Source organism: Ovis aries, chromosome 8 (assembly GCF_016772045.2).
Source record: "Ovis aries strain OAR_USU_Benz2616 breed Rambouillet chromosome 8, ARS-UI_Ramb_v3.0, whole genome shotgun sequence".
NCBI lineage: Eukaryota > Metazoa > Chordata > Mammalia > Artiodactyla > Bovidae > Ovis > Ovis aries.
In genome coordinates, this window is record NC_056061.1 from 49988523 (window position 1) to 50122843 (window position 134321).

Sequence of the window (134321 nt, forward strand, 5' to 3'; positions counted from 1 at the left end):
GGTTGCCTCAGGCCAAACTACTACAAAGCAGGGAGCGCAACCTCAAATCAGCGGATAATTGTATTAAAGCTTTACTGAGCAAGGTCCTGCCCAACAGAGCAAGACCCAGTTTTCCCCATCACCAGTCCCTCTCATCAGGAAGCTTACAGAAGATTCTTAGTCTCATCCATCAGAAGGCAGTCAGAAGAAGGAGCACAGTCTCACAGTGGCTAAAACAAAAACCAAATTAGAGAAAATTAATCATGATAAAAGCAGAAAGTTATGTCCCAGATGAAGGGACAAGATAAAACCTGAGAAAAACTAAGTAGAGAGGCGCAACCTTCCAAAAGAATTCAGAATCATGACAGTGAAGACAATCTAGGATCTTGGGAAAAGAATGGAGGCAAAGACTTGAGAAGATGCAAACAATGTTTACCAAAGACCTAGAAGAGCTAAAGAACAAACAAACAAGAGATGAGTAATACACTAGAAGGAATCAAAAGCAGAATAACTGAAGCAGAACAGATAAACAACCTGGAGGACAGATAGTGGAAATCACTGCTGAAGAACAGAATATAGAACAAAGAATGAAAAGAAATGAAGACCTCAACAACACCGAAAGTGGAAGTGAAGTCACTCAGTCGAGCCAGACTCTGCAAACCCATGGACTGTAGTCTACCAGGCTTCTCCATCCATGGGATTTAGAGTACTGGAGTGGGCTGCTCCTGATGAAAGTGAGAGAACGAAAAAGCTGGCTTAAAACTCAACATTGAGAAAACTAAGATTATGGCATCTGGTCCCATCACTGCATGGTGAATAGTGGAAACAGTGGTAGACTTTATTTCTTTGGGATCCAAAATCACTGCAGATGGTGACTGCAGCCATGAAATTAAGACGCTTGCTCCTTAGAAGAAAAGTTATGACCAACCTAGACAGCTTATTAAAAATCAGAGACATTACTTTGCCAACAAAGGTCCATAGTCAAGGCTATGGTTTTTCCAGTAGTCATGGTATGGATGTGAGAGTTGGACTATAAAGAAAGCCAAGCGCCAAAGAATTGATGCTTTTGAACCGTAGTGTTGGAGAAGACTCTTGAGAGTCCCTTGGGCTGCAAGGAGATCAAATCAGTCAGTCCTAAAGGAAATCAGTCCTGAATATTCATTGGAAGGACTGATGCTGAAACTCCAATACTTTGGCCACCTGATGCGAAGAGTTGATTCGTTTGAAAAGACCCTGATGCTGCAGAAGACTGAAGGTAACAAAAGGGGCTGACAGAGGATGAGATGGTTGGATGGCACACTGACTTGGTGAACATGAATTTGAGCAAGCTCCGGGAGTTAGTGATGGACAGGGAAGCCTGGTTGCTGCAGTTGATGGGGTCACAGACAGTCAGAGCAACTGAACTGAATGAATAGCTGAAAACTTTCCCAACACAGAAAAGGAAATAATCAACCAAGTTCAGGAAGCACAGAGTCCCAGGCAGGACAGACCCAAGGAGGAACACATAGAGACATATAGTCATCAAACTGACAAAAATTAAAGACACAGATAAAATATTAAATGCAACACATAGTAAACAAAGGGAAAATGACAAATGACATACAAGGGAACTCCCATCAGGTTATCAGCTGATTTTTCAACAGAAACCATACAAGCCAGAAGGGAATGGCAAGCAAATGTTAAGAGTTCAGCACCACCGAACCAGCTTTACAACAAATGCTAAAGGAACTTCTCTAGGCAGGCAAGAAACACAAGAGAAGGAAAAGACCTACAGAAAGTAAACCCAAAACAATTAAAAATTAAGAAAATGGTAGTAGGATCATACATATGGATAATTACCTTAAATGTAAATGGATTAAATGCATCAACCAAAAGACAGACTGGCAGGGTGGATGAAAACATGTGCATGTATGCACTTCCACTTACCACATGACTCTGTTTGAGACTCCCCAAATTATATGTAATTATTTTATATTATTAAGTTAATCATGTTCCCATATGGCTTACAATTATTTTTGTCTGGCTATTGATTGTGAAATTGATAAACGTCTTTTACTCTAGTGAACTATGTAACTATTACTCACTTAATACCACTGTATGATTGGTCAACAGAAAAAGAATAAAACTCTATTTTCACTGAAATGCTTCTGTGGTGGCTCAAATGGTAACAGACTTGCCTACAATGCAGGAGACCTGGGTTCAATCCCTGGGTTGGGAAGATCCCCTGGAGGAGGGCATGGTAACCCACTCCAGGGTTCTTGCCTGGAGAATCCCACGGACAGAGGAGCCTGGCGGGCTACAGTTGATGGGGTTGCAAAAAGTCAAACACAACTGAGCAACTAACCACATTTTCACCAAAACTAGGATACAATAGAAAAACCTGTAATCACCTTTTAAAATCCAGATGCATATCAGAATCATCTTGAAAATTTTTGAAAAATACAAATGCTCAGGCATTGCTTTTATCTCCAGAGCTCCAGATGGTTTTAATGAGCAGTCATGTTTAAAAACAACTGGACTACATAATGATCTTTTATCTAGTATGTTTTACTTTTTCTATTTCATATTCAGTGCTCCCATTTCATTTAGCTTGTTTTCCAATTTTTCCATCTCTTGTTTTTTATGATCTTTCTCAAGTCTTTATCAAGTGTAGTAGGAAAACTTTTGTATACATATAAATGCATTATATATATATTAGGAAAATAATGAATTTTTGCCTAAAAAACTATGATATTTTGATTCCACTAGACTATGAATAGAATGTTAGATTCCTAATTAAAAAAGATATGCAACAAAGATTTACTGTATAGCATAGGGAACTATAGTCTATCTTATATTTCACTTTAACATTTAACATCTTTTCTGTACAAAAGTTGTTCCACATGCTAAGACACACTGGGTTCTTTAACAGATCTAATACAGCTTAGAAAACTTCTCTGATCACTGCCATCACCTTCCCACCCACTGACATCACACACACTACCCACTAATTTTTGCTTGAACTATTTCAAGTTTCCCAACTTTTAACTTCCAACTTATCTGATCTATCCTCTATACTGTGCCAACTGCCTTTCTAAAATTGGTACCTGATTAGACTGTTCAACATAAATGCATTCAGTAAGCACTTAAAATCAAAGCATGGTGAAGATAACATGGCATACGAGAACCTTCATGATCCGGCCCATCTGCCTCTTTGGTTCAGCTTCTCCAACTCCCTATCTTTCCACAGTGACCACCTTAATACTGCAAATGCTCTATGCTACTCCCTACCTACAGCCTAGAATTTCCTTTTCCCCTCTGAGCAGTTGCTAACTTCTCATTCATCTTTTAAGACTCATCTTTCTATAAACACTCATAGCCACTTATCTTTCTCCCTGAAAATAGAGTATTTCCTCCTTAATATCTCTAGTTTTTATGTAGTTTTAATAGCTATAGCAACTGTGTTTGCTTACCTGATCAAAATTTGCCTTGTTAAACTCTCTGGCCAGCAGTTAAAAAAAATAATTTACTTAAGCTGACTGAATTTGATATTGCTGAAAAAATTCTCAAAATGTTACATTTCACTTAACTCGATGTATTTTGAACAACATGTTCTGACTGGTAAGATTCAAATTCTCTGGATTTAGAAGAGGGAAAAAAAATATCAATTTTTCAAATGATGAAACCTTAGGCAAATTTACACTGTGGGAAGAAAATATCTCAAAGACAAGGCATTGAGGAAAAGTATACCATGAAAAATACATACTTTTTGATTCTTTTTTAATACTTAGGCATTACATTCCGTATCAAATTTTACCAACATGCTGTTGTTCTATAAATCCATTATTTATTTTATACCATAATTTGATTTTTCTGTTCCATGCTAAAAAGCCCACTATTCCATAATTCGTTTTAGCATACAGTACCTGGAATATAAAAAAAAATTAACTCAATGTTGGCAAATCTCCCCCCCTGACACGTAGAACAATTACAGAAACGTCTAGTGGTTAATTTTCTTAGGCTAATGAGCAAAAGAAAAGCCCCAATACATTGGCATTTTTCCTTAACAGGCTCATCACTACATTCATCAGAAATAAACCTATTTGCTGCTGTATTATAGAGCAGTTTGCCAAATGCCTACCTTTAATAAGAGTTAGGTCAACTTCTAAGAAAACTGTACGGAAACATTCAGTTGTTGACAAAAATTTAATATTAAAATTACTCAAAGTTAAGTTATTAATTTAGGAAAAAAACATGTATTAATCACCCATAAGAACAATTTTTATTTTAATAAATAACAGTGGGCTTACCAAAGGGCAGAGACTTTAATGTGCCAAGTTTTATGCATATTGGTAATAAACCTTAAGGAGGTGAAACCAACTATTCCATTTACCCCATTCGGCCCTAAAAATAAAACTATAATACTTTAATAATAAAACTTAAAAAAATATTTCCAAAAAGAAAATAATTCACTCCTTGACCATGCTTATTTATTCAGAGTACCAGCAATTTCAGTTAATATTAAGTGCTTCATTTTTCCTGCAAGTCTGATGTTGCACAGGGAATATACACATTTTTATATCACAATATCAATATCTCAGGCAAATAATATTGTGAATGTAACTGGTTTATAACAAACAAAGTCAAAAATCAATGCTACTATTCATGGCAAACAGAAACAAAAGTAAATTCGAGAGAATGTTCTCTTTTGTTTCCAGTACTGATTTTAGTTGGACTTCAAAGGAAGGTTCATAAACTCTCCTGAAATAACCTCTATCTCTGGCCGTAAATCCACAGTATAAATATGGTGAATAAAGCTAAACTATAAGAGCTAACTGTATACTGAATAATCAAAATAATCAATTATAACAACTAATACTGCTCTGGAAGACCAATCTAATGAAAAAAGTATCATTAGATATGGCAAGAAAATACAGACAAATCTGTACAATCTAACATCTATAAACAGTAAAATCAAAACATCCAACTTCCTTATAGAAAGTGTTTTATCTATGTAATTATAAATGTTTAAGGAACTCTTGCATTTTATAAACACAAGATGGGCTCACTTTGATGATACCAATTTTAAGATTTATAAAAATGTTTAAAAAAATCTTTCCACAAAAGTTTATACAGTTTAAAGCTATACACCAATCTATAAATCTCAGAAAATGGGGGTAGGGGGGAAACAAAAACCTTTATAAGATCACATGTATAAAACAAGAAATGAAATGTGATTTTATTTAAGGCAATACTGGGCTACTTCACAAATCACCACCTCAAATATTTACACTGCTCCACACTACTAGTTTCTATCACATTCACAAAGGATTTTTTTTTTAAATACCAAATGTTTAAAATCTTTGATGTAGGAAATCCTTTATTCACATTTCCATTATATTTCATGGAATCATAGTAACTATATCCAATTGAAAGCTTTGAAAAAAAATTATAGCTATAGGAAATTGCTAAAGAATCTGCTTTAATTTCACATGTATACCACCCAAAAAAAATCCTGGAAGGTAAATTTACAAAGCAGAGCAAGTTGTTGATATAAATAATGTGTCTACTTTGTCAAAAGTAAATCTTTTTTTGGAGATCATCTTGTAAATAAATGTTTTATGTAAAAAAAATCAATGAACTATGGCAGAGTTTCTAGTTTTTAGTTCAAAAAATTCTGAATTTAAAACAATAAAAGAACAGTTTTAAAAACTTGATCACCTGGTTAAAAATTAAAACTCCAAATATAAACGTGTCATTTAATAGTTTAGACTTACACACTGCTGGTGGCAGCAAATGATTTACAATAATAAATATATACAAAAAAAGGTATCTACAAACAAAGAGTACTGTTACACATGAGCAGTGACCTGGTGAGACAAATCAATCACACAGATAACTCAGTTTAGTCCATGAAAAGGGCAACTGGCTGATAGAAATTTGAGGTTTAGCTCAACTATTTACAGTAACTGAAGTATGGATTCTGTTCAAGTCCCATAGGGATAAAAAAAAAGTTTTACATGACAAAATGTCATGTTTTTTTTTTTTTCTTTTTTGTTCAGGTTAATTCACGTCAGCAACAACAAAAAATAACGAAAAGGTTTCACAATTTTAGCATGCTTGATGGCTTCCTATTTAAAATAAAACTGTAAATAATGTATTTATAGGACATCAGTTATCAGTACTGCCCTCTCCCTGTGGCTTTGCCCATACTGATGTCTTTCACAACAGACACATCTGGATCATTTGAACGTACTTCAAGTTTTTTCAGACTGACGGTAGGTTTCATTTCCTGAAGCTGCTTTAAGACAAGCTCAGTGCAATCTTTCAGAGTCTTGTCTAAAACGATTTTTACATTATCACTGCACTGAAGCTGTGTTGGATTGGCAAACTGTACAAAAGTTTCACTTTCTTTACAAGAACATATATGATTTCCACTAGTCACAGCAGTCTTGTCGACATTTTTTCTTGAATTTGAATGGGACCCTTTTTTACTCCCACTATTGGGATGATCTTTGTCGGTATTTTTCTTCTGTTTCACTGCAGACTCCTCCAGGAATTTGAGAAATGATACCTCAAATCCCATTGGTTTAAATGAGCTCCAGTCAAAAGATGCAGGGTGATCCTCAGTGGTTTGAATTGCAACAGCAGTTTCTTCTTCCTTATGTATACTACTTAATTCAACTGCTGGTGCTGGTTCAGCTTTTTCAACTTTTCTCTTTTTATTTTGGGAGACATTTTTTTCTTTATTAACTCTCTTCAAATTACTTGCTTTTTGTTTTTCTGACTGGCAGGGGTTATTTTCCTTAAAATCATTACTTACATCTGAAGAGGTCTGAGGCTGGGTCTCCACACTTGTGTTGTCTTCATTTATTAATTTGGTAATAAATAATTCTGTTAGTTCATCCACTTCATCTTTTTCATTTTTTACAACTTCCTTTTGTGGAACTACAGCTGTTCTTGCATTATCATTGCTCTCTGATACACTCGTGTCAGAATCCTTCACACCACTCTTTTCAACCTCTTGCTCAGAAGCTTCCTTTAATTGTGAGCTGCAACACCGTTTGAAGACAATGAGGAGATTGCGGTGTTGTGATGTAAATGCCTTAGATAATTTATGGCATTTATAATGTCTGATTATATTGCTTTCACTTGTAACAACCGATGTACACCCCTTTATCATACATGGATACTGGGTGACAAATCTGCTCGTACACTCAGACAAGGCGTCATTTCTAGCCTTTATAGAATATACATGCTTTCCACGTTTCAGAGAGTAAGGCTTATTTTCTTCAATCTGCACAATCTTTGCAGTCTTGTTTTCCAAATTATTTTTTTTCTTTCGTTTGGTCTTAGGCATTTTGACTCCTTCCCTTCCAGATCTGTATTTTGTCCCCCGGTGTTTAGACTTAGTCTTTTCTTGGTTTGCTTTGCTTGATATATTTTCCTGACCAGGTGTTAATCTTCGTGGCCGAATGAGATGAGCTTTATGTTTGTCATTATGCTTATTAAAAATGTGTCGGAGGAGATTAGACCGGGTTGCATATATTCGGTCACAGCCTTCACAGTCACACTTGTATATGCCATCTTCTTCAGTTTTACTTGCCCTGGCCCCGATTCCATGGTCTGCCTCAAGATGAACAACATAGTTCAAATATGTGGTAAATGAAGATTTACACTCTGACTGATCACATGGAAATTTCCCAACATCCACAGAAGCGGTCATACTTTCAATTTCTTCAGGCGACATCTCGTGAAGCTTCATGTAGTGTTGTATTAGGCCAGTAATTGCTTGGAAAATTCGAGAACAGTCACTCACCTGACATCGAAATTCTTTCACAGTCTGTTTCGTTTCAATTTCTTCACTCTCTTTACCAGCTTCACTCTCCTCTTCAACCTCTGCAGAAAATGCAGGTAGATCTGATTTGTGCACAGCCTGGTAATGCAGAATTAAGTTCTGCTGTATCGTGAAAGCCGCAAAGCAACCCTGATGAACACAGCGATAAGGTCTGTAGGGACTGTATCTTGTGGGAAACTCTGGAGACTGAGAAACTGGCTTCTTGCGTTTCCTCTCCTCCTTTTCTTTTTTATGTCTCCTAACTTTCCGTCCTTTGGTTTGGACATTTGTGAGAGGATTTGCATTACATTGTTCTGAAGTAATTGCAATCACTTGAGAACTACTTTCTGTTTTTTCAGGACTTTTTTTTTCTAGAAGTTGTTTTTCGGGGATCACTGCTATATTACTGAGAGTATTTTCTTTCATTGCTCCCAATTCTAAAGCAGGCTGGAATTCCCTTTTATTTTCCTCTGTCAGAGCTAGCTGTCTTTTTACTTGTGTAATTCGTGGGGCTGATGAATTTTCACTCTGAGACTTTCTTCCATAAGGTCTTTTTATTTTTAATTTGACCATTTCTTCTGTTGTAAAATGATGCACCAACTGACAGTGTGCCCGAAGATTAGAATTTCTTGTAAATGTCTTCGTACATGTAGGTACTACACATTTAAATGGAGCAAATTTCAACTGATTCTTCTTAATTTCAAGAATCATCTCTGGAGTGTACTGATGAATTTTACCGTAGTGCTTAAACAGTGCATCTTTTGTCATAGCGCTGTAATTACAGCCTTGGTTTTGACACACAAAGGGTTTATTAACTCTGTCATTAAACTGAATGTTGCTTATAATTTCAGAAACTGGCTGAACAACTGTGACATTTGGAATTGATTTCACAGGAGTGGGAGTCAGTGTCACTGATGTATTTATCAGTACACACTGGGGTGCTGGAGTGGACAGGTCATTTTCTAATTTTAATTTCTGTAAGCCTTCTAAAATCTCCTGTATTTGATCCTCCTTATGTAATACTTCAGACTGAGGAATGTTACTTTTTGTTGGCATGACACCTATGAAGGAGGAAAACTGAGACGACTCAGATAACTTATTTTGTACAGTGTTTACTGAAGGAAGCTGAATGTTATAACTTATTTGAGCATTCTGTGATGTTTCACCAATACCCTGAGATGCATTTTTTACCTCAAGTATTTGAGAATTCATAGCACTTTTAATAATTTCAAGAGTCTTTTCAAAGTTTTGTATGACATTGTCTTCAGAGATCTGCAAATCAGAATTTATTGAAGGTGTGCATGAATTCAAAGCCATCATTTGGGAATCACCATTTTCAGTTTTTAATGTTAAAGGAGCTAACACTGTATGGGACTCAAGACTGGTTTTGAAGTTTTCTTTCACATCAGTCATAAACAACTGATTGTCAACATTATTTAATTTCTGTGTTAGATTTTCCACCAAACCCTGAGGTTCACAATTGGGAATTACAGTGGAATGAAGGTTAGTAGTTGGTATCTCAATACTCTTTGCTATAAGTCCCATTGCTGTTAAGTCACTCGTTACCAAGTTTTGGGGAGTGTTAGGGGCAATTAGTGGAGGAGTAACTTTCTTTCTTCTCTTAGAAGCACTGTTGCCCTTCTTATTTAAATGACTAGACCTTGTGTTCTGAGGACCACTAATGACTGAAACACGTGAACTGCTACTGGTAAAATTTTGTGATGGCCCGCTAGAATTAGGGAATGAACTAGAACACAAACCATTTTCAACAGTCTTTAGCAGTAAGTCGTTTGTTGGAAAAACAGGCAAACTGCTGCATTCCTCAATGGAGGAAGTTTTGGGGTTTGGTGTCCCATTCTGGTCTGTCAGCAGGGGGCTTGGGTGGCACACTGTCTGCAGCAGGGTTGGCACAGGTGGATTTGGCATCACTGTTGTGTTTACTTGTGCTGCGTCGGAGACACAACCTGTGGGGACGTGAGAGAGCACATCGGCACCCTCAAATGTACTGGGAATGCCAGCAGTTTCCAAAGCCTGTTTGATGATTTCGCTTCCCTCTTGACTAACACTTGTATTAAAGCTAGTCACACCAGTTCGAGGAAATGCATTTGGTAAAAATGTTGAGGAGCGGTTTTCAGCAGCAAGAAATTGCAGGAATGATGGATCTTTAAAACATGCTTCTGCACTGAATGCAGACTGTTGTGGCTGCTGCAAGTTTACGGTATTTGTGGAGAGAATCATGCTGGCGAGAAGAGAAGGCTGCCCATTATTCTGCAGAAGTTCTTGAGCAATTTCTGCTCCGTCCAGTGGTTTACAGTAAGATCGCTTAGACAAGTGTCCACCCAGAGATCTGGGGTTAGTGAAAGCCCTGTAACACCTGCTACAGATAAATTTCCCATCTCTGATGATTGCTGGCCATTTAGCCCTTTTGTTGTGCTTAGGTTTTCTTTCCTTCCCATTTGGGCCCCGCCCGCGGTCTTTTTTCACTTTTTCCGGTCCAGGCTGTTGGGTACCAGTGCCACTGAAGTCATTTGCAACACTGACTTGTGAAGGAAAAACTGCATTCTCACCATTTCCTCCCTTTAGAAAGGAGGAATTGGTATTTCCTTCGATCTGTGAAGAAAAATGATTTGTATTATTTTCCAGTTGGGAGAAAACAGAGTTAGTCCCACTGTCTGCTGGTGAAGGGAAGAGAGACACTGAGGCGCTTTCTGCAGGTAACGGAAGGAAAGGATCTGAGCCGCTGTCAATATTCAAAGGCAAAACCGTTTTGGTTAGGTCTTCCATTTGTGCTGGCAAGGTGGTGCTAGATAAATTCTCCATCTGGGAACATAAGAGACCACCACCTTGTTCATTTTTATCCTGAGAAGGTATACTTGGATTTATGACACTTTCCACCGAGGGCAACAGTGGAGCTGACACACTTGCTAAATGAGCTGGGAAAATGGATGATGAGACATGCTGCAACTGATTAGAACAGGTAGGAGTCCCGCTGGCTTTGGTCTGTGGTGTAAAAAATGCATTATTAGAGCTGCTCACCTGTGATGGCAAAAAATAAACAAACTTTCCACTATTTGGTGTATTTAAATTGTTAGCCTTCTGACCCCTTTTGCTTTTGCGTTGCATTTTGAATGCTGCATATTGGTCGGGGTGTGCTGTCTTCATGTGTTTCCCAATACTCTGGGAAGAGTTGTAGGTTCGAGTACATCCCTCAACCTGGCAACTGAATTTCTGAACTGGCGCTTTTGGAGGCACTGATGGAGTTCCCAAAGAATTACTGAGGTTGGGCTGTGGTGGAACAAATGTGATACTTTCCAGCGTCTTCAGAGGTAAATTATAAAGACTGGATGACGTTTTAACATTACCTCCACATTCAAACTTGGGAGTTGGTAAACTGTTTTGAAACCCTGCCTGGTTTTGCACAGAAAAGGCCATCAGGTTGCTCACTTGTCTTTCTAAGTTTTGTGTGGTCATGCCGTCTACCTTAAGGGCTTCTGAGGCCACTAAAGAATTCTGAGTAATCTGGATTTCATTAAAACAATCCTGTTCCTTTCTCTCTTGGAAATCTGTGTGACACAAATCATTACAAGCATTTTCAACTGGTATATGTAAGTCTGTGACCAGTGATTCACCACTGCTTTCCACAGTTGAGTTTTCTCGCTTTCCAAAGTTCTCCTCGATCCCCTGATTGAGGGACACCTTAATGGACACAGCTACTTCACTGGCCTGAAGCAGAGGAGTGGGAGCAGCATTTCCCAAACCATTTGGCAGTGGTCCATCAGCCTGCCCGAGCTCCGAAGCAGAAATCTGGTCTTGTTTGGTCACAGGTGATTCTGCCTTGCTTTTATCCCAAGCACCACTTTTATCACCTGGGATGGTGTTTTCAACACTGTTTTCTGAAGGAAGCATGGATCTTTCTTTCTCGGCGTTCCCTTCTGCACTCTGATTCACTCTGGAAGGCTGAACAGAATCTCTGGCTGAATTAAGTTGGTCTTCAGGAGGCAGCACTTTTTCAGGAGTATTGTGATCTTCCAGATGCTTTTCAAGCTCACTCTGAGAACGGTAAACTTTACCACAACCTGTGAACTTACACGTGTAGGTATTATAATGCTGTGCTTCATGGTCATACAGTAAATAAGCTTCTGAAAAAATTCTGCCACATTTAGGAAACATGCACTTTGCTCTAAAGACTTGATGTTCCTTTCGGTGGGTTAAGAGCTCTGCGTAGCTGTTAAAACCAGCCTTACACTTCATTTGTATACAGATATATGGTTTACTGCCACAGTGCATTTGTAAGTGATCATTGAGATGAGTTACACTTACAAAATGCCGCCTACAGTACTGGCAAATAACTTTTTTGCTTTGCATTTCAAGAAAGCGCTTGGCATCTTCATTATCCTTATGTCCTTTTACATGAGCAATTAAATTTTTAAAGTACTTAAAGCCCTTTTTACAAAAAGTGACAGGGCAATTGAACTCATTAACAGGTACTGGTTTCTGGACTGGGATCACCTCCGGCTCGTAAGATTTGTCTTTGTCATCAGTTTCATCGTCTGAGCCGTCATTGTCGTTAAACACTATGAAGTCTGTGGAATAGAGACTGTTCTTCTTGATCGGCCGCTGCTCCTGCTTGGCCACAGCATTTGTCTTCTGATTCTCGTTGGTAGCTGTGATCTTAGGAGGCCTTCCCAACCTTCTTAATGGTTTCATAGCTGCCAGTCTCTCTTTACTTGATTGTTTAACATGCAACGTGACATGAGGGACAAAAGTTTCTTTAGAATTAAAGTTCTTTGCACATATGGGGCAACTGTAAACCCCATCTTTGTAATGTTTTTGAGCATGTCGTACTATTCGATGACCAAGGAACTCTTTATCACATAGCACACAATACTGCATGTAGGCTTGCCAATTCCTGAACCGAGCCGATATAAATCCCCTCTCTCTTAACTGTTTTATCTCTCTCTTTTTCTGCTTTTCGTCACAAATGTCTCTAAGAAGGCCAGAATTAGCACCAATTCCACCATTCACAGAAGTGTCTTTACTATCTTCCTGGTAGTCTGCTACTTTCTCATAAACCTCACTGTCATTTAATTCATCTATTGAAGACACGATGGATGCTTCTTCTCCCATTAATGCAAGACACTGTCGTTTTAAAGTTTTCCAATCCCAGAATTCTGGATCAAAGGGCCACTGAGTTTTCAACACAAGTAAGAGCTCACAGCGTAGGGAATTTGGTATTGGAAGATTCTCTTCATCATATTTCTGGTCTGGCTGGTTGTACAACATTTCCACAGCATAATATGCATCTACTGTAGGCTCAATAAGAAATTCACTCAGTTGACAAGCACGTTTAACTTCCAGATCATCAGGCAACAAGCATGAAATGGTCTTGCAGATAGATATTTTCACTTCAGTATTTTCTGTAGATTCCAGGCGAAGAGCTTTTACACACAGCTCTATACAAGTGGCAAGTCCAGCTCCTTCAGTCTGTGAAGAAGCAAGCAAGAAATGTTACCTTAATTTACACTCATCAATGCAGATTTGTGAATTTAGTAATTTTAAAACTGAGGTTTGTTTTCTCAAATTTTCCAATAGCCCATCTATGGAGATAATCCCTCCCAGGGATTGTGGCTGTGTATGTGTGTGAAATGAGCTGTAGAGAATAGCAAAAAACAAACATTGGTAGCTAAGACATGAGTATAAAATCATGTAATGCCCAGGTAAACTTGGGAGGTAATTTAACTTATCTTTCATATCACAATATAAAATAAGAGATCAAAACAGCACTTAATGAAACTGCTGTGAACATTAATAGATATCATGGATCTAAAGTATCATGTCTGGCACACAGTAAATGATTAAGAAATGTCATTAACTTTATCGCAAATTTCATTTCCTAAGTGTGTATTTACAATCCTTCTGAAACAACAACCCTCTTAGTTCAGTTATAAAACTGAGAATATCCCCATAATTCCTAACTCATTAGCAATGAAAGAGATCCTCACATTTGAGAATAAAGTTAATTTTTTAACACTGGGAATCCTAATTCGATCATAAAGTGAAGTGAAGTGAAAGTTGCTCAGTCATGTCCAACTCTTTGCGACCCCATGGACTATACAGTCCATGGAATTCTACAGGCCAGGATACTGGAGTGGGTAGTCTTTGCCTTCTCCAGGGGAGCTTCCCAACCCAGGGACTGAATTCAGGTCTCCTGCATTGCAGGAGGATTCTTTACCAGCTGAGCCACGAGGGAAGCCCAAAATTGAATGCCAAATCACCTACCTCTTGACTGGAACATCCTAAGAATAAGGAATAGCAGAAGACACAACAAACCTTTTATCCTTTTGAATTAGCATCTTGAACTATTATGATAATATAGCAGTAACAAAGGTAAGAGTCATTTGAAAAATATATGAAGAGATAAAAATGGGTTTTAAAAGGCTAAAAGAGAACAAACAAACGAGATATAAGCCAGTCACAAGATGTGGCCACATTCAGGGTAATTAAATATGTGTGCTTTAGACCAAAGGGCAAGGAAGTCAAAAGAAGTTCAAAAGAGCTGAAAGGATTTGTATTTTCACAGGTTAAGGAGGAAAGAAAATATTTTACTGAAACTGAAGCTTAGATTTGTGGGCCAAAAGGAGAGTGAGTGAAACAGGCTGAGAAACTGAACTGGCCATCTTAATGTTGTAAATCAATTTGAAACCTCAATAAATAAGGCCAACAAAACAATGTCAACATTTTTGTTCTTGTGAGTTTTTTATCGTTCTGTGTATGTGTGACTGATGATTAAGTTTACAGTAATATTCAATTCATAAACTGGTTATATGACAACTATCTTTAGAGTTGAGTAGAGAGAGAATTAGGTGAACAGTGTTAGAACTGAGTTAAATTACAGAACACTGAACTGGTGTCTGGAAAATCACAGGAGTGCTTAGTGTAGAAAAAAATCACACACGTGGTGCTCAGAAGCACTTAAGTGTGTAGCGAACAGAGGAGAAAACAGATTTTTTCTTTATACTACTTTTCATGCTTTTTTGGTTACTAGGAACTTTGTCTGGCCAACACTACTTGAGAGTCTAAGAGGTAAATGGGTTAGAGGGCCCTCTTCTTCACTCAGCATCTACTCTATACCAGGGACTGTGCTAAGCCAAGTGCTCTTTCCCTCTCAGGAGTCTCGATATTCCACTATTGAAGACAGACATATTACAAAGCAACTGGTAATGTGTCTCAGCAAATATGAGATCCTTAAGGGTAGGGCTTTACTTTATCAACTTTTTGACTGCAGGGGTCTAGGAAAAAATAAATAAAATGATGAACCAAGTTATTTGCTCCATTTCCTTTATAGATCTCAATTACAGTTTAAGAAGGAAATAATTATTTTAAGTCATTATGTGAGTAGCTGGGCAACAATTCTCAACAACTCCTGGAGTTTTGAGGTACAAAGGGGAAAGGGGTACACCAGATAAACATTCCTGTTCTTTACTGTCCTGTCCTTTACTGTTCATTCCTGTTCTTTACTCCTGAAAATGAAGAGAAATTATTTCAGGAGGGAAAAAAAAAAAAAAGGACAAGATACAGGTAAGATTTACTGACCAATATAGATCTTAAAAGATCAAAGACAGTAAGAATGTCTGTTGGTCCCTACTTTCAAAGACAAAATTATACATACAAATACTTCATGTCATGCTATATCCTAGCTTTCCAGGATCCCTAAGACCTGCTTGGCATTCCATCCCATGCAGTGGTAGCACCTTTGGAAACTGTGTTTTGTGTACTTTTAAAGTGGAAACCAAATTCATTCCTATAAGGATTACTGTAACAAAAGAAATTAGTTTTGTAAAATCTGGATTTTGATTTTTGCTAGTAAATGAATGGAAACACATATGCAATCTCTGTTATCACTTCCCTTTAGAATTCTGTCTAATGTACTGTTTAATCCATCTATTGTTTTCATGTCTATGATTATGTTTTTGTATTTCTAAAAGTTCTTTTGACTTTTTAAAAAATCTGCCTGGTCATTTCATAGGACCTCTCTTTTTCATACTTTCATTCCTTATTTTATATCTTTAAATATATGTATTTTATAGATTTATCAGACTGCATTTAAAGAATTAAGCAAATGATTCCATCATTCCGTTTACTGAAATTCATTCACGTTGTTTTGTATGCTTAATAGATATTGATGGTTAAATTATTTGTCTTTAAATATATGTAATTTATATACTTTTTTCTTTTAAAAAGTTTAATCCTACTGTTAGTTCTCTCTGCAAAAACTGCCCATGGCTGACATTTTCATTGTAAATCTTGATGGTTAACCTATCTTGAGAAGAGCTTTATCAAAGAATCATGTATTGAAGGTATGTCCCTCCAAATTAGTTCTTCATTTGCTTCTGCCAGGGATCCCAGGCATTTACCAGCCAAGGACTTAACCCTTACCTTTTCAAATATTACTTATGTAGGGGAGCAAACTCCACCACCCCAAAATGTGTCTCTTTGAAAGGGAGGATTATTTTAGGCTGATTATGTTTAAGAAACAGAAGACTAAGGAGGTTTTTCTTGTTACCCCCCAAAACTCCTCTTTATTGACTAAAATAATTTAGAAAAAGGGCCTGTTCCTGTAGCTATTCCCAGATACATCTGCAAAGAACACGGGTTGGGCATGGTGAAGGAGACTCTGCAGGACCTGGAGATCAGAGTCCACTGTGTCCCCTTGTCTCTGTAGGACCCAACAAGCACTTGCTTTTCTATTTCCATGTGAACTGCCTCCTTTTGCTCTGAAGGCCCAAACCGCTACTCCCAACATCTTCGTGTTTAACTGAAAGTGGTATTTAAGGTGAGGATTTTGGCCATTTTGGTGAGCTACTTAATTTTCCTGGCCCTCTCCCATGCATATCTGTTATTAAACTTTTGCTTGGTGTTCTCTTGTTAATCTGCCCCATGTCTGTTTAATTTTTAGAACAACCAACATAACTAAGAAGGAAACAGAGAGGAAAAGGTCTTCTTCCCTGACACTCACTTGATGCGGGGATTCCTGGTTATAGTGTAGGGTAAATGTGGACCCTAAATCTGTGTGAGGGCAGACCTATGGTTACAATTTATTAAGGAAAATATTTTCCTTCTCTGACTCATAGTCCAGTTGGACATGTACAAGGTTCCTGACCATCATCTGTGTTCAAGTAATATTTTTCTAGTTCACTTTGCAATAAAATTATAGTACTTTACAAGTTAGTGGAGAGGAGGTAGGGGACATGGAACTCAGTTCTAAATCTCCAACTTAAAAGGGCCCAAGATCCTCTCTCTTATCCCTGTGGATATAAAACGTCAAACCTCTTAGCTGCTCCAAGTTCTAACACACCCCACTCCCCAGCAGGTTAAGAGAACCCTAGCCTCAGCTCAAAGTTTCTACTCCAGTTTTTAGGTGGTTCTTCTTTTTGAGCCTAGGGAATTCTCCACTATTCTTGTAATGAAGCTGCTAAGCACTGAGAACAATGTTTTATTTCATCAAGTATTTCTCGTTTTTTTGTAGAAGAAGGAATTTTAGATACTGTCATCTGCCAGATGGCAAGCCAAAGGAACCTATATTTCTTTTTACTTTCTAAATTTATATAGAACCAAATTATCAAAACAGTGTAACACCTAGAAGAAAAACTGTGGAATGATAAAATATGAGTATTATGCATACATTGCTTGTCTTCAGGCTAAGAGTAAGCCCCTGGATCTTATTTGCATTTTTAAGTTTCTCTGTATCAAGTAATTAAAGACTAATAAGAAAATCAATGTTCAAAGCACAAAATGAAATAAAAGTCACTGGAAATCCACATATTATATGTGTAATTTACACATCTGAAATTAAGATACCTTGATCATTCTTACCTCTGAATTAATAACTTTAATCAGGAAGAAAATGTGATATACTGTCTTGGTTAACAAAGAAAGTTGACGACACCTTTCTAGGTACACTTGAATAGATGGTTCTACTCTCTGCTGTAATTTACTCCAAAAGAGAGTGAGTTCCCTAAAAAGAAAAAAAAAAAGTGAAAAAGTAAGTTGGAGGTGCAATGTAAAATCATGAACTTTGTCTAGTAATTATATTTGAAACTAAAACTAGTTTCAGATTCTAATGCTATATGTGGAATGCGGTTTAAAAGAAAAGACTCTCAATTTTCTAGAGACTTATTAAATAAAATCAAGATATGATTTATCATTTTATTAAGATTTTTCAATCTCAAAGAAGCACTCATTACCTTTCACTAGGAAAGCACCTGACATTTAAACAAGATACACACACCACATCTGAACTTTAAAAGTAATAAGAAAAAAAAAAAAAAAAGTAATAAGAAATGCAAAATACGTGTGTATATATAAAATGCATCAATGGCAATATGATTTTTAAACAGCATTTAATTTTTATCTTCTAATAGTTTATTAGATAATGTTAAGAATCAATGATGACATAGAACCCAGAAGAAAATAACTGCTCTGTGCTACCGCAGTGAAAATAAAGACTTTGAAAAATAAACTTTGACATTTGTTCCAAATGCAATCACACTGTATTTTTCATAGAAAATAACCCTACTGAACTGAGAAATTTTCCTTTTTACCTATCATCCTATTTTTCACTGTCCTCCATAGTTAACTTCCACACAAATCTTTGCCACTTCAAGTATTCTCCTCCATACAGGCCTTTCCAATTAGCTCCTCAGTTTCCAGTCCTAGAAACTTTGCCCTTTTCACCATCCACTTGAATAACCCACTCATCTACTGGATTTTAACCTGCACATTGAGGACTTCAAAATCTGTCTCTCGAGTTTTGACCACTTTCACCTCTTTAGTTTTTTCTAAGACTTTCCCACTTTGATCTCTCCTGAAACCTGAAAGTCAATACATGAAAAGGATAATTAACATTCTTTTTGGTTCACTGCCCTTCTAAATTAATGCATCATTATTATTGACCCTATCTATCAGCCTCTTCAAACATTTCTCTCACCTCATTCCATATCCACAGGAAACTTTCATAACTTCCCAGCTGAACTACTTACAGGCTTTCTAGTTGATTTTTCTATCTCAACTCAATTTCCTGTACTGCCACCTCCTACCATGAGCTCACCCTCACAGTTCAGGTAAATATTCTTAAATTTCAGAATGCTGTACACTAAATTTTCTTTTGTGTTTCCACAACACAAGCACAACACTGAAGACTAATAATACAGTCGACTGACCAGATAAATTGTCAGTTTGAGCTAACACCAACTTAAGACAGCTGATCTTAAGTTTTTTGATCTAACTGAAGTAATGATCCCTGCTATCTGTATCTTCCCAAAGGATGATATATATAACAGGTTTCCACACTAGGGAATGTACCATATGAAGAAATGTGTATTGAAGAATTTAATGAAGCATTAATAGAATGACACCTTGTAAGTGAGTAAATGAACTGTATTTCTACACATAAATGACTAGCATATAGTTATGCATTAATAGCAAAAAGTGTGCAATATGCTAAGGAACAATACATACATTAAATTAAAGGTGGCTTACATATCTGAAAACATTTTTATTGTAGCACTAAATAAAATAAGTCCTTCTTTCATCTTCCAACATTTAAAATTTTCCTAATTATAACTGATCATTATATGATCACTACTGGTATACTAAGGAACTGGAACTGTGTAGCCTCTTAATATAAAAAAAATTTTAAGTTATAATATGAACTACTTGATAATCAGTTTACACAGCATATAGTATCTGAAAATAAGCTTTTTTGTCTTGGTAACACTAAAAAGACTTTTAAAAATATGTTCTTAAGCTATCTGCACAACCTATCTGTAATCTTATTTAACAACCTTCTCTTTTCAAAAAAAATCAACTCACCAAGCACAGTACATATCTCCCTGTTGAAGCTGACGTGATAAAAATGCAGTACATAAGACAAGAGCACTTTTTTCATCACCCTCAGATTCTAAGTTACAGATCATTTCTAGGGCATCTTTGCAATCAACTTCTGAAATCTACAGAGAAAGGATACAGAAATATGCCATAAAATGGTTTTATGTTAGAATATATAATATACTTTAAAATTTTTATTAGATATGTACAGATCATTTTCTTTGGCAAAACCTCATTAACTCACACATTATCAATTCATAATTTGTCATGACTGGGCTACTGTTTAAAGAAATAATCTTTCTTCAAGTCAGAGAACCAATGATTTTCAAGACCTTTACAACTATTCATTTATATGTAAATAACTAATGCTAATTATAAGCAACCTCTACCCATTAAATCAGGTCTATAATACTGAAGAAGAAAAGCTGCTACTTGTTATTTTTTTCCCTTTATCCAGTAATTTAAGAAGCATTAGAACGAACACAAAGACAAACATTTACTGGATACAGACTAAAAAACAAAGTGTCTATTAATCAGAGGGAATAAAATAAAACATGAAATATTTTATATAGCTATACCACTTTTAAATGAAGCTCACCTCAGTTTTCTATAAATCTCCATTATTTTTCTTTTCATATATATTCATTCCATCTCAAAGCTTGTCAAGTCATGCATGCATAAGTATAACCTAGATGAAGGCAACTTGCTTCATTTAATTATGCACTTATATCTATTGCTTATTTTTTAAAAATTAAAAATTATCTCTACAATGATTTACCACATAAAACAATCAGAATTTACCTATGATCTCTATAAGTATTGGCTTTAAGATAAAGATGTGACAAAGAGCATACAATCACAAATCACTGGTGTTCCACAGAATTAACATGGTACAACTGTCAAATGACAAAAAGAACTGAAGATCAACAGAAGCCATTAGCACCCATGTTCCACAGAGTTAACTATACATCTCCCTGTTAATCTCTGTGTCTCCTCATTAATTTTTGAGTACAGGAAATGTTTGTGTGTTTGTGTGTAAAATGTAAGGTGTTTAGAATTAAACAAGTGTCTGAATGGAAATGGGGTAATCCTGAGGTTTGATCTTTGACAACAAGGATAAAGACTGCAAGGGGACAGATTCACAAGTTCCATTTTACATATTAAATCAAGCTAGAAAACACTAAGACCCAACTGGGAATCTACGTGTTTAACAACAATCACTTCTTAAAGTGAATATGAAGTCAGTGTAAGAGTCACAAGTTCTATTTTACACATTAAATCAAGCTAGAAAACACTAAGACCCAACTGGGAATCTATGTGTTTAACAACAATCACTTCTTAAAGTGAATATGAAGTCAGTGTAAGAGTCACAAGTTCTATTTTACACATTAAATCAAGCTAGAAAACACTAAGACCCAATTGGGAATCTATGTGTTTAACAACAATCACTTCTTAAAGTAAATATGAAGTTAGTGTAAGAGTCACAAGTTCCATTTTACACATTAAATCAAGCTAGAAAACACTAAGACCCAACTCAGAATCTATGTGTTTAACAACAATCACTTCTTAAAGTAAATATGAAGTTAGTGTAAGAGTTATGACTAAAACCCAAATCCTGGAACTCCCTGGCACAGCACTTTTTCCATTATTCCTGTGTCTGCCTCTTTTGTATAGATCTTTATCTATAAGGAACCTTATGTAAACAAACACAAAAAGGGCTGAACAATATATATTTATACAATTATTATTTTCAAATACCTACAATAAGTCAAATGTGTAGTTAGACATTTTATACATGTATATAATTATTAATCATACTTTTTATACAAGATAAGTATTAGTAACATTTTATACATTAAGATGTCAGTAATAACAACAAATAGCAGCTACTCTACTATTTATTTGTGTCAGTTTCTTTAGGAACAGCATTGCTAAACCAACACAATGGCTTGCCTGATATATACTACTACTATTTTTTATACTAATACTATTTATATTTATATTACTATTTAATTTGTATTAATACTAATACTATTTCTTTTTAGAGACAAGGCTCAGAGAATTAAGTTACTTGCTCCAAGCAGCGTGCTTAATTAGCAGAGTCAAGATTTCAACCCAGATCTAGCTTCGAAGTCTGTGCTTTTTCTAGACTTCTACATAAGCATACTGCATAAGCACACTGAGGGTCTTCATTGACCAATGCTGATTTTATAAGTTCAATTTAAAAAAATTCTTACATCATGAAAGTCTAATTTATTTTTAATCAAATTTTCATGTTTTTTAAAAACCTAAGGTGTTCTTACTGAATGGTTAAATAATGAAAAATGTGTACATTATATATAATAGTTTTTCCAAGGATATTATCTATATTAGCTTACACTTAATAATAAAACATACATCTATGTAAAATATAAAAACAACAAAGGTACTATAAACAAACAACTAACAACAAACAACTATAAATCCACAAATATACAACATACTAACTGAAATATCTGCTATATTTAATTATACAGAAAACTTCACTTTTTATTGGTATGCTATGGAAGCAATTTTTACTATACACTATTTAATAGCCTTTATTTCCCTAATATAGATACCTCACTTGAAAAAAAACATAGGACACTACAGAGAAAATGAAACCTAATCAATGGCTGAATTAAAACTGGGCAAGTGAAACATAGGTCAACTTTAGCCATCAATGAGCAAGAATTATTTTTCAAAATCCAAGGCAGCATAAAGTAAGGACTATCAATATAATATCAATATAGGGACTATTTATATGTTACAAATATCTATTCTGTATTGCTTTGAAAAAATGACCAAAAATTTAACACTAGAAAATTTAAAAATATGAATAAAACACTTAAAGTCAATTAGCATTAACTTTAAAGACATACTTTGCTAAAGTTATACTGTTTGTTAAAGATATACTTTGCTAAATCCCTTTGTAAAGTGTAAAAATTATTTCAAAAGTGCAAATAATGACTTTTAAGTTTTAATATGGCTTTCTGCCAGATATTCAAAAAATACAGAACACTTCATATTTCACATACATTCACCAAGTGCACTTTTAAAATATATGGGCTTGAACGCATTTCAGGAGAAGCTTTTTGCTTGTCAAAATATAACTGCTTTCCTCCATCCAGAAAAGGACTTAAACGGTAAACCTGTTACACTAAAATAATTAGCTACTATTTTAAAAAAAACTCTCAGAGTAGCAAAAGCTTACACAAGATTTAAAAGACAAATAATCTAAAAGTGTTAAGGAAAAAAAAATTTCATATACTGTTTATGGGAGCATAACTCATATAATCTTTTTTTGGGGGGTGGGGGGATGATATGGCCCTATTTAAGATGTGTAGGTTCTCTGATTCAGCAATTCTACTTACAGAAATTTACCCCACCAGTGTACCCTCAAGAAGAATGAAAGGATGTATCAATAAGTACCAGGCAACAATTTAAATGTCCTCTAGTCTGACTAAAATATTAATTACAAATCTATACTATGGAATTATGTAGCCAGGAGAAGGAATGAGGTTGATTTGTAAAGAAATGACATGGAAAGATGTCCATACTAAGAACAGGAAAAGTGCCTAGCAGCCAGGATGTGTGCATGTTTAAAGTATGTTTCTATGTAAAAATATTAGAAATAAAAAAATTTCAGTTAATGATTACTTGGGTCAAATGGGAAATAACAGAGACAAAGTAGAAGATTTTACTTTTATGTTTATTTTGACAACAAAACCAATAGAAATACTGAATATAACATAAACACTGCTAACTTCATTTTTATACTGACACCAAGAACCCAGGCCAAAGCCCAGTCCTTAAAGAGAAGCCAGATAAACACTGGTCTCTCTCAGCCTCATTCCTCAGCCATTCACCAGGGCTAGCTGTTATTTCTATCACAGTGGAAGGGTCCTGAGAAACAGTCAATTCCTTGTTTACTGGCTCATTTGGACAAAGACTATAGGTCCAGGTCATGGTCGACTCTTTCCAATATCTATTCCCACCTACTCTAAGGAGTGGGTAAAAACCTCAAATGTTTACAAGAACCAGATAGGTAAAGGAAATGTTTGAAGTGGGTCATGTGAGGGAGAGAGCCTACCTCTTCTGAAGGGGGCAATGTTTGGGCAATTGCTCCAAAGTGATTACTTTCCTTGGGGCAGAAGTGATGACAGAATTTACTTCATTTAGAACAATGAAGACTCAGTTTCAACATGTTTGTAATAGAAAAATAAATGAATAATCAAACAATCTCTAAGTGAAAAGGGATTTCTAACAAGGAATGTTGTTAGACTTACACATATCCTGTTCTGTTCTACAGTATGTGATCTAGTTTTGCTTCTGGGTGGGGAAACTGATTCTGTGTATTCTGCTTAAAGAACATGATGTACCTTAATTCCACCTGCTTAAAACGAGAAGGAAAAAACAACTTCATATGACATCACAGATACCCAGGGTCCTCAGAGAGAATTTTCCTGAGGATCTCCCACAGCAGGGTGGGCTGTTGTTACTTAACTCTGGATAATTAAACCAAGAGGGAATTTAGGTTTAGTTCTGCAAGAATTTTTTTGACTATTCAGGATAGCCAGAAATAGAGACTTTCCTGGAGTTAACAAATTCATAGTCTTCAACTTCCAATAGGACTTTAAAAGTTGATGCAACAACCCTACCTTTAGATAGTTTCCTGCTAGAAGGTATGCTTCTAAGGACCCAGGCTTTACTCACTCACAACCCCCTCAGTGTTTAGATGACATCTTTCATTTACTTAATAAAAATCTGCTGAAGGAAGGATGAGCAGACGGACAGACTTAATTAAGGGCTGGGACGGAACTGATAATGAAAACTTAAATGAAGCTGAAAAATACACAGGATGCAATATCATAATAACTATTTAAGGACTAAAAAATGTCACACACATTTCAAAGGCTAATCTCAAGAAACTTTATACATCTGCCAATGAATTGTCTACAAAGTTATTCTTGACTAATAAGAAAATTTCAATCCTCTATTTAGCTCTTATTAAACAGTGATGAAAAAAGCATTACCTGAGATAAAAGAGAAACACTAAAGAGAAAAATAGCTAATATCCAAACTAATGATCTCCTAAGCCAGAGCCCTTGGCTCTACTTCATCCGGTCTACAAACTGCATGCCATCACTCTTCCTAGGATCCTCATTATCCAAAACATACACAACAGGCTTCTCATCTTGGTCCAAGGCTATCATCTTCCTCTTTATTTTCTATTCTCAAGAAAAATCACACAATCACCATTGTAATTCCAACCCTTAACCTCATGTGGGCATTTAGCTTTCTGTTAGAGGTTATCTTTCCTCTGGATTCTGACTACAATCTCCATCTACTCAGGGGATCATGCACCCTCTGTTAATTGTCCTCTCTTTTATTTCAGCGTCTCCCTTTGCATATCCTAAAATCTGTCCCACAATCCCTTTGTTCTCCATTTGCTACTGCTTTGGAATCAAAGGATACTTATATTAGAGATAAAAGACATATATACACATCACTGTCCAATGTATTATAGTTTTATCTATTCTCTTTATATACATGTTCTGCTTTTTTGATCAACAACTTTCAATTCTCCTACCCTGTCTTCAACTTCATTTTGGAATTATGAGTCCTCTAAGATGCAAAATCCCATTTGGATTATGATTCTACTTTTAGAAATCTGTAGTATAAAATATACAAATACATGAATACTATGCTTTATGCCAACTAGAAGTGAAAAAACCACAATCACTTGTCTTACAAAGAAAAACTAAACATGCAAATTTAAATTAAACTACCAATAAAAATGAATATAGATAGATATAGAGATAGATATATATACAGAGGGAGAGAGAAAGAGTATACTTAGGGGGAAGACATATACATTTTTTTAAGTTACCTAGTTAAAATCTGCAAGTATTGTGAAGTCAGGTAAACTGAAATTAAAGCCCGAACACTAATAAAAAAATGCTAGCTAAATTAAGCTACCACCACCTTTCTGATAAAAGAGCCAATTTATTTAAAGTAGAAGCCCAGTGAAATGTTCACATATAATCCTGAAAGCTGCTTACAATCACTATCTAAGAGCACATCAAAAACTTAACACTGATAACAATGGCTCTTCACTATTTAAGAGAAAAGGAAGTCAAAGACATTCTAATATAATGAAAAATTATTAGTTTTACTTTAAAAAATAGTTACTGACAAAAGAAAACATACTCACCTCTTCGATTAACTTTTCATTTGGTGATGATGTACAAAGACAGACAAGGTAAGTTTGCTTAAAACTACCTTTTGTACCAATCTCTGGATGGTCAGAACACAGCTTTGCTAGAGCAGTTGCTTGACTTAACTGATTTGTTTTGATTAGATGTTTAATTCTCATATCCAACAAGATGGGACCCTCAAAAGCTAAAAATTCATTCACTTTAAAAAACAAGACATAATAGATTATTAACATTTGGTAAATAGTTCATTTGCAATACAAATACTTACAAGGAATATTTGTTTAAAGCAGAGAAAATAAACTTTTTTGTTGTTGTTGCAATTTTCTGTTATTCTCAGAATGTCACAAAATATTTGATCTTATCAGCAGAAGATAATCATGTAGTTAATTTTTTAGAGTTGCATTAATACTTTAGCCCCTTAAAGTACCATTTATAGTGATTTACAAGAGGTGAGTTGAATTCCTGATTATAAAAATAATTTTGCATTGAATTCTGAGTCAGTGTTATTAAAATTATACTAAATTCTTTCTCCCACAGCTTTTATTCTTGAATATCAGGGGTTAGCATTTCTAGAAATTTGCAGGGCGAGGGCATTACACACTCATATGTGTATATGTGCAGTCCCTCAGTTGTGCCTGATTTTTTGCAATCCCATGGACTATACAGCCCGCCAGTTTCCTCTGCCCATGAACTATTCCAGCCAATACTGAAGTGGGTTGCCATTTCCTACTCCAGGGCATCTTACCAACCCAGGGACTGAACCCGTCTCTCTTGGCATTTCCTGCGATGGCAGGAGGATTACTTATATGGTAACCACAAAAGGATGTTTGGATATTCTAGAAGATGAAATTCAACTAATATTGTGTTCAATTCTGTTGATGTATTTTTCATTTTAAAAGGTGAAGTCTGAGCATGCATGCTCAGTTATGTCTGACTCTGTGTGACCCCATGGATTGTAACCTGCCAGGCTACTCTATCCATGAGATTTTCCAGGCAAAAATACTGGAGCAGGTTGCCACTTCCTCCTCCAGGGGATCTTCCTGACCCAGGGGTGGAACTCGCATCTTCTGTGGCTCCTGCACTGCAAGTGGATTCTATACCACTGAGCCATCAGGGAAGCCCTATCTTGCCTTAGTAGGTGTCTTAGGACAAATTTAAATTATCTACTGAAAAATAAATAAGGGGTTGGAGGGTAGTCTGCTGAAAGTTCTCTAGGTTTTAAAAGTATCAACCAATAAACCTCAACACTTGCTTAAGACCCGCTAATATATAATAAATATTCATTCTGTTCAAACTTTGAATTTCTGAGTGCTTGTCTGATCAACTACAAGGAAGAATTTAACTTTTTCCCTAATTTGTGAAGGAGATTTTAAAATTTAACAAACACAAATTTAAACTTTTCCCTAAGTTTTCTTTACCAGGATGAAAATGGTGCTTAAAAATTTACTTAGTGATGGCTAGCCGACAACCTTTGGAAGGCTTTCAAGTGATAAAATTTTATATGCCCTATAAATAAAACATAAGATTTCTCAACTTGTGAAAGGACTGGAAAATATGTCTAGGAAGTAATTTGTGGGTTAAAACATGGAAAATAAAAGATGTTCTTCCTCTCTGTAAATAAACTTTGCTACCATTTAGTAACTTTAGCTCTAACCATACTCACTATGAAAATATTCTTCTATAAAATAGTATGATCAAAGCTCCTCAGTATTAAAACCATGAGCACATAAGCAATTTAATATAGGATCCCAAATTTCATCCTTTTCTTGAAGTCTAGACCTTATTCCTGCTACTCTCTATTCTTTACACATTAAACTACACCAAAAAAAAAAAATAATAAAGTATAAAGACTAAACACAGATAAATGACACTATCTGTATAACCCTCTGGTACCTCTGACGGTATGTCTGGGCATTACTTTTCTTTTCAATATCACATGATTCTGTTAGGACAATTACACTGCAAATACCTTTTCATAGTTTAGCTCAATAGCCAAAACAAAATCTGTAAAGATTTTCAATGAAAACATTAAGGAAATAAGAATTTTTTAAAAAAGTTATTCTGGCTATAAGTTACGGACTTTAAGAAACAGCCTGAGGTTCCAGGAAACACTAGTGGTAAAAAGCCTGGGAATTATTTCACATACTCCCACAATAACTCATACTCAGCAGAACTCTGAAGATCATAGCAAAGAAATTATTTAAAGGTGGCAACTTTTAAATGAAACTAATGATAATCTTAATAGAATTTCAAACAGTCCCTAAAATCTCAAAGAGCAGCATGTAGTTAGAATGAAATTATACAAAATAATTTCTGTACTAACTCAAGTAGAGTAGAATATGTTACTATACATTTCAAAAACATACTTGTGTGTGTGTTTTTAAACAATCGGAAACCATTGCCACACTTAGCGCAAAACAGATTTCAAAGAAATACAGAATATTAGAGCAGAAGGAGCTTTATAGATCATTTTATCCAGCTCCATCATTTGGCAGATGAGTAAACTGAGGCTCACAGAAGGCAAATGACCTCCCAGGGTCATAAAACCTGTTAACAATACAACCGGGACCAGAAGCAGACCAGTCTTGCAAACTTCACCTTAACACAGTGATGCAAAGAGAAAAAGAAAATTCTTCTTTAGCTAGTGTGCCTACTACTTGTTAGAATAGCACTTTAAGTAAAAGAGCTGTGAAGTAGCATTTGTTTTCAGAGGAAAGTAATTATGTATTCTGAAGCTCATGGTTCAAATGGATCAAAAGTAGATTACATTTAACGCTCTATTCAGAACCTCCCCCTTAGGGGAGGGAAACTCACTCCCCATAATCCCCCTTCTCCTTCTCCATTTTCCTTTTACCTGCTTTCCTTCCCTCATTCCTCTATATGCTTCTCTATTTCTCTCCACTCCAGGACATGTTTTCCTTACAAAGTTATAACAGCACATCAAAGATTATCAGACTCTTGAAAAAAAGCTTTATCTTTATCCTTAAGTAGCTAGTCACATCAAATTTCACTCACTACCCTGCTTTAACCCACCTCCATCCCAGAAAACTATAAAATACATGGAATTTTACTTGGGTAGCCTTTTTATTTATTTTCTGTGTATTTATGTACTTGGGAGGAAAAAGCAGGTTTTACTACATTCCACCCTATCAAGAGATCTGGATGACCTACAATGGCAATGTAAATGAGTGATTGTCAGTTCAATTAAAGCAATAATGGCCTTCTTTCCATAAAATGCCATTTACATAATAGTAAAAAGAAAAACATGAGAGATACTTTTTAAACTATTACAATATGTAAGTTGAATATTTGTGATAAATCTTTATATAAATATTAGCTGATCATGTACCATACACCAAAATTTAGGACTAGGTCCTGGATTCCCCCCAAAGTGGAGTCAAATCTATTTACTGAGTGTCTATCTCCACATTCAGATTTGCACATAATTTCCCTTGCAGCATCTCCAGCTAGCTGTTTCACAATCATTTCAAACTCTGCATACAAAAATATCTATGCCACAATATGTGTTATAAAACTAAAGAGAACTAAAAGGTGGTATAAATATTTTCCTTTTCTGCCTTGTTCCTCCTTATACTAACCTACAACCCTGTCATACGATCCACCATACGATCCTGTCACTTCCAAACTCCTAACTACTTAATCCCATTCATTTTTCTCCACCTCTACACCTACCATTCACCCCCTTCTCTCAGATCAAACTGTTAATCTCCCAGACCACTCTGTTGCATTCTGCTAGTTTTTCTAACACATCTCCACTAGGACTCATGATGCTTCCCCCCCACCCACCCCTGAAGAACATACTCAACTCTCCTTTCCCAGTTAAAATCTCCAAGTGGTTTCCCCTTGTGTTCAAACAGTAAATTAAAAAATTCCCATCATAACTTTCATGAATCTGCATCACCTATTCCATTAAAATATTTTCCCTTAAAATCAATTCAGCATTTGGGCAAGAAGTAAAAGGCATCCAAAATAAAAAGGAAGAAGTATCATCATCTGAATGCAGATGGCATCATCTTATAGGTAGAAAATCCTAAAGATTACACACACACATGCACTAAATAAATTTAGCGAAGTTGCAGGATATCAAAATCAGAACACAAAAACAAGACGCATTTCTACATGCTAACGATGAACAAACTGAAAAGGTAATTCAGAAAACAATTCCATTTATAACAGCAACAAAAAGAATAAAGTACTTAGTAGACCTGATCAAGAGAGTGAAATACTTGTACAGCGAAACCTATAAACACTGGGTGTGTGCTAAAAGTCGCTTCAGGCATTTCCAACTCTTTGCAGCTCCATGGAGTGTAGCCTGTCAGGCTTCTCTGTCCATGGCCTTCTCCAGGCAAAAATACTGCAACAGGTTGCCATGCCCTCCTACAGGGAATCTTCCCAACCCAGGGACTGAACCCGAGTCTCTTTCGTCTCCTGCATTGGCAGGTGGGTCTTTTACCACTAGTGCCACCTGGGAAGCAAACAGCTAATTTGAATGAATTTGAATTCATGTCGCTCAGTCATGTTCGACTCTGCGACCCCATGGACTACAGCTCACCAGACTCCTATGTCCATGGAATTCTCCAGGTAAGAATACTGGAGTGGGTAGCCATTACCTTCTCCAGGGATCTTACCGACCCAGGAACTGAACCCAGGTCTTCCACACTGCAGGCAGATTCTTTACTGTCTGAGCCACCAGGGGAGCTCTGAAAGAAATTAAACATTACTGAAAGAAATTAAAGAAGACACAGGGAAATGCAAAGGAAACCCATGTTCATGGGTTTGAAGACTTACTGTGGTTAAGATGTCCAATAACCCAAAGCAAGCTATGGATTCAATGTAATCCCAACAAAACTGGAATGGCTATTTTGAAGAGAGAGAAAAATTGACCCTAAAACTCATATGCAATCTCAAGGAATCCCAAACAGCTAAAACAATTTTGAAAAAGAACAAAGCTGGAGGTCTCACACTTCCTCACTTCAAATGGACTACAAAACAATCTAAAGCGGCATAACAGGAATACAGGCAATGCAAGAGAATAGAAAAAGCTCAGAAATAAACCATCACTAAATGATCAAATAATCTTCAACCAGGTGGCAAGACCACTCACAATAGGAAATGACAGTCTCTTCAACAAATGGTGCTGGGTAAACTGGATATCCACATGCAAAAGAATAAAATTAAACCCTTATACCATATAAAAAATAAATTTGAAATGAATTAAAGACCTAAATATAATACTCAAAACTATAAAATTTCTAGAAGAAAACAATGGGGAGAAGTTTCAAGAACTGGACTTGGCAATGATTTATTAGATATGATACCAAGGGTTAGCCAAGAACAACAAAAAAATAAGACTACGTCAAAGTTAACTTCCTACATCAAAGGACAGAATCAACAGAGTAAAAAGGCAACTTAAACAATGGGAGAGAATATTTGCAAATTACATATGTGATAAGAGGTTAATGTTTAGAATATATAAAGAACTCCTATAACTCAACAACAAAAATCAAATAATCCAACTGAAAATAGGCAAAGGACTTGAAGAGACACTTCTCCAAAAATGATATACAAATCAAAACTACAATGAGATATCACTTCACACCTGTCTCAGAATGGCTTTCAAAAACACAATAACAAAACAAAAAGAGAAAATAAATGTTGGTTGAAGATGTAGAGGAACTGTAACCTTTGTGCCCTATTGATAGCACTATAAAATGATACAACCTCTAAGGAAAACAGTCTAGAAGTTCCTCAAAAAATCAGAAACAGAACTACCATGTGGTGCAGCTATCCCACTTCTGGATGCCACAAAAGAAGTCAAAGGAGCGTCTCAAGGAGACATCTGCACTCCCGAGTTCACAGCAGCACTACTCACAAGGGCCAAGAGGTAGAAGTAATCCAGATGTCCATCAACAGGTGAACTGATAGATAAATGTGGCATGTACATATAATGTAGTATTATCCACCTTTAAAACAGAAGGAAATTCTGTCACATGCCAACAACAGTTGTATTTGGAGGACATTATGTTAAATGAAATAAGCCAGTCAAAAAAAGGTAAATATGTAGTATGATTCCACTTATATGAGGTATCTAAAGCAGTCAAAGTCATAGAAACAAAAAGCAGAACGTTGACTAACCAGGGACTGGGAGTGGAGTATGGGAAAAGGAGGGAGCTATTGTTTAAAATCATTTTTGCAAGTGATAAAATCTTTCTGCAAGATTAAAAAAGTTTTGCAGATACGTTTCAATACAGTATGAACATACAAAACACTACTGAACTCTTAATGAACTGTACTTAAAAAGGACTAAATGATACATTTTATTTTGTTTTTACCACAAGAAAAAATTGCCATAAAAAATCAATTCAGCATTATTAGTTCAAAAAATTCAAATTCAGAAATTTAATAAAAGCTTAGCACTTCCTTCACCCAACCTCTCACCCTTTCCTGAGAGAATAAGCTAAATTTCAAGAAACAGCATTTTCACTGAAGATTTCAGAAGTGCTTAAACTGCCTGCTTTGTCATTAAGCCTGAAACTTTACGATTGTAACTGATTTTTGGCATGATTGATGCAAAACAGAATTTATATAAATTTTTAAAATTCCATGTTATAGATGAATCTAGTAAGGCTCTGGGCGATAGTGGAAGACAGAGGAGTCTTGTGTGCTACAGTTCATGGGGCTGCAAAGAGTCAGACACAACTTAGCAACTGAACAACAACAACAAAAGTAAGTATGTTAACCATAAAATTTTCTTGTGGAATAAGATTTAATTATTACTATTACATTTAATTAAATTCTCACATCTTTATCCATGTAACACGATAATGAAATCAGACTCATTAGAACAAAACAATGAATTTTTCTAGGATGTTTAGAAAATCCAGTAAGTTTATATTTTAAATCATTACTACTAAAAATAAAATATTGGTAGTCACCATATATCTAGTTATGTAACAGTAGAATATAATTAAGGTTAACAAAATGCAAAATAAAACATCAGTCTAAAATGGGAAAGTGAACACTTCTACAATTTTACTGCCGTTAAATTCCATCAGCTTAATTCTATCCAGAGTCACTGATCCTCAATAATCTAAGTAAAACCTAAACAGAGGGCAATCTAATTTAGCAGGGATTTTTAAAAATAAAATCCAAAATATTCCACTTATTTATTTTTTATAACAAGACAAGGTCAGTAAGAGCAAAAGAGAGAGAAAGCAAAAAAAATTTTTTAACTTAAAAAAAAAAAAAGATAACCAAATAGAAATGTTAGGAGAACTGTATTTCTTAAGCTTACTTAATGTATCATCTACAAGATGTTCTTTTTAGTGATTTTGTATAAGAAATGTTTTAACACTCAAAAGAACCGTCAACATATTTAAGTGTAGGTTTCAGAATCACCCATTTTGGTATTCTATACATAGAATATACAGGTGAAGATACATACAGGCCCATAAAAAATACAGGAAAAGTTTCAACAAGTCAAAAGAACTAGAGATTTCTATCTGAAAACAAATTCAGCTGCATGTAATCAGATCTGGCCTCATTTTATCTGTTCTCTTCCTTTAAAATATTATTACATCGTAGATATGCTAATATCTGGCAAACCAAGCAGCATGTTTTTCCTGTTTATTTTAAAAGGCAAAGTTTATTACTGAAATAAAGACTTATTTTCTCACAAAGCTCTGAAGGATTTATAAGAACTGTGGAAAATCTTAAGCTTTAGAAATTTCCTTTGAAAACCAAGGAGTTCAAAAAACATAAAATGAACCCCAGGGCTTAGGATTCAAGAAAGAACTGGCAAGCTGAATAAAAACACAATTTATGCAACTGCAAATTATTCTAAAATAGAAGGGAAAGGGCTGAAGGAATTCAGTATAACTGTTAGTAGGGAGCTCTTTCAAAGTTTAGATTTTATAATAATGGCATATACAAAAAAAGAAAAAACAGCAGGCTCAGGACCAAGGATGCATACACCAGGACTGTCAGCACCTAACCTATGCAAACTGTTATTAAAAAGATGACCCCTAGCTTACCAACTGGACTGCCCTGGTGGCTCAGTGGTAAACAATCTGCTTGCGACGCAATCTCCTAGAAAAGTAAGTGGCAACTCACTTTAGTATTCTTGCCAGGGAAATCCCATGGACAGAGGCACCTGGAAGGGTATAGTCCATGGGATTGGAAAAGTGTTGGACACAACACAGCAACTAAACAAGCGTGCCAAATAAGCTGAATATGATCAAATTGGGTTTGATTATTCATTATTTATGATGACAGAGAGAATGGTGGGTCTGATAATAACCTTTAGATTGAAAAAGATAGAACAATGGAGCAAATGGAAACAGGTGGGAAAATATAATTTTCAAAATGGGACTTGAGGTACATTTTGCAAACTATAGACTGGAGGAATAAATATATTCCTAAGAGTCTTAAAATTAATACATTAGAAATATGACTGTTAAGAACCAAGAAAGATTCATCAAACATAAATTAGGTTACACTTCTACAAAATTTATCTCAAAATGTATCACAGACCAAAATATATAACACAAAACTATTAATATGATACATCCAGGAGATAAAGTAAAGCGAAGTTGCTCAGTCGTGTCCAACTCTTTGCAACCCTATGGACTGTAGCCTGCCAGGCTCCTCTGCCCATAGGGGTTTCCAGGCAGGAACACTAGAGTGGGTTGCCATTTCCTTCTCCAGGGTCCAGGCGATAAGAGGAGAAAAATCTATATGATCTTGGGTTTGGTGATTATTTTTAGATAAAACAACAAAAGCACAATCCATGAAAGTAAAAAAAATAAGTTGGACTTTATTAAAATTTAAAACTTCTGCCCTCTGCAAGGCACTGTAAAGAAAAACAAGTCACAAGGTAAATGAAAATATTTGCCAAACTCCTATCTGCTAAAGGACCTGTATCAAACTATAACAACAAAAAGGAACAGTGGATGACCTAGAGATTATCATACTGAGTAAGTCAGAGAAAAACAAATATCATGATATCGCTTATATGTGGAATCTAAAAAAACAGAGTACAAATAAACCTATTTACGAAACTAGAACAGTCACAGATACAGAAGACAAACTTACAGTTACCAAGGGGGAAAGATGGGGAGATAAACTGGGAGATTGGGATAGACATATACACTCTACTATACATAAAATAGATAAATTAAAAAGAACCTACTGTATAGCACAGGGAACTCTACTCAATACTCTGTAACGACCTACATGGGAACAGAAGCTAAAAACGGTGGCTATATGTATATGTATGAATGATTCCCTTTCCCGTACAGCAGAAACTAACACAACATTGTAAATCAACTATATGCCAGTAAAAAATTAAAAGAAAGAAAAAAGAAAAAAAACGCAACTAAAAAGCAAAAGATATAAACAGATCCTTCTCCCAAGAAGATATACAGATGGCAAATATTCACGTGAAAAGATGTTCAGTATCATCTGCCTGTACAGAAACACAAATTAAAGCAATGGAATATCATGACACACATATTAGAATGGCTAAAATTCCCAAAATAGATAAAAGCAACTACCAGTGAGAATCAAGAACAGCATGCAGAGTGGTATAGCTTGGCAGCTTCTCACAAAGCAAAATATACTCTTACCACATAACCTAGCAATCTTTCTCCTAGGTATTTACCCAACTGATCTGAAAATTTATCCACGAAAACTTGTATGCAAATATTTATAGCAGTTATACTCATTAATGCCAAAAACTGGTAGAAAACAAGATGTCTTTTAATAGGTGAATGGATAAACAAACTGTGGTGGTTAGTCAGCAACTTTTTTTTGAATGAGCTAATAAGTCACTCTAATACATACATAAATGTTACATGCATATTTTTAAATGAACGAAGGTAGACTGAAAAGTCTATAAATTATTGGATAAGTAATTTTCATCTGTTCAGGAGAGGGTTGAACAGGTGAAGCACAGTTAATCTTTTTTAGGGCAATGAAACTATCCTGTATGATACTATAATGGAGGACACATGAAAATACGCATTGGTCAAAACCCAAACAACTTTGCAGCATGAAGAAGGACTCCAAAGGTAGGCAAATTTGAAAATATGATTTAGGAGGTTGCAAAGCCAGGATAGACTGTAAATATGGCAAAAGATTCTGTCTTATAAAGGTAATGAAAGAACTTCACTGAAAGAGATGGGAGAACGGGCTGCTCACCTAACTTGGGATAAGAGGAGTCAGTACGAATACGGAAGGAGGAACTGTACACTGATAAAAGTTGTTTCCCACAGGGGCACAGGTTATCAATTCTGAAATCGCTATACATACACTAGGAGGAAGTAAGTAGTGACATACGGATGTTTAAGTAATATATGGATGGTCTATGGTAAAAGAAGCAAGTCTGAAAACGCTATATACTGTATAATTCCAATTATACGACATTCTTTTAAGAGGTCAGAATGATCCAGGTGCTATAGATTAGAGTTGGAGACATCTGTATAAACTCTCACATTTAGTTTAATATAGACACAACTGGTTACATATACAAACATTTATAAATATGTGTACACACAGAGATTAATTATACCTACATATATTTTTTTACTCTGTCTGCTCAGAGTTCCTGGAGGCAATGACACCTCGGTAGCAATGAGCACAACCAGTTGCCAGGGCTTGGTTCCTAACACTATTCTCCACTGAAAGGAACTAAGGTTCCTTGGAGAAACAGCTGATTCTAGGATTGGGGCAAGAGATACACAGAATAAACCTGGAGCATCTTGTAGAAACAGAAAACAAGGAAGTACTTAAACAAAAACATAACCCACAACCATGGGGCTATGTCAAAGGGACAGAGAAGTTAACTTGAAAAGTTTCCAGTGGCCAAAGCTGAACAATTTGATAAACAAATAATAGTGTTGGATTATCACCAAAGCATAAAGTAAATATCAGTGAGTCCATACTAATTAAACAGATAGATATGGAAGAAAAGACAAATCTCGGGCTTCCTTGGTGGTACAGTAGTTAAGAATCTGCCTTGCAATGCAAGCAATTCCAGTTCGATCCTGGTCTGGGAAGATCCCACAATTAAGTGCAGGTGCCACAACTAGTGAGCCCAGGCACTGCAACTACTGAAGCTGGCAAGCCTAGAGCCAGTGGTCTGCAACAAGAGAAGCCACAGGAATGAGAAGCCCACACACCACAACAAACAGTGGCCCCCACTCACCGTAACTAAGAGAAAGCCCGAGGGCAGTAATGCAGACCCAGAGCAGTGATTGCTTCGGCACCACACGTAACGAAGACCTACCACAGCCAAAAAATAAGTAATCTTTAAAAAAGAAAAGACAAATTGCCTGTGGAGAACTCCAAACAATCTGTGTAGATACTGCCTCCTCAAGGAGGTAGAGCTTAACCTGCCAACTCATAAGTGTGGGCTGCATATGGTAACTTCTTTCCAAAGAGTACAGCATGGAAAGGTGGAAAAAGAGCAATCTCACGGTGGAAAGACCTGAAAAACGCACTATCTCAGCCAGGTGACCAAGGTTAATACCAACAGTGAAGAGGTCACACTGGTTATAGGCAGCTTTGGTATGATGACCATGGCACTGAACCTCAGTGATCTCCCTCCCCTAAACCCATAAGCCAAGGACTAATCACGTGAGCAACATCAGACAGATCCCAACTGAGCAGAGTTCTACAATACTCTTCAAAGCTGCCAAGGTCATCAAAAACAAAGAAAGTCTGAAAATACTATCATAGTAAGGAGACACGATGACTAAATGTAATGTGATATCCTGGATGGGATCCTGGAACAAAAAGACAATAGGTAAAAACCAGGGAAATCTGAATAAGGTATAGACTTTAGTTAATAGCAAAGTATTGATATTGGGTTATTAATTGTGACAAACAGATCATACTAATAATGTACAATACTAATAGTTGGGAAAACTAGTGTGGAGTATTTAGTTCATTTAAAATATGATTAGGTCAGGGACTTCCTCGGTGGCCCAATGTTTGACACTCCACCTTGCAATGCAGAGGACATGGGTTCAGCCTTCTTGGGGGGAACTAAGATATCAAATGCCAAGGAGCAAGTAAGGTCCTGCACCACAACTACTGACCCCACACGCTCTGGAGCCCTTGCACCACAACCGGAGCCCGTGAGCAGCAGTGAAAGACCTCGCATGATGCAATGAAGATTCTGTGCACTGCAACCAAGACCAGACGCAGTCAAATTAATAAACAAAAATATTTTTTAAAACATTAATGCCAGACTAACCTCAACAGTAAACAATCTTACTTAATAAAACTCTAGCCAAATACCTCTTGTGGCCTCTCATCATAGTGTCACTACAGACAAAAAGGAAAGCCATGGACCAGACACAAGGAAACAGGCATATGTGATGAAACAACCATAATCAAAAGGGCACTGGCTAAAAGACTAGAAGGAAACAAGAAAATTTCTATAAGTATCTCAGGGGCTAGGTGTTTGGGTATGACCTTTTTAATGGTCATTATCAAGAACCTGGATGCCAACATACTGTATGCTAATAATATCTGCTTAAACTTGGAAAGACAAAACCCTTGAAACTAACAAAACCAAGATTTAACATAATATGGACAAGCTGCAGAGGCAGAATGGATTTAACACAGTGAAATTTAAAAAAAGAAAAAAAGGGATACTTTGTATGCCAAAATACTATGTATAAAAATGCAAATAATTTGAGTAGCTTTTTTTTTTTTTTTAACTTTTTGGTGATTTTAGTAACCTCACTGAGTTTCGAGAATGATAAGGTCATCCAAAAAGGTGATGTCATCATAAGTCACACTAAGATGAAGAGGATGGAAGTGCCTATGACTTCAGAGCTGGCCAGATCGTATTTGGGGTTCACGTTAAGTTTCGAGAATTACACATGAACAACAAACAAAATACACTGAAGTCAGAAATCATGCCTGTAGACTAAAAATCATGCCACACCAGGACAGCTTTTAGCCCCTTCAGAGGGATTTGTACTCTTAGGTATGCATGGCCTTATGGGTAGCACTAGATGCAAAAGACAGCAACTCTAAGCACATAGTTTTTCACATTTTACACAATAAAGATTATCTAATAGCAGCTATAAATGGAGTGAATTACATAGTTACCATTCTTTGTAAGTATTCAAAAACTGGCCCATTCATTTTACCAGTGAGTGATGTTTTAGAAGGGAGTTAAAATTGAGTAAAAAATAAGTGATTATTCAGTGCCTTTCCAATTTTGAGATGCTAACTAAAGAAAGGCACAAGTAACATGTAAGCCTAAAGTTCCTGTGATATTCAAGGGCATCAACTTGAGTTATACTGGTTTAACTATCAGAGTTACATTATTCTAGGATGCTAAAACCTTAAACGGAAACCAGCATTTTTAATTGAGTCCCATACACCCTCAATCCCTAAATCAAAGAACATTTGTTGGTTTTAGCTGGGCTTTGCATGTGTGTTGTCACAACCAACACTTTGCAATCCCATGAACTACAGACTGCCAGACTCCTCTGTCCATAGGGATTCTCCAGGCAAGAATACTGGAGTGGGCTGCCGTTCCCTTCTAGGGGCTCTTCCCAAACCAGAAATCAAACCCAGATCTCCTGCACTGCAGGTGGATTCTTCACCACTGAGCCACCTGGCTTTAGCAGTTCTAAAATTAGTCAATAAAAATTAGCTATTTAAAATAAATCAGAATTAAGTCAATTATCCATTGTTCAAATACTACATCAAAACTTCAAACGCTTTGCTATAAACAAACTAATGAATATAGCCTATTACAGTGTACCTACTGCTGGCAGAGCTCTAGCTCTTCTTATCAAACCTGCCATAGGCCAATGTAGGTTAAACCAAGGGTTTGGATGTATCATATAAAAAGCTGAAAGTTCCACATGCTGTACAACTGCCCAATTTGAAAATGTAAATAAGTGTATATGTGTAAAATGTTAATTACTTCAACATATAGTTCAAGTCTATGTGATTACCCACAGAGTAACTCCCATCAAAGAAGTAGTCTAAGTAACAGGGCCAAATAAAGATTATAGCTGCACAGTCTCTCAGTCATATAACATCTCTCTGGTTACCTCACGAGTCATATTAAAATCTGGCTACCTACAGTCTATCTGCTACTGTAGAAACTGCTTTTGCTTTATAGCCCAAATTATTCCAGTAGCTATGCCAGGTAAGGATCATGAAATAAAGTAGCACAGAGATGGGCAAAGACATTTGTTACAGAGACAATGTTAGGCACATTGAAACAAGTAAAGACAGTGAGTACATTTCTTTTAAGGTAAATTTTAAATCTCTGCTAAGGTAAAAGTTCTATTTTTCTGCATTAGCACAATGTGTGAGTTTGGCAAAGATGCTCTTCAGAAACTGACAACAGAAAAAAGGAGTTAAATCTTTATTTAAGCTAGATGTGATTTTATTTTATTAGGCTGGGTGCAACATGGCATAATATAAAAAGGACAGAGCTGGGGACCTCACTTCAATTCCCAGCTCTACTTCATATCACTGGCAATGTGACACAGAAAAGACAACTAATCCTTCTGAGCCTGTATTTTCTCACCTGTAAAACAGGGACAAAAAAGATGCCACTTTTCCACAGGATCATCGTGAAGATTAAAAGAAACCATGCATATAGAAGCACATTTCAAACTGCAATAACCATACAATGGAACCTGGTATTATTATTAATATATTCTATCCAATACTTCTAAAGCTGAGAAGAGCGAAATGCAGAATTTAATTATAGAAATAAAAACACAGTGGTGGTAATATACTGGGGATAAAAAATAATACACCAAAGGCAAAAAGCCCCTAAGACTCTCAACCTTTAAATGTTGTTCTTATTTTAAATAACGAGGATCTATTTCTCTAAGGTCTAAGAATAATGTAACTAATCTATGGAAATACACCAAGGGCAGTAATACAAATAAACTTGCAGTGAAAGCCAAGAAACAGATAACACTGCTAAAACTATCCAGAAAGCTGGGGAAATGTTAAGAGAGGAGTCCGGTAGGAACAATCAGCTTGATGAGAAGTTTGAAGATTAGCTGAGAAGTCTTTTGGTAAATACTGAAGTACCAGAAGAGTGAATAAATGATGAATTTACTTCTTTCTTCAGAAATTGCTATCACATAGCAAAATGCCTAAGCTTTGCCATCAACCAACATGAAAAGCGACAATAAACAATGGAAAAAGCTTATTTATTTCTCTAGTTAAATACCTTGGGAAAACTTACGGTGAAATCTGAGCACTTTCCTAAATAATCTCAAGAAAATACCAAAGATAATATGTGCTCTTCTTCGCAGCACATACAGTTTTTGAACTCTGAACATTAAGTGTTATACATATTAGTGATTTAGCCATCTATCTAGTAGGATAGCTGTCAGTTTGAGTTTAACTGGGATCTTTATTGCCTAAGCTCATATAATAATAACAAAGCAGGATAAAATAGGTCTGAGAAAAAACTGTTTCAGAAAGAGTACTAATCTTAGAGGCAGAAGGCTTTAGAGTTACTAGCATTAATTTCTTATCTATTTTGAGAAAAATCGTTTCGCTACCCTACTTTTGCTTCTCCGTCTGTCAAGTAAGTTATCAAATATAAGCTAGATTGCCACCTGTCAGATGTTACAGAGGGAATTCCTCTGATAAAATAATGTTGAGAAAAAAACTTGAGTTTCTCTGTTACCCTAAGGTTACATAATCCTATAAATACATCTTCCCCCAATTAAAAAAAAAAGGTGAAGGGCCTCAAGCACCTCATATCAAACTTAAACAAAATGGTCCTTCTTGGAATATTCTGGGATTATAGCAAAACAATTTTAAGTACTTATTTTCTCTAGTCTAATGATTCTTTTTTCTTTCTCTCTTCTCTCTAGAAAATTTACCTTTATCCTTATCCAATGGTTCCTGGGAAAGAATAGTGCACAGTACCGGGTTTTTCCACACCCCAGTCTCTTGAGCTAGAGTAGCTAAAAAATGCAATTCACAGCTGCCATTCTCCATCAGCTTTTCATGAGCTACCTATAAATATTAAATAAACATCCAAAGAATTACAACAGATTTTCAAAAGCAAGCTTATCAGCCTTTAAATATAATACTAAACTTTTGAAAAATAAGACTTTAATCTTAAAATTTTCATGTCACATTACAAAGTGCTGCATCCTTCTCGTTTTTAAGATGAATCTCAAGAATAAGAATTATACTAATTATAAATTTTAAATAAATAAAATATATTTCTAGAAATAAGTTCATATTATTTTTCCCCCAAGATCTAAACCAACAGCAAAGTTATTTCTCGAGGAAGCTATCAGAATATCCATACCATGAAAGACCTTACACATTTTATATCCTCTGTTAGTAAAAAAATTTTCCAAAAATCTTCTACCATTAACAGATGACAAATTTACATCAAAGCCTAAATGACAACTTATATACACGTATTTCAATAAAAGGGACTTATGAAAACAACTAAATGTATGACTTTTCATATATCTGTAACACTGCATAGTCTTAGCAATATCCTATTAAAGCTGACACTGAGCCCTGCTTACTCGTTTCCAAGTGTTCGTGCAACTGGCATGTTTTTCAGGCCACAAAAGACCAACAATTTTAATTCAATTCAGAAAATGTTTACTGAGAATTTCTGTGGGCAAAGTTCCAGGGAAGAGAGCAACTAGTCCCTGCATTTCTGGGGCTTATCCTCTAGGAGGGTAGAGAAATGTTGAGTTAAAACACAGGCAAAATAAAATAAATGTAGTTAAGCCAGCATAAAATAAGAAGCTCTGAAATGAAAGCAAAGTGTCATGGAAACTCTTAAAGCTCATGCTGTATTTGTATTAAAAATTTATTCCTCAAAACCATAAAAATCTCACTGAAACAAGTTCAAGTGCCTTAAGATTTTTTTTTTTTTGAGCAACTGCTGAGAGCTACCATACTGGAATTTAGTTATTTCCTTCTCATTAATCCACATGAAAAAGTATCAAGTAGTGCTATTGTTTCAAAAAGGAAAGTTTCAAAGTTTACCTTATGTTGACAAACAAAATTAGTATGAGGAATTCAGTAGAATATTTGCATATAAACTATCTACTTAATTAATTCTGTGGCAGAGTATATGTGAGTACCAAACTACGAAAATAGTTCTGAAACAATCATTTACCTAAAAATAACCACTTGCTGGGGGAAAAAAACCTGAGACACAAGTTACTGATATGCTGAAGTAGAAATTGCATGATCAAAAAGTTAGTTGCAATGTGACAAACAGGACAAGACACTTTCAACAGTTATTAAGTATCTACTATACGTGGAATAAGACACTTTCAACAGTTATTAAGTATCTATATGTGTAAAATACTATGTGAAATCCTATGGTATAAAGACATGAATCCTATCTTCAAGAATTTTGTACTAGACATAGATTTTAATGTTTAATATTAAAATAGAAAAGTTGACTTTTCTGCCTAACTATAGTTTATTTCACATGCTTCTAAAATCTGAGACTAATCTACTTTTATATTTCTTCTATGGAAAAACATAAGGCCAAAAGGTATTTTAAGAACTCTGGCTAGAGTAATAGAGAGACAACTATACTTTCTGAGATTAGCTGGCAGGAACATTCTTTTAAACTAACCAATTAATCAAAATTTACTTGAAGCTATAATATATCCAGCACAATCTCGTGCTTAAGCAAAATTTAGTATTCTTGTAATACTCCAAAACAACTAAGTGCTAAACTATGCAGTACTTTTAAAAGTAGAATAACAGCACTAAGTAAAAGAGATAAAGCATGTGTTTTCAGATACAGGAGAAAAAGTATGGGCTATGGAATAAAGAATCCTGGTTCAAATTACTTCTCTGACATTAGCTGTATAAGTATAGGCCAATAAATACTGTAGAATTGAGCCTCAGTTTCCTCACCTTTAAAATGGGAGAAATATACCTACCCCCACAAAGTTTTCATAAGGATTAAATGAGGTATGTTAAATTCTTATAAAGCACACCACAATTTTCAGCAATTAAACTGTTTCTAAACACAAATGAGGGCATTTTCTTTTGTGTTCTTTTACTGCTGTGGCAAAGTTCTAATTATTTGATCTTAAAGAACTGTGCAATATTCAATCAATCTACTTAAATGTATATATTCATTTAATAAGCATCTTGAGTACTGACTATGTACAAGTCACCACTGTTAATAAGAACAGCAATTAATGTTTGTCATCACTTAAATCTTTTAAATTTTAACTAAATAATTTATTCAGAATAAAGAAAATCACCATAAAATATACCTATGTTAACTCTAGTAGGTAAATATTCTCACCTGCACCAGTGTCTGAAATTGCTCCCACTGCTTATCAGATAATTCAACAGGCAGACACAGCAAAAGTTCAACACAGCTTCTAAAAAAACAAGAAGTTGTAAGGATAGAAATAATTATTAAAATTTAAAGTAAAATAAGATAATTCTAATCTTATCAGTAGACTCTCTAAAACGAATCTATTTAAAATTAAACTATCATGATAAGACCTGAGATGCAGAGTTAAAACAAAAAGCTTAATCTTTTTATTTACTCAAAAGTTTACTCACAATGCCAAGCGTTCCAGAACCAAAGCTACATTTTCACATTCAGAGGTAAGATAAGGTCGGGCTTTAACGTAACTTTGGATAGCCACTGTGTATACCTCCAATAAAGGTAAAGGATCTTCTGAAGTTTTCCATTTCTCTGCATATTCAAGGAGTGTCTGTTTGGAAGGAATAATAAAAAGTATTCAATGTAAATCAAAATACAGATTGACAAATCAACTGTTTTTCTTTCCTCCCTAGGAAATTTTGAATAACAACTTTATTTTATAAAAACAGAAAGCAGTTTATACTGATTAAAATATTAAAAGTAATAAAGCCATAATCCAGCAGCTCTTTGTAGGAGAAAATAATAGTGTTAATTCACCCAAAAATAGCATCATTTCATGAAGTCTGGTTTTAAATAGTGTAAGCCTTCTTTTCTATCTTTCTGAGTCAAAATGTCATCTTTCAGCCCCAAATTTCAGAGATTTAAGTTATTTTAAAAAGATGTGTGGGCAAGTTATATTTGAGCAGAGATGCAGTGAAGAATTTCAAATATTTATGTTTTCTATTTTTCATGCAAAGAACATCTAACAATAAATGAATTACATTATGGCCAGAAAAGACACGAAGTATTTTCAGTTATAAAAAGTAATATTATTTGCATATTACGTTTATGACAAGTTTTATCATTAAAAAAATCAATCTAAAGATGTTCAACATACATAAAATCATTATTAAAGAATGATTATAAGTTCAAGAAATTTTTATAATAAAGTGCCTATTTTTTAAAATAAAGAACACTTTTCATTCCTTAATGAAGTAAAGAGTTCAAATATTTCACCTCATCAAAATTATTAAAAGGAAAATCAAAATGCTGTTTATCCTACAGAAGTAAGAAATGGAAGAAACTGGCAGCAGGAATTAGACACACACTTGTTCTACAACTATTAAAATAGTTAACTTACTAAAAACTATCTAAAAGGTTCTACAATTATGCTAAATGAAGTAGAACTCTAATTAAATGTTTTTCTAATATAGAAGATGCCACAATTAGTCTTTCTCACACTTCAAGGTTTAAGACTCATCAACACATGGCAAATTTGGGTGCTATTTCCTAGAAAAGAGGGCATCTTGAAGGAATACTCCATGAGGTCTTGCTTGTATCCTCTGGCATACAGAGGAAGCTTTTTAAAAAAGTGCAAGGAGGAAAGTAGGAAGGACAGAATTATATTTTACTATCAAACACTCAAAAGAAAACTTATTACCTTGTCCTCTCTACAACCCTATAACTACTAGAAGTAGTAAGCCATCAGAGAGAATGAGGAAGAATAGAAAAGGTAATCTGGTGAACTGAAGAGCAACATATATTCCTAAACCCAGACCCTCTCCAAGTTGGACAGAAGTACAAATTACCTGAAGGCCTAGTACTTGGAACTGGCACGTCAAACAAGAGCAGTCTTGTGGGATTGAGCCTTTTACCTGTGCAGTGTGACCTAATTGAACTGAATTGTAGGACACCTATTTGATGTTAAGAGAGTTTGAGAAGCGGTACTGGAAAAAATACCACGTGTTTATACAGTTGTGAGAACAAATCTCTCTCAATAGGACTTGGAAAAATCAAAACAAAACCTACCAATTGAATGGAAAAATCTGCATTCTAGAATTGTCTTCTGATTATCCCTCTACTTCTGGGAAGAAAACTCAGCAGACGTTCTGTGTCTAAAAAACGTTAAATGTGCAAATGTTTTCATGGTTGGTTTTAGTGTTTTCCTTGGTTATGCAGGAGACATAAGAGACTCAAGTTCGATCCCTGGGTCAGAAAGATCCCCTGGAGAAGGGAATGGCTACCCACTCCAGGATTCTTGCCTGGGAAATTCCACGGACAGAGGAGCCTGCTAGGCTACAGTCTCCAGGGTCACAAAGAGTCAGACACAAATGAGTGTCTAACACTTCATTTTGGTTATTTTATGATAGGATGATATGCTGCAGGATGACTTCACTCACACCTTCAAGGTTTTTGAAATTAACACCAACCATGAACAGTATGAAAAGGCAAAAAGATAGGACACTGGAAAGATGAACTTCCCAAGTCAGTAGGTGCCCAATATGCTACTGGAGATCAGTGGAGAAATAACTCCAGAAAGAATGAACAGATGGAGCCAAAGCAAAAACAACATCTAGTTGTGGATGTGACTGGTGATGGAAGCAAAGTCCGATGCTGTAAAAAGCAATATTGCATAGGAACCTGGAATGGTAGGTCCATGAATCAAGGCAAACTGGAAGTGGTCAAACAGGAGATGCCAAGAGTGAACATCAACATTTTAGGAATCAGCAAACTAAAATGGACTGGAATGCGTGAGTTTAACTCAGATGACCATTGTATCTACTACTGTGGGCAAGAATACCTTAGAAGAAATGGAGTAGTGATCACAGTCAACGGAAGAGTCTGAAATGCAGAATGCTCAATATCGCAGTAATTCAAGTCTATGCCCTGACCAGTAATGCTGAAGTTGAACAGTTCTATGGAGACCTACAAGACCTTCTAGAACTAACACCCCCAAAATATGTCCTTTTCATTACAGGGGACTGGAATGCAAAAGTAGGAAGTCAAGAGATACCTGGAGTAACAGGCAAATTTGGCCTTGGGAGTACAAAACTAAGCAGGGTAAAGGCTAACAGAGTTTTGCCAAGAGAACGCACGGGTCATAGCAAACACTCTTCCAACAACACAAGAGACGATGCTACACGTGGACATCACCAGGTGGTCAATAATGAAATCACACTGATTATATTCTTTGCAGCCAAAGATGGAGAAGCTCTCTCTAGTCAGTGAAAACAAGACGGGGCGCTGACAGTGGCTCATATCATGAACTTCTCATTGCAAAATTCATACTTAAATTGAAGAAAATAGGGAAAACACTAAGACCATTCAGATATGACCTAAATCAAATCCCTTACGATTATACAGTAGAAGTAAACAGAGTCTGTGGAAAATTCTTAAAGAGATGGGAATACCAGACTACCTAACCTGCCTCTTGAGAAACCTGTATGCAGGTCAAGAAGCAACAGTTAGAACTGGATGTGGAACAACAGACTGGTTCCAAATAGGAAAAGGAGTACGTCAAGGCTGTACGTTGTCACCCTGCTTATTCAGAGTACATCATGAGAAATGCTGGGCTGGGTGAAGCACAAGCTGGAATCCAGATAGCCAGGAGAAATATCAATAACCTCAGATATGCAGATGACACTACCCTTATGGCAGAAAGTGAAGAGGAACTAAAGAGCCTCCTGATGAAAGTGAAAGAGGAGAGTGAAAAAGTTGGTTTAAAATTCAACATTCAGAAAACTAAGATCATGCCATCCGGTCCCATCACTTCATGGCAAATAGATGGGGAAACAATGGAAACAGTAACAGATTTTATTTTTTGAGGCTCCAAAATCATTGCAGATGGTGACTGCAGCCATGAAATTAAAGGATGCTTGCTCCTTGGAAGAAAAGTTATGACCAACCTAGACAGTATATTAAAAAGCAGAGACATCACTTTGCCAACAAAGGTCCATCTAGTCAAAGCTATGGTTTTTCCGGTAGTCATGTATGGATGTCAGAGTTGGACTATAGAGAAAGCTGAGCACTGAAGAATTGATGCTTTTGAACTGTGGTGTTGGAGAAGACTCTTGAGAGTCCCTTGGACTGCAAGGAGATCCAACCAGTCCATCCTAAAGGAAATCAACCCTGAATATAATTGGAAGGACAGATTCGTTGGAAGACTGAGGCTGAAACTCCAATACTCTGGCCACCTGATGCGAAGAACTGACTCATTGGAAAAGTCCCTGATGCTGGGAAAGATTGAAGGCGGGAGGAGAAGGGGGATGACAAAGGATGAGATGGCTGGATGGCATCACTGACTCAATGGACATGAGTTTCAGTAAACTCTGAGAGTTGGTGATGGACAGGGAGGCTGGGGATGCTGCAGTCCATGGGGTTGCAAAGAGCTGGACACGACTGAGTGGCTGAACTGAACTGATGCATATAATTCTTACTTCACCTAGCACCTGTCTCTCTACTGAAGATCATTAAATATTATTTCCTTTTTTCTGGAAAAAGAAGTTTATATGTCTAGGGAATTTCATGCCTGGCAAATGTTAATATGGGTTTGATCAAACACTTAGATTTCCCCTATTAGTTCTCTTGCAGTAATCAATCAATCTTGTAATAGTTTTAACTTTTCCTGGAAAAGAAAATAATGCACTGAGTTCCCAAAAGTTTTGAAATTATAAGATAATTATAAATTATCTTCCTTTTCTTGTCTCCCAATCAATCCCCTTCCAAAAAAACCCTTAAAAAACTACACATATCTGCATGTGTGTGTGTGTATATATATATATATATATATATATATATATCTCTACATTTTGCCCAGGCTCTACATTTCTTGATATATCTAGCTCTGCACGGGATATTTAATGTATTACCTTTTTTCCTTTACATAAGTGAATTCTACTGTCCTGAGGTGAAAAATTTCTTAACTTTAGTTATAACTAAAGATGAGTTATTTTAGGTATAACAGGGTCTGAAATGATGAGAAAAATAACTGACAAGTCACAGAATGTTAGAACCGTAAAGCACCTTAAAACTTATATATTTTCACTTCATTTATAGATGAAGAAAGAGGAAGAGAAAGCAGAGTCTGGTGAAAAGCAAAGCTCTTAGGTGGCTGCTTAATGGTCTGGGACTAAATGTATTAATAACTGGGGAAAGGGTAGAAGAAAAGGTTCACAGCAGATGATGAGATGGTATGAAAAAGAAAACTAATGACACGCTCATACTGATGACTTACAGGGGAGTAAGTTTCAAAGTTGGGTTAAAAAACAAATATCTATTTTTACAAAGCTACGAGTTTGATATTCAAACTGGTTAGTGTACAGATAGTAGAGCTTCTCTTGTTTCCCAAGACACTAAAATTAGTAGAACCACTGTGGAACTGGAAGCATTCCCAACATGACTGGCTAATAAATTACGCTTTCTTCAACTAAAAAAGTTATTTATATCTACTGCCTTAATGTATACAAAACCTTCCATTTCAGGCAGGAATTCCAGAATAATCATATTCTTTACGCATAATCAGAACAGATCTTAAAGATCACTTAATTTTGTTTTATGAAGCTGAGTGACCTGCAATTCGAATATTAACTGAATCAGTAATTAGCAAAGCCAGGTAGCCTCATTCTCTATGAAACATTCTGTCCACTCACATACTGTTGGTGGCAATGTCACAGAACTATAAATCTGTAGATTACTTTATTATTTCAATTATTCCTCCTAACTTTATGAGGTTATGGACTATTTATCCAATTTGCCAGCCATATTTCAGGTGAAAGTAAGAAAATCCAACTCAAAGCAGCAGAATCAGTAAGAAAAGTTTCCCACATAATAAGAAATTAAGAGGAAGGACAGGTTGTGGGACTGGTTAGTGCAGCAGCTCAACAATGTCTCCAAAGACCCATCTCTGCCTTCACTCTGCCATCCGGTGGTACTCCCACCCAATCCCCAGGTCTCAGCAATAACCAGAAGATGAGACCACCACTTCATGTTCATCTTTTTAAGGAACAAAGAAACCTTTTCCAGAAACCACAAGCCCAATTCTATCAGTAAAATTTTCCTCAGGTCTCAATGACCAGGATTTCATCACATGGCTATGGCAAAAATCACACAGCCATTGAGAGAAAATGGATACATGTAGATGTACGATTGAGTCCCTTTGCTGTCCACCTGAAACTATCACAACATTGTTAATCTGCCATACTCCGAAACAAAATAGAAAGTTAAAAAAAAACAACCACACAGTATAAAAGGAACTGCATGGTTGACTTTTAAACCAATCAAACGGCATTCTCCAAGGTTCCTATTTTAAAATAAAAATGTGTGAGCAAAATCAGGGTTCTATTAGAAGTGGGGAGGGCCTAAGCCTCACACTTTCGTTGTCCCTCCAATGATCTTATGTTCAAGAATGAGTAAGTCTGTGTGTTTGTGTGGTGCTTTTATATTTATATATATATATATATACAGAAATGAACAAAGATAAAAGTCATCGTGAACTGGTTTGGAAAGGCATATGGGAGGAAATTGTATAGAAGAGATAGGAAAAGAAATCTGTAAGTCTTCCTACAAGGCATGGACTGCTTCCATCAATGAGTAAACTATAAGTTTAGTAAGCAAATTTGAACCTGTGGTCTATGACGAATGGCTTCCTTGGCGCCTCAGACAGTAAAGAGGCCACCTGAAATGTGGGAGACCTGGGGTTGATCCCTGGGTTGGGAAGATCCCCTGGAGGAGGGCATGGCGATCTACTCCAGTATTCTTGCCTGAAGAAACCCCATGGACAGAGGAGCCTGGGTGGCTACAGTCCATAGGGTTGCAAAGAGTCAGACACAACTGAGCAACTAAGCACAGCCCAGCTTGAAGAATGACTGATGGAACTAAGGATCAGATGCTTAATGTGGAGAATAAACAGCATTTTCTGAATATTTACTATATACCAGACACTGTTCTTCAAGTTTTACATGTAACACCTATTACCAATTAGATAAATTACAGTCATATGCTGGTATTAAAATGGACAAAGGTATAAAATAAATAAGTCCTAAGATCACAGAACTAGACATAGAGAGGAGATTCAAACCTTAGTAGTCCGACTTCAGAGCCTGAATTCTCAAATACTATGCTCTACATTTCTAGAAAAATAAAGCGCTGATTCAGAGCCAAAGTAACAGATCTGAAGACTTGTCACACAAAACAAGAGTTTTACTCTTATTCTTTCTGGTCTCACAGGATAAACCAAGACCACTAGCTTAAAGTTTTAAGATAAATCTCTGCTTCCTATCAGACTGACCATGCAACAGAGTTAACCAAAAATCGAGCAGGTTGGCCTCCTGGGACAGGTGGATCTATCACTGAAGTTAACCAAGCAGGAGCAAAATGGCTCTGAGTTTAGAATGCAATAAATAAAGGAGTCATACTTAGGAGACACATTCCATCATGCCAAGAGAGACTATACTAGTGGAGACGAGGGGGGAGTCCCTAAACTGGTGATTCACAGACATTTTGACTGATGGGCATATTATTTAAAAATTACTTTAGCTTCTAACATTTAGCAATCGTAAGTTTACAGAGAATTTGGACCTCTAACTTTTCTAACTTGGAAAATTTGGAGTCCTTGGGCTCATATTCCAGACGACTGGTTGAAGCTGAGGCACTAGTTCTCTGGTTGCTGGAACCCTCACCTAGCTGTCTCCCTCCTGAAGGACCTACTGGACTCCCACAAGTTAGCTGTTGTCATCACCCCAACTCTATAGCGTGTATTAGCTAGCAAGCCTGGGATCTCGGAAAGAAATACAAGCCAAAGAAAGGTTAAAGGGTCATATTCCAGCAGGATCTCTAAAACAGTGTTTCTCAACCTCTTTTTCATTCTCATCTGCTCCAATGGAGACGTTTTTCCCTAACTCGCCCCCACCCCCAATGAAATTGTAATACCACAAATGTACTATATATCTGTTTATGGACCACAAACTATTATAATATCTAAAATTCTTTTAACTCCCTGAGAACCAATTTTGTTCCCTAGGGAACAAAAATGCACATTTAATATTCTGTCCAAGCTGATTTATTATTATCTAAATCAGCAGAGACTGGAATATCTATAGGGATAAAGACAGTATAGACTGTAACTTCCAGAAGCTTCATTTAGTTCCTCTCATGATTATTAGGAGAAAAAACAAAAGAAGAACAAATCCACAGGAGTACCCAATCTAATAAGCATGAGGATTAATTACACTATTGTGCTATGTAAAGATAAAACTGGAGTGTTGGATATGTTTATATTGTTACATGCATGTCCAATTTCAGTTTACATCTATGATTCTCTAGAGCACATGTTTTCAAAATTTTGACCTCATAACCCTTTACTTTCTTAAAAATTACTGAGAAATCCAAAGTGTGTGTTTATGAAGGCTGTAACTACTGATTTTCACCACGTGAGAATTAGAAATGAAAACTGAGATGTTTAATTATATACTTATAAACAGATTTAAAATAACAAGAAACTCATCCTATATTACTGTCAACACAATATTTTTAATGAAAAAATTTTTTCAAAAAATTAGAAGAGTAGCCTTTTTTACATTTTTCAAATCTCTTCAATGTTTGACTTAATAGAAAAGAGGAGGATTCTCGTATCTATCTCTGCATTTAATCTGCTACAATATCACACATCATGTAACCTCCAAAAAACTCCACTGGACAGGAGTGAAAGAAATAACAGGGTTTTAAATTTTTTGTTCCCACTAAGCATGAGTGTGGGTGATACTCTTTCAGAATTTCAAACTTGCTAAATGTTACTTTAAGGTTTTGTGTGAAAATGGTGGATCTAGACACATACAATTTGTACTTTGCTCCCTTCAAACCTCACTAAACCAAGAGTAATTTTTTTTTAAGTGACATAAACTTACAAGGACTAAGAAAACAGGAGTAGGGGAAAGATAGCCAAAATTTTAAACACTGGAAAGCATATGGAAGATTGGCACTCTGAGAAAAATGACTCCTAAGTAGGGTTTAGGTAGGACCTAATTCTTCGGAATTAGGAGCCCTTCACCAAAGGGCTCAAGAACCAGAGCATCTGGTGCCTCTGGCAAGGAGGCAAAGGTAAGACCGAGAATGACAGAACTGTGCAGGCAGGTGGCCTCTCTGATTTCTGCATCCCTCTCTATAGTTAGGTGGCCCAAGCTGGGCACCACCACAATCCCCAGTAGTTTATTCTGGAGAGAAGTAGAGGGGAAAAAAGATATCTGCATGAGATGAGGGGAGCATTCAGTTCAGTTCAATCTCTCAGTCCTTCAGTCGTGTCCGACTCTTTGCAACCCCATGGACTGCCGCATGCCAGGCTTCCCTGTCCATCACCAACTCCCTGAGCTTGCTCAAACTCATGTCCATTGAGTCAGTGATGCCATCGAACCATCTCATCCTCTGTCATCCCCTTCTATCCTGCCTTCAATCTTTCCAAGCATCAGGGTCTTTTCAAATGAGTTAGTTCTTCGCATCAGGTGGCCAAAGTATTCGGAGTTTCAGCTTCAGCATCAGTCCTGCCAATGAATATTCAGGACTGATTTCCTTTAGGATGGACTGGTTGGATCTCCTTGCCGTCCAAGGGACTCTCAAGAGTCTTCTCCAACACCACAGTTCAAAAGCATCGATTCTTCAGCACTCAGCTTTCTCTATAGTCCAACTCTCACATCCATACATGACTACCGGAAAAACCATAGCTTTGACTAGATGGACCTTTGTTGGCAAAATGATGTCTCTGCTTTTTAATATACTGTCTAGGTTGGTCATAACTTTTCTTCCAAGGAGCAAGCATCCTTTAATTTCATGGCTTCAGTCATCATCTGCAGTGATTTCAGAGCCCCCCCAAATAAAGTCTGTCACTGTTTCCATCGTTTCCCCATCTATTTGCCATGAAGTGATGGGACCAGATGCCACGATTTTAGTTTTCTGCATGTTGAGTTTTAAGCCAACTTCTTCACTCTCCTCTATCACTTTCATCAGGAGGCTCTTTAGTTCTTCTTCACTTTCTGCCATAAGGGTGGTGTCATTTGCATATCTGAGGTTATTGAAATTTCTCCTGGCTATCTTGATTCCAGCTTGTGCTTCACCCAGCCCAGCATTTCTCATGATGTACTCTGCATGTAAGTTAAATAAGCAGGGTGACAATATACAGCCTTGACGTACTCCTTTCCCAATTTGGAACCTGTCTGTTGTTCCATGTCCAGTTCTAACTGTTGCTTCCTGGCCTGCATACAGCTTTCTCAAGAGGCAGGTCAGGTGGTCTGTATTCCCATTTCTTTCAGAATTTTCCACAGTTTACTGTGATCCACACAGTCAAAGGCCTTGGCATAGTCAATAAAGCAGAAATAGATGTTTTTCTGTGACTGTTTTGCTTTTTCAATAATCTAATGGATGTTGGCAATTTGATCTCTGGTTCCTCTGCCTTTTCTAAATCCAGCTTGAAGATGTGGAAGTTCACGGTTCACATACTGTTGAAGCCTGGCTTGGAGAATTTTGAGCATTACTTTATTAGTGTGTGAGATGAGTCCAATTGTGTGGTAGTTTAAGCATTCTTTGGCAAAGCTATTCTTTGGGATTGGAATGAAAACTGACATTTTCCAGTCCTGTGGCCACTGCTGAGTTTTTCAAATACTGACTATAGAGACAACTTCCCTTCTTAAGTTCCTTTCTCCTCAAAATTGCCAGAATCTCCTTAGCTGAGTCATTCGCAGGAAATTCAAGAGAAAAGACCCAAAGCTTCTGAAACAAAGTCTTCCACCATGAAAAGAAAACAGCTGAATCCCCTTATGGTGAAGGTCACAACAAATCCCACTCATGGGCTTGGAGTTCTCTGTCGGTTTATTGGTAGTATACCTTTAAATGGGGCTTCCCAGGTGACTCACTGCAAAGAATACACATGCCAATGCAGTCTGCCCTGGTCAGGAAGATTCCTGGCGAAAGATGTGGCAACCCACTCCAGTATTCCAGCCTAGAAAATTCCATGGACAGAGGAGCCTAGTGGGCTACAGACCATGGTGTTGCAGAGCTGAACAAGACTGAGCACTCACGCACACACACCCTTTTAAAGAATGGAAACCAAGCACCACTCAAGGGGTTAAAACAGATTAGCTTATAAGGAAACTTGGAGTATACATGAAGACAAAATTTCAAGAAACTATCATTAATATTTAGGGGTCAGAGAATGTATGAGACCTATGAATAAAAATACCATATCATAAAGGAATATTTATAGAAAAAAGATTCAAATTAAAAATATAATAGCAGAAATGAAAACCTCAACCAAAGAGTTGGAAGGTAAATTCAGGAAATTTACCCCAAAATTAAAAGGCATAGGAAAGAAAAGATAAGAAGATCTGGAGAAGAGCATTAGAGATCTCAAAATCAACAACAGGAATTCCAGAAATTAGAACAGAAAAACGGAGGGGAAGAAATCAAAGGACTAATTCAAGTTAATTTCCTAGAATCTAAGGACACAAATTCTAAGAACTGAAAGACCCACTGAGTGCACAGCACAATCACTTAAATTAGACCTGTATCAAAGCACTACTTCATAAAATTCTGGCACTCAAGGACAGAGAAGATCAAAACAAGCTTCAGACAAGACTGGGGGCAGAGCAGACTTCTCAACAGCAACACTGGAGCCAAAGGAAAATGAGGTACTCCATTAAAAACTGAAGGGGAATCATTTCCGCCCAACTACCACAGGTATTAAGACAGAAAAGTCATTTTCAGACATACAAGTTCTCAAAAAGTTCAACTTGTAGGCATATTTTTTTTTTCACAATGCTACTGAAGAATTTCATCAAAATGAGGGGAGATAAACCGAGGAAGGAATGAAAATGGTATCTAGGAAAAAGGGAAACAGGAGAGAGGTAAAGAAGAAACATCCCAAGAAGACAATGGGCCTGAAAAATAACTATCACATATCAGATGACTCTAGGACAAATTTCCTCAAGATGAACTTAACAGACTACCTAACGTGCCCGAATAAGCTGAGAGGAGACTTATACAACTGAGGGAGAGTCTGGATTGAATTAGTGAGATAAACATAGAATATTCAGCTAAAAAAATAAGGTAATTTAAGTATATTAACCTTTACTCAGCAATCAGAGAATGCACATTCTTTAAAAATGCAAAACATTTACAAAAACTGACTCCACACTAGGCCACAGTCACAAAACTAACAAAGAATATTATACATTTCACATTCTTTGAACACAAAGCAATAGAGTTAGAAAATATTAACAAGATACATCTACAATGAAAACTACAAATTTGAAAAATTTTAAGCGCATTTCTTTTTTTAAAAGAATTTTTATTTTATATTAGAGTACAGTTGAGTAACAAAGCTGTGTTAGGTTTCAGGTGTACAGTAAAGTGATTCAGTTATACATGTTATCTACTTTTTTTTCGAATTCTTTTCCCATTTAGGTCATTACAGAATATTGAGAAGAGTTCCTCGTGCTAGGTCCTTGTTGGTTATCTATTTTAAATATAGGAGTGTGTACATGTTCATCCAAATTCCAAATCTATAACTCCCTCCTTTTTGTGTATTTCTAAATCATAGGTGGAAGAAATCGTAATAGAAATCAGAGAATACTCAGATTTGAATTACAGCCAAAATATATAAAAATCTGCAGGACACAGCTAAAGCAATCTTAAGAGGGAAATTTATAGATGCGTATGTTTGTATTTTAAGTTACGCTATAGCTTAAAAAAAACATGCAAATTTGTTCCAACACAGTATGAGCAAAACATTAATCTTCTATTTGCCTATGTGTGATTTTTTTAGTGAGAAACATTAGGTGAAACTAGAAAACTACACCCGGCTGAACTAAGCTGTGTAGGAAACAGAAAATGCACACCACTCAGATATGTAGCAGCTATGTCAGCTCACCAGGTGTGTGATGAGCTGTATCTATCCACACATGGTTTCAACTTTCTGTCCAATTTCAGAGAATTCTCTTCCCACCACCTCACTCACAAACTGCAACCCTTCTGACACCACTCCTACAAAGTATAGGTCTTTTTCAAGGTAAAGCACCACGTTTATCTTAGTTATGTACATCTTAACCACTAAATAGATTATAAAATTGTACTGCAGTTCTTACAAGACTCTGTGGGTGACAGTGATGAAGTTTTGAGTGTTGTACCTTTAACCCCATTTCCCCCATAGGCCTTGTGATTTTTGTTGTGCAATTTTGCACAGCAAAGTGATTGGCAGTAATACTTTGTGATAAAGCTAAACTGGCTACATCTGATAGCTTTTTTAAAAATCTTTTTCTTTTATTAGAAAAAGACCAAATGAAAAGTCAGAGAATATTGAGACAGAGAAATCTGAAGATATATTTTAATCAGACAATATTATCGTGTCAATATTAAATTTCCTGAGTGTGATGACTGCATTTTTTGGACTTAAGAGATAAACACAAGAGGGCAATGTCACGATACCTAACTCTAAAGAATTCAAGGGAAAAAAAGAGAATTAAAGCATGAGACAAAATACATATACCAAAATGCTAACACTGGGTATTCAGTGTACTATCCTTGTATTTCTTCTATAATAAAAAGCTTGGAAAAGCAAAAGACTGGGGATGGCAAGTGGCAGACTGAATTCCTCACTCTTTGTATCCACGCTTTTTCACATGACTTGGGAATACTTCTCTCAGAATAGCAGAGAATATTTTCCTACACCATGTGACTTGTTTTGACAGAATGTGGCAGAAGTGATAGTAGGTTATCTGTGAGTTTAAGAATCTTGCTCCTTTGTATGCTTCTACCATCAAAAGGAGGTGTGTCCAAATTAGCCTGCTGTTCCAGGAAGATGAGAAGATGTCATCCCTGTAGCTCTAGGGAGCAACCGCCCTCTATCTGTTGAGACCACCCTCTATCAGTTGACATCCAGTCAACCTTAAACCTGTGTATGACTCCAGCCAAGGCCAGCAGATTGCCTTGCCAACGCTGTCCTGACTTCAGATAAATGATCAATATATACTATCAGATGTCACTAGGGTTTTGTGGTTATTACACAGAATTTTGTCAAAACAACTAAGTAGTTAAGTTAGACAAAGAGAATAAATTCAAAGAAAGGTTAAAAATTTTAAAGTAATAAAAAATAAGAGCAGATATATAAGAAATAGAAAATAAAGATACAACAGAAGAACAACAAAACCAAATACTAGTCATCTGAAAAGACTTAAAAAAAAATCCTCAGGCAAAAATAATCAAGAAAAAAGAGAAGGTACAAACAGACTTAGGAATGAGAAAGGGACCAAAACTACAGAATACAGGTGTTTTTTTTTTTAATCTTAATACATTGTTATTCCTTATTTGAAACAGCTTTAAAAATCTTTAACTGTTTGTTTTTTAATGAAACAGCTTAAAGATATGAATGAAATGGGAACTGTTTTAGAAAAAGTTACTAAAACTATCTCAAGAATAAAGTCCTTTACTCTCTAAAGAAACTGAATCCATTAAAAAAAAAAATCAAGTTAGTTTTCTATAGGAAAATCCAGGAACTTATCCTTTAGGAAACGGACTGTCTATTAAAGAAACCTTTGGAAGAAAGGAAGGGATAAAGGGAGGGAATAAAAGTTCCCCAAAAGGCTACAAATGTAAAAACTGAATAAACATAATATGAGAAAGGAAAATCACAAACCAATCTCACTTAGTAAATAGATTTTAAAATCCCAAATATTACCCAACCAAATCCTGCAATAAACTCTCAAAATTGAAAAAAACTACAACAACAAAAACAAAAAACAAAAAAACTGAAACAATCACAAACTTATAGAAAGTTGAAAACACAGTACAAAGTTTTTTTTCCAGAACTATCTGGCAGTAAGTTGCCAACCTGGTGCTCCATGGTGTTCAAGTATTTAATGTGTATTTCCAACATGATCAGAGTAAGACCATGAGAATCAGGAATAAACAGCAGTACACTGCTAGCATGTAACTCTCAGACACCACTCAAGTCTCCTAATTGTTCCAATGTCATCTTGGATGGAAAAGGATATAGTTCAGAACCATGTTCTGCATTTAGCTGGCTGGTCCCTTCAATCTCTTAAGTCCTAAGTGGAACCTTAAAGACTCATTTAGGACTCTTACACTATCAAAGATTAGATGCCAGTTATTCTTGTAGAAAGCTGTCAAATTGGATTCGGTGTTTTCTCATAATTTTACCCATGTTATGCATTTTGGCAGAAATATCACAGAAGCATGATCATTTCTGCCCCCTGGATCCTATCAAGCAACATCTGATTACAATTTGTCCCATTATGGATGATGTTTATGTTGGTCACTTGATTAAGTTAGGGCCTGCCCTCATCAATCGGAGAAGGCAATGGCACCCCACTCCATTGTGGGTGGGGTGGAGCCTGGTGGGCTGCAGTCTATGGGGTCGCTAAGAGTCGGACACGACTGAGAGACTTCACTTTCACTTTTCACTTTCACGCACTGGAGAAGGAAATGGCAACCCACTCCAGCGTTCTTGCCTGGAGAATCCCAGGGACGGGGGAGCCTGGTGGGCTGCCATCTATGGGGTTGCACAGAGTCAGACACGACTGAAGCGACTTAGCAGCAGCAGCAGCCCTCATCAATGCTTGGGCTCAGCATGCTGCAACGGGCTGTGTATCCAGGTAGTTCTTCCTTCTCTCTCTGCTTAGACACTGATACCCCTGCCAGGTTGCCCCTATGTGGAAATGCGCCCCTTGTGAAGCCCCAAACCAGCTCTGCCCTTCCCCACCTATACTCATCTTCAATTCAGTTCAGTTCATTCACTCAGTCGTGTCCAACTCTTTGCAACCCCATGAATCGCAGCACGCCAGGCCTCCCTGTCCATCACCAACTCCTGGAGCTGACTCAGATTCACATCCATCCAGTCAGTGATGCCATCCAGCCATCTCATCCTCTGTCGTCCCCTTCTCCTCCTGCCCCCAATCCCACCCAGCATCAGAGTCTTTTCCAGTGAGTCAACTCTTCACATGAGGTGGCCAAAGTACTGGAGCTTCAGCTTTAGCATCATTCCTTCCAAGGAAATCCCAGGGTTGATCTCCTTCAGAATGGACTGGTTGGATCTCCTTGCAGTCCAAGGGACTCTCACGAGTCTTCTCCGACACCACAGTTCAAAAGCATCAATTCTTCAGTGCTTAGCCTTCGTCACAGTCCAACTCTCACATCCATACATGACCACTGGAAAAAACATAGTCTTGACTAGACGGACCTTAGTCGGCAAAGCAGTGTCTCTGCTTTTGAACATGCTATCTAGGTTGGTCATAACTTTCCTTCCAAGGAGTAAGTGTCTTTTAATTTCATGGCTGCAGTCACCATCTGCAGTGATTTTGGAGCCCCAAAAAATAAAGTCTGACACTGTTTCCACTGTTTCCCCATCTATTTCCCATGAAGTGATGGGACTGGATGCCATGATCTTCGTTTTCTGAATGTTGAGCTTTAGGCCAACTTTTTCACTCTCCTCTTTCACTTTCATCAAGAGGTTTCTTTAGTTCCTCTTCACTTTCTGCCATAAGGGTGGTGTCATCTGCATATCTGAGGTTATTGATATTTTTCCCAGCAATCTTGATTCCAGCTTGTGTTTCTTCCAGTCCAGTGTTTCTCATGATGTACTCTGCATATAAGTTAAATAAGCAGGGTGACAATATACAGCCTTGACATACTCCTTTTCCTATTTGGAACCTTACTTGAGCTCTAAACCCCCAAATGCAGCCACCCCTGCAAACTCCCTGTGGAGTCCTCCTCACACTAATTGGGCTGTGACTATTGCCCCACAGAGCTGTTACTCACCCAACCCGGGCTGTGACGCTCACCCTCGGGCAATGCAACACCCTGCTCCCACCACAGAGACCCACTTTGCTCTCCTCTCCATAAGGAATCAAGGACTGAATTGTTCAAGAAAGGAAACGAGAAGGACTGCAATGTATTCTTTAAATGTATTTTGGACTCAGGAGGATTTATCTTACCAATAAACTAATTTATCATAGTAACAAATTTAAAGGGAAGCTATATGATTATCTCAATAACTACCAAAAAAGGACAGGATAAAAATACAACCCATTCAAGATAAAGAATAATACAAAACCTTTCTGAAACGAAGAATAGAAAGGAGAGCTCTTTAACTCGATAAAATGTATTTAGTGAAAGCCAGGGCAAACCTCATACTTAAAGGTGAAATGTTAACAGCATTGCTCTTTAAAGTCAGAAACAAAACAAGTGCCTGCTATCACTGCTTCTACTCAATGCTGTAGGCCTCATCAGAGCAATGAGAAAAAGAAACGAACACAATACCAAGACTGAAAAGGAAAAATAACAATGTCATTACTGCAGAAAATGCATACATGAGAAGTCCAGGAGCATTCAGATTAGTTGGAGGATATAAAACTGATAAAAAAATATCAACTCTATTCACAAGCAAGCAAGTAGAAATATCAGTTTAAAAGACACCATTCACAGTAACTAAACCCATGAGGTACTTAAGAATAAATCTAACAAAATATATATATAAGATCTTTCCAGGAAAAATTATGAAACTTCATTTAAAGACATAAAAGAAGGCCTGCATAAATGGAGATACTGCATTCATGAATATTTGAAGACAAAATTGTTAAAAGGCAATATGTCCCAAATTTAACATAAAAAGTGAAAGGAATGCTGAAGAAATTCCCCATAAGGATTTTTCATATAACCTGACAAGTTCAGTCTAAAATTCACACAAAATGCCAAACCAATTCTGAAAAAGCCAGGTGGGCTTATATACCCTAATCAGATAGAAAGACATCTTAAAGAGATGGAAATTGAGAGTGCATGATATCTGTAGAGGTACAGATGACAAAGGAAAACTAGAGGGCTTTAACAGAGTTAAGTATATATGGAAATTTGGATATATAACAGATGTGCCATTAGTAATCAGTGAGAAATATACAGACCATTCCATAGATAATGCTGAAGCAACCAGCTCCTCAGGAGAAAAAAATTACAGTTCCCAGTGTATGACAGAATTATATTCCAAATGGATTATACATCAAAAAATCTAAATGTGAAAAGCAATACTTTAAGAATACAGAGAATCTCAAGATCTTGAGAGTATTTCAAAGGACAATGAAGGATTTCTTACACAAGACGCCAAAACACACAACCATAAAGGAAGATGCTGACAGCTATGCTGACAGTTCCACTAGAACTTAGTATTTGGTCACCAAAACCCCACATAAAATGAAAAGCTAGAACTGGCAAGAAGTATTTGAAACCCATATTCCCAGGAATACATATTAACATATCCATAATAAAAAGCTCCTCTGAATAGAATTGGTAAAGGAAGTTATTCCCAACTACCAAGCTAGCCAGAAGTCTGACTTCAAAGAATCAATGGGACACTTATCTGTATCACTTGGCAACTCCCAAGTCTTCCTCAGCATCTCAGGTTTGAGCTTGTCCCTTAGTGCTGGTGCTATTTTTGTATCATCTTTCTCCTAAACAGTGAGAACTGAATGAGTCACTCTTACTTGTGATGAAATCCAAGATTATTTCATAATCTTACTTCCATATTATTCTGGTGCAGATACTTGTTTCCCAATACCACAGTCTACTGTCCTTGACAAATGGCTCACTCTTGTAGCTATTTCAGTAGCACGTCACCATTTTCAAAGAAAATCAATTATGAACTTGACGTAATTCACATGTCCATACACTCATTCTAGGATGTGAAGTGACCATTTAGAACCTGAGCTTCTGACAGCTTTAAATCCTAAATAATTTCTAATATGGATGCTATAAACACTCACTTTCCAGAATTTCCAAGAATCCAAGGCCTAATTCCTTGCAGCATTTTGATGGCATGAACATCACAACCCCCAAATTTTCTATTCCCTACCTTGCCATGGTGTGGCCCATTAATTCCCCCAATAATACTGGCTTGACCAAAAAGTTTGGTTTTACCATACCATCTTATGGAAAACTCAAATGAACTTTTTAGCCAACCCAATATATCCTTCCAATCCTAAAGAAAGGCAATGCCAGAGAGTGTTCAAACTACCAAATAAACGCACTCACTTCACATGCTGGCAAGATAATGCTCAAAATCCTTCAAGCAAGGCTTAAAGAAATATGTGAACAGAGAACTTCCAGATGTACAAGCTGGGTTTTGAAGAGGCAGGGATCAAATTGCCAACAATTGCTAGAACATAGAAAAAGCAAGAGAATTCTAGAAAAACATCTACTCCTGTTTCACTGACTACACTAAATTGACTGTGTGGATCACACAAACTGTGAAAAATCAAAGAGATGAGAATACCAGACCACCTTACCTGTCTCCTGAGAAACCAGCACGCAGGTCAAGAATCAAGTTAGAACCAGACATGGAACAAATCACTGATCAAAAGTGGGAAAAGAGTATGACAAGGCTGTATACTGTCACCCCGCTTATTTAACTTATATGCAGAGTACATCATACAAAATGCCAGGCTGGATCAATCACACGCTGGAATCAAGATTGCCAGGAGAAATATCAACCTCAGATATGCAGGTTTAGTTTTTTGGGCTCCAAAATCACTGCGGATGGTGACTGCAGCCACAAAATTAAAAGATGCTCCTTGGAAGAAAAGCTATGACCAACTGAGATAGCATTATCAAAATGCAGAGACATCACTTTACCAACAAAGATCCATCCAGTCAAAGCTATGGTTTCTCCAGTAGTCATGTACGGATATGAGAGTTGGATCATAAAGAGCACTGAGCGTCGAAGAATTGATGCTTTTGAACTGTGGTGTTGGGGAAGACTCTTGAGAGTCCCTTGGACTGCAAGGAGATCAAACCAGTCCACCCTAAAGGAAATCAACCCTGAATATTCACTGCAAGGATTGATGCTGAAGCTGAAACTCCACAAATACTTTGGCCACCTGATGGGAAGATCTGACTCACTGGAAAAGATCCTGATGCTGGGAAAGACTGAAGGCAAAAGGAGAAGGGGATGACATAGGACGAGATGGTTGGATGGCATCACTGACTCAACTGATATGAGTTTGAGTAAGCTCTGGGAAATGGTGAAGGACAGGGAAGCCTGGTGTGCTTCAGTCCATGGGGTCACAGAGTTGCACACAACTGAGGGACTGAACAACAACAGACACGCAGATACCACTCTAATGACAAAAAGCAAAGAGGAATAAAAGAGCCTCTTGATGGTCAAAGAGGAGAGTGTAAAAGCTGAATTGAAACTCAACATTCAAAAGCCAAAGATCACAGCATCTGGTCCCATCACTTCATGGCAAATAGAAGCAGAGAAAGTGGAAGCAGTGACAGACTTTATTTTCTTGGGCTCCAAAACCACTGTGGACAGTGAAAGCAGCCATGACAGTAAAAGACACTTGGCTCCTTGGGAAGAAAGCTATGACAAACCTAGACAGCAGGTCAAAAAGCAGAGACATCACTTTGCCAATAAAGATCCATACAGCCAAAGCTATGGTTTTTCCAGTAGTCATGCAGGGATGTAAGAGAGGGACCATAATGAAGCTTGATAAGAATTCATGCTTTTGAATCATGGGGCTGGAGAAGACTCTTGAGAGTCCCTTGGACTGCAAGAGATCAAAGCAGTCAATCCTAAAGGAAATCAATCCTGAATATTCACTGGAAGGACTGATGCCAAAGCTGAAGCTCCAATACTTCGGCCACCTGATGTGAAGAGCTGACTCACTGGAAAAGACCCTGATGCTGGGAATGACTGAAGGCAAAAGGAGAGGGGGGTGGCAGAGGATGAGATGATTAGATAGCATCACCAACTCAATGGACATGAATTGGAGCAAACTCGGAGATGGCAGAGGACAGAGATGCCTGCCTTGCTAAAGTTCACAGGGTTGCCAAGTTGGCCACAAGACTTAGCAAATGAACAAATAACATAAGCAAGGTTTACAAAAGCAGTCAAATGAGTTCCCTGGTGTAGAGGGTCTCAATTTTAGACTAATATAAACGTGTTTGACGCTAACCTGTTCACAATGCCCATGAAAGTGAAAACTGGCCCAGACATGTCTCACTCTTTGCAACCCCATGGACTATACAGTCCTTGGAATTCTCCAAGCCAGAATACTGGAGTGGGTACTGGAGTAGCCTTTCCCTTCTCCAGGGGATCTTCCCAACCCAGGGACTGAACCCAGGTCTCCCGCATTGCAGGTGGATTCTTTACCAGCTGAACCACAATGCCCATAATTGACTCTTTAATTTCTTAAGAAACTTGATGTAACAGAGATTAAAAAGTAACAATGTCTAGCACATAACCTAGAAAGGAAGTGTTTTTAGATTCCATCCAATTAACTCTTACAACACTGTATAACTCTTTCTGCATACAGGAAGTACACCCTAAAAATGACAACTGGGACTGCAGTTTCGTCTCCACAGTATTTCTTTTAGAATTATATTCTAAGAACACAAACTACATCTGGTTAGTGCTGTTATAGAAGAGGTCCTAGAAAGCTCGCTTGCCTCTTCTATCATGTGGGACAAAGTGAAAAGGTGTTGTCTATGAACTAGAAAGTTGGCTGTCACCAGACCAGGTTCTGTTCATGCCTTGTCTTGGATTCCCCAATCCCCAGACCTGTGAGAAATGAACTTTTATTGCTTTTAAGCCATTCAAGTTTATGTTATTTAGGTTACAGCATCTCAAATGAACTAATACACCTACTTTACAACATGAAATATTACAGCAGAAAGCCCAGCTTAAAAAGTGATCAATTCTTCAAACCTAAACCTCTATCTTAAACCACTCATAAAAATTAACTCAAAATAGACTGCAGAGGTAAAAGGAAGATTGGAGACTGTAGATCTTCTAGAATAAAATGTAGGGAAAAACCTCCTTTGCTGTACAGAAGCCTTTTAGTTTGATGTGGTCTTTCTTATCTATTTTTGCTAATCATCACGGAAACGTAGATCAAAACCATGACAAGGTATCAACTCAGATCTCTTAGGATATCTGTCATCAAAAAGACCAAATTAGTGCTGGAGAAGATGTGGAGGAAAGGAAACCCTTGTGAACTGCTGGTGGGAGTGTCAAGTGTACAACCATTATGGAAAATAGCTTGGAGGATCCTCAAAAAATGAAAAATGGAACTACTGTATGATCCAGCAATTCTACTTCTTGAATATATGCCCAAAGAAACCAAATTAGTATCTTGAAAAGATATTTGGAACCCCATGTTCATGCAGCATTTTTCACAATTGCCAAAATATGGAAACAGCTGAATTGTCTACTGACAAACAAGGATAATGTTATATATATAAATTCAGTCACAAAAAAAGAAAAAAAAATCCTGTTACTTGCTACATCTTGGATGAACCTAGAGGACATTATGCAAAGTGAAATAAGCCAGACAGAAAACCAGACACTATATGCTCTCACTCATACACAGAATTAAAAAAAAAAAAAAGAAATTAAGTCAAAATCATAGAAGCAGAGAATAGAATGGTGACTGCCAGAAACTGGGGTATGGGAGGAATGTAGAAATGCTGGCCCAAGGGTACAAACATTCAGTTATAAGGTAAACAGGCTTTAGGAAGCTAATGTACAGTGCAGTGACTAGAATTAATTTCAAATTTGCTGTGACAGTAAATCCTAGTGTTCTCACCACACACACACACACACACACACACACACACACACACACACATAAATATGATAACTATGAGAGGTGACGGATAGGCTAAATTACTTCCACTGTAATAATTCCATAATGTGTATGTGTATCACATCATCATCATGCACACCCCCAAATAAATACACTTTTATTCAAGAGACCTGGAGAAAGGCTTAGGCTGGGAGAAAATTTTTGCAAATAACATACCTGATACAGGACTTGTATCCAGAATACATAAAGAACTACTACAATGCTATAATAAAAAAAATGACCACCCTCGCCTAAAATAAATGGGCAAAAGTTTTACATGGACAGTCCACCAAAGATTAACAAATGACTTAAAAAGCACATGAAAAGATATTTAATATCATTAGTCGCTGCTGCTGCTGCTGCCAAGTCGCTTCAGTCACGTCCGACTCTGTGCGACCCCATAGACGGCAGCCCACCAGGCTCCCCCGTCCCTAGGATTCCCCAGGCAAGAACCTTGGAGTGGGTTGCCATGTTCTTCTCCAATGCATGAAAGTGAAGAGTGAAAGTGAAGTCGCTCAGTCGTGTCCAACTCCTAGCGACCCCATGGACTGCAGCCTATCAGGTTCCTCCATCCATGGCATTTGCCAGGCAAGAGTACTGGAGTGGGTTGCCATCGCCTTCTCCGCATTAGTTACTAGGGAAATGCAAATTAAACCACAATATAGCACTACAAATCCACTAGAATAGCTGTAATTAAAGACAGACAATACCTAGTTTTGATGAGAATCTAGAGATACTAGAACCCTCATGCAGTGCTGGGAAGAATGTAAAATGGTACCAACAACCACTTGTGACAAATAATCTGGCAGTTTCATAAAACGGTAAACATAAATTCACTATCTAAACCAGCAATCCTACTAGCAAAGCACCCCAACAAATATAAACATGTTGATAAAAAGAAACGTATATGAACGTTCACAGCAACACTAACTGGCAACAAGTCAAATGTCCATTAGATGCAGTAGATGGGCAAACAGAGTGTATTATATCCATATAGTTGAATATTATCCAATAAAAAAAAAAAGAAATACTTCACAGCTTTTACCCACGTACTGAGAATATTCATATATCCTGCTATGTGTCTATGGGCAACCCAAAGCCCCTCTCTGAAGGTATTGTGTACAACATAGGACATGCACCATATAACTTTTTGAAAAGTCATTAAAATTTTGAATTCTGAATCACATCTGGCTTCAATGATTTCAAATAAGGATTGCTGAATTCAGAGATAATTAATAACTTTCTCAAGCCTTTCTAACACGTTCAAGTATTCTGTATCGTATAATAACCTATATTAAGCATCATCCATTTCCCAACTACAAATTAGTCCTTATTTTAGTATTTTTAAATGACTGAACATGAAGCACAAAGACAATGTGTATTATGTAATATGACTCAATTATTTTAGAATTTAAATTTTAAACAGATCAGCGTCATATAACACACAGATCTGTAGCTGTCTGAATTTCCTGATTTTAATGCATCATATTCATAGAATCAATTTGAAACTAATGGAAAATACTGATCAATATATTTAACACTGCTTAAAACATTAATGGTTTGAAATCATATTTTTTCCAGAAAATATTAACTATCAATTCAGAGGCACCTGATATAAAGATTTAACAAAATACTCCTAAAACAGAAACTATCTGAAAACCATTTCAGCTGTAGCTCCTTTACAACCTTGAATCAGAGATGGAAAATAAAACCTTCTGAAAGGCTTCTCCATCACAAAGCATAGTCTATGAAAAAGAAATTTTCATACCGCCCCAGCTGTCAGGAATGTAAGACTAAGAGCAGCAAGGAGCTACCATTTCACTCTGCAAAATGACAAAAATTATAAAACTTAAATGTCAGTAATAGATTGTTTAATAAATTATGGTATAGTTATAGTAAAGTCACTCAGTCATGTCCAACTCTTTGTGACCCCATGGACTGTAGCCCACCAGGCTCCTCTGTCCATGGGATTCTCCAGGCAAGAAAACTGGAGTGGGTTGCCGTTTCCTTTTCCAGGGGATCTTCCCGACCCAGGGATCGAACCCAGGTCTTCCTGCATTGCAGCCAGACACTTTACCACCTGAATCACCAGGGAAGCCCTAAATTATGGTATGTGCTCATTATTAAATGTTTTATTTAAAAAGAATGAAGTAGTTTTGAATTTACTGACATAAAATGATCAGTATATATTATTAGATGAAAAAAAAGTACAGCACAGAACAATATTTATATTATCTCACTATTTAAATACAAACATATAAAGAATTACATTTAAGTGAATGCATGGAAAATGTCTACAAAGATACAATTTCGCAACTAGTTATCTCTGGAATGAAGAGTAGAACAGGATAGGGAGGATGACACTTTTGTATTGCTCGGATTTTTAAATAACAAGAATGTAATTTTTAACTTAAAGGGAATAGTTACAAAATGGAAAGAGACTATTAATATTATGTACTAGAGAGTTAAGAAAAACTAGTAACACAGAAGCATCTTATCTGACTTAAAGAATGTTTCAACTACACAGATAACCGTGTTAGAACTGACTTTCAGAGGATGCTAACAACTATTACATTTCTATGAATAATTACCATCAGTGAGTAACCTCACTCCAAACAATGACTTCATTGGCTCCTAATAAATCAAACTCTACAGACAGATTATATATTAGGGTCCAATCCCTGGAAATAAGTTTTATATAACCAAAAAGTATTAAAGTTGATCAAAAGTAAAATAAATGTATGTTTCAAAGATTTTTTAAAAATACTTAAATATTCCTTTGATGGAATTTTTCTGCAGTATTCTTAAAAAATATATCCATGAGCCTGAGAACTCCTTTTTCTGCTAACTTTTCCCGTAGCAAGCATAGGCATTTTTCACTGCTTCAAGAACTTCAAAATCTTCTGGGATTTTCTGTCTTGACAATATTCACTTCCAAGGTAATATTCACCAATGCCTGTGAAAGTACCAGAATAAAGAAAGCCGAGAATAGGGCATAACCATAATAGTGGAATTTTGCTAGTTATTATGGAGTTTTAGGGTTAGCAAGAGAATAAAAATAGAAAGATTACTTGTGTTTAAAACTTAACCTCTATTAAAAACAATTTTTTATTCCTAGATAGAAAGACTTATTGTGCTAACAGACACACACACACACACACACACACACACACACACACACACACACACACACACACACACACACACACACACACACACACACACACACACAGAGAGAGAGAGAGAGAGAGAAATGGTAGGCAGAGGAAGTAATCCAAAAGGACACGAGTCAAATCAAAGAGCTGCCAATGCCCCAAACTGGAACAATTTGAGCAACAAAGTACAATAGTATTAAATTATAACCCAAGGCATAAAACATAGCCATGAATCCATATTGATGTAAATAAATGTGGCAAAAGAGACAAACTTCCCATTATAAAAAAATTACAAGGACTTCCCTGGTGGTACAGTGGGTAAGAATCTGCCTGCCAATGCAGGGAACACAGATTCAATCCCTGGTCAGGGAAGATCCCAGATGCTGTGTAGCAACTAACCCCACGTGCCACAACTACTAAGCCCTCCCTCTAGAGTCCTCAAGCCACAACTACGGCAGCCCATGGACTTAAGAGCCCATGGTCTGCAATAAGAGAAGCTACTGCAGTGAGAAGCCCAAGCATCACAACCAAGAGCAGGCCCTGCTTGCTGCAACTAGAGAAAGCCTGCACACAGCAACAAAGATCCAGAGTAACCAAAAATAAAGAGAATTACAATTAATTTATCCAGACACCATAATCAAGCAGGCAGAACCTACCTTCCCACATCTTAAGTGTAGTGATTTCCTTCCAAAGAGTACATCATGGGAAGGGTGAAAAAAAGAGTGACATTACACTGGAGCAACCTACAAACACTACTGAGCCAGGTAATCAAGGTCATCACCAACAGTGTTAGATCACATCGTTAATATGTACCTGTAACAAGACTGTTACAACAACAGCACTTTACATGCTTGGTCTTCCTGCCAAAAAACTATAACTTCAGTCTAATCAAGAAAAAAATCATCAGACAAATTTCAATTGAGAGATTTTTACAATACCTCACCAGTACTCCTCAAAACAGAAGCAGGAGATATTAAGAAGAGATGGCAAGAATACACAGAAGAACTGTACAAAAAAGATCTTCACAACTCAGATAATCACGATGGTGGGATCACTCACATTCACCTAGAGCTAGACATCCTGAAATGTGAAGTCAGGTGGGCCTTAGAAAGCATCACTACAAAGCTAGTGGAGGTGATGGAATTCCAGCTGAGCTATTTCAAATCCTAAAAGATGATGCTGTGAAAGTGTTGCACTCAATATGCCAACAAATTTGGAAAACTCAGCAGTGGCCACAGGACTGGAAAAGGTCAGTTTTCATTCCAGCCCCAAAGAAAGGCAATGCCAAAGAATGCTCAAACCACCGCACAATTGCACTCATCTCACACACTAGTAAAGTAATGCTCAAAATTCTCCAAGCCAGGCTTCAACAATACGTGAGCCGTGAACTTCCAGATGTTCAGGCTGGTTTTAGAAAAGGCAGAGGAACCAGAGGTCAAATTGCCAACATGTGCTGGATCATCAAAAGAGCAAGAGAGTTCCAGAAAAACATTTATTTCTGCTTTATTTATGCCAAGGCCTTTGACTGTGTGGATCACAACAAACTGTGGAAAATTTATGAAAGAGATGGGAATACCAGACCACCTAACCTTGCCTCTTGAGAAATCTGTATGCAGGTCAGGAATCAACAGTTAGAACTGGACATGCAACATCAGACAGGTTCCAAATTGGGAAAGGACTATGTCAAGGCTGTATATTATCACCCTGCTTATTTAACTTATATGCAGAGTATATCATGAGAAATACCAGGCTAGATGAAGAACAAGCTGGAATCAAGATTGCCAGGAGAAATATCAATAACCTCAGATATGCAAATGACACCACCCTTATGGCAGAAAGTGAAGAAGAACTAAAGAGCCTCTTGATGAAAGCGAAAGAGGAGAGTGAAGAAGTTGGCTTAAAACTCAACATTCAGAAAACGAAGATCATGGCATCCGGTCCCATCACTTCATGGCACACAGATGGGGAACAATGGAACAGTGACAGACTTTATTTTGGGGGACTCTAAAATCACTGCAGATGGTGACTGCAGCCATGAAATTAAAAGATGCTTACTCCTTGGAAGGAAAATTATGACCAGCCTTGACAGCATATTAAAAAGGAGAGACATTACTTTGCCAACAAAGGTCCGTCTAGTCAAAGCTATGGTTTTTCCAGTAGTCATGTATGGATATGAGTTGGACTATAAAGAAAGCTCAGTGCTGAAGAACTGATGCTTCTGAACTGTGGTGCTGGAGAAGACTCTTGAGAGTCCCTTGGACTGCAAGCAGATGCAACCAGTCCATCCCAAAGGAGATCAGTCCTGAGTGTTCATTAGAAACTCCAATACTGTGGCCACCTGATGCAATGAACTGACTCACTGGAAAAGACCCTGATGCTGGGAAAGATTGAAGGCGGAAGAAGGGGACGACGGAGGATGTGATGGATGGTTGGATGGCATCAGTGACTCAATGGACATGAGTCTGGGTAAACCCTGGGAGTTGGTGATGGACAGGGAGTCCTGGTGTGCTGCAGTCCATGGGGTCACAGAGAGTCTTGACACGACTGAGTAACTGAACTGAACTGAACTGCTCAAAACTTAAGGTCATCAAATACAAAAAGTCTGAGAAGTTCATTACAGCACAAAGAAACCTAAGGAGATATGACAACTAAGTGTAAAGTGTTCTAGATGGGATTCTGAAAGAAGAAAAAACATTAAGATAAAAAACTTAAAAAATGCAAATAAAGTATGACTTCAGTTAGTGATACTGTATCAATATAGGTTCATTAACTATGACAAACTGATCATGGGGTAAATGGGAATTCACTGTCCTGTCTTCACAATACTTTTGTAAATCTAAAACTATCCTAACAAGAAATTTATTTTTAGGGCCTTCCCTGGTGGTCCCATGGTTAGGAATCTGCATTGCAGTGCAGGGAATGCAGGTTCAATCCCTGGTTGAGGAACTAAGATCCCACACGCCTTGGAGCAACTAAACCCACACTGCAACTCATTGAGCATGAGCACAATGCAGCCAAACAAATAAATAAATATTTTTTTAAAAACTTATTTTTAAAAGGTTATTTACTTGTTAAAATCTTTCATTAATTTTTAAACTTAGTATTTGGCTATTTGTTACAAAAGCTAATATAGCTAATTAATTCTAAACTTAAGAATTCTTAGATAATGCAAGAAAATTAAATAAGAATACTGACATTCTTAAACCTAATTTTAACAGAAGTATATTTTTAACTCTTTCAAATAATCACCCAAACCAAATTAACAGGGTTGTAAGCTAATATTATCTGATGTGCTCTCCTCTGTCTTTCCATTGATATACAATCACCCTTGGATATATGTAACGTTGAAACAGTTCCTGAAACTTAGAATACTGGTTAAAAATCTGTCAGGCCTCAGGATAAATTAAACAATGCACAGAGTCCTATAGCAGAAATACAAGACCTGGAAGATGGTAAGAGATTTCTTAGGTATCTGCCAACAGGACTTGTTACCTCAGGGAGCTCTCTATTGTAAAGAAGGTGCCAAAGCTGACTGACTTGTTTCCCTCCTCCCACCATATTAGCCATTTGTACACACCTCTTTCCAGATGCCTTCAGGAGGGTACTATTTTCAGAGATGCAAATGAAGAAGGGAAACACATTAACAGTGATGGAATCATAACCAAATCTCACTCTGGGGGAGGAGTTTTTCCATGTACTGTTTCTGGCAAACTGTAGACTGCTCAAAATATCCAGGAATAAATTTAAATTTCCCAGACATGTTTTGTTTGGCTGACACAATGTGTTTTGGGGATCCTCCCAGACATTCTGAGTTAAGTGCCAATATTTAAAAATCGGGACAATGCACATATGATTTCTAGTTCTTGGAAAAACCGGAAGATCTAACAATAATGGATCCAGAACTCCCCATGGCAGTAACAAGCAAGAAGAGAGCACCTAAGGAATCATGGAGGAGCTTTCTGGCTCTTCGCTGCTCTTTCCCTACCCAAGCAATTTATTTCACATTCCTGGTATTTACAGGCATTCAGTGTTCTCACTGCCAGCACAGTTAAGTAGTAAAAGCAGTTTTAACACAGAAGCACTAAACTACATTAGGTCATCAGTAAATATCAAACATTTGTCCACAAAATAGGTTCATTCAACAGGCCATCAACTAAAGATTTGGCTGAGGACATGTATATTTTCCAGTGTTAAGTGACAAGGCCTTTGAATCCAGAGGTGTAGTCAAGTGAGTTATTGGACAAGATGATTTTTTCTTTAAAGTTCACTGACATATATCATAATTTATCTGAACCCATGATTATCTGTATGTTTTATGTCAGAGAGGACTGACAACTTGTTACATTTTTGTACTTAATTTCCCCTTAAAATCAGGATTCTTATTAGGATTAGAAATTCAACACAAAGTCACTTAAGTAAAAAAGGGGAAAAAAAGGTAATCTGCCCACATAACTGGAAAAGATTAGAGTGATGATGACATTACTGGAATCCTGAGCATACAGATCCATACTATACCTAAGGCTCCCATCTTCCTATTCATCTACCCCGTGAACACTTGCTGTAATGTAACAAGAGTAGTTAGGGAAATGTTTTGAGTTCAAGTTTTCAGAGAAACTATGACTTGAGTACAGAAACAATTTTAAAAAATAATAAAAGGTTGCACTCAGGTAACAGCAATAGAGTAGTTTTTCTCTTTGAAGACTCTTCTACTCTAACTTACTCTTCCCCAAATTATCCATTTTTTAAATTATCTATTCAATATTTCATCTAATTAAGACATCACAAATTAGTTTAGATCTTCCTTAACACATAGCTGAATTCTCCAGCACCTGCAATAGGGGATGTGAGTGAGGATGCAAAGTGGGACTCAGAAATAAGAAAACAGTGACTATTTGGGAAAAGGTGCAGGGGAAAAGAGAAGGAATGAAATGAAGTTTTAAGGAACCTCCGCACCTCCTCAAAAACAACAACAACAACAACAACAACAACAACAAACAACCACCCACCACCCACAACTATTATTTCTAAATTGCAGAGCAAGCTTGACTAATATTAAAAAAAAAAAAATAGTAGGAAACCCTTCTTTCCTCCATGGCATCATGTTACTAGAATACAATATTTAAGGCTTACTGTGTGAATAAAAAGACTTGTGATTAGCCTGGGAATTCACCTCCATTAATAACACAGAAAAGTATGCTTAAAAAGAATACAAACCGTACACCAAGAAAATTAAAATTACTGTGTTAACTGCCATACTGTCAACCAAAGGAGGCTTTTAAAAAATGTAACTCTTAAGTTACAACACTGTATAATATACTTGAGTTTTATTTTAGTAAGATACAACATATGCCACATCAATTTCATGTTATATTTTCTTGCAGAAGACAACCAGCAGGAAAAAAAGGTATTTAATAGTAATACACACTATAAATTGGGTTTCCCTGGTGGCTCAGACAGTAAACAATCCGCCTGCAATGCAGGAGACCTGGGTTCGATCCCTGGGTTGGAAGATCCCCTGGAGAAGGAAATGGCAACCCACTCCAGTAGTCTTGCCTGGAAAAATCCATGGATAGAGAAGCCTGGTGGGCTCCTTCTCAGGGGGTCTCAAAGAGTTGGACACGACTGAGTGACTAATATACACACACACACTACAAATTATTTTCTTCCCAACTACTTTTACTATTGCAAAGAATTCTATGTTTCTTTAAGATGATTAGGTTCATCTCTTTGTAATTACAGTCTTTCTCAAGTACATCACACCCTTACTGAATCAATCTCATATGTCAAAGACTTAAAGAAATGTAAGGTACCATTCTCTCCACTGCAGGGAGAAAAATTTCTACTTGTAACTTTATTAAAAAATACATTTTTCCTTTTCAAAAGCACTCATGGTGTACACAGTAATTATAAGCTAGGTTTATTTTTTTTAATGGGCTCCTTCACAAGAAATGTCATTTGCTTTTAAAATTTTACTTAAAATACTAACTGGATAAACGTTCCACTGGGAAAATAATCATCTACAAGTCAGGATTATCAGTTTTATCTTCAATAATCTTTCTACCAAAGTTGTCACAAATAGTAAAGTTAAACACAAATCAGACTTTGGTGTCCTTTTATTAATTTAAAATACATTATTTAATACACTATGTAGATTCATTACTTTCATGCCAGTGTAAAGGCTATTGGATACCGCAAAATTATTGGCTACAGAATCAATAATCTGATTATTTTTATTATTTTCTTTAACTTCTGGAAACATTATCTTCATCCATTTTAAGCTTCAAAGACAAAGCTGGAACTAGGGTTCACACAAACCATAGCGGAAGTCAGAAATCCAGTAACCAGTGAATTGAGAAAAATTCCTGGGAATGAATGTAGTATTAATAGGGTATTTTAGTCTACTGCATAGCAATAACTGCAGGTATGTGGTAAGTGTTACTAAAGATATGAGATGAATCTTAACATTAGCAAAGGTGATTTTAAACATCCACAAGAAACCTCAAATACGAAAATGTTAAACAGAATCAAATTTAGAGGTCTACAAATAAACCATTTAAGAAGTTACTACTACTACTAAGTTACTCAAGATAACATTTCTGTCTCCTTGCCTCACCAGCCCCACATCCTCTGGGAGTGTGGGTGTTTTTTTTTCTTAACCCAAACTCCTACTTGGGGAATTTTTTAAAAGATAACTCCTGCCTGTCATTTGCTAATTTATTCCAAAAACTGACCAGGTGGAAATTTTTTGAACAATAAGTATGCTAATAACTTTATAAGACTGGAAAGTTCTCATTTGACACTTCCTGACTTGTTTCAAGTATGAGAGATATTAAACTATGAAAACACACACAATTGCTCCATTCCCTCATCTAAACAACTTTGGGGAGCAATAAACTGAATTTACAACCATGGTGTATATATATATTCCTTTAATAACAAAGCCAGTTTCCATGAACTAGCTGATGAGCCAAATATGCAAAGTGTATGAGGCTGAAAGTATGATAACTAATCTGCATACAGTTTTTATGTTTAGTATGTAATTTATCTCATTTTAGCCCACTGCATCAGGGTCAAACCAAAAAACTGTGGATTTGAACACGGAAAGTTTCACATAAAGAATGATCATAACAGGGAGAAACACAAACAAGTAAAGAGCACTCTAAAAAATTACTCAAGAGCTGAGACAGTACCAGAAGCAAAAAAACAAACCAGGTAGAGAGCCCTTCCCCAAAGCTAGGGCTTGAACTTTGTTGAAGATACTAGGTTGCAGCCTACTGATAGTAAAGAAGTCTGTCAGGTTGGGTTCCCTGGGCCTAAGTGGCTGGGAGGTGAGCCCACAAAGGGAGCTGAGAAGCTGCTTGCCAGCAGCATCTGCACGGAGAGGGCCACGGGAAACAACCTATGGAGCAAGCAGCCACACAGGGAAAGGTGGGGTGCTGGAGCTGGGGACTGCAACGTCCGTGTCAGGACATGGAGAGGTGGCCACAAATTTAGGGCTGGGGCTGTGAGCTCAACAAGACTCTGTCCACTCTGGGCCCTCACCTGGGGCAAAGAACCACTGGATGTCCCTGTATCTGCGCCACTCATGGTCATGTAGTAGCAGCAAGAAACAAGAAACCCCTCTTTGTGTAAAGTCCCTTCAGATCCTCTACTGACAAACTTAATATCAATCAATGGAGAAATACTTACAGGACCAAGCTCCAAAATCACAGCAAGTTGATTCAGAGCTGAGAGGGAATCTGATGTAACAGGCACTCAATGCTCAGGGATCTTCATAAAGGGTAAAACATGACAGAAACAGTAAACTGGAAATACACATTATATTAAATGTGACTAAAAGGCAAGATGAAAAACAAAATCTGATTGGGTCACTACTGTCACTTCTCCAGTACACTATGAAAATGGGGAAAATGAACCCAGCAGTTATTTAACAACGTATCTCAGAAACATCAGCTATTTGTAGCCCTATAAACCAGCGGTTTCCAAACAGGGTATAAAATACAGTACAGGAAGAAGGAAAAAACTTTTCCTATGAAATCTATCTAAAACACAGACTTTATCACTTAATAAACATTCAAACAGCAATATAAGCTCTAGCAATATGCATGCACACGTGTGAAGTTTATAATGAGATACCCCAATACTGAGGTCATACTCAAATGCTTACAGGATACCCAACTAAAAGCAGCCTTAAAGACAACTGATGGCCTACTTTTCCCCGTGGACTTCAGGTACTTTTTGCACCATATAAAAAGGCCAAACACAAATGCATTTTTTTTTAATCTGATTATGAATTGATCTTAGTTATATTAGGACATTAGAAACATTTCTTCAACAAGTTGCTCTCATTGTAATTTATAAATATCTATTGATTATAACCTTAAAAGACCTATAAATTGTTGTTGAGAGACCCCAAGGACTGCAGCATACCAGGCTTCCCTGTCCTTCAGTCTTCCAGAGGTTGCTCAAACTTGTGTCCACTGAGTCGGTGACGCCATTCAACCATCTCGTGCTCTGTCATCCCCTTCTCTTCCTGCCTTCAATCTTTCCCAGCATGAGGGTCTTTTCCAATGAGTCAGCTCTTCACGCAGGTACCCGAAGTATTGGAACCTCAGCTTCAGCGACAGTCCTTCCAACGAATACTCAGGATTGATTTCCTTTAGGACTGACTGGTTTGATCTCCTTGCAGTCCAAAGGATTCTCAAGTCTCCTCCAACACCACAGTTCAAAAGGACCAATTCTTTGGCACTCAGCCTTCTGTATGGTCCAACTCTCACATCCATACAGGACTACTGGAAAAACCACAGCTTTGAGTAGACAGACCTTTGTTGGCAACATAATGTCTCTGCTTTTTAATATGCTGTCTAGGTTGGTCACAGCTTTTCTTTCAAGGAGCAAGCGTCTTTTAATTTCATGGCTGCAGTCACCATCTGCAGTGATTTTGGAGCCCAAGAAAATAAAGTCTCTCACTGTTTCCATTGTTTCCCCATCTATTTGCCACGAAGTAGTGGGACTGGATGCCATGATCTTCATTTTTTGAATGTTGAGTTTTAAGCCAGCTTTTTCACTCTCCTCTTTCACCTTCAACAAGAGGCTCTTTAGTTCCTCTTCAATTTCTGCCATTAAGCTGGTGTCATCTGTATATCTGAGGTTACTGATATTTCCCCCGTCAATCTTGATTCCAGCTTGTGCTTCATCCAGCCCGGCATTTCGTATGATGTACTCTGCATATAAGTTAAACAAGCAGGGTGACGATATACAGCCTTGACGTACTTCTTTCCCAATTTGCAACATTACTCAAAGCAATTCAAAATTAATGAAATTCCCACAACTGCTAAACAAAGAAACCAAGACATTCTTAAATAAGACTATTACTCAAATGTGATCACAATAACTGCCTATATTCATTGCTCTGCTTCAAGGTTATTATTGTAAGTTCTCTTTGTATATATAACAAATTTTAATACCCAAAAAGAAAAAAAAATGTTTAACTTAGTTTGGGTTTTGCTTTTCAATTAAACGAGTTTATTGACTTCGGCAAGTTACTTATCTGTGCCTCAGCAGTCTCATATATAAATAGGGATAGTAGCCACCCACCTAAGAGGATGACTGAAGATTACAATGAGCTCATCTCTCAGTCCTTCACGCCATCTCTGTCTCTCTCTCACACACACACAGACACACACACACACACACACATATACACCAGTGGCTTGCATACAATCAGTTCAGTTCAGTTGTTCAGTTGTGTCCGACTCTTTGCGACCCCATGGACTGCAGTATGCCAGGCTTTCCTGTCCATCACCAACTCCCAGAGATTACTCAAACTCATGTCCATCCAGTCGGCGATGCCACCCAACCATCTCATCCTCTGTTGTCCCCTTCACTTCCTGTCTTCATTGTCTCCCAGCATCAGGGTCTTTTCAAATGAGTCAGCTCTTCACATCAGGTGGCCAAAGTATTGGAGTTTCAGCTTCAACATCAGTCCTTCCAATGAACACCCAGGACTGATTTCCTTTAGGATGGATGGGTTGGGTCTCCTTGCAGTCCAAGGGACTCTCAAGAGTTTCTCCAACACCACATTTCAAAAGCATCAATTCTTCAGTGCTCAGCTTTCTTTATAGTCCAATTCTCACATCCATACATCACCACTGGAAAAACCACAGCCTTGACTAGACGGACCTTTGTCAGCAAAGTAATGTCTCTGCTTTTTAATATGCTGTCTAGGTTGGTTATAACTTTCCTTCCAGCACTTAATAAATGCAAGATATTAAGACAGCTACTACTCAACATACACTCAAGTTTGCTTTATAAAAACGTTTGATCAATTTGAACCCTTGCCTTGAACACAGAAAACTAATGTCGGAATTGAGATGAAATAAGAGTGGTCGGAAGAAACCTAATTTCAGTAGGTAATGGAGCACAAAATTCAACCCACAATTTAAACCAACCTATTCAAGAAAACAAAAGAGGAGACAATCATTCAACAGATTTAACCACTTCTGCTTCAGTAAAATAAGGCATAGCCCCTGCTTTTAAGGAGCTCCAATTTGGGGAGAGGATGAAGCAACAACCACAATGTTAATATGGAAAACCTATGATAAAAAGTCAGAAAAGCACACACAGTTCATTAAAAAAGGATAGGGAATATATCATTAAATCCATTTATAAGTACAGGAAAGCCCCGTGAAAACTATAATAATAACTAACAATCTGATAAGATTGAAGAGAAAAAATACGGAGAAATGGAGCTGATAAAAGAAGGAAACACTAAAGGGGAAAGCTAAAGCCAAAGCACAGAGGTGAGGGAAGTTATGTAAACTGTAGTAAAAGAACAGACTATAAACTCTTAAGGCTTTACCTAAAAAAGAAATAAGATATGGCTGCCAGTCAGGGCTGGCATGCTAGGTGCCAGATCATGACAGTCCTTGAATGCACGGCTAATGAGCTTGAATTTTATTTTTCATGGAAGAGCAGTTTATGTGATGCTTGTTAATGAGATGGGTCCTGTGCTGATGCCTCACAATCCAACTATCCTCATTTAACAGGTTAAGCAACTGAACCCATAGCCAGTAAACAGCGGAGCTGGGATTTCAATTCGTGGTGTCTAAACTCTTCCACACTGTGTTACCCTTCTAAAAGTCTTTAAAAATATGATATCCATGCTTTGAAAGGATAACATAATGACAATGTAGAAAACAGATTAGCGAAGTGAATGGACAGAAAAGTACCTTCATGGAAAAAACCTCTGTTGGGTTTTTTCTGTTATAAGAAACTAAGTGGTTACTAATAGTATATCAGACATAACCAGAAAAGGATACAAGAAACAGTGTGTGTATAAAATTAACAGAACTCAGTGACTGGGCTGAGGAGGTCAAAGGAGGAGTTCAAAATGACTCAAGGTTTCAAAACCTAAGTTTGAGGGGGAGGGGAGCAGTGACACCAATACCATCAGTCTTTCTTTTGGTAGGGGGTGGGGGAGTGGAGAGGAGCATGAATGGGTTCAATTTCAGACTTGTTTAATTAGAAATACCAACTTGGGGCCACCCTGATGGCTCGGTGGTAAAGAATCCACCTGCCAATACGGGAGACATGGGTCAATCCCTGATCAGGAAGGATCCCACATGCCAAGGAGAAACTAAGCCTGTGCGCCACAATTCCTGAGCCTGTGCTCCAAAGGTGGGAGCCACAACTGCTGAAGCTCAGGCACCCTAGAGACTCTGCTCTGCAACGAGAAGCCACCACAATGAGAAGCCCAAGCACCGCACCCAGAGAGTAGCCCCCGATCTGTGCAACTAGAGAAAAGCCAGTGCGGCAGCAAAGACTGAGCACTGCCAGAAATAAATAAGTAAACAAATAAAAAGGAAAAAAAAAACACACAAAAAGAGTACCTACTGAACTCCCGGGAGGAACAGAAACTCCCAGGGGGCTGGGAACAGACAGCAAGAGCTAAGAAGAGTGGCAAGGCCTAAGAGAAAATCGCATCCAGAGCAACAGGGGATGCTGTCACAGTGGATACCTGCTGAAGATGAGTATGTAAAGCACAGATTATCAACTAGGGCACATAAGCCACCTTCTGATTAGTGTCCTGTCTCAGGCATGATGATGAGGTGGGAAAAATGAGGGTCACCAATGAAGAGTGAAAGGAAGAAAAGAACACTGAAGAAATGCCACAAAAATGTTCAGAAATGCTGGGTCTAGTCCTCTTAAATACTAATATATTAATATTAGCTAACAATGACCATGCATTTCCAGCAGATGAAAGGAAGAACAGTGTAAATAAATTGAAGGGAGAGCAACTTAAGATGGGGTCAAACATTTTAAAATGTTAACAGAGGCTGAGCAAGCATCACTTCAGCTTGTAGCCACGAATGGGTCCAATATTACCCAATTTTCTGATTTTCCAGGAGAAATCAAACATTCTCATGTCAACATGAAAGCTTATGATTTTTAAAATGTTGACAATTAAATTTTTTTAAACACAACGTGCAGGCATATGAAATAGTCTAAGTTGCTGGATTGCTACTTGGGTCTAAATAAAGTATTACAAATATGCCAAGCAAATGACCTTCTAAAGAGAATTTTCAAAAGACAACATATGGGGTACTTTTCCCAAGAAGCCTGGCAGGAAAGACTAGAAAACAAGAGTTAAAGAAATACATTTTAAAATGGTACTGATGAACCTATTTGCAGGGCAGGAATAGAGACACAAACAAGGAGAATGGACTTGTGGACACAGCAGGGGAATGAGAGGGTGAGACGAATCAAGTGGCACTGACATAAACACATTACAATGTGCAAAACAGACAGCTAGTGGGGATCTTAACACAGGGAGCCCCGCCCGGCACTCTGTGATGACCTAGATGAATGGGTTGGTGGTGGGTGCAGGGGGAGGCTCAAGAGGGAGAGGTTTTATATATTGTTCAGTTCAGTTCAGTCGCTCAGTCGTGTCCGACTCTTTGCGACCCCATGAATCTCAGCACGCCAGGCCTCCCTGTCCATCAACAACTCCCAGAGTTCACTCAAACTCATGTCCATCGAGTTGGTGATGCCATCCAGTCTTCTCATCCTCTGTCGTCCCCTTCTCCTCCTGCCTCCAATCCCTCCCAGCATCAGAGTCTTTTCCAATGAGTCAACTCTTAGCATGAGGTGACCAAAGTATTGGAGTTTCAGCTTCAGCATCAGTCCTTCCAATGGACACCCAGGGCTGATCTCCTTTAGAATGGACTGGTTGGATCTCCTTGCAGTTCAAGGGACTCTCAAGTCTTCTCTAATACCACAGTTCAAAACCATCAATTCTTTGGCGCTCAGCTTTCTTCACAGTCCAACTCTCACATTCGTACATGACCACTGGAAAAACCATAGCCTTGACTAGACGGACCTTTGTTGGCAAAGTAATGTCTCAGTTTTTTAATGTTATCTAGGTTGGTTATAACTTTCCATCCAAGGATTAAGTGTCTTTTAATTTCATGGATACTTTCAGCTAATAGGTACTGTTGTATGGCAGAAACCAACGCAACATTATAAAGCAATTACCCTCCAGTTAAAAATTAAAAAGAAAATAAATTTTAGAATAGGAGACATCTCATATGTGGAGAGAAGGGGTTAGAAAAAGGGAAGACAATCCGAAGACATGATCAACAAAGCAACAAGGCAAGAAAGACACACACACATCTCTATAAGCTAAAGGAGAGAAATGATGGAAAGAAAAATGTAAAGGAATAGGAAAGTGGAAAGGTTCTCTGAGAAGATGCACAGGTGAAAAGACCATCCAGTCTGGAGCAAGGATTAGGGTTAGTAGAAAGGTTATCTGAGAAGGCCACAGATAAAAAAGATCCACTTGCCAGGTAACAGTCACTTCTTCACAAATCCAAGGAAGAAAATAAATGATTTAGAGAAAAATATGAAATTTGAGGGAATATAAATATAAATTTTCAGAAAGAATTAAACATAAACACTGAGTATACCTGTGGGGCTGTTCCATGTGCAAGTTTCACAATTATTTAACATTTACTGTTTCTCTGATAAAATACAGTTTCTCTACTTAGACATACTTACATCAGTGCCCTGCTTCCAGAGAAGTAAATATATTTTAAATCTGAAGTGCCAAAAAATGAGTTTATTTAGTGTGGAAAAATTAAATACAATATATTACTTCATTGATGGCTTTGTTAATACCTCTAAGACAAGATCATTCATTCTCTTTTGGAAGAGTGTAGAGCAGCAGTAGAATAAAGGAAAAGAAAAAAGAACCATCGGAGAAGAAACTAACATCTGAAGAGAACAATGCTTGAACTCCCTTTACAATCTCTGGCAACAGTGTTATTAATTTTCTACATTATTCTTACACTTACCAAACTGTTCTGCAGCGGTAGCTTTTCTGTTTTACTCATCTAGATTTCAAGTCAGACTTTAGAAGGAAAAGGGAGTTCCCTCATTTCTTAAGTTTGAAAACCACTAGAGAAGAAGCTAACGAGTATTCTACTAAGATTAATATTCTCTTATGGGGTCACAAAGAGTCAGACCTGACTTGGCAACAGAAAAATATTCTTTTATGAGGGAAAGTTTCAGATCTCATCCTTGTAAATGTATTGTTAATAACAGCTAATGTTTGCTGTGTGCTTCCAGCATCATGATATGCAAAGCCCAACATATATTGTATCTTAATCACAGCATCTTTAAGGTAGATGTTATTCTTACTTCTAGTCTAGAGATGAGGACACAGGCACAAAACCAAGCTTGAAGTCCCACAGAAGTAAGAGAGCTGGAATTCAAATCACAGTTTAAAATCTATACTTTTGGTTATTAGGTAATACTAGATTCTCTCATGCCAGCCTCTCAAATCCCAGTTTTACAATTTTGGACAAAGGAAAGATATTAATTGCAAAGTCAATAATCTTCTTCTGGCATATTCACACACATTGAGTAATATGTATCCCTTCTCCAAAGACAAAAAGATCTTTCATGAGTTATTATAAAATCTAATCCTGCGTTCTCTAAAACGTAGGCTTCAACCAAGTTGGTAAATCAGCAATCTAATGCCATTTTCAGAGTGATAATAGATGACTTGAAAAATGATAGTATTAATGCAAAAAAATTATGCTAGATCACTATCATATATAAAACATCAAAAGGTGTTTCCAAAGTGTAAATTAAAATGTTACTTTATATGACAACAATCACCTTACATAATCATGCCTTTGATCAATTCTTGTAACAACCAACAAAAGTCTATAGCATTTCAATTTCAAGGATAAAGAAACAGGAAAGTCATAGGTAGCATCTCAAGGGTCACAATAAACAATTTTTATGAAAATTAAAATCAACATCCTTAGACTTCCAATACTTAAATTCACAGTATCTAATGGGCTGTCAAGCAAAGTATATGTGAAAGAATCTAGAGGGTAGGTTTTCCTATCAAGTAAAACAAAAGATGATTCTGGGGAGAGGGGGGTACCAAACACTATAAATGTTTTCATTCAAGATAGGTAAATCCTCAAAGGTCTTTTTGGGTGTTAGTAATTTCTCTTTAGGTAGCATGTACAACATCAGGTTGCCTTTTCAGAAATACTAAATAGGTCACAATACTAAATATACTAAGTCTGACTCATTTCTTGCCAACATATTCAACTTTACATACTACTACGGTTAATCCTGAATTACTAAGAAGCAGTAGTTTATGACAAGCATTCAGATACTCTTCCTACAGGCACTCAGATATTCTTCCTATAAAATATCTTCATGCTGACGATGAGCTTCATGATCAATTTGTTTGAGGACATAAATTTTACTCACACTGTCTGTTATGCTATCTGCAATATCTCATTTTAGTCTGGCAGTTTTTAAAAAAATTTTCCCTAAAAAGATTCAAAATACAGTTATATAACTATGCAGTGGATAAGTCATGGCAAGTTACAGATACAAACTACTTAAGCATCAATTTTAAGTCATGCTTGTGCTCACTTGTGTCCAATGCTTTGCAACCCCATGGATTGTAGCCTGCCAGGCTCCTCTGTCCATAGGGATTCTCCAGGCAACTGTAGTGAATTGTCACCTCCTACTCAGGGAACTGACAAAGGTCTGTCTAGTCAAAGCTATGGTTTTTCCGGTAGTCATGTATGGATGGTTAGAGTTGGACCATAAAGAAGGCTGAGTGCCGAAGAATTGGTACTTTTGAACTGTGGTGTTGGAGAAGACACTTTAGAGTCCCTTGGACTGTAAGGGATCAAACCAGTCAATCCTAAAGAAAATCAACCCTGAATATCCATTGGAGGGAGGGATGCTGAGGCTAAACCTCCAATACTTTGGGCACCTGATGCGAAGACTCAATTCACTGGAAAAGACCCTGATGCTGGGAAAGATTGAAGGCAGGGGGAGAAAGGAACAACAGAGGATGAGATGGTTGAATGGCATCAGTGACTCAATGGACATTAGTTTGAGCAACCTCTGGGAGCTGGTGAAGAACAGGGAGGCCTGCCATGCTGCAGTTCATGGGGTTGCAAAGAGTCAGACATGAATGACCAACTGAACAACAACTCAGGGGATCTTCCCAACCCAGGGATTGAACCTGCGTCTCCAGCACTGACCAGTGGATTCTTTACCACTGAGCCACCTGGAAAGCCCATTAATTTTTAATAGGTATTCTATTAAGCTTCATGTTTTATTCTTTTGAAATATAATCTAGTGCAAGTTTTGTTCAGAAAATAAAAATCTACACTTTTCAGGCTATAAACTGACAAAAATACTCATGCTTTTGAATTAAGTGTATAATGATGTTTTCAAGTTTATGTTAAATGGGACTTCTTATATTTACAGAAATTAGGAAATGATCAAGAATACGTACGTTTATCTAGAAAACACAAAATGTAAGCTATTTATTTTATACAAGTAAAAATGCTAAATGCCTGCTTGTGACAATAATGGCTAATCTAAAAGAAGAAGCAAACACAACCACCCTGATTTACTGGAAATAAATTTCTCTCAAAATCACAAATATCTGCTTCATTAACTCTTGTAAGTCAAAATTACTACAGGACTTAATTTAAATATTTGTTACGCTAGCTTTCCAATCTCTCTACAGAACTGATTAGGGGAGTTCCCTGGCAGTCCAGTGGTTAGCGTTCAGCACTTTCATAGCAGGGGTGGGGGGGATACTGACTGGGGCATGTGGGTTCAATCCCTGGTCAGCAGCTAAGAGGCCAAACAAACACCCCCAAACTAATCGGAATGACAACCAAATTAATTGATTATTATTTTTTAATTTAGATTACCTCTCTCTAAATGTAAAATCTGGGACTTCCCTAGCAGCCCCGTGGTTAAGACTCTTCGCTTCCAATGCAGGGGACTCAGATTTGATCTAGGAGCCTACATGCCGCAGAGCAATGAAGGCCACATGACAGCTACTGAGCCCCAATGCCCTAAGATCCCACATGCTAAAACTAAGACCCGATCTGGCCAAATAAATAAATAAGTTTAAAAAAAAAAAAAGTAAATAAAGCTTGTATCTAGGAGTAATAAACTTAGAACATAAATAACATTGCCTACCAAACCTCTGGAGATGGTGAGGGGACAGGGAGGCCTGGTATGCTGCAGTCCATGGGGTTGCAAACAGTTGGACATGACTAGGTAACTGAACACACACTGTAACACTGCCTATATGTCAGGCATCAATAAGGATGCCAAATCTTCCACACGAATACATTATCCATATATTTGAAAATCATGTTGTAAAGAACTGCTTCATTTTGACCATTTATCCACATAGTTCAGTCTTCCTAAACAAATGCCTGACAACACTGAACATTTTCTGATAAATCAATGTCATAATGAACAAGCATTATATGGCAAAGATGAGATCTTAAGAGGCAATTTGGGTAAACAAACATTTAAACAGAGTAAACAGTTCTTAATCCTATGACCTCATAGGTCTTCAGATTAAACAATTCACTGTTAGTAAAGCATCTAATAGTGCCTGCTTTGAACATTTATTTTTTTCCTCTTCAATCTGTTCAGTCTAGTCTCTAATGCCAAGCTTCATCCTCATCCCAAAGTATGAGCTAAAACCTTGTGCGGATTGTTGTAGATCTCCTATTTGAACTCAAAGACATCTGACTTTTCACTGCATAACACTGCTCCTTTGAACAAAGTCACAAAAGCAGTAAAATGAAGAATGAACAATTTAGATGGAGCAGAAAATTCCTGGTGAATAGTGAAAGTGTGAAAAAAAGTAGTAACAAAGCATGGAGATCACAGGCTCAAGCTTCAATGTGGATCTGAGCCTATGTACCAACATTTCTCAAATTGATTCCCTGGACATAATGCTGGGTTTTTAGCATTCATTACAAGAAATTTTAAATTATACTTTAATTTTGATGCTCCTCAAAAATAAAAATATATGCATGTTCTGAATCAACTAGACTAGAAGGCCACCTTACAACAAAGGGCTACCTGGGTTTGTGCTTATTAGTGAATTGTGCCCAGTAATTTCCTGAAAGTAGTGTTTTCCAATTTGTTGGTTATGATGAATTAGCGGATAACAAAATCAACAGCAGCTTTAAAAAAATAATAAATGAATACAGAATGCATCACACATAGTAAAGGTAAGTATTTCTGTCTGCCAATCTTGTTTCAGTGGACAACTAAGTGGTGAAGTAAAAAAAGTTACATCTTACTCTGAGCTGAGTAACTCTATCTACACTCTTGAGTTTCTGCAAAGACCAACTTGAAAAAAACTGTCATGAGTACTGGACTGTCACTGAGGTAGAAGGTTAAAAGCAGGATGTCGGGAGAATTTCACAAACTGAATGACAGGTTAAAAGAAGTTTATCAGTTAAGAAAAAATAAGTTCAAACATTAGGACAAGAACTATACTGCTATTATTAAATTGTGTAAGGCAGAGAGACAACACAAGACACCAAATACAGACTAGGTTTAACGTTAGGGTAAAGAACCATGGGAAATGAGAGGTTGTTCCATAAATTTTTCAAAGGTACAATGATGGGGTGGGACGCCTTTATATTTGGAGACTGAGATCAGAAAGCAGGAATGAAATGCTTTTGGCCAAACAGAGAGCAAAGGGGCAATTAGATATGATTTGAAAATCTAATAATCTTTGAATATCTTTGAATATCACAGAATATATGCGAGAAGCAAGCAGAGGTGAAGCTATACAGAATAAAATTCTGACCCATAAAAGTGCCCGGAATTGCAAAGAAGAATAAACGCAAGTGGGATATGTCGTTCAGTTCAATGCAGTTGCTCAGTCATGTCCAACTCTTTGCAACCCCACTGACTGCACAGTGCCAGGCCTCCCTGTCCATCACCAACTCCCAGAGCTTACTAAAACTCATGTCCATTGAGTCAGCGATGCCATCCAACCATCTCATCCTCTGTCATCCCCTTCTCCTCCTGCCTTCAATCTTTCCCAGCATCAGGGTCTTTTCTAATTAGTCAGTCCTTCGCATCAAATGGCCAAAGTATTGGAGTTTCAGCTTCAGCATCAGTCCTTCCAATGAATATTCAAGACTGATTTCCTGTTGGATGGACTACCTGATCTCCTTGCTGTCCAAGGGACTCTCAAGAGTCATCTCCAACACCACAGTTCGAAAGTATCAATTCTTTGGCACTCAGCTTTCTTTAGGGTCCAACTCTCACATACATAGATGACTACTGGAAAAACCATAGCTTTGACTAGATGGACCTTTGTTGGCAAAGTAATGTTTATGTTTTTTAATAAGCTATCTAGGTTGGTCATAACTTTTCTTCCAAGGAGCAAGCGTCTTTCAATTTTATGGCTGCAGTCACTATCTGCAGTGATTTGGGAGCCCCACAAAATAAAATCTGTCACTGTTTCCACTGTTTCCCCATCTACTTGCCATGAAGTGATAGGACCAGATGCCATGATCTTAGTTTTCTGAATGTTGAATTTTAAGCCAACTTTTCACTCTCTCTTTCATCAGGAGGCTCTTTAGTTTTTCTTTGCTTTCTGCTATAAGCGTGATGTCATCTGCATATCTGAGGTTATTGACCCTGACAGTCTTGATTCCAGCTTGTGTTTCTTCCAGTCCAGTGTTTCTCATGATGTGCTCTGCATATAGGTTAAATAAGCAGGGTGACAATATACAGCCTTGATGTACTCCTTTCCCGATTTGGAACCAGTCTGTTGTTCCAAGTCTAGTTCTATTGCTTCTTGACCTGCATAAGGATTTCTCAGGAGGCAGGTCAGGTAATCTGGTATTCCCATCTCTTGAAGAGTTTTCCAGTTTGTTGTGATCCACACAGTCAAAGGCTTTGGTATAGTCAATAAAGCAGAAATAGATTTTTTTTCCTGGAACTTTCTTGCTTTTTCGATGATCCAACAGATGTTGGCAATTTGATCTCTGGTTCCTCTGCCTTTTCTAAAACCAGCTTGAACATCTGGAAGTTCACAGTTCATGTACTGTTAAAGTCTGGCTTGGAGAATTTTGAGCATCATTTTGCTAGCATGTGAGATGAGTGCAATTGTGTGGTAGTTTGAACATTCTTTGGCACTGTCTTTCTTTGGGATTAGAAAGAAAACTGACCTTTTCCAGTCCTATGGCCACTGCTGAGTTTGCCAAATCTGCCGGCATATTGAGTGCAGCACTTTCACAGCGCCATCTTTTAGGATGTGAAATAGCTCAACTGGAATTCCATCACCTCACTAGCTTTGTTTGTAGTGATGCTTCCTAAGGTCCACTTGACTTCACATTCCAGGATGTCTGGCTCTAGGTGAGTGATTACACCATCAGGATATGTCACAGATTGTTATAAAATTGGTCCCTGGAAAACCACATCTCCCTATACCCACAAAGAGGCTGATTTTGACTACTTGTTGAACCAGTGGGTCATGATACAATCAGAAGCTTGGAAAACAGCTGTTCGAGGGAACTGGCATTCCTGCTGCAAAGTGAAGAAATTCAGGCTACCTCACTAGAGGGTAGAGGGTAAGAGTGAAGCAGAGACGGGCCAACTTAACTGGGACTCCTCAACCAAACCACCAACCACAAGACATGAGTGGGATCATCTGGGATCATTCAGTTCAGACAACCAACCAGCTGACTGCAGAACTATCCATCAGACCCATAAACTTGATAACAGTAATAAAAAAAAAAAAGGCTACTCTTTTAGAGCCACTGTATTTGAGTAGTTACCTGGCATTAACTGATACGGGGTATTTCAAGAAAAAACAAAGGCTGTAAGATTCTGAACTTCTAAATATGCCAGGACCACAAACTTGGATGCACAAGTCTTCAGGAAATGGTAACCATATATCATCTACACTTACAAGATCAGTTAAAATTCCTTGGCTTGGATCTTACACCCTTAAGCTGGTTCTAATCTACCTTTTCCATCCTATTTTTCATCTCAGCCCCTGACGTTTTCTCCAAGATGCCAAAGTTGTTCCAGTTTTCTGAGGTTTATTCTCATCCTTCTAACACTAGTTACCCACATTTAAGACCCAATGTAAACAGTGCTTTCCTTTCCTGTTCAATTTTTAGCTAATTTAAGTAATTTCAAAATGCTCTAGTTTTTCTTAATTCACACTCTATTTACTGTATCACCAGGTACTTTACTAATAGTATTACTTGCTTAACTATGAATATATGTGCCAGATTTTATAAACTCTATGTTGCAAGTCTCCATAGCTCTCTTAGTGCTCCTATATAAGAGGAATTTAAATATTTGTTTAAAATAAATTTAAAACTATATACATATTTGATTGAATTTTAAAAAATCTTGGCTAAATATAGGTAAGGTGGGAAAGGTAACATTTTTTCTAATGAGGTACACTGTGCAACTCTAAATGCTAAGAGAAACAATGAATCAAGAGATTCTCCTGGAAAATACATAGTTAAAAGTTACACAGGGTATCTGACAAACACATTAATAATAAGTAACTTTCCATTTTAGAAGCAAGGCTACTCACATATTGGTTGGTTAATTTTATGAACTGAATTTGTGTGGGAGTTGAGAAAAATAAGGTAATTTCTCAACTCTGACAGAATCTCAAGGAAAATAAGTACAGCAGCAGTTTCATAGTTAAGACCATATATTTTCAAAAATCCTTGGTTTTGCAGGTTAGTAATATAAAATATTATGAATGGCAATTGCAGAATACATCTTCCCTTCCCCCATTTTAAGTTAGGACCAAGAAGTGTTAAGAAGGAGACAAGCAAAATTTGGTAAAGCTTTCCTTTGCTAAACCTGGTAAAAGTATATTCTGGAAAGCGGAATTTAATGTCTCTAGCATGCAATCATTCTAATTATGAACACTTAAATTATTTCCCCTGAGCATTACCTAAACTTTTGAAGTTTAAATGACTTATTACTCCCTCAATACCTAAAGTAATTATCACTAATTAACAAGCAAGCCATCTTTTCTTCTGATTTGAAGTGACCTACAAATTAACTTAAGATAGTCTGTAACAGTCAAGTCTGGTTTCTCAAGAAGTTTAAGAATTTTCAAAATTCTTGCCACTACAATTAAAAAGAAGCATAACATGCAGACAAAAGAATCAACTTGTATCAAATAGATGAAAGAAACATATACAAAGATATACTGTAACTGCACAATTTTAACTTAGTAGCTCTCAATGGTTTTAATTTCATTTTTGTTTCTTACACCAATAAGGCACTAAACATAGTTAATAAAGGCATTAAGGTCTAAGTCAAATCCCATCTCTTCAATAAAGCCTTCTGATACCCCAGGCTGATGTGCTTACTACCTATTTTGAATTCTACTGAAACTACTGCACATGAAATTAAATTATTCTTTTAAATAATCACCAACAATTAACTGAATAAGACACAGACTAGAATCAATATACAATTTAAAACAGAAAGCCACAGGTTTACACGTGCAGCTACAAAATGCTCTCAGATATCTTTTTTTGGGGGGCGGGTGGTGAAACAAAGAGGCACTGTACACTATGCCCTCATTTTTAAATTTTTTCTTAAAAGAGTAAATGGCATTTCTGGAAAGATCCTTAAAATACTATTAAGGGACTGTCTTTGTGGAAGGTGACTGGACACCTAGGGTGGGAAGGAGATCAAGTTTTCAGCGTTTGTCTTTTAAAAAATCATTTTAACATACCACATTTTCAATTTAAAAAGAGAATAAAAAATAAAGCAAGTATGTTAGTGATACACAGCTTTTGAGTCTTTTCAACTGTCATCTTGAAGTGACACTTAAATCTTTTCTTTTCCAGGGGGTTGGGGTGAGGAGGGAACAATGCTTTGCCACTTGGCATGTGAGATCCTAGCTCACCTGTGAAACCAAGGATTGACTCTCACGCCCCCTGCAGTAGAAGCAGAAATCTAAGCACTGGACCGCCAAGGATGTACCTAAAGTGATATTTAAATCTTCTTATTCGTTTACATCTTATTAGTCTCTTGTATCTTCTTATAAGCACAGAATTTCAGTGATATCAAAAGGTCAAATCTCTGCTTTAATCAGGTCAACTAAGTATGCTGAATTTGCCACCCTTTTTAACCTAGTAAAAGTGAATTGTTTGAGTAATTAAGTAATTGCTTGTAATTTCTGCTAAGAAAGTAGAAATGCTCACGTTCAACGTGCACTGAAGCTCAGTGTGCATTTACACAATGGTCAAAAAGCACTGGCCTGGATCTGTTCCAGATTAACTACATCTCTTAATATACCTATGCGCCTAGTTGCTCCGTCATATCTGACTCTGCAACCCTGTGGACTGTAGCCTGCCAGGCTCCTCTGTCCATGGGGGACTGTCCAGGCAAGAATACTGGAGTGGGTTGCCATGCCCTCCTTCAGGAGATCGTCCCAATCCAGGGATCAAACCCAGGTCTCCAGCATTGCAAGTGGTTTCTTTATTGTCTGAGCCAGCAGGGAAGCCCAATATACCTATATATTAATGTAAAAAGAACATGACAACCAAAAACATTAATATATTCCTTTTCTTTCTTGCCACTGTTTCTCAGAAGGGCACTGTGGGTCTTTAGGCAAAGCAGTACATTTCAATGGTGTGCAACTGTCCTGCTGACTTCAGAAAACATAGCATCCATGGCCCATGAGCACTAAATGCCAGTTATCACAACCCCAGTCACTGGAGCAACCAAACAACTGACCCCACATATTTCCAAATGTCCTTGAAGAGAGAAATGTAGTGGGAAAAAGCACTATGCCTAGTTGAGAAGCACTGCTTATATGAATTATGGTACGAACAAAGGTATGAGATGTGTGTGTGTGTGTGTGTGTGTGTGTGTGTGTGTGTGTGTGTGTGTATGATATGCAACTGAATTTCCACAACAGCAATTCCACCATTTAAAATAATTATTAGGGACTTCCCTGGTGGTCCGCTGGCTAAGATTCCACTCTCCCAATTCAAGAACTAGATCCTGCATGCCACAACTAAGTATCCCACATGTAGCAATGAAGATTGAAGATCTTGTATCACAACTGAATCCGGCACAGCCAAACAAATAAAAAATATTTTTTAAAAATTTAAAAAATGGTAATCAGTTTTGATAATAACCAAAAAAGTCATTATTCATCAAGCAGTCATCCAGTCCAGCATATAATGCTGTCAACAAACACCATGCTCCAACAACTCATTCTTCAACTATTACAACGGCATAACTTTTTAAATGAACAGTCATTTTAAAATCCTTTCAGAACAATTCTTCTACTGGAATGCTTCTGCTGAAACTTCCAAATAAACAGTGTTCCCTATAAAAGATATAAATCACACTTTGCTGCAATCATTTGTCTGTCTTTCTCCAGAGACCGGAGAATCCTTGTGACCAAGGACCACACTCATGGTTGCCTGGTCCATGGTACAGGTATTCAATAATAATGCTGAATGTGTGAGTGAATGCTGGTCTAGTCTAATCACAATAGAGAATCCCAAGTCCCAACTACAATCAGTTTTTATATATAATGATGATACAGATATTTTTATTCTAATTTGGTTTTTTAAAAAGTAAGCATTATCCAGATTACAACTAGCTTATATAAAGAAATCTAAGATTTTTCTTTACAGACACTCCCATGTGCCCATCCTCTACCACCTTCCCCTCCTTTTCCTTTCAAGCTTAAAGCAAATGCTCATGAAAAAGTGAGGCATGCTTCCAGGAAGCAAACCAATATAAAGAGCAAAACAATACTGTTAACAATAAGAAAAATGTAAACATTTTTTCATTTCTATTTTAGAAATGAAAGAGTTCTTCTCAGAACTCAAGAAATCTGTTACTCTCCTATACCTCATTCAAAAAGAAAGAAAAATCTATAACAGAAAAGAGTAAGCAACTTTATTTCTGTTGGTTTCATTTCATTCTCCAGAATTCACCTTTTGTTGAGGTAAAAAAAATCCGGGATATAAACTAACTCATATTTTAAAATAAATGCAACAATGAGGATTACACAAGCACTAAGCATCAACACTTACAGAATGTTAACTCTGAAGCACCCTAACTCTGAGAAATATTTATTCATCTCTGCCTTCCTGAAGCATGTGAATATCCCAGTTTTACAAGGAAACCTCAGATAGAAAAAGCTAAATAATAAAGGTAGATGCAATTTCTAGCTCCTAGTATTTCTAGCACTGTTTTTAGACCGCTCTAATAAATTCTGTAATTGTTTGTTAACCATTGCTGGCAATTCCTATCTGAAATGTTAAGTAACAATGGCTATGATACAATTTTAAAGAAACAATTGTTTCCAGTTACCTCCCATCTGGCAAGACCAAATAGGTAACTAAATGTATACACACACATACATATAGAAAATGTTCTATAGCGGATCTGAAACATCAGATACACCCTCATATTCAAATAACGGAGATCACTTTTAAATGTAGTTACATTATTGTGGGATTTTAGTGCTTGCAATACTTCATTCTTTTTGAAAGTTACCAACCCAACATTTGTTTTATTACTATTTCAAGTAGCACTGGTCAGTAAAAACAATGTACATGTTGTAAGACTGAACACTTAAAACTGCTACAAGAAATTACTTTCATGTTGACAAAAAAGGAAGACTGCTTCATACATTAAAAATCATTTTAAAGTGACAACTATCTATGTTGCACACCCTCCAGATGAAGACAACTTGCATGAGACTTCACTTTCCCAGAAATATTAATTCTGCTTATAATTACAGCTGGTCTAGAGTATTTACAGTAATCAGCCTTAAATCCATCAGTGGAAACTGTTACCTGAAAAATGTCTTTCAGCAAAGATACACTTTTCACGGACTAAAAAGCTAACTTCACTTACAAATGAAAGAGCTCCTTTTATGCATATCTTACTAAAGTTTTGTGGCTTTTTAAAACAAAAAATCTAAGATAAACTTTAATATCTACAAGGCCAATTAGGAATGAGTGGTTACAGTCAGGATAGTGAGATTAGTAAATTTCAACAGTTCTTTAAACCTAGGATTTAAAGGAATGACATAATCTCTGATTATGCCATAGGTATTCACCAGACCTGTATTACCTAAAGTGGGTGGCTTTCACATTGCATTTATTCCCAGAAAGTCACCTTGCGGTCTCACAAATTCGTTTTTAGTTTGCTTGTTTCAAGAAAATGAACCACTATCAAATAATCTGTGGCAATAAGGTGCAAACAACAATGGAGAATTTTGAGTATGGGATCAAGTATCCCTGATCTTGCAAAGATTTCAGAACGTGGAGGCTAAAAATTAAGTGAAAATGTGATTGGCTCTGATATGCTAAAACGGCCCACCATTGTTCCACCTCAAGTTCAGTATCTTTCCGAAACAACTTCTCTATAATGTGTTCAAAACTAACTCGAAATGCGACCCGTATAAATTCCTTTGCTTCCTCAAGAAAATAATCTAACCAAAATCTTCACCATAGCCAGCAGCAGCACCTTGAAATTTCAAACTTAACTGGAGGGTATGTAATCAAGTCCAAATGTAGACACAAACTCCTCGATTTCTATCAAGCAAACAGTGCTATTAACATTCCAAATCCTGGTTAGAACGCAGTTACTGGAAAGCAGTGTCCTTGTTGAAAAAAAAAAAAAAAAAGGAGGGTAAGGCCTGAAACCGACCTGAGCACGGGTCCACATAACCGTCTCCGTTCCACCGGGAGACCAAACAGGGACGGCTCCAAGTGATAGGGAGGTGGGTAGACGGGGGAAGGAAGGGCAGAGAGGAAAGCACACTCCTCCAAGGATGAAAGCAAAAGAGAAGCGGACTCTGGAGAAGCCACTCCATAGGGACATTCGACCCTAGGATACACACACAGCTTCTCTCCGCCGAGGAGAGCAACCTTTACCATGGAAGCGGGGCTCCTAGCAAGTAAAGGCAGGAGGGGACAACCTCCGCCCCCTACCCCCGAACGTCTCGCCGGCTAGAAGGGGTCGGCGGGGACTGCTCCTCGGAACATCAACAAAGGCCCCTTCAGTCCTAAAGCGAAACTCGAACAACAAAGGCCGGGAGACAGCAAGAACGGGACCGGGGGGCGGGACGGATGAAAGCAAGCTAGCGGAGGCAAAGGAATCAAACCAGTGGGGGCGCAGGCCCATCGGAGTGGGAAGCAGGGGCGCAGAGGCGCGGGGCGCGGTAATCCCCAGTGCACAATAAGAGGAGGAAGCGAACCTGGCCTCCATTCCCCGCTTACCCTCTCCCACAGCGGGGAGGGCTCCAGACCTCCCCGTCTGCATCTCTTGGTCTCGGGGACCGCGCAGTCCCGAGTTCGGGGAAGGAAAGAGGAGGGGGGATTTTCCATCCTGACCACAACTCCCTTCCCCCAGCCGACAACAACCGCCACAACGGCAGCCACACAAAGGCGCCTTCCTGGTACTCGCCGCTCCCGCCCGGGCGGCGGCGCCGACGATGCCAAGGCAGCACCGACCACCGCTCGGCCGCCAGGCGCTCGCTCGCCCTCTTCCCCCTCTAGCAGGGGGAAAGGGGGAGGGGACCCCAGGCGCCCTCACCTGGCACAGCTGCTGACAGTACTCCGTAGCCGCCTCCACGGCCGGCACCCGGCTCTCCCGCAGCTGCCGCTCCAGCTCCTGGAGCCGCTCGCCTAGGCGCTGCAGCTCCGCGGCGCAGCCGCCTCCGCCGCGACTCAACCTCTCCTGCTCGGCCTCTTCGTCCGCCATCTTCACACCCCGCTCCGTCGCGTACGCACCTGGGTCACGTGATAACACAATGCCACGTTCGGCGGGGTCACGTGCCGGGCGCGCTCGCACGCCGCCGAGCACGTACAAAGGGCCCGGTGGGGAGGATGGGGGGCGGGTAGAGTGGTGCGAGGGAGCCGGAGGGAGGTGAAGGGAAGGGGAAAGGAGGAGGGCGGGGTTGGGCGGTGCGGAAAACCGCGGTTTACTTACCGCGAGCGGGAAGTGGGCAGCAGCGGACGAAAGGGGCGGGCCGGTGGAGGCCTGTTCTCGGTCACGTGGGCGCCGCGACGCGGGGAAAAGCCTAGGGAGGGGCTGCCCTTTCGAGCGTCCGGATCCCGGCGTGGCTTTCCCCAGTCCCCGAAGTCTTCTATGGACACATGCCCCACTTCCCCAAGAGAACGGGTGAGGGAGCGCTCTGGGTGGGGTGGGGTGAGGGCTGCATTTGCGATTGGCCCGAAGGCAGGCCAGAGGCAGGGGAAGTGGGAGCAGGTAAAACCGACCCATGGACCGCAAGCCCGAGAGCCTAAGCGAGACTGAACTGTCAAAATTGTCCCCAACTTCTCACCGGGATGCGGAGGAGGGATCTCCTCCTATTGCCTGAGGTACCCGATCTCGTCCCACTCTCTTCTGCAGCCCCAAGAACGCCTCTCCCTTGGAAACACAATCTCTAGGGGGTGGAGGCAACAAAGAAAAATAACAATTGGATCACAGCAGAATGAGGTCCAGTCAGTCCTCAGTCTAGAGAACGGAGCAAACCCATGAAAAGCAGAGCTTGAAAGATTTCAGACTGTGAAACTGTGGACGTTGGAACCAGGTGATTTGAAACCACGAAGACATTTCTGGAATAAATGATAGCCAACTAATCTGTTCCACCGCGATTTAAGACTCTCCTACACACTACAGAAATCACCACCACTGAAAACACGTTGTATATGAAAGCTCTTGAAAGTAGGTCAAAAAAAAAAAAGCAATAAAGACTTCATTAAAAATCACAACGGAGGTAAAATTGCTAAAATAAAAGAATAAGGTTATCTAGAGTTATAAGTTTAACAGCATTTTTTTTCCTGGAGCTGTAAATAGAGATGGTATTCTGAACCATATTTTATTTACAACCTGAAAAGAATGGATACTTGGCACTTGAACAAAACAGTAAAAGTAGTACAAAAATTCAAGTGCGTAAGCCTAAAGTTCAGGCTAAAACAAATATTTTTTAGTAGTCTAAAATTAGACAAAAGACTTCAGAAACAATGATAGTGATGAGGTGTTTAGAGATTTCTAGTATTAGTAGAAAACATTCTAGACAGTATGTTGTCCAGAATGAATGTTTTGTAATGCATCAGTGATGGCAATGTTTAACTGCCATTATATGAGTGGGCACAAAATGAACCCTTTATGAAAACGATTATCAGCTAAATACAGCATGTGTGTGCTGATATTACCTATTAACAACACAGGTTCTTCAGATACTTAGGAACAGAAGAGTCTGAAGTACACTCAAAGGCTAAGGAACAAAGATACAAAAATATCATTGAGAGCTAAAAAGCAACAATTAAGGCAGCTAATAGATTTTAGTATTTGTAGGTCATGTGCCCAAGTGAAGTATTTTAGGTATCTAAACCAGATTTCTCCAATGTATGTTATTGTAGGATGCCAGTGAAAATATAAAAAGAGAAATATGTGATTAGCTATCAGTAAATCCAAAACATCTAAGGTTTCAAAGGCCAGCAAAGGTATATTTTCAAGTATAATGGCTTACACCACACCTAATATATAGAAAGAAAAAAAAGAGAAGAGTGCAAAATATATCCCAAAGAAATAAATGTATCCACTTATTGGCTAAAAAAAAAAGCCAGAGAATGTGGATGAGTTCCACTTCCTGCCCATGATAGTCCTAAAACCAAAAAGATTTGATTAACAAATTGATTCTAAGCACTATCACTGTCTTGCTAATATGCCCCAGCTTGGACTACTAAGTCGTTCACTTTTATTTGGTATCTTTCATCCCCACCGACCCCTTCCTACATTCCTCCTTTAGAATTTATAGAAAATGTAAGGATTGGAGGGGGTGGTGTAATCATTTAACAATCATTTATTGAGTACTTACTCTCCCTGCCTGGAGGCAGCTTACAATTTTGAGGAAGAGTGACCTGCAATGGCAGTTCCTCTGACAAGTGTTCCATCGTGAAAATGAATGGAGATTCAATTTGGAACTCCAAAGGTGCTAGCTAGAAATGTCCATCGAATCTCTACAGAAGTGCAAGTTTTTTAATTAAACGAGGACTGGAAATACTATGCTTTGACAAGTTGATCTTCAAGACTGCAGAAATTTCATTATCTATTTTAAAAGGTATCTACAAGTACACGATCTATTATTGCACTTAAGTCTATTTGGTCTTATAACACATCTGTCAGGTCATGGGAATCATTGCACACACACGCACACACACCCCTACTTACTGAGACGTTCCTGGAGGAATTCGGAGGCCTGTTCCATACAGAAAACAAGCATAAGCCCTGGGGCCAAGAGACTCTGCGTCTCTGGGGACCTCAGTGTCTGCGTCGCGGGTACCCCGTACCCATATAGGACACAGCGCGACTGCTATGGACGTGATATAATCATGTGGACTTTCACTCACCAGAGGCTCGATTTCAGAGTAAATTTGGGAGACAGAAAAAGCCCCCCACTCCACCTCTGCGATCAGCAAAGCTGGGGAGACCCTTAGGGGACAGAGGTCACTGCATCCAGGCCGCGCCTGCCAGCCTGCTTCACGAGTTTCCCAGGCTGCGTGGGCCCCCACCTCGCCAGTGCACATTTTCCCCTCTAAAATTCTTGAAATAGCAGAGCCTGGGAGCCGGAAGGGCGCGGGGCTGTGCCTGCTAACAGAGCCAGAAGGCCGCACCCGGGCTGCGGCGGGCGCGGCGGATGGCTCAGGGCTGAGGCCCCCAGGGCGCAGAACAGCCCCTGCACGCAGGGAGAGCCCGCAGGCAGCAGAGGGCGGAGGGCACGCCGCCCTCCCGCCGCCCTTTCTCCCATCCCCGGCTTTCTCCTGGGGCGGCCGGGAAGGTGCATGGGGCTGGAGCCGAGCAGAGGTTGCCTCAGATCCGCTCCGCTAGCCGTGTCCTCCGGTCCCCACTCGGGCGGGGCTGGGCTCCCGGGGCGCGGCCGGGAGCTCGCTGCCCGGAGGCCGGCGCTTAGCAGCCGCAGCCCTGACATCTGGCGGCGCGGCTCTTCGACCCAGCCCTGCGGATCGAGGCTGCGGAACCAGTGTGGATCCTGGCTCAGGAGTCGAGGCCGCCCGGAACTTCCAGGCCGAGGGATGCTGGAGCCTCTCAAGGGAGCGGCGGGGATGCTAGTGTCTGTCGTGCGGAGGCCCGGACGCGGGCACGGCTGCTGGGTCTCCGGCGGGCTCTACCTGCTCTTCTCCGAGGGGCTGGGCCGCCAGGCCCCAGACAGGCCGCCCTCTGAATCTGAGATGAGGGCCGGAGTCTGTCTGGGGATCGGTCCGGTAGAAAGTATCCCCCCCGCTCCCCACCCCACGCCGCCCGGAGTCTGGGAATCACTCATTGTGTGCAGACACAAAGAAAGAGCATGGGTTGAAGGTCTATAGGCATCGGTTGAAAACACACCACACTTTGCCGAGGAAAACATTTTTCATGAGACGAGCAGAGAATGGAGTCCAAAGTTGAAAACAAGAGGCAGGTGCTGTGCCACACACTGAAATGATGCCAAAGGCACTGGGAACGCTGGGCCCGCATTTAAAAGGAGGACTTCGAGTCCTTGAATTCTTCCCAGAAAGAAGAAAGCATATATATTTAAATGAAAGTGAAAGTGTTAGTGTTCAGTCCTGTCAGATTCTTTGCCACCCCATGAACTATATCCCATCAGGCTCCTCTGTCCATGGGATTCTCCAGGCAAGAATACTGGAGTGGATAGCCATTCCCTCTCCAGGGGATATATATTTAAATGAAAAAAGTAGTTAATGAAGAGGGATATTTGTATTGCCTGTTTGGATTTGTCTTTCTTTCCACGAGGAAAAGCACAGTGCAGGTGAGAAAGAGTAATAGCGTTCTAAGGAAAAATACTTTTAATAAGAGCCCCAATTATTCAAACATATTAACCTAGGTGAAAAAAATTGCAAGATAAAGCAAAATAAAATCTTGAAATCATAAGTGTGGTCTATGCTGTCTCAGGGAATGCTTGTGTTGATTCACAGCATCTGTCCGGAGAAGAAATATAGACATTGCCTTTAGAAAGGCAACATAAAAAGTGCCTTTTTCTTATTTCTAAGTATTAATCATTGCATTTCCTTTACCTCATTGGAAATCCATCAAAGAATATCACTTTTGTGGTATCTGGTTTTTTAAAAACAGCTCTGTCAAAGTGTGATGAACTTGGAAATGCACAGGTTTCTTTTACTATTTTAGGACATCAACTTCTTAGGAGTTTTGCTGATTTCTGTGATTCATACAGGTATATTCTTCAATATAACAACAAAAACAATAATAATGTCAATTTGAGTGTTTAATATTCTGTTCATACACTGGACCAGATCAGTCCCACTAGGTGCTTACCCTCTATCACACCTTTACAAAAATGTTCATTTACTCATGATTCCTCTCTCCACATCCCCACTCTCTTGACCACACCCTCTGTAATCAGGGTTCCTTGATAAGTCTTCCTTTATCTTGGTAGTGGAGTAAAGTCTGGGTATATCTGTCACCAAAGTAGGTGGCTCAGACGGTAAAGCGTCTGCCTACAATGTGGGAGACCTGGGTTCAATCCCTGGATCCGGAAGATCTCCTGGAGAAAGAAATGGCAACCCACTCCAGTATTCTTGCCTGGAGGATCCCATAGACAGAGAAGCCTGGTAGGCTACAGTCCATGGGATCACAAAGAGTTGGACACGACTGAGCAACTTCACTTCACTTCAAAGTAGAGTTGACTGATTTGTTCTGCTTTCTCTTAGCTCACATGCGCCCCACCTCCCCACTTTCCATACAGAAATAACCACCCTTCAAAACTCCTATAGCTTCAATCTATTATTTACTGCATTTTGATTTGAAATCCCTTATCTTGCTTTTTATTACAGTCTATGCTCATGAGCCTGCAAGCCCTTTGAGGGTAGAGATTGCATCTTATATTCAGGCTCCCTTCTCTAATATTCCTTGACACATTTCAAGGTAAAAATAAGTAGTCAATAAATGCCCATTGAACTAAATTCAATTTATTTTGGGCGGTCATACATAATGGATTTATACTTATCCTCATATTATCAAAAATATCCTAGACTTTACAGAGTGAGTAATGATCCTCTCTGATCACTGTGTACATGGCTAAGTTGCTTCAGTTGTGTCCGGCTCATTGCAACCTTGTGGACTGTAGCCCTCCAGGCTCCTATGTCCATTCTCTAGACAAGAATAGAATTATCTAGGCGTTTAGATATGACCTAAACAAAATCCCTTATGATTATACAGTGGAAGTGACAAATATATTCAAGGGATTAGATCTGATAGACTGAGTCCCTGAAGAACTTTGGATGGGGGTTCATGGTATTGTACCAGAGGCAGTGATCATGACCATTCCCAAGAAAAAGAAAGGCAAAAAGGCAAAATGGTTGTCTGAGGAGGCCTTACAAATAGCTGAGAGAAGAGAAGTGAAAGGCAAAGGAGAAAAGGAAAGATATACCCATTTTAATGCAGAGTTCCAAAGAATAGCAAGGAGAGAGAGAAAAGCCTTCCTCAGTGATCAATGCAAAAAAATAGAGGAAAATAATAGAATGGGAAAGACTAGAGATCTCGTCAAGAAAATTAGATATACCAAGAGAACATTTCATGCAAAGATGGGCTCGATAAAGGACAGAAATGGTATAGACCTAACCGAAGCAGAAGATGTTAAGAAGAGGTGGCAAGAATACACAGAAGAACTATACAAAAAAAATCTTCATGACCCAGATAACCACATTGTGATGGTGTGATCACTTACCTAGAGCCAGACATCCTGGAATGCAAAGTCAAGTGGACCTTAGGAAGCATCACTATGAACAAAGCTAGTGGAGGTGATGAACTTCCAGTTGAGCTGTTTCAAATCCTAAAAGGTAATGCTGTGAAAGTGCTGCACTCAATATGCCAGCAAACTGGCATACTGGAAAACTCAGCAGTGGCCACAGGACTAAAAAAGGTCAGTTTTCATTCCAATCCCAAAGAAAGACAATGCCAAAGAATATTCAAACTACTGCACAATTGCACTTATCTCACATGCTAATAAACTAATGCTCAAAATTCTGCAAGCCAGGCTTCAACAGTACATGAATCGTGAATATCCAGATGTTCGAGCTGGCTTTAGAAAAGGCAGAGGAGCCAGAAATCAAATTGCCAACATCTGTTGGACCATTGAAAAAGCACAAGAGTTCCAGAAAAACATGTATTTCTGCTTTATTGACTATGCCAAAGCCTTTGACTGTGTGGATTACAACAAACTGTGGAAATTCTTAAAGAGATGGAAATACCAGACCACCTAACCTGCCTCCTGAGAAATGTTTATGCAGGTTAAGAAGAAATAGAAGTGGACATGTAACAACACACTGGTTCTAAATAGGGAAAGGAGTACGTCAGGGCTGTATATTGTCCCCATGCTTATTTCAATTATATGCAGGATACATTATGAGAAATGCTGGGCTGGATGAGGCATTAGCTGGAATTAAGACTGCCAGGAGAAATATCAATAATCTCAGATACGGAGATGACACCACCCTTATGGCAGAGAGTGAAGAAGAGTGCTTTCACTTCGGCATGCCACTGAAGATCTTGGTGTCACCATGGGCCGCCGACCTGCCCGGTGTTATGGGTATTGTAAGAACAAGCTGTACCCAAAGTCCTGCTTCTGCCGAGGTGTCCCTGATGCTAGGATCTGCATCTTTGACTTGGGGCGTAAGAAGGCCAAAGTGGATGAGTTCCCACTCTCTGGCCACATGGTGTCATATGAGTATGAACAGCTCTCCTCTGAAGCTCTGGAGGCTGCCCATATTTGTGCCAACAAGTACATGGTGAAAAGCTGTGGCAAAGATGGTTTTCACCTCCAAGTGTGGCTTGACCCCTTTCATGTCATCCACATCAACAAGATGTTGTCTTGCGCTGGAGCTAATAGACTCCAAACAGGCATGTGTGGTGCCTTTGGAAAGCCCCAGGGTACAGTGGCCAGGGTCCACATTGGCCAGGTCATAATGTCCATCCACACCAAGCTGCAGAACAAGGACCATGTGATTGAAGCCCTCTGCTGGGCAAAGTTCAAGTTCCCTAGCTGCCAGAACATCCACATCTCCAAGAAGTGGGGATTTACCAAGTTCAACACGAATGAATTTGAAAACCTTGTGGCAGAAAAGCGACTCATCCCGGATGGCTGTGGGGTCAATTACATCTCTAATCATGGTCCCCTGGACAAATGGAGGGCCCTGCACTCATGAGCATCAGCGCTGTCCCGTCCTTAATCATGCTCACCAATAAATGCTATTTCCTGTTAAAAAAAAAAAAACACACAAAAAACTAAAACAAGCAAAAAAAAAGAAAGTGAAGAAGAGCTAAAGAGCCTCCTGATGAAAGTGAAAGAGAAGAGTGAAAAAGTTAGCTTGAAACTCAATATTCAGTAAACTAAGATCATGGCATCCAGTTCCATCACTTCATGCCAAATAGATGGGGAAACAGTGAGACACTTTATTTTGGAGGGCTCCAAAATCACTGCAGATGGTGACTGAAGCCATGAAATTAAAAGGCACTTACTCCTTGGAAGAAAAGTTATGACCAACCTAGACAGCATATTAGAAAGCAGAGACATTACTTTACCAACAAAGGTCCGTCTAGTCAAAAGCTATGGTTTTTCCAGTGGTCATGTATGGATAAGAGAGTTGGACTATAACGAAAGCTGAGCACTGAAGAATTGATGCTTTTGAACTGTGGTGTTGGAGAAGACTCTTGAGAGTCCCTTGGACTAAAAGGAGATCCAACCAGTCCATCCTAAAGGAAAACAGTCCTGAATATTCATTGGAAGGACTGATGCTGAAGCTGAAACTCCAATACTTTGGCCACTTGATGTGAAGGACTGACTCATTGGAAAAGACCCTGATGCTGGGAATGATTGAAGCAGGGAGGAGAAGGGGATGACAGAGGATGAGATGGTTGGATGGCATCACTGACTCGATGGATATGAGTTTGAGCAAGCTCTGGGTGTTAGTGAAGGACAGGGAGTCCTGGCATGCTGCAGCCCATGGAGTCGCAAAGAGTCAGACACGACTGAGTGACTGAAATGAACTGAAGTAAGAATATTGGAATGGGTTGCCATGCTCTTCTCCAGATGGTAAAGAATCTTCCTGCAATGCGGAAGACCTGGGTTTGAAAACTGGGTTGGGAAGATCCCCTCAAAGAGGGTATGGCAATCCATTCCAGTATACTTGCCTGGAGAATCTCCATGGACAGAGGAGCCTGAGAGGGTACAGTTCAGTGGGGTCGCAAAGAGTCAGGCACAACTGAGCATCTTGGCACAGCATACCTCCAAGAGCCTATTTGCAGCTGCCTTTCAAATATTTTGGGGAATCTGTGTTTTATCAACCAAATTATCTATAATCAAAAGTTATGACAAGTAGAATCAAAAGATGGCAAGATAGATGTTCAGTTGTTACACTGTATCAGATGAACTCCAAAAACGCAGGCTCTAGCTTTCTCATTCACAAACTGTGCTTTAGATCTAATTTAATTTTGTCTTAGCTCTTACATTTTGTCACAATATTGTTTTTTTTTTAATCATCTGCTCAAGAGATTCTAAATTTCCAGTCCAATTGTTTTTTTAACATAATCGAGTCTTTTCTCAATTTCTTCACCATGAGTTTACTCACTGTCATCTAGTGCAATGCTTGATATGGGACCTCACCACCTTCCTAGAATTCTAAAGAGAAAAATCAATGTAAGAAGATAACCTCTGACTCCAGATAGGCTTTATTCTTCAGTATCTGAATTATCTTACAGGAGAAACTCTAAAACTTTAGTGCGCATAAATTCACTTGAAATTTTGACTTAAATGCAAATTCTCAGGCCACACCTCTAGAAAGTCTGATTAAGTAGATTGAAGTTGGGCTCTAGAAATCTGCATTTCTAACCATCACTTCAGGATCCTTCAAATAATATGGTTCCAGACGTAGAGTTACCGAATTTCTACTTTCCCCTCCTTCCCTCTTACTCATGGCCATTGTACTTATTTTCTAAAAGAGGAAGAAAAAAAGCCTAAATAACCTCTTTCTTGCCCCACCCACTAGTGGGCACAAATCGTATTTTCAAAAAAGTTATAGCCAACTCCTCTAAATTTGCTCTAATCATCCTATTATTCAAAGCCTTTGTTTTGTGAATCATTTAACTCTTAAGCTCCTAGTTCAATGTGAAGCTTGTGGGAGGTGTGTTTTTAATAAATAAGAATTTGTGAACCTCTTCCTCATGCATTCCCAGAAAAGCTTCTTGTTAAGGAGAAGAACATGATTACTTCTTAACAGGCCTATGAGAAGTGGTGTGAAGGGATAGAAGAGAGTTCAGAAATTTCCCTATATTTATCAGTCTTATTAAAATGCATCTTTTTATACATATAAGGGTAAGTGGACAGGGAAGAAATACTTAAATTTGATTTGTAAATTCCAAATATCCATGGTTCTGAGACTTCCTATAATTGCTAATTAGGTGCCATTAATTTTAAAATTATAATTTGCATTTGCGTAAAATTTTCAAAAAGAAAATAAAGATATAAAATAAAAAATAAACATCTTCCTCCATTTCTGACCTCCAAGATCAAGTCCCACCGTGTTACTTGGCTCAGCAATGGTTTACTTAGTCTTAATATTTTATTTTCCCTGGTGATCCAGTGGTTAGAACTCCACACTCTCACTGCCAGGAACTGAGGTTCAATCCCTGGTTGGGGAGCTAAGATCCTGCAAGCCATGCAGTGGCCAAAAAAAAAAAACCCACATTTCTTCTGTATATATAAGCAATGTATGCTTATTACTACTCTTATTTTCTTAATAAATCTATTCATGCCACTTAGTTGGACAGTTTTCCATTTTGCTTTTTTCTCTCAGTGATTTATTTACAAGTTTTCCATATCAGGATTCTTTTTAATGGGCATATGATAGTCCATGGTATAAATGAAGGTAATTTAATTAACCATTTATCTGATGGGCAATTAGGTTATTTTTTCTTTTTTTTTAAATATAAAAATGCTGCAATGTCCTTCCTTGTGCATATATTTGATTATTTGAATAGGTAAATATGAGTGGGATAATTTCCGCAATGAAGAATAGTTAAATCAAACTAATTTGTGATTTTAATTTAGTCAGATGTTGCTAAATTGTGTTTCCTAAATGTTGGCCCAGCTACAGTCCCATCAACACTTTAGAAAGGTGTTGAAAAGAATCCATTTTCAAGGACTGCTTAGTAGAACTATGTTTTGTCAAGCCTTTAAAACAATCTCATTTAAAAGTAGTACCATATTTTGCTGAGCATTTCTCAAATTTTGAGTCTAATTGAGCATCTTTTTTAAAACTGGAGTATAGTCGATTGACATTATTGTGCTAGTTTCACTTGTACAGCACAGGCATTCAGTATTTTTTCAAAATATATTCCATTATAGGTTGTAACAAGATTTTGGGTATACTTCCCTGTGTTATACAATGAACGCTTGTTACTTATTTGTTCTACTTATGGTAGTTTGTATATGTTAATTTTGTGCCTCTCAGCTGTTCTCCCCACCTTTGGTGACCGTAAGTCTGTAAATCTGTTTCCGGTTTGTATATATTTTCATTTGTATTATTTTTTAGATTCCACATATAAGAGATATCATATAGTATTTGTCTTTCCCTGTCTGACTTACTTCACTAAATATAATATTCTCTAGGTCCATCTACGTTGCTGCAAATGGCAATAGTTCATTCTTTTTTATGGTTGAGTAACCATATGGAATCATTGTGTGTGTGTGCCTGTGTATGTGTATTCATACCACATCTTAAGTCAGTCATCTATTAATGAGCATTTGGGTTGCTCTGTGTCTTGGCTATGGTAAAGAGTGCTGCTATGAACATAGGGATACATGTATCTTTTCAAATTAGAATTTTCTCCCTTGTCAAGATATATACTCAGGAATGGAATTGTTGGGTCATATGATACTTCTACTTTATATTTTTTGAAGGAAGTTCCATTGTTTTCCATAGTGGCTGTACCAATTTACATCGCCACCAAAGTGTAGGCGAGTTCCCTTTTCCCAACGTCTTCTCCAGTATCTTATTTGTTGACTTTTTGATGATGACTATTCTGACAAGTGTGATGTGATACTTCATCGTGGTTTTGATTTGCCTTCTCTAATCATTGGTGACACTGAGCCTCTTTCCATGTAGTCACTTTTTGGCAAAAATTTCCATTGCATTATGAGGTCTTGGAGCTCCCATTCAAGTCTATATCTTTCTCTGCAGACTAAGTAAATTATAAATTTAACTTCACTTTTAATATTGGTATTGCTTTTAGCAAACTCACAATAGAAAATTTCAGATCTTTCTACAAACATTTATTGAAAGGGTCTATGAATGTCACAATTTGTAAGAATGATGAGAAAATGTAAAGATAAGAAGACACTACTCATACCCTCAGTTCAATTCAGTTCAGTTGCTCAGTTGTGCCCGACTCTTTGCGACCCCATGAATTGTGGCACGCCAGGCCTCCTTGTCCATCACCAACTCCCAGAGTTCACTCAGACTCACGTCCATCGAGTCGGTGATGCCATCCAGCCATCTCATCCTCTGTCGTCCCCGTCTCTTCCTGCCCTCAATCCCTCCCAGCATCAGAGTCTTTTCCAATGAGCCAACTCTTTGCATGAGGTGGCCAAAGTACTGGAGTTTCAGCTTTAGCATCATTCCTTCCAAAGAACACCCAGGACTGATCTCCTTTAGAATAGACTGGTTGGATCTCCTTGCAGTCCAAGGGACTCATACCATAATGATCTTATTTTCTGAGATATTAACTGTCTTTGGAACATCTTACCCTGAATGGATTTGCTCTGAGAACTGCCTGGAATACACAGGGTGGGCCCTGGACACTCTGATTGTTTGAGGCAATCTGCCCTCATGCTGTACCTGATTGGATTGTAATGACTCTTTGACCCAGAAATTTGCAGCTGGACTGTGGAGTCACTTGATCTGTGTGTGAAATTGAGTGGATGGAAATAGTGAAGCATACATCTGTGAGGTGAGTTGTTGCAGGTAGAAGAAGAGGCAGAGAAAGCCAACTTGCTGGGCAGGAAATGAAGCTGATGTGTAGAAAGAAGTGGAGCCCATAGGGTCCCAAAAAGCCAGTGACCAAGGGGATGCTTGACATCCTTGTAGTTCCTGATTGACTCCCATGGTTGAGTTAATAATATCCCACTTTACTTAACTTCATTGTGAAAAGTATATGTCAGTTGTAATTAACAGAATGTTGACTCAGATAGGGAAAATTAAATAAACAACCATGAGACAAATGAGAAACTAAGAAACATATTAGGTAAATGAAATGTGTAGAGAACAGTTCAGCACATACAACTGAAAATAGTTTGTGAAGGTCCAGTAAGTGGGATTCAGCACTAGAAAGGTAGATTAGAGCTGTGACTATTGCAGCACCACCGACAATGTTTTGTTTGACTACACCTCACGGCTCGAGGAATCTTACTTCACTGACCAGGGATCCGACCTCCACTGGCAGTGACAGCATGGAGTCCTAACCACTGGACTGCCAGCCTATTGACAATTTTGAGCAGCAAAGTGACATGATAATAATAGCTTACCATCTACTGAGTGCTATTAATAATAAAATGCCAGGCAAGAATTCCTGGAGTGAGTTGCCATTTTCTCCTCCAGGGGATCTTCCCAATCCAGGGATCAAAGCTCTGTCTCCTACATCTTTCGCATTGTTAGGTGGATTCTTTATCACTGCACCACCTGGGAAGACCAAAAATGCCAGGGAAAATCATCGTATGTGCATATTTTCATGTAATTGCAACTATAATGATAGCTTATAGAAGTTACTATTATCCACAACACAAATAAGAACTAGTGAATTGAAGATGAAGTGGCTTAACTAATCCTCCACCCTTTAGCTTACTCCAGATTTGGGGGCTCAAATCTGATGTTGTTTAGTTGCTAAGTCTTGTCTGATCCTTTTGCAACCCCTTGGACTCTAGCCTGCCAAGCTTCTCTGTCCATGGAAATTTCCCAGTCAAGAATACTGGAGTAGGTTGCCACTGACATCTAGAAGATCTTCCTGACCCAGGGATCGAACCCACATCTTCCACGTGATTCCTGCATTGTATCAGATTCTTTACCACTGAGCCACCTTGCGTTGCCTTAAAATCGGAGTTGTCTTTTACAAGAGCAGCTCTAGCTGGAAATCCTTAGGACAAAATAGAAGAAACAGAAGGCAAAAAGGCTGATTAAGAAACTTCTTCCTGGGAGAGATTTATGAGAGCTGCTGGGATACAACATTGGGAAAGGAGAAGAGAAGTGATGGAAAGATTTCGTAGGCAAGTTTGAACAGCTGTGGGACAGACAGGAGAGGGGAAGCAATTACTGCCCTTGGAAGGGCAGTAATACCCTGAACAGAAATAAGAAAGCAAGAAAGCTTAACCTGGATGAGAGCAAGGGTGGGAGGGGATCTCGATGGGTTCATTTTGGGATGGACGTGCCAGCACAACATCTAGGTCATGCTGTCTATCAGGCAGGTGGAGGCATGAAGGGAAAAGTTCAGTCTGGAGATATTTACTTAGGAGTCAGGTTTATAATAACTAAAATAAAAATTAAAGCCATGAGAATGGATGAGATGGCCAAAGTAGAGGATACAATGAGAAGGCTGATGGCCAAAACTTAGAAAAATATTTAGTGGCCCGAAGGGGGTTTCTAAAGGGATCAAAGATCCAATATAATATAAGCATGTTATGTCACAGGAAGCAAAACAAAACAAAACAAAAAAATAGTAATCACTCAACATCAAGAGCAACTAAGAAACAAGTTCAAATTTTAATGATCTGAGAAGATATGCCCCCCACCCCCCAAAAAATTAACAGTGGCAAGTGTGTCAAAGGAAGTTATTTTCCAAAATAACTGTAGCAAAAAATGGCTTTATGAATTCAGAGGTGGAAATGGAGGGCTTAGGCTTCAATTCACAAAGATCATCACTACAGATATTTTGGACACCCTGCATGACACACTGCAAGTCACATGTATGCAGTCATCTTTAACACAACTAGAGACTTTTAGGTGTTACTGTGTTTTAAAGGGAAAGTATTTTGAGTAATGGAAAATTCTTAGTGCAAAAACTTTATATAGGATAGTAATGGTGATCGGTTACCCTTTTAAAAGTAATCTTTTGAGTCATATATATATATATATATGGCTTGAGTAAATGAAAAATACAAAATACTCCAACATCTTGTTTGTCATAAAACTAGTTTTGATAGTTATAGACCTACAACCTCAAATAAATATGTACACAGTAATTTCTAATTCCTCTGTGAGGAGCGATACATATCGATCACTTGGAAGTTAAAACCTGATGTTTTGACTTTAATCTTTAATCTTTCAAAAGTTTATTTGAAGCACATTCGATTCATTTTTTAATTCCTGCTCTTACTCGTTTGACAGGAAACTCAAGCACAGAGAACACAGAAGTTTCTCCTGGTTTCTCTTTTCGGCTTTACTCCCCTGCTGTGTTGTGCCAGTCAGCACTCAGTAAAAAACGATTCTTACTTTCTAAATGATGCACCAAAGCTGTAGACAGTTGAGTGTAAGTGTTCTGTTTCTTTCTACACTTGAAATAGGGCAGAGCACTAAAGAAGGAAATCCTATAGTGGAATGAAAGTAACAGTAAGACTTGGGCTTCCTGAAGCAAAGTCAAAAGAAGTTGCCTCCTTGGTTCACTGAATATTTTATATAAAATAAAATAAGTAACTCTTACTAGAAATCAAGCCATTTGCGACCTGTCACTAATACAAAACAGAAATAATATACTAGAAAGCCATGCTATCAGAAATATCAAATGAGAAAGAAACATTAGCTCACTCTTAATATTCCTTTACTGATGTTAGAGAATAAGTTTTCCCCTTAAGGGGATATTTTAACATCTAAGTTAATAAACAATTTCAAGCATGGTATATTCATGGAATTTCTTACTAATATTACACAGCATAATAGTTGCTTAAAATTGAGTCTCATTTAATTGGATAAACAAAATAAGAAATGAAAGAGAAGAAATAAAAACCAATACTACAAAATATAAAAAATCATAAGAGGAACAGTTATATGCCAATAAATTGGACAGCCTATAAGAAATGGGCAAATTTCTAGAAAGATGCAGCTTGCTAAGACTGAGTCAAGAAGAAACAGACAATAATATCACTTACATGTGGAATCTAATATTTTTTTTAAAAAGGATACAAATGAACTCATTAAAAAACAGAAACAGACTCATAGATTTTGAAAACAAGCTTATAGTTACCAAAGGGGAAGTGGGGGAGAAGGATAAATTAGGAGCTGGGAATTAACATATGCACACTACACTTTACCTGGTGGCTCAGAGGGTAAAGCGTCTGCCTCCAATGTGGGAGACCCGGGTTCGATCCCTGGGTCAGGAAGATCCCCTGGAGAAGGAAATGGTAACCCACTCCAGTATTCTTGCCTGGAGAATCCCATGGACGGAGAAGGCTGGTAGGCTACAGTCCATGGGGTCACAAAGAGTCGGACACAAAACTGAGTGACTTCACCTTCATCTTCACCTTCACACTGCTATATATAATACAGATAATCAACTAGGACCTACTGTATAGCACAGGAAACTCTACTCAATATTCTGTAATAACCTAAATGGGAAAAGAATCTGAAAAAGAATTAATACATTTATACATATAACTGAATCATGCTGCTTATAGCTGAAACTAACATGACATTGTAAATCAACTCTACTCAAATTTTTTAAAAAAGAAGAAACAGACACATTGAACAGACCAGTCCCTAGAAGTGAAACAGAATCTATAATTTTAAAACATCATCACACACAAAACTCCAAGAGTAGATGGCTTCACTGTGGAATTCTACCAAACATATAAAGAAGAACTTATACTATACTTCTCAAACTATTCCAAAAACTTGAAGATAATAATAGTAAACAATAAATGCTGGAGAGGGTGTGGAGAAAAGGGACCCTCCTACACTGTTGGTAGGACTGTAAATTGGTGTAGCCACTATGGAGAACATAGTTTTCACATATGTATGGAAACTCCATACATATATATTGAGCTTCCCTTGTGGCTCAGCTGGTAAAGAATCTGCCTGCAATGTGGGAGACCTGGGTTCGATCCCTGGGTTGGGACGATCCCGTGGAGAAGGGAATGGCTACACACTCCAGTATTCTGGCCTAGATATTCCATGGACTTTATAGTCCATGGGGTTGCAAAGGGTCAGACATCACTGAGCAACTTTTGCTTCTCATACATACATCATATGTGTATAGCTATATCTATCCATATACACATATACATGTATAGGAAACACTACTCAGCCATAAAGAAGAATTTGCAGCAACATGGATGGACCTAGAGATTAACATGCTAAGTGAAGTGTCAGAAACAAATATCATGTGATATCACATAAATGTGGAATCTGAAAAAATTATACAAGTGAATATGAATAATTCAGTTCGGTTCCGTTGCTCATTCATGTCTGACTCTTTGCAACTCCATGGATTGCAGCACGCCAGCCTTCCCTGTCCATCACCAACTCCCAGAGCCTGCTCAAACTCATGTCCATCGAGTCAGTGATGACATCCAACCATCTCATTCTCTGTTGTCCCCTTCTCCTCCTCACTTCAATCATTCCCAGCATCAGGGTCTTTTCAAATGAGTCAGTTCTTCGAATCAGGTGGCCAAAGTATTGGAGTTTCAGCTTCAGCATCAGTTCTTCAAATGAATATTCAGGACTGATTTCCTTTAGGATGGACTGGTTGGATCTCCTTGTAGTCCAAGGGACTCTCGAGTCTTCTTCAATACCACAGTTCAAAAGCATCAATTCTTCGGTGCTCAGCTTTACAACTCTCTTATCCATACCTGACTACTGGAAAAACTATAGCTTTGACTAGATGGACCTTTGTTGGTAAAGTAATGTCTCTGCTTTTTAATATGCTGTCTAGGTTGGTCATAACATATGGAGGTCAGAATGATTCACTGTGAAAAAGACTTGATTAGCCACTGCTGGCTTTGAAGATGAAAAGGAGCAACAGCGTCTAGAAACTGGAAAAGGCAAGAAAATGGATTCTCTTCTAGAGCCTCTAGAAGGAATGCAGCCTTGCCAAAACCTTGACTCTAGCAGTGAGACTTCTTTAGGACTTCTGACTTCCCAAATTGTGAGACAACAAATCTGAATTGTTCTAAGCTACTTAGTCTGTGGTCATTTATTACAGTAGTCACAAGTGCAAATGTAACAAGTGCTAATGTCCTAAAATGATGGAAGATAGTCTTTAAACTGATTAATTTTAGTAGAGCATCAAAACCTTGAAATTTTTAAAACAGAGATACCTAAGACAAAATGGACTTCCCATGTGGCTCAATGGTGAAAGAATTCACCTACCAAGGCAGGAGTCGCAGGAGATCCCTGTACGACACTTGAGTCTGGAAGATCCCCTGGAGAAGGAAATGGCAACCCACTCCAGTATTCTTGCCTGGAGAACCCCATGGAGAGAGGAGCCTGGAGACAGAAAATATAACAGTGATTTGGCTTAGAAAACAATTTATCAAAACCAATTGCTAAGTGTTACTGCTGGTTGTAAAAGATGTTAATACCAGATTCTTGATGCAGAGGATGTTTTCACATTGTTCAGCAGCATTACACTCAGAAGTCAAATAAGCCTTTCAATCAGAGTATTTGTACTTTGTTTCCGTTTACTAAAATAAAGCTTAATAAAAGGAGGCATATGCCCAGTAGAGTGTGTTGAATTCAATCAACATAGCTGGATTTGGAATTTTAATTTCACTAGCAGTATGAGAAGGTTCACCTGTAACCAGCTCTCTGGGGAAGATTGTCTTCCTGTGTAATCTGATTTCCATAGTTACATAGAATGAGAATCCGGCTCCTTGAAAACAAGGTATTGATCTGCTAAGAATTTACCTTATTCTTATTCATAAAGCTGTTTTCAGTTGCAAGCATTTAAGGCTCTGAAAAATCACCTTATTCTAAAGGAATATTAACTAAAGCTTGGAGTGACGGTTGTTGCCTTGATTTTTCTTCTCCTATTTTATAGATTACCATGCATTCAAGTTGTAACATATTCTGCAAAAGTAATATTAGCCTTTGAGAAGCTGAGAAGTCTCTGAACTGACCAGTTGTTCAGTCACTCAGTCATGTCCAACTCTTTGCAACCCTGGGGACTGCAGCATGCCAGGCTTCCCTGTCCTTCACCATCTACTGGAGCCTGCTCAAACTCAAGTCCATTGAGGTGGTGATGCCATCTGTCCTCTGTCATCCCTTTCTCCTCTGCCTTCAATCTTTCCCAGCATCAGAGTCTTTTCTAATGAGTTCCTGCATTTTCATAAACTGAAAATATTCTTTTTTTAATCGGAATATAGTTGCTTTACAATGTGGTGTTAGTTTCTGCAGTACAGTGAAGTGAGTCAGCTATGTATACATATTTCCCTTCCCTCCCACATCCCCTTCATCCCACCCATCTAGGTCATCACCGAGCACAAAGCTGAGATTCTTGTGTTTTGTAGCAGGTTCCTGCTATCTATTTTACACCTGGTAGTATACAGATTTTAAATGGGCCTTATCCTCTTTTGACTTGTTGGACATTTTCAACAAAATACCCCTGACTTTAATTTATAAATCAAATGGTGGGAGAAAAGGGACTTACAGCCCTCTGATAACTTTTTTTTGGAGGATAGATTGATTACAGAAGGGTTTGTAAGCCCAGAGATTTTATGGTTAGCCTTACAAAATTCCCAGTTTCTTGCAGAGACTTATTTCTAATTACTAAACTTTATTCTCCACAAAGTGTTTACACCTTTGCACCTTTCCTTTCTTTTCCTTTTCTTAACTATCAAAACATTCCCCAAGAAGTTTCCTTTATAACCATATACATGCATGTACAGATAACACAGCCATTTCAAACAATATTGAGTTCCATTTGGTGAGGATAATGTGTAAAAATAATGGCTGTGAGTTTCTTGAAGTGGAAGAGTGTGCTCCTAGCACGGTTGATGCTGTGCTGTGTTAATATAAGTGAGAATTATTCTTTGGTAAACATTCAGCCATAAATTCTTCCTGGTAGGTGGGAAAAACCAGCAAGTGGGTTCCAGAACCCGAAGAAAATACTGCAGGTTGGACTGTGATGGGCTGCAATAAAGGAAGAAGTAACCCAATGACGGAGGATTATACAAGGAGAAAAATGCATGAAAAGTTTGAGGTCCTGGCCTGACAGCTCATTTCTGTCATCTCTGCGTTGTTACATCTGGAGTTGTCTGGTTTTCAATACCAGGACCTCTCATTGGTAGCTAGACTATTTTTTCTGTAGGTCCATCTGTACCCATATTTTCTGCTTTGCTTAGTATTAACTATGTATTTCCTCTTCTACTCCTACTAATAATTAGTGCCACACTCTAATTCTAAAGTTCTGCCATCATTTTAATAATTTGATGTTCAAGTTTTTGGCTTGTCCCATTTTAGTTTCTTGGCTTAGGGGTAGACAGTATAATCAAGTAAGCAAAGACAACTTCATGTTATTTTAAGCAGCTTTTCCTCAAAAATATGAGTTTGGTTTTGCCTTCCTGGAAAGCACTCTTATGTCCGATCTCCTTTTAAATAAAGGTTTTCTATGTAAAAACTACATAAAGCCAAAGTAGTCTCAAAATATCCTTCTCTACTATATTACCAAAGCAGAATGAGAGTGGAAGAAAAGGGTTCCAAATTTTCATGTTCCAGCTATGTGCAGTAAATTATTTTTTTCTGAATTACATTTCCTTAAATCTTTTGTCAATTATTATTGAGAATTGCATCATTTTCTCAGTAAAATACACCAGAAGCTGTAAAAGAGGTTTCACAAAATACAATAGCAAGGATGAAATCCAACTCAATTTTAATAAGTGCTGTGTTAGGTCCTTGGGGTTTTTGATTGATGATAAACCTATGTATAGTACTTGTTAAATGTTTATTGATTTCAGCCTCCTGGTAAAAATCATTGCCTAGTGGAAAAACAATAGTGGAGAAATAAAATGAAAAGCAATACGGTATTTATTTTTTAAAAGATTAATGGGAATACAATGAATGTAATAAATTCCTCTTGTAACATAGTTGAGTAGCAGAACTAAGAATGTAGAAAATATTGGGAGAAGAATGTAATATTAACCATTTCTTAATAAAAAGCTTTATAACGCATATATCTTCAGCAGCTAAATTTATTTTCCTGTAGCTCTTTGTATATAATTTTCACTCATACAAACCTTTGCATTAATTTGTAATTAATTCAAAGTGTTATGGTGATATAGAATTTAGCAAGCAAGTATTAACTTTCTCCTCTAAATCTCTCCTGAAATCAACAACTTGCAAATACATTCTTTGTTTGGGATGCACAGACTCCATTGTTTAGCACCAAGATAACAGCTCCACACACAGTTATTCTCTTACTTGATCAGGGGCAAAATGTCACCTTTGCTGAAAGCAAACCACTGCTTTTCACAGCAATCAAATGATCAAAATTGCACTTTACAGATAGAAATTGTTAATAGATTTCTGTAGGAAAAAAATGTCATTGACAGGGTAAGTTGTTGTGTGAGCCAAGAATTGGAGAAAACTCTAGGAATCTAGGACGAACATAATTTTATGATTCATTAAAAAATAATTATTTAAATTGATCACTAAATCATGTTTCTCAAATGTATCCTTTTTAACATGTCCTTCAATAATTATTAAACTGCCTTTGGTACTGAACCAAATCACCATGATCTGCACCCAAATGGGGTTTTAAAATACTAAACAGTTATGGATGTGGTCCCCTCTCTGTTCTTCTGTTTCCTTAACCCTTCCCCAGTTGTGCTATGGGATGGATGTCAGGCTGCCAATGCCCCCAAATGTCCCAAGGACAATGGAACGAGGGAAACAAGGTAGCAATTTCCTTTTTCCTTTTTCTCTTTTGTGCCACGTAAGACCGCATTTCTCTGATCAGGGATTGAACTCAGGCCCTCAGCTGCGGAAGTACAGAGTCCTAACCAGAATTGAGGAATTCTTAAGGCAGCAACCTCTAGTTTTTGATCAATTGTTTCCTTGCTTTTAAATTTGAATCTCCAGGATCAAGTAGAAGGAGAGAAATTGGAAAGAATACTTCCTGAACTCCCTTCATTCCTGCCTGAGAGCTGTGAATGAAAACCATTGCCTGGTGGCATAAACCATGAAGAGGTTTCCAGAAGAAGCTCAATGGCACACAGCTTGCTCTCTCTCCTGTTAGCCCTCTCTCTTTAAGGAAACAGATAATGAATAGACTCTTGTGTGCTTGTGCTCAGTCACTAAGTCATGTGCTACTGTTTGTGACTCCATGGACTGTAGCCTTTGCCAGGCTCCTCTAAGAGATTTTCCAGGCAAGAGTACTAGAGTGGGTTGCCTTATCCTTTTCTAGGGGATCTTCCTGCACCAGGGTTTGGACCTGAATCTCCTGCATTAGCAGGTGGATTCTTTACCACTGAGCCACCATGTGTGCGTGATAAGATGCCTCAGTTGTGTCCAACTCTTTGTGACCCTGTGGACTGTAGCCCACCAGGCTCCTCTGTCCTTTGTCTAGGCAAGAATAGTGGTATGGGTTGCTGTGCCCTCCTCCAGGGGATCTTCCTGACCCAGGGATCGAACCCTGCATTTCTTATGTCTCCCGCATTGGCAGGCAGGTTCTTTATCACTAGCACCACCTGGGAAGCCCCACCACCTGAGCCAGCAGGGAAGCCCAATTAATAGACTAGAAATATTTATATAGAATATCAAATATTTACTGAATGTTATATGTGATCACCTTAAAGAACTATTGAGGAAGTGATTGTGCAGCCCATACAATGCATGTTTTAAGAACCAGAAAAAGGAAAAATTCAGAATGGAATGAAATATGATTCATGGGGGAGAGAGCACTTGGGTGGAAGGCAAAGATATATTACTGTTGCTTTTATCGCTAAGTCGTCTCCAACTCTTTTGTGACCCCATGGACTGTAGCCCGCCAGGCTCTTCTGTCCATGGGATTTCCCAGCAAAAATACTGGAGTGGGTTGCCATTTCCTTCTCCAGAGACATATTGGTTATTAGGGAAAATTAAATAAACACAAAACACAAAAACCAAGCAAGGAAGGAACAAGTCTTCAAAAGGATAGTCTTTTATTTCTGGAATTCCCTCTAAAGTAAAGAATCACTATAGCCTGGATACGGGCAAAAACTGAAAAAGAATTAAGAACTAATAATAAATGACAACAATTCCTTTTCCCCTTAACTGGTTCAATCCCATAATGGGCAAAGAAGTGCTCTTTATGAAGGTTCAGTTGTGGGTGTAGATATATGAAGAAACTTGCCTTCAGCAGGCAAAATGGCCAGGGGAGAATGATTGCTCTTTACTTTTCTTTCTCTGGCCAGTCTTCAAGTGGAATTCTCCAAAAAAAACACCAAAAATTATTCTGAAATATAAATTTCCCTGTGCTGTGCTTTGTCACTCAGTTGTGTCTGACTTTTTGTGATCCCATGATCTGTAGCCCACCAGGCTCCTCTGTCCATGGGGATTCTCCAGGCAAGGATACTGGAGTGGGTTGCCATGCCCTCTTTCAGGGGATCTTCCAAACACAAGAACTTCAGTTCTTGCAGGTCTCCTGCATTGCAGATGGATTCTTTATCATCTGAGCCACCAGAGAAGCCCAAGAATACTGGAGTGGGTGGTCTATCCTTTCTCCAGGGGAACATCCCAACCCAGGAGTTGAACCAGGGTTTCCTGCATTGCAGGTGGATTCTTTACCATCTGAGCTACCAGGGAAGCCCATAAATTTCCCCTCTAGAAACAAATAGGAGAGTAAATTGCTGCTTATGCTAAGACCATGCACTACTGTTTGGGGAAATTTCCCAGATGCTAATTTGTGAAATCATGTGTGTCTGTGTGTTTGTGTGTGTCTGTATGAATTTCATGATAAAGATCTTGCACTTAAACCTCTATTCCCACATTACCCCTTTCACATACTTTTCCCATGGAGCTTAACCTCTGCATAACTATTCTATTATTTGCTCAGAAAAAAAACATTATGAAACTGTCATGGACTGAATTGTGTCCCCTCCCCCACCACCAGAAATTAATACATTTAAGCCCTAACTTCTATTGTCATGGTATTCGGAGATAGAATTCTTGGGAGGTAATTAGGTTTTGTTGTTTTTGTTCAGTCACTCAGTCAAGTCTGATTCTTTTTTTTAAATTAATTAATTTATTTAAAATATAAATTTATTTATTTTAATTGGAGGTTAATTAGTTTACAATATTGTATTGGTTTTGCCATACATCAACATGTATCTGCCACAGGTATACACGTGTTCCCCATCCTGAACCCCCCTCACTCCTCCCTCCCCGCACCATCCCTCTGGGTCATCTCAGTGCACCAGCCCCAAGCATCCAGTATCATGCATTGAACCTGGACTGGCGACTTGCTTCATATATGATATTATACATGTTACAATGCCATTCTCTCAAATCATCCCACCCTCTCCCTCTCCCACAGAGTCCAAAAGACTGTTCTATACATCTGTGTCTCTTTTGCTGTCTCGCAAACAGGGTTATCGTTACCATCTTTCTAAATCTGTGAGCTCATGGACCGCAGCACGCCAGGCTTCCCAGTCCTTTGCTAAATCCCAAAGTTTGCTCAGTCTCATGTTGAGTCAGTGATGCCATCTAACCATCTCATCCTCTGTCATCCCCTTCTCCTCTTGCCCTCAATCTTTCCCATCATCAGGGTCTCTTCTCATCAGGTGGTCAAAGTACTGGAGCTTCAGTTTCAATATCAGTCCTTCCAGTGAATATTCAGGGTTGACTTCCTTTAGGATTAGTTAGTTCAGTTGTTTAGGCTTGTCCTACTCTTTGTGATCCCATGGACTGCAGCATGCCAGGCTTCCCTGTCCATTACCTACTCCCAGAGTTTACTTAAACTCATGTCCATCTCGTCGGTGACACCATCCAACCATCTCATCCTCTGTCATCCCTTTCTCCTCCCGCCTTCAATCTTTCCCCAGCATCAGGGTCTTTTCCCTTGAGTCAGTTCTTCGCATTAGGTAGCCAAAGTATTGGAGTTTCAGCTTCAGCATCAGTCCTTTCAATGAATATTCAGGACTGATCTCCTTTAGGATGGACTGGTTGGATGTCTTTGTAGTCCAAGGGACTCTCAAGAGTCTTCTCCAACACCACAGCTCAAAAGCATCAATTCTTTAGCCCTCAGCTTTCTTTATAGTCCAACTCTCACATCCATACATGATTACTGGAAAAACCATAGCTGTGACTAGACAGACCTTTGTTGTAAAGTAATGCCTTTGCTTTTTAATATGCTGTCTAGGTTGGTTATAACTTTCCTTCCAAGGAGCAAGCATCTTTTAATTTCATGGCTGCATTGGAAAAGGAAATGGCAACCCACTCCAGTGTTCTTGCCTGGAGAATCCCAGGGATGGGGGAGCCTGGTGGGCTGCCGTCTATAGGGTCGCACAGAGTCGGACATGACTGAAGCAACTTAGCAGCAGCAGTCACCATCTGCAGTGATTTTTGGAGCCCCCCAAAATAAAGTATCTCACTATTTCCATTGTTTCCCCATCTATTTGGCATGAAGTGATGGAACTGGATGCCATGATCTTAGTTTTCCGAATACTGAGTGTTAAGCCAACTTTTTCACTCTTTCACTTTTATCAAGAGGCTCTTTTTTTTAGTTCTTCTTCGCTTTCTGCCAAAAGGGTGGTGTCATCTGTGTATCTGAGGCTATTGATATTTCTCCCGGCAATCTTTATTCCAGCTTGTGCTTCATCCAGCATGGCATTTTACATGATGTACTTTGCATATAGATAAATAAGCAGGGTGAGAATATACAGCCTTGACGTACTCCTTTCCTGATTTGGAACCAGTCCATTGTTCCATGTCCAGTTCTAATTGTTGCTCCTCGAACTGCATACAGATTTCTCAGGAGGCAGGCAAGGTGGTCTGGTATTCCCATCTCTTGAAAAATTTTTCTCAGTTTGTTGTGATCCACACAGTCAAAAACTTCGGCATAGTCAATAAGGCAAAAATAGATATTTTTCTGGGACTCTCTTGCTTTTTTGATGATACAACAGGTGTTGGCAATTTGATCTCTGGTTCCTCTGCCTTTTCTAAATCCAGCTTGAACATCTGGAAGTTCACAGTTCACGTGCTATTGAAGCCTGGCTTGGAGAATTTCGAGCACTACTTTATTAGCATGTGAGATGAGTACAATTGTATGGTAGTCTGAACATTCTTTGGCATTGCCTTTCTTTGGGATTGGAATGAAAACTGATTTTTTCCAGTCCTGTGGCCACTGCTGAGTTTTCCAAATTTGCTGCCATATTGAGGGCAGAACTTTCACAGCATCATCTTTCAGGATTTGAAATAGCTCAACTGGAATTCCTCCACTAGCTCCATGAGCTTTGTTTGTAGTGATGCTTCCTAAGCCCCACTTGACTTCGCACTCCAGGATGTCTGGCTCTAGGTGAGTGATCACACCATTGTGGTTATCTGGGTTATGAAGATCTTTTTTGTATAGTTCTTCTGTGTATTCTTGCCACCTTTTCTTAGTATCTTCTGTTTCTGTTAGGATTGACTGGTTTGATCTTCTTGCAGTCCAAGGAACTTTCAAAAGTCTTCTCCAGCACCACTGTTCAATAGCATTAATTCTTCAGTACTCAGTCTTCTTTATAGTTTAGATGAGGTCATCGGGATGGGACCCTCAAGAAAGGGTTAGTGACCTTTAGGAAGAGATGCCAGAGTTTGCTCTCTCTTTCTTGTCACCATGTTGGGATATAGCAAGAAGGTGACCATCTGCAAGCCAGGAATGGAATCCTCACCAGGATCTGACCATGATAGCACCCTGATCTGAGACTTCCAGCCTCCGAACTGAGAAAATAAATTTCTGCTGTGTAAGCCCCACAGTCTATGGTATTTGTCCATGGCAGGCTCATGAGGACATTTTCTGAATGTCAAGTGGGATATTGACTTTTAGTCTACAGGGATGTATTATGATGAACATAAACTACAGCTTCTTACCTCTTACGCATCATGATGTCAGGGCTGGAGCTGGGTCTGATCATAAAATGCCAGTGACAAAGAGACCCCAATTGTTACTTACTTGAGAGAGTATTGCTGAGAGAACTGAACTATTCACAAATGACAGAGAAGCCCTTGATGTTACCTCAGGGGTTAAGGGCCTCACATCTTCCTCTGCTGGGCCATGCTTTTATAATTTGTACAGATCACCAACTTGCTCTGCAAGTCTTGTGCAAAAATCATCTTGTATCCCTAATGACTGTCACATGCACAGAACTAGAGATTTTTTTACTTGGTGTGTCTCTAGGCGAACAAGTATAAACTTCAACAAGCAGACTCTGATGCTTATGATTGGAACCATCTACCACACCAGGGGCTTCCCTGGTGGCTCAGAGGTTAAAGCATCTGCCTGGAATGCTGGAGACCCAGGTTCAATCCCTGGGTCAGAAAGATCCCCTGGAGAAGGAAATGGCAACCCACTCCAGTACTCTTGCCTGGAGAATCCCATGGAGGGAGGAGCCTGGTAGGCTATAGTCCATGGGGTCGCAAACAGTCGGACATGACTGAGCGACTTCACTCACCACAGCAAAGACCAGAATCTGCAGCAATGGTTTCTTCAAAAGTGTGATGGAAAGAAACTTCTGGATGATCAGACTGAATGATTAAATTAATTCCAGGTTTTTTTGTCCTCCCCATCCCTCACCCTGACCATGCAGTGTGACTTGCGAGATCTTAGTTCCCCAACCAGGGATCGAACCTGGGCCCCACCAGTGAAAGCACCCTGCCCTAACCATTGGAAGGCCAGGGAATTCCCAGTCAACAGTTTAAACTGGGTGTGAGGGCAGGTGCAGGAGAGAAACTGCTTAAGTTATTAAACTATTTATTAGCTGGAAACACAAATGATCTCTCTCATCTTTTGGGAAAAGTCACATTATCCCTTAAATTACTGTGACTATGATGCATGTCTGGGGGGTTTCCCAGGTGGCTCGAGTGATGAAGTATCTGCCTGCAATGCAGGAGATGCAAGAGGCATGGGTTCGATCCCTGGGTGGGGAAGATCCCCTGGAGAAGAAAATGGCAATCCACGCTATTACTCTTGCCTGGTACACCCCATGGACAGAGGAGCCTAGCAGGCTACATTATAGTCCATAGGGCCGCAAAGAGTTGGACACGACTGAGGACACGTGCACAAACATGCACATGGTGCGTATGTAGAGAATCCTGGGTTGTCCGCACAGAAAGTAATGGCTAGAAATTGTATTCAAAGATTATAAAGCCAGCAGTCTTTCCCTAAACACAAGTTCTCTTTATATGAAATAGTAATATACTTTTATTTTTGTATGCATTTTAGTAATCATGAAAAGTTTATTTCCAAAATAGGTGAATGATTATTTTTGGAGTAATTTAGGAAAGGAGAGAACTGGAAATAAGAAAGAAGAAAATGACAGTAGCATTGATGGCAAATTATGAGAACAGGGTTCTAGAAATTTTGAACTAGAGGAACAAGGGTGAAAAAAAATTGGAATCAGCCTGTTATGTCTGCTAGAAGAAAGGACACTGCGATGCCCCTAAAGGGGTGACTCAGAAACCCGCTTAAGTCCAATTATGGGGCACCAGGAAAAGTCTTGGATACTAAAAGGAGTACAGCTTTAACATCTGGGTGAAGAAGCAGACACATGAAAAGTTATGCTTTTCATGTGATAATACACAACTTAGAATGTGTATTGTTTCCAGAAAAATTAAACAAGCTTACCAGAATTTCCTTGAGACTGTAAGTGAAGGAGATTCTAAGAAGTTGCTAGTAAACAGGAAATGGTACATGGAAATTAATGGTATAGGGCCCGTTATTACCATTTTACAATGTTTCTGCACCCAGCTTCAACCCTGGCCAAATGCACGGTGGAAGGAAGACTGTATATGACAGGTGTTTTTACATCTGTTCAACTTTACAAGCCCACATCTGCAACCCTTGGACACAAATCTCTTTCAGAATTCAGAGATTTTTTTTGAAGTCTTAATTTTAGAAAAATTATATCTATGTATATATACACATATACATGTTTTGCTGAGAAACACTGAAGTGCTTGATTACTCTATTATAAGCTATTTTTCCAAACTCCACTAGAGGCCAGATAGATAGATATAAAAATAATATAATAATTACATATAATATACATTCTATATATATATTGTAATTATATTATATATATACACATATATATATAAAGTTTAGGAAAGCAACTCATAATCAAGTAATCTAGCACTCTAATATTTCTCAGGAATACATACATATTCTCACAAAGTAGAATAAAGATTGAAAATGATCTTCTCAGTTTGGGCCAGGATTTATTGTCAAATGAGTCTGAGTTGGGGCAGGTTTTACTGCCAACAGGGTAATTAATAAAATTTCCGTTTTAAGAGATTTTTAGATTTGGGAGGTAGGGCTGTGGGGTTGTAAAATTATACTACTTTTAAAAAAACCTAAGACATAGTTTTGGCCAAGAACTATGGAGTTGTGCCAAATTACACTTTTTCCATGATAGCTGAGGTCATAGAATTTGGGGTAGACAAAACATGAGGTGTACATGGGTTCCTAGGACATTTCCCAGGGAAGTTGCCTAGGAAGGGTTTTCTCATAGTGACCAGGCATGCACAGAGCTATTGGCATAATCTTGTCTTGTGACTCTAGTCAGTAGGACCTGTTCAAATTTTCCACCATTTTTATCAAATTCCTTGTCTTAATGAGGTTGCAGGAAACCAGTCTGCAATTATTTTAACATGCACCTATAACAAAGCAACAGAAACAAACGCCAGCACCATGGTAAGCCCAGACATACAAAGCAGGAGCGTTTTAGGAAAATAATAAACCGAACAAAACGGAGAAACAGAAAATAGGAAATTCAGGGAATGTGAGGAAACGTAGGTAAGAGTCTCCCAGAATAACTTCATGCTGGATCCTAACAGAAAAAAAGCTGAAAAAGCAGTATGGGACCAGGCAGGAACTGATAGGCTTGTGCTAAGATGTCTGCATTATTGATTTTCCCCAGTGGCTCAGTGGTAAAGAATCAACCTGCAGTGCAGAAGCTGTAGGAGACACGGGTTCAATCCCTGGCTTGGGAAGATCCCCTGGAGGAGGGCATGACAACCCACTTCAGTATTCTTGCCTGGAGAATCCCACGGACAGAGGAGCCTGGTGGTTTATAGTCCATGCAGTCACAAAGAGTGGGATACAACTCAAGTGACTTAGCATGCATGCCAAGTGTAGGGAGAAAAATATTAGTAGCTAATATGGACAGAGTAGTCTTTAGGTGCCGGGCATTGTTTTATGTGAACTGGGTTAATTACTTGTCACAGCAACTTCATGAAGAGGGTACTCTTATTACCCACATTTTATGGATGAAGAGACTAAGGCATTTCTAAACATTTTAGAAATGCATGGGGAAACAGCTGTAATTCATATGATTGTTACTTCTATGCCAAGTACAAGGGTCATAATGATAAGAATAATAATAGTTACTGTGCATTAGTGTTGATTTTTTGTGACTCATGGTCTATGGCATTTTTGTGTTAGTTTATTTACTGTTCACAGCAGTACTATGGTGTGACTCTTACTACTTACGCTTTACATGCATCTATGGATAATTCCCTGGTAGCTCAGAGGGTGAAGAATCTGCCTGCAGTGCAGGAGACCTAGACTTGCTCCTTGAGTCAGGAAGACTCTTGGAGAGGGGAATGGCAACCCACATCAGTATTCTTGCTTGGAGAATTCCATGGACAGAGGAGCCCAGCAGGCTACAGTCCATGGGTCTCAAAGAGTTGGATATGACTGAGCAACCATCAGTTTCACTTTCATAGATAGGTATTACTTATCATTAGAAGAAGATGGAATTTGCAGCCTCAATTCTATTCAATTAAAAAAAAATTTAATGATGTAACCTGTGAGAAATCTTTATTCCTGTAAGTAATGGGAATGGAAAAAGCTTTATTGTGGCAATATTACCCAATTTTAAAAACTTCTTTCAAGTTTTGTGCTAAAAATAGGGCAACTGACAGCTTGATTAGGTGCTCCTTCAATTTTGTTGAAAGCACAGAATTAGAAACCTCCTAACCGGCAAAGTATTTGTTACTGTCATTAGAGTTCTCTCATTTCTGCGAATCTCCCAGAGGGGCTTCACTCAAAGTTATCAAATGAGTATTTAGTGTGCAGAGCCACAAATGTTAGCTTTTCACACCAAACTGGCTGGGATCACAATGCAGGGGTCTCATAAAGTAGGTATCTCACTTTGGCACAGAGATGGCTATAGCAGCGTCTTTAGGCACAGCAAGATTCTTCTCAAGAAGCAATATTTGCTGAGGGCGAAAACACAGACAAATGAGCTCTCAGAGGTCAAAGTTCTTTAACCTGACCACATACACAATCATTTCATTCCGGAAAGACTTTAGAGGAGCTATAATTAATCATTGACCTTGGCCATAAAACTATTTCAGTAAAGGATTCAGAAAATTGTATACCTTTAAGAAATATGATATTCTGATGGAAATATTAAGTTAAACTGGTTGTAAGATATTGATAAATGGATTTATAGTGTTTTAAATTATGAACTCATTTAAGGTTGGATGATATCGAACAAAAATAAAGACTTTGATTCAAGAATATTTGGTCTCTAGTTTTTTTGAGGGAAGTCATGTAATAGAAAGTTTGATTCTATCTTAAAGCCAATATTGGACTATTTGAATAGGCATGTAATCTGTGTATAAGAGAATGTTTACCTCTGTTTGTAGTGGGACCATGTATCCAAATCATGGAAAAAGTGAAAGTGTTAGTCACTCAGTTATATCTAACTCTTTGTAGTCCACCAGCCTCCTCTGTCCATGGAGTGCTCCAGGCAAGAAGACTGGAGTGGGTACTATACCCTTCTCCAGCAGGTCTTCCCAACCCAGGGATTGAACCCAAGTCTCCTGCATTGCAGGTGGGTTCTTCACCATTTGAGCTACCAAAAAGTGCTATCAAATCACAAGGGAAAAAATAGAAAGCAGGGAGGGGCATTGTAGAGGCCTATTTTGTCTCAATGGAAATTGTTAGTGGGCATATCAAGAAAGCACTCTTTTATTTTTTTTTTCATACTCTTCTTAAGCTAGTTCAAATAGATACAGATTATAAATGAACACAAAAGGCAAAACAATATGATTTAAAAAGAATTTTTACTTGAATGCATGAAGCTTGACCAATAATTTATGCTGTTCTCAAAAGACAAGAAATAAAGCAATTATCTTTCAATAAAAAAAGACAAGAAAGATGAATAAAAGACAAAAAATCATTATGTTATTGTGGGAGAAATAGTAATGCTCACCAAATGTTTCATTTGTCAAATGTTTCATTTTGTTTCTCCTCCATTTCTCAGCCTCTTTATGGTTTGTGAACCTGTGTGACTGCTGCTGCTGCTGCTGCTAAGTCGCTTCAGTCGTGTCCGATTCTGTGTGATCCCATAGACGGCAACCCACCAGGCTCCCCCGTCCCCGGGATTCTCCAGGCAAGAACACTGGGGTGGGTTGCCATTTCCTTCTCCAATGCATGAAAGTGAAAAGGGAAAGGGAAGTCGCTCAGTCGTGTCCAACTCTTCATGACCCCATGGACTGCAGCCCACCAGGCTCCTCCGTCCATGGGATTTTCCAGGCAAGAGTACTGGAGTGGGATGCCATTGCCTTCTCTGCCTATGTGACTAGTTTTGGCCAATGAAATGGGAGCCAAAGAGATCTTCAGAGTGAAGGAATAAGCAGCCTATGTATAATTTTCAGCCTCTCTTCTTTTCTGATTGCGGAAGTTATGTGTTCCAGATGGAGTGCCTACAATTTGGTAGGGTCTTGATCAGTCTGGGTCCTTGAATGGAGCAAAGATACTTGCTGACCTGTGATGGACATGTAGGATGAGCAAGAAATACATCTTTATTATGTTAAGCAAGCAACCAAGAATTCAAGATTAATTTGTTGCCACAATACAACCCAGCATATCTCAACGATTACATTTTTGTAATAGATTTCTCCACAAGATGAGCATTTAATAATGCTAATAGATAAATGATTTTCTCTGAAGAAAGCCTTTTCTTCACAATGAACATCAGTTTGAGCAATCCAGCATTAGTTTAAAAAACACAGAGCTGACATACACATTAGATGAAAGATATAGTAAATCAGTAGGTTAAAGAACTTTTCTTTGGGAGTGATACATATATATGTATGGTTGAGTCCTTTCACTGTTCACCTGAAATTATCACAACATTGTTAATCGGCTATACCCCAATACAAAATAAAAAGTTCAAAAGAAAAAAACAACTGTTGTTTGAAATATGATATTAAATTATTGTTGGGATCTAAACTGACAGACTCATATATGTAGAGTTAATGAAGGCAAACCGTTTGGATGCATTCGAAACAGTACTTATTGTTGTTTAGTTGCTAAGTCACGTCGGACTCTTTTGCAGCCCCATGGACTGTAGCCTGCCAAGCTCCTCTGTCCATGGGATTTCCCAGGCAATACTGGAGTGGGTTGCCATTTCCTCCTCCAGAGGATCTTATCAACTCAGGGATTGGAACCTATGTCTCCTGCACTGGCAGGTGGATTCTTTACCACTGAGCCACCTGGGAAGCCCAAAACAGTGCTTCAAGGCTTAACAATTCCAAAATTAGAAAATCATGTACTATTGTTTATTTAGGTTGAGCTTTTAAAGTCAATAAGAATTAAAACAATACTGATATGCATTCAGAGAGCACCATGGGATGTGGAAAGTTTGGTCTGGGTTTGAATGTTGGCTCTACTGTTTCTAGTTTTCTAAGTGTCATTTCACTTATTTGTAAAATGAGGATAAATGTTTTTATCTCTCAGAGTCATTGTGAGAAGTAATTATGGTAATCTGAGGTATATTAACTATTTGGTCTGGATTCCGGCCCTCAGAAATCACTCATAACTGTGATTATAATGATGACGGTTTCATCAACCAAGATCTGAGATTCTACAATTTAATTCACAAATTCATACCTTGAGTAACTTGGCCCCAGAAACTGCCCTCTTTATAAGATCTGATTTGTTGTTTAAACTCTGCTTCTGCTGTAATCCAAGATTGTGTGTGTGTGTGTGTGTGTGTGTGTGTGTGTGTGTGTGTGTGTGTGTATGGTTTCTTTTTGTCCTTTTAAGGAAGATTAAGGAGATTAAATAATTTGTAGCGAATAAGGAACCAATAGCATCTTCCAAATCCTTTCAGATGTCTTATTAACTGTGGCTTTTTTGACTCCTGTGCTCTTGATCAAACTCCTTTCTGGGACCGAGCCCAGTTTGCTGAAAGGCAGCCCCGTGACTGTGATCAGCAGTCCATTGACAGCAGGTGGAGGAGGACAGTCTTGCCTTTGAAGAAGCAGTGCTGATTTTTAGAAGTCATTGGATAGCAAGAATCCACCCACAAAATCAGGAAGATTCCTGGTCTCTTTACCCTCTCCACAGCCTTAATTTTTACCATCCAATCCCAAGGGTAAATGGCTTTTTGGTAAACTATGAAAAGGAATTTTTGAAAGTAAAAATAATAACTTTAGCCCAAATATTCATTTTGAGAGAAAGCAGGGAGGAAATAAACAGGATCTCTTTTGTAACGATCTCCAGGGTAGAAATATAGCCAAAGCTTTTTCCAAATTTATCTTACTAGCTACCTTTCAGCACACACAGATTCTGTGTTTAAATACATTTAGAGAGAATTTTTCCTTTTAGATGAATATATTTCTGTCTTAAAGACTGGCTCACTGGAAAGCCCAAGATAAGTTTCCTCAGGAAGTTGCCACCAATCCTTAATGGGTTATTTGGAATAAATAAAAGAAGAACGTAAAGAAGAAGGTATATGTCCAAAATTCAGATTGAGCCTTTATTTAGGAAATATGTTATATTTACCTAAGGTTGAAAGATGTCAGTGTGGCTAAATCACTTTTACTTCTGATGGATTTTTTTTACCTTGAAATCTGAAGAGATAAAAACTCTAAATTTTTCTGACTTGTTTCCCAGTTAAATTATAATATTCTCTCTAAATTTTACTTCATAATTTGTCTCCTCTTTGCTGCCAGAATATTATTATAATTTATAATTACATTTTAATTACATATTTATTTGACTTTATCTCTCCTGTCAGTATTTATCTCTCCTATTCAAAATACACACTGTGAAAGCAGAGCTTATATATATATATATATATATATGATTTATTTATTATTATCCTTCTTTTACTTTTTGGTCGTGTCATGAGGCATGCTGGATCTTAGTTCCCTAACCAAGGATTGAACTCGAGCCCCCTGCAGTGGAAGTGTGGAGCCTTAATCACTAGATCATCACAGAAGTCCCAGAGATCACTTATATTTTGTTCACACATAAATTTTTGTTTATAATCACCAGCACCTGGATGGATAGTGGCTGGTACATGGGAGTCATTTAATGATCATGACTGAATAGAGTATCTTAATATATGTTATACAATTTAGTTGTTTTAGAATATATAAATATACATATATATATATATATATATTGCTTGGAAAGTCAATATATTAGAATCTTTACCTTTAATTTACCAATTGGTCATGTTATCCTAAAGAAATCTTAGATGTTGAGCGTCCTAAAGGGAGTTTAATAGCTTAAACAATTTCACATCTGTCAGCTCTATAATGTAGCCTAGAACATAGATACTATTAATGGGTGATATTGGTCATAGGAAATCAACATGAGGCAGGGTCTGACTCAAGTTGGACTCAAGCTCAGCCCATTCCCTGGCCATATTTGATTGGTATATTAATTTCCTATGGCTTCTATAAGGTAGTATCACAAACGTATTGGCTTAAAATCAACCACATTTATTATTATATGGTTCTGAACGTCAGAAATCCAAAATTGTTCAACTGGGTTAAAATTGGTGCCAGCAAACCTGCATGCCTTCTGGAAACTCGGGAAAAATGCATTTCCTTGCCTTTTCTGGCCTCTAGAGGCTGTCTACATTTCTTAACTTGTGGCCCCTTCCTCCATCTTCAAAGCCAGCAGTACAGCGTCTTCTCTCCTCTACGACCTCTGCTTCTGCCTTTACATCTCTCTCTTTCTTTGTTTTTCTCTGATTCTCTTGCCTCCTTATTATAAGGACCCTTGTGATTATATTGGGCTCACACAGATAATCCAAGACAATCTTTCTTTCCAGATCCTTAACTTAGTCTCAACTGCAAGATCCCTGTAAGGCAGGTTCTGGGGATCAGGATGTGGGCATCTATTGAGAGGGTCATTATGTAACTTGTCACAGTTGATTCAGGATAAGAATATGATCAAAGTCAGGCCAGCAGCCTTCTGGACTTTTTTGCCCTAGAACTTGAGAGAAATCACTTATGGTAATAGAAGCTCTGACATATGAGGTTTAGGATCCACCAGCAATCATACTCTGTGAGGTACAGAAGAGACTGGCATAAAGGAAAAAGAATGGAGTCCCAGACATAGAGAACAAAATGTATGAATACCAAGGGTGGGGGACGGGGGTGTGGGGAGGGAAGGAGGGTGGACTGGGAGACTGGCATTGACACATATACACTATTTCTGTGTGCGTGCATGCTAAGTTGCTTCAGTTGTGTTTGACTCTCTGAAATGCTATGGACTGTGGCCTGCCAGGCTCCTCTGTCCAAGGGATTCTCCAGGCAAGAATACTGGAGTGGGTTGCCATGTCCTCCTCCAGCGGATCTTCTCAACCCAGGGATCAAACTGATGTCTTTTCCCAGTTTCCTGCATTGGCAGGTGTGTTCTTTACCATTAACACCATCTGGTAAGCCCCATCACTATTGATACTATGTATAAAATAGATAACTAATGAGAACCATCTGCATAGCGCAGGGAACTCTACTCAAA

The 134321-nt window shown here is 38.2% G+C and overlaps 2 protein-coding genes across 5 annotated transcripts; one reads left to right on the plus strand and one right to left on the minus strand.

Moving 5' to 3' along the window:
- Window positions 1-3721: 3721 nt before the first annotated feature.
- On the minus strand, window positions 3722-98076 carry ZNF292 (zinc finger protein 292). Of its 3 annotated transcripts, XM_015097393.3 has the most exons (8): window positions 97893-98076; window positions 44530-44684; window positions 44264-44342; window positions 41835-41970; window positions 25917-26119; window positions 19667-19803; window positions 17669-17810; window positions 3722-13279 (listed from the first exon to the last, which is right to left on the minus strand). In XM_015097393.3, exons 1-8 carry the CDS (start codon window positions 98058-98060, stop codon window positions 6137-6139), a joined length of 8163 nt encoding a protein of 2720 aa, XP_014952879.3. In that variant the 5' UTR covers window positions 98061-98076; the 3' UTR covers window positions 3722-6136. The 3 variants fall into 3 exon arrangements, with proteins under 3 accessions (XP_014952879.3, XP_060275558.1, XP_042109362.1); XM_060419575.1 differs by lacking the exons at window positions 41835-41970; window positions 44530-44684; window positions 97893-98076 and having other exon boundaries at window positions 44264-44333; XM_042253428.2 differs by lacking the exons at window positions 25917-26119; window positions 41835-41970; window positions 44264-44342; window positions 44530-44684; window positions 97893-98076 and adding an exon at window positions 20280-21415.
- A 6817-nt stretch (window positions 98077-104893) lies between these two features.
- Window positions 104894-105590, plus strand: LOC101114528 (large ribosomal subunit protein uL16-like). Of its 2 annotated transcripts, XM_012182817.4 has the most exons (2): window positions 104894-104973; window positions 105082-105590. In XM_012182817.4, exons 1-2 carry the CDS (start codon window positions 104894-104896, stop codon window positions 105536-105538), a joined length of 537 nt encoding a protein of 178 aa, XP_012038207.2. In that variant the 3' UTR covers window positions 105539-105590. The 2 variants fall into 2 exon arrangements, with proteins under 2 accessions (XP_012038207.2, XP_012038206.2); XM_012182816.4 differs by having other exon boundaries at window positions 104894-105590.
- The last annotated feature ends 28731 nt before the right edge of the window (window positions 105591-134321 follow it).

What these genes read in the sequence shown, in the direction of transcription:
- ZNF292 (XM_015097393.3), bottom strand. Translation starts at nt 98,060, where the DNA reads ATGGCGGACGAAGAGGCCGAGCAGGAGAGGTTGAGTCGCGGCGGAGGC. An exon ending in ATGAAAAGTTAATCGAAGAG is followed by an intron (nt 19,804 to 25,916) that starts GTGAGTATGTTT and finishes CTTTCTCTGTAG; the next exon opens with ATTTCAGAAGTTGATTGCAA. An exon ending in GGAGATATGTACTGTGCTTG is followed by an intron (nt 17,811 to 19,666) that starts GTGAGTTGATTT and finishes TTTTCTTTTTAG; the next exon opens with GGAACTCACTCTCTTTTGGA.
- LOC101114528 (XM_012182816.4), top strand. Translation starts at nt 104,894, where the DNA reads ATGGGCCGCCGACCTGCCCGGTGTTATGGGTATTGTAAGAACAAGCTG.